Source organism: Podarcis gaigeae (assembly GCF_964106915.1).
Source record: "Podarcis gaigeae genome assembly, chromosome: 17".
Classification (NCBI taxonomy): Eukaryota; Metazoa; Chordata; class Lepidosauria; order Squamata; family Lacertidae; genus Podarcis; species Podarcis gaigeae.
In genome coordinates this window covers 37,566,211-37,702,328 of record NC_139694.1, presented here as the reverse complement: position 1 = coordinate 37,702,328, position 136,118 = coordinate 37,566,211, and the positions used below count along the sequence as shown (strand labels likewise).

The window sequence follows — 136,118 nt, the reverse complement described above, 5'->3', positions numbered from 1 at the left end:
GACAATGCAAAAGGGAGGCCTAGCAGCTTGCTCATTTCATTAACCTATTGATGAGGATGCATAATTTAAACATTGCACATCACATTGTCATGTAATAATACTTTATTGAGCTAATACTTAGAGAGTACCGATTTCTGGGTACCAGATAGTGCCCATGAACATGAGCCTTCTAGATTGAATTGATTGAGCAATATGAGTCATGTAGTTCTTCAGTTTGGGTGCAACCTTCCAGCCCATGTGAATCCACAGAATCCTTTAATTTTTACAAAATGACTTGGTGGCGGCCTGGGGGGTTGGGAAGGCGTGGTTGGCCATCTAACAGAATATTGTTGCAACGCCTAGCTAGAATCAGAAATAGTCAGCAGGTTCCATGCCTCCTTGTGGGAGACACCTAAAGGCTGCATAGGGAAAACATTCTTCAACCAGGCGTTTGGCCATTAAGCAGTCTTTGGCCTTTTAAATATTTGTGGGGTGGGGGTATATTGTTGTTGTTGTTGTTGTTGTTAGCATTTTGTGTTTTTATGTTGTAAACTGCCCTGTGATCTTTGGATAAAGTGTGGTATTTAAATTTGGATGAAATGTGGTATATAAATTTAATTAATTAATAGTGAAGAACCATAATTCAGTGGCAGAGCACACTGGTTAATCTCTAGTTAAAATTATTCAGATTATAGGAAAGACCACTTTCTGCCTGAGACCTGGTGAGCTGCTTCCAGTCAGAGGAAGCAAGCAATACTGGGCATGATGGATAAACAGTCCTAGTACAGTGGTACCTCGGGTTAAGTACTTAATTCATTCTGGAGGTCCATTCTTAACCTGAAACTGTTCTTAACCTGAAGCACCACTCTAGCTAATGGGGCCTCCTGCTGCCGCTACGCCGCCGCTGCACGATTTCTCTTCTCATCCAGAAGCAAAGTTCTTAACCTGAGGTACTATTTCTGGGTTAGCGGAGCCTGTAACCTGAAGCGTATGTAACCTGAAGCGTATGTAACCCGAGGTACCACTATATATATAACAGATTCATTTTTTGAGAGACTCTGCAGATCAGTGCTGGAACACAGATTCAATTCCTGGCATCTCCAGCAGCAGGTCTGGGAAAGACCCCTTTGAGATCCTGGAAATCTGATGCCAGTCACCGCAAAACAATACTGAGCGATATGGACCAAAGGTCTGACTCAGTCTAAAGCAGCTTCCGATGTTCTTCATACGACCTTCTCCCCAGGAAGGCTCAGTATAAACTGACCTTGAGAAGGGAAAAAAATACTCTGTTCAAAGGCACAGGAAGCCAACACCCTTCTTGTATTAAGAAAATATCACGCCAGAAGATAATATTTGTGAGCGATTATAGTTGTGCATTGTATATTTGGAAGGATTTCAAATGTCTTGTGTACATTGGGCTTCTGAATGACCATTCTCACTACCTTCCTTCCTCCTGCTTAAGCAACCTTCTATTTCAACCACAAATGTAAAAAAACAGAATCAGAGCAGGTGGGAAAGGCAAAGAAAGATGCGAACATGCTCACTTATAAAGTTGCCCTTCAAAAATAAAAATGGGAAAACAGTACTGCACAGAGTTGGGAAAATCCAATTCCCTTCCCTGTGCTAAAGAGTTCCCCTCCCCCACCCCATGCCCAGATTTCCCAGACTAGTGCAAATGCCTCTTTTCATGCTACAGCCTTATTGTTAGGAACTGCTGCCCAAGCATGAGCTATTCCTGTCCCCCTCCCCATCCTGTGTGCATGCCACACACAGCAGGAATGGTTCCCACGGTTCCTGGTGTGTCCCCCCCCCACCTCATGGAAGGGGGCTGCAGGGGAGGGCATTGCTAAAGGGAGAGGGAAGAGGATGTGTTGATAGAGATGAGAGAGAAATGAGCCTGATTAGGGGAGGAGGGTTTGATTATTCCCATTGCCAGCAGGTGCTGGCGGAAGGAGTTCCATGGGGATGGGGGTGCCTAGCAACGCTCTCTGGAGCGCAAACTGGGCAGAGGCAGATGGGACCTGAAAAACCAGCCGAGGAATGGGGGGAACCGACATACCCCCTAGAGGAGTTTAGGTCCCAGGTCAAATTCTTTGGGCCAGGAAATCTATTGCAATCCACAACAGAGGCAAATCCCAGAGAGAAAAACAACTTGGGCATCCATTCTCGCCCTTCATAGAAGCACTCTCCAACCTTCGCTTTCAACCCTTGCTGGTAAATTTGGAAGGGAGTTGAGCCTGTTATTGGGAAAGCCAGAAAGAGACTTCTAGACCTTGTCTACATTGTGTTCAGGCTAACCATTATGTGGGCCAAATACAGATCTACACTTAAGGTCTCCTCATTGTCCCAAGACTGTGGGCTGGAAGAGGATAGAGGTGAAGTTGAAAACCTGTAAATGTAGAAGGTCTCTGATGAGATTTTCTAGATTCTCTCTCAGCTATAGCTATAGGTAAAGGGACCCCTGACCCTTCGGTCCAGTCATGGCCGACTCTGGGGTTGTGGCGCTCATCTCGCTTTAGATGCAGAGCCGGCATACAGCTTCCGGGTCATGTGGCCAGCAAGACTAAGCTGCTTCTGGCGAACCAGAGCAGTGCACGGAAACACTGTTTACCTTCCCACCAGAGCGGTACCTATTTATCTACTTGCACTTTGACATGCTTTCGAACTGCTAGGTTAGCAGGCGCAGGGACTGGGCAACGGGAGCTCACCCCATCACGGGGATTCGAACCGCCGACCTTCTGATCGGCAAGTCCTAGGCTCTGTGGTTTAACCTACAGCGCCACCCGGGTCCCCAGCTATATCTATACTGTACACTTAAAGTACATATAAAGCACACGGTTTCCTTCAAAGAATCTTGGGCAATGCAGTTTGTTAAGGGTGTTGGGGATAAATTCTTATAGCCATGTGCTTTGAATGTTTGGTGTGGATGTGGCTTTTGTCTGTAACGTCTGGCTGAATCACCCAGTTAATTATACTGTGAAGGCAACCCTTGACACAGTGCATCTGGTGGAGTTAGGGCAGAGGCCAGGACTGAGAATCAGAACTCCTGGATTCTGTCACTTGCACACTCCAAATGTGGTCGCTATGCCTAAGGTATGCAGAAGACACTATTTTGCACCTTTCCTGAGAAGAACTTGGTACATGTTTTTGGCTCCTGCATAAAGTGGAAAGCAGAAGATGAGGGTGTCTGTGAGAACAGGGCACTTCCAGACGGCTGATAATTTTGCAGGTGGGAATCAGCTGCATACTGGGAAATTCAGGCAATGCAGTTAAGATGGATTTGGTGCTCAGGCTTAAAAATAAATAAATAATGAGAGCAACAGGGAAATACACTGGGAAATGTGGGATAACAATGGCTTAATGGTGACATTCACAACATACATTTTATGCATCATTATACCACTTTAAGGGGATACGGGTGGCAGTGTGGGTTAAACCACAGAGCCTAGGACTTGCCAATCAGAAGGTTGGTGGTTCGAATCCCCGTGACGGGGTGAGCTCCTGTTGCTCGGTCCCTGCTCCTGCCAACCTAGCAGTTCAAAAGCATGTCAAAGTGCAAGTAGATAAATACCATAGGTATCGCTCCGGCAGGAAGGTAAACGGAGTTTCTGTGTGCTGCTCTGGTTCACCAGAAGCAGCTTAGTCATGTTGGCCACATGACCCAGAAGCTGTACGCCAGCTCCCTCGGCCAATAAAGCGAGATGAGCGCTGCAACCCCAGAGTCGGTCACGACTGGACCTAATGGTCAGGGGTCCCTTTACCTTAACTTACCAGTTTAAGAGCCATGGCTTCTCCCAAAGAATACTGGGAACTGTAGTTTGTTAAGGGTGCTGAGAGTTGTTAGGAAACCCCTTGTCCCCTCACAGAGCTGTTAAACCACTTTGGGAATTGTAGCTCTGTGATGTGAGTAGGGTTTTCAGCACCCTTAATGAACTACAGTGCCCAGGATTCTTTGCAGGAAGTCATGGCTCTTCAAGTGGTCTAACAGAGCTTTAAATTTATAGTGTGGACTTGAACAATTGTATAGATTCCCTGCAAACAAATCAGAATGAACGCTCGGTAAATAGCTGCCATCATAGAAGGTCCCCAGAACCTTTGTGCAAATGAATAATAATGAATGTTCAATAAGCAGGCTTCCTGCAAGTGACCAAGAACAGCTTGAAGGGCAGGACATGAAAGCTGGAAGTAGGCAAGGTGTGGAGGAGGGAAGAGAACTCAAAATTACATGGCAGTTCAGAGGGGAAGAAGGTAAATCACAGATTCCAGCCCCAAGGGCCTTGGCTGTGGAATGCCAGGTATTCCTTCCCCCTCCCTCCATGTCTACAGTAATTGTCTGCTTTGCTTGTTTCCCTTGCTCTAAACCTACATGCACTACCACTCCTTCTCTGACCCTGCAAGTGATCCTGCTACATTTTCCAGTGTCCTTTGGCTCCCCCCTGTCCCTGACCTGGCTTTAAGGCAATGGTCAGCAACTGACAGCCCCCAAGCCAAATCTAGCCCACAAAAAAACTGCCAGCTGATATACAGACCATGGAAGCAACAAGCCATGTTCCAGATACAGACATATAGATATTTGCTTACAAACCCCAAACACACCAACCACTTCCTCACAGCTTATTGCATGCCTCTGTGAAGTTTCTGCCAGAAAAGGGGGAGGGGCTGAAAATGGTTCCTGTGGGGGGATCCTTTGGATGAAAAATGTGGGATAACCAGCCTCATATAGCCAACATGTTTAAGTCTAAGTAATGCATGAAGCGGTTAAATGCCATAGAGTAAGCTGTCTGCCAGGCTTAGCTAGGGCACTCCCACTCTCCTTGGGAGGAGGGTAATCAAGCCTATTGTTGTACCTCAGTCTACCTGAGAAGCTAAGCATGTATGAGGTATGATCCCTGGTTGCTCTAAGCTCAGACCGCATGGCTCTAACAAGCCACTCTTATGTAGCTGTACCAAAAATTTAGGAACTTTTATCACTTTATAACGAAGCCAAGTTTTACTGCCTGTGTAACATTTTCTGAATGCCATAGGGGAAAGTGCATGAATCCAACCTTTGAAGAGTTTGCAAGCAAATCATTTTTAACTTACCAAACATGTGGTCTTTTTCCATGCCAAGGAAAGAGGGGACTATTTTGGAACTCACAAGGGCATATTTTAGGTCTGAGAGCCTATATTTCAACGCTTTACTTTGCTGCATGTTTTGTGATTGTAAATCTCTGCTGGGGTTCTCTCACAAAGAATACTTGCCTAAAACCTGGATAATGTCATCTGGAAAGTGTGTACATACACACACCCCACCTCCGTATTTTTTCCTTGCCACCAACAAGGAAAAGAAGAACTTGAAGTTTCAGTGCTAGGCCCTATATTGGCCTTATACCGACTTGAACTCTACAATGTATTTGAGAGCATTTTTTTTTTATTGATTCGTAGTTTTAATTATAAGATTAGAGTCCAAGTGCTGATATCAGCTATACTTCCCAATTGCAGACACATATTCTATGCAAATACCATGCTTCAGAGAAGTAAGGGGAGACTGCACAAATCAGAAGTTATCTGGAGGGTCTACTATGTATTGTATGGAAAATTCTCCAGAACGTCTACCATGGTTTTTCTATCTTTCTCCCTTAAAGTCCTTAGGATGATGCATTACATATTATTGAAATATCTCCATCTCATTTTTGTTACTTGCTCATTTACTGAAGCAATAGCTGGCGCAAAAGTCCACAGTAGCCTCAAGACTTGTTTCTAGACTCTCACTCCCAGGGACAGGCCTCTAGCTGATGGCATTGTCCGGAAAGGTGCTCATGGGGGCCATCCCAGCTGAGACTTGATAGACCACTGCTGGAGGCAACTGTAGCAACTGCCCTTCACCTGGCAATTTGTTGTGGATATCCCATGGTGCCTGCAGAGATGAGGAGAGCGGGGCCACCTCCAGCACGGAACGTCATGCACCCGGTAATTGACTGCAGAAGCTGAACCGTCCAACGCAGCACCTTCAGTAGGAATGAGAACACACTAATATGTGTGTTCAACCTAACTCTGCCTCCCTAAACAATGACAGGATCAGGAGGAGGATCCAGCTACTTGGTCCACAGGCTGCTGCTCTCCCACGGGGCAGGAATAATTGGTGCTTGGCTTGTCTGGAGGTTTTTTCTATCCAGTCCACATAGGAGGTGATGCTGGAGGACAGAACAACCATCTGGGATCCCGGAAAGGGCTCACTCATCAAGCCAACCTGGCTCCATGTCATGCTCTTGGCCTCCAAGTGGCACAGCAGGGCTGCACCCTCACCTACCTGGGAGAGGAAGAAAAGAATGAAGCAAGAATGGCCCATCACAAGGTGTGAAGGTGAGTGCTTGGTTGGAGGCTGTTTGGAGAGATACTCACAGCAGCACCAGGCAGATAGCTAGAGCTATTTCTTACAACACAGTACATGCCTGGATTGACCCCAGGATGTTCCTTGGCACAGTCTGAGGGCATCAGCACCTTGACTTGGTATGCGCTGGAGTCAGCCTCAATTTCACCTGTCAAAAGATGGGCGATTAGCCAGCAAACTGCTTCCAATTCACTTCCCACTTTTGGAAACGAAAACTTCCAGAATCCTTCCTCCATCCTATGGCATACTGCCCCAAGCTCCACCCTGTCAGAATCCAGCCTTGACTCCCAAATGCCTGGACTCTACATTTGTCTGTTGAATCACACCATTTTATCCTGAACTGATTTGTCTCAGGAATTGTGCCCTCACCCCACCTCTGCTTCCATCACCACAATAATAATCTAGTTTAGCACCACTGAAAAATCCACAACTGCCCTACGCTTTTAGCCATATGCTTTCATCATATCTACGTCATAAACACGGGGCCTAATTTATATGTTGTGAGGGACACGTTACCACAGACATATGGTCCCCTCCTGCAACTGCCAAGACATGAGATATATCATCATTGCTTTCAGTGTTTTTTCACTGTACTTCATTGGATGATGTTTGCAATGTGCATGATGATGGCATGTAACATGTCATTTAACAAATGTTACTAGGGAGACACAAGAGGTGCCGTGAGGCAGCGACAGTCAAGAGTTCCTCTCAACATCTTTCTGGTACACTTGCACTAATTTAATAGCCATTCCTTCTCCTCAGATACCCCTGGGGATGTTTTGCTCTGTGAGGCATCGCTGAGAAGTCTCAGCACCCTTGCCAAACTACAATGCTCAGGATTCTTTTGCAGGCAGGCATGGCAATTGCATAAAGATTGATGGAATATAGATTTGGAGAGTAGATGTCTCCCTGGTGGGTGTGTCTTCAAGGACTGTCCAGTTCCACTCAGCACAGCTGATCCTTACAGTTCACACACAAGCACACACACACACACACACACACACACACACACATGTGCAGATGCACACACAGTAATTGGGGGCAAAAGCCAGGTTAAGCTCCATTGGCTGCCTTCACAAATCATGCTGCAACTTGATGCAGCGTCACAGGGCTTCCAAATGAATGTACTAAGGGATATTTGATGTTAAGGAACAGAGACTGTTTGAAATAGTCTTGGAGCATACAGCCCTATACAATAGCAAGGTCCCTCTCTTCTCTCCCTCTCCCTCTCCCTCTCCCTCCACCCCACTCCCAGTCAGTCTTCTGGAATACCAGATTGCATCATTTGTAGACCCATCACTTTGCAGCTATCCCAGGGCTCCTTTGGGAAGTAGGCCATAGCAGCCACATGTTGGTCAAAGGCGATGGGCTTCTGGAGGAGCAGCAGAGCCACGTTGGAGCTGCCAGAGAGACTGTACTGCGCCGTCTCCTCATAAGGGTAAATTGCAGCAACATGGATGCCTCTGGCGTGGCCCTTGGGGTGTGTCAGCCTCACAAAGACAGCTATGTTTGCTGGGTCCCTGCAAACAGTAAAGAGGGGCCTGGAATAACTCTGTTTTGGGTCAAAGGAAAAGCAACAAGGCAAAGGGAATAGTGTAGGCTCTGGTGGCTCTGCCCCACCAACCTCAGTCTGCCCTAAGCCCCTACCCACCTGCCTTCTAAGCTACAACCGGTTCAGGTGATGGCCCTGGCTGTCTGCTTCTCCCTCCTCCTTAGTTTCTGTGTTGCCCTTGCAGAACTCCTTAGGGAGCAGGATGGGGACAAAACTAGAATCAGTTGGCTCTGGCTGTTATTGACTCCAACTCCGTTGTGAGCTCCCATTGCTCTATCCTAGCTCCTGCTAACCTAGCAGTTTGAAAGCACGTCAAAGTGCAAGTAGATAAATAGGTACCACTCTGGCGGGAAGGTAAACGGTGTTTCCATGCACTGCTCTGGTTCGACCCGGAAGCTGTACGCCGGCTCCCTCGGCCAATAAAGCGAGGTGAGCGCTGCAACCCCAGAGTCGGCCACAACTGGACCCAATGGTCAGGAGTCCCTTTACCTTTACCTTTAGGACCCATAATGATGGGACAGGGCAGGCAGCAGGATCAGCTATGTTTACATAGTTTATTCAAAGTAACAACTTCTTCATAAACTATGGTAAACTTGATGTTAACCTATGTTAAAATTAATATGCGCCTTTTTCTTGCTTCTGTTCATGTTGTCTGATCTCATCGGTGATGCTGTGGAGTACAGCCTGTATGCCCTCTGGGCAGCTATATCTTACAGCAGGGGTCAGCAAACCTTTTCAGCAGGGGGCTGGTCCACTGTCCCTCAGACCTTGGGGGGGGCAGACTATATTTTGGAGGGGGGAAAAGAACAAATTCCTATGCCCCACAAATATCCCAGAGATGCATTTTAAATAAAAGGACACATTATACTCGTGTAAAAACACGCTGATTCCAGGACCATCCATGGGCCGGATTTAGAAGGCAATTGGGCTGGATCTGGCCCCTAGGCCTTAGTTTGCCTACCCATGTCCTACAGCCTAGGTGAACAAAATAGGTGTGCGTCTTTCACATTCATCCTGTAATGTCTCGCTACCCTCCCATGTAGCACGGAATGGGTGAATACAGTGGTACCTCAGGTTACATACGCTTCAGGTTACAGACTCCACTAACCCAGAAATATTACCTTGGGTTAAGAACTTTGCTTCAGGATGAGAACAGAAATCGTGCAGTGGTGGCACAGCGGCATTGGGAGGCCCCATTAGCTAAAGTGGTCTTCAGGTTAAGAACAGTTTCAGGTTAAGAACAGACCTCCAGAATGAATTAAGTTCTTAACCCAAGGTACCACTGTATTGGTAATGAACTAAAGTCCCGCAAAGGTCATGGGCTCTGATCTCCTAACACAGGGCTAGAGAACCTCTAGCCTGTGGGCCTAAGTTGGCCCGCCATGCTTCTCCCATTTGACACTGATTCTGAAGAAGGCCAGGAGAATGGGGGCATCACTTACGTCTGTTGAACACACTGTGCTGTCGTCAACACCCAGTAGCGGTTTAGAATTGAGCCCCCGCAGCTCTGATTCTCACATGTGGCGATGAGCACTTGCCAGGGCAAGGACAATTGTGATGAGATCCATGCAGCCAGGGCTGAAGAGGGCAAAGAGGCTGGGTCAGTGTGTGGTGGGGGAGAGGACAATAGCAGAGCAGGGGAGGCTAACTCTACACAGCAGGAAATGTACATGGAATGCCATTCCTGTCAGGGGTGCTCTGGGAGGCATTGTGCCATCGTATGTACAGGCCACAGTGACCTGGGGGAGAAGGGACACATGTTTTAAAGCAGCTCACATGAGAAATTCCAAGCTATCACTCACTCTCTGGTTTCTGTAGCTGCCTAAGATTTTTTGTAGGCCTCAGGTGTTTCCAAGGAACTGTGCGATTGTAACGATACCCTGCAACCTTTGTGGTCCTCTCCAGCCAGGGCAGGTAGTGGGGCAGACTGCTGAAGACATAGGGGCGAGAGCAGGCTTCATCAAAACTGCTCAGCACCCCCAGCTGAAGCCAGGCCCCACCCTGGGGGTCAGGGCAGATCAGCGGAGAGCCGACATCACCCTGGATAGGAGGAGGGAGAAGGAAGAGAACATGAAAAAGAGAAGTACAAGAACCTTCCCAACCATTACACTCTTTCAAACAGCAGTTGACCTGCTTTCTGTGGGGCACTTTGTGCTAGAGCTGGCTCAGTGGCTGTCTCAAACAGCAGGAGTCCCCAAGGCTTTAGACCTGCAGGTGCCCCACCTGACCCACTGTTGGCACAGAACTGCTGCTAGTATTGGTGCCAATTTTGGCTGAAATCGCATCCGAAATTTTGTAAGACCTTGTGGAACATGCACAATCTTGAGCAATTTCAGTGATATCTCACCCAAAATTGGCAGCAGCAAAGGGATGCGGGTGGCACTGTGGGTTAAACCACAGGGCCTAGGACTTGCCGATCAGAAGGTCGGCGGTTCAAATCCCCGCGGCGGGGTGAGCTCCCGTTGCTTGGTCCCTGCTCCTGCCAACCTAGCAGTTCGAGAGCACGTCAAAGTGCAAGTAGATAAATAGGTACCACTCCGGCGGGAAGGTAAATGGCATAATGGTCAGGGGTCCCTTTACCTTTATGGTAGCAGCAGTGGCAGGGCAAGGCGGCACTTCCTGTTTTGACATGCCGCCTCTACTTTATGCAAACCATGTCTCAAGCTAATTTGTAAATACCCATCCACTGGATCCATGATAGCAGTATGAGAGAGACAGAGAGGCAGAGAACATGCAATATCTAAGTGCTGTTGTACACCTGAAAGAGCTATCTGTGGCAGGCAGGAATTATGTCTTTTAACCTCTTCAGTTTAACAAATGGGTGAGGAGACTGACTTTTTAATCCACAGCCAGCTGATACCAGCGCCGAGTCAAAAAGCGGTGGAGGTGGGTCATAATGATGATCTCTCTCACCGTGCAAACTCCTTCCGGGCCCATTTGAGCCTTGATACAGAATATGGCATTGGAGAGCTGCTCTCCAAGCTGGTCGCAGCTGGTGACGCTCAGGATGTCTAGGGGATGTCTCAGCAGCACAGCAGGGCCTCCTACAGCAGGGAGAGAACACATGGGGGTAGCACCATCTGCCCTCAAGTTAGGCAGCATAAATCGAGGCCCTCAGTGATGGCCACCAGCAGGGCACAGAGATGAGGGTCCTTTCGCCTTCCAGCTGTTGCCACACTACAGCTCCCATCATACATGACCTTTGGCAATGTTGGCTGAGGCCAGTGGGAGTTGGAGTCCCTTAGCAACTGGAGTACTGCAAGTTCCCCACCCCTATAGTAGGATAAAGAAAGTGAGCAGATGGGAAAAGGAGGGCTGAAAGTTGAAGTGGGCAAGAGGAATAAGGAGAAGAGTCCAGACCAGGGCAAAAGAAAAGGAATATTGGGATAGAGAGTGAACAATGGACAGGATAGAGAGTGGACAGGAGTGTCCATGAATATGAGCTGTGGAAGGTTGATATTCCCAGACTTATCTGAAACAACAAGCCAGCTCTTTGGCTGCCCGCAAGAGTGATGTGACACTGGCATTATACCTTTCATGCACAATACCAAACAGACTTATCTTTCTTGGGTATCTTTTCTGGGGACCCTAACTACTAACTGATATGCAATCTTGCTCACAGAATCACAGAGACTGGAAGAACCAACAAGGTCATTTAAGAGAGCCCCTCCCTGTGCAATTCAGATCACAGTGTACAAGAGGAAGAAGTGCACCACTCACCTTCCAGCACAGACCAGCCTGGAAGCCAACAATTTCTGAAGTCACCTATTGCATCTGCCTTGTCTGAGAGACACACGGGTGCAACAAGAGGACCAAATTCCAGTGGCTCCTCCAACTGCAAAAGGCCCAGGTTGTGAAGGTCCCTGTGCTCCAACCAGTTTGGGTGTGTCAGAGACTGGTGGGTCTGCACTGAGTACGTTGCCTTGGAGATGTCAACTAGACCAGCCTGCACCAGGGCCAAAGCTTCTGATTTTTTTCTGAAACAGAGATACAGCAACATAATACTGTAGTTTCAGCAACTCCACACAACATGTTGCAGAAGCAGGTATTAAGCAGTGGCGTAGCGTGGGGGGTGCAGGGGGGCCCGGCCACAACATCTGGGGGTTAGGGTTAGGGGGCGCAAATCCACGGGTTAGGGGGTGCAAATTACTTGCCTTGCCCCAGGTGCTGAGAACTCACGCTACGCCACTGGTATTAAGCACTCTATTGTAGATACTGTTGCTATTTGAACTTTTATTATGTGAACTTTATATAAAATGCAATCAAATAAAATGTGCTTCTGTGGCCCCATAACACCTGCACAGCATGTAAAACAAATGACATATATTTGGCGTGGGAAGGTTATTAATGCTTCATAAGGACTTCCTACTTCAGTGGGCACAGAATGATGAATGCATGTTCCAATGTGGTGGCTGGGTAGCTTTTTAAGGCACAACTCAGCACAAGTCTGGAAATCACTGGGAAGGATAAAAATGCATACTGTTCTAGCATGCTAGTAAACCACCCTGTGATCCTAGGAAGAAGGGCAGTATAAAATAACAACAACAACAACAACAACAACAACAACAACAACAACAACAACAACACCACCACCACCACCACCACCACCATAAAATTCAGCATTTTAAAATAGATGCGATACTGGTAGCAAACAGGTGCTTGGGGCAGCAATATACTGAACAGCAGTAAAAAGGCAAATGCAATTCAAAGTAAAATGGCAAATGCAAATGTATACATGGGCACAACAACAACTTCATTTGACTTATACGCTCATGGGCTCCAAAGTGGTGGTGATTGACCAGGAACGAAACCAAGGGGTCATAGTGGATAGCTTGATGAAGATGTGTGGCAGCTGTGGAAAGGTAAATTCCACTTGAAAATAAAAATGCTGATATCACAATGCAGTTATTCAAGTCATAGTACAAACACCTTTGGAATACTGTGTACAGTTCTGGTCACGACAGCTCAAAAAGAGTATTTATTGTGGAGCTGAAAAAGGTTCAGAAATGGGCAACCAAAATGATCAAGGAGATGGAGCAACTCTCCTATCAGGAAAGCTGATAGGAGCTTTTTGGGGCTTTTTACTTTAAAGAAAAGATGCGTAAGAGGAGGCATGATAGAAATGCATAAAATTATGGAGGAAGTGGGCGGTGTTTCATAACACTAGAACTTTGAGACATCCAGTAAGCTGAATGTTGAAGGATTCAGGGCAGATAAAAGTACAGTTTTGAGTAAAACCATTGAAATTCATTCCTTATATCTTTAGAATTTTGGTCTACCACTGCAATTTTATTTATAATATTCTGTTTTCCCCCTTCTGCAGTTGCCATGCTATGTATGGCACTGAAAAATTAATTTTTCAGCTTGTTATCAGATGAAAGAGAATATATTAAAAAAATTGTATAGGTGGTACCTGATGCCCACAAGATTCATCAAAATGTACAAAAGGGGCTCTAAACTCTGTTGGATATGCTCAGAGGAGGAAGGATTCCTAACACATATGTGGTGACCTTGCAAGAAATAAAAAAACATTGGGAAATGATCTATAAAGAAATTAAAAGGGTACTCAAGTATACCTTCCTGAAAAAAACAGAGGCCTTTCTCTTGGGCATGGTCAGCCAATTGGTGCCAAAGAAGGATAGAACCTTTTTTATGTATGCTATGACAGCAGCAAGAATACTTATTGCAAAACATTGGAAGACACAAGATTTACCCACCCGGGAAGATTGGCAGATGAAGATGATCGACTACATGGAAATGACAAAAATGACCAGCAGAATTCGAGACCAGGGAGAAGAGAAGGTGGAAGAAGATTGGAAGAAATTTAAAGACTATTTACAGAAATTTGGCAAAATTAAAGAGGTTTAGAAAGAGACTGGTATTGACAAGAACAAGGAAATAACAAGAACTGGACAGAACTGGGGGAACATTTAGGATATTCAGGTTTGACAAGCTTATGGATACAAAATTGGAGTTTTTACTCCTGGATATAAAAACCTGGATAGAAGAAATGGGCCCTTATTTGATAGACTCCTTCTACGATTGGACATCCGTAATTAAAGACTGGCAAAGAACTGGAGGGACATAGTGTAATGTGGGACCTCCAGGAAGATATTAGAAGTGGAGGGATAGGTGAAACGCAAAGGGGAAAGAGGGGAGGGAAAATTGGAATCCAAAGGCTGTAAAATTATTATTCATATTTATCTTATTTCCATCTGTATTATGTTTGAAAGGGGGAAACTCGTGGAAGGGTATAGATCGATCTTAGGGGATGAGAATTTGGATAAATTGGGTTATTGATGAAGAGTGTAATTTGGGGATAAGAACTTGTTGAATTTAATTGCTTATTTGGAAGATTTGGAACACAAGAGGGGGTAGGGAGGGGAAGTCCTAGTTATTGGCAAAAAGTTTATAGATTGGATTTAATTTGTTTTGATTTGTTTTAATTTGGAAAACCTTAATAAAAATTATTATAAAAAAAAAGAAAGAGACTGGTATTAAACAATTTGACTTTTGCATAAGTTATTTTTAAGATTGTGTGTAATATAATATTATGAAAAAGCAGGTAATGTTAAATTAGAAGGATTTGCTAAATCAACAAATTAAAATAGAATGCAAAAAAGGAGGCGAGAGGAAGTCAAAGGAACAAGTTAATGAAAGGGCATTTTGGAAAGTATAATTTTATGTGTTATTTTTCTTCTTTTTTTTCTCTTATACGCGTTTGACTGTCTATTTTTCTTTTCTGTTTCGTATTTTTTCTTTTTTGTATCTGTGTAGTGTGCAGTGGTTTTTGTTGTTATTGTAATTGTTGAGTTTATTGTTAAAACTTCAATAAATATAAATTAAATAAAAAACAACAAAAGACATTGGGAGATGGTCTATGAAGAATTTTTTAAAAATGTTTAAATTCACCTTCCCCCTCAAAACCTGAAGCCTTCCAGCTAGCCATCATAGGAGAGGAGCTACCAAAAAAGGTGTGTAGCATATTTTTATATGCCACAGTTGCTACAAGAATTATGTATGCAAAGATTTGGAAAGACAAAGCTATTCCAACAGAAAAGCAATTGTTCGATAAACTGACAGTTTGCAGAATTAGCAATCATGACTTCTAAAATAAGGGATTGTGATGAAGGGAGGACAAGGGCTGAGTGGGAATATTTCAGAGAGTACCTAAAGAGAAATGATATTACAACTGGCCTGCAAGCAACCGTTTGAACAACAGTAAAATAAAACGAAGGAATTGGTAGAATTAAAATAAGGTGTAGAAAACAACGGAAATGCAGCAAACTAAGATTCTGTTAATGTCACGGAAGGTTAGGTTGGGAAGTCTGTAAAAAATAGTATAAGGTAAAATGTGTATGGTGTACTGTAAAATTGAAAATGCAGAGAGAGAGAGAGAGAGAGAGAGAGAGAGAGAGAGAGAGAGAGAGAGAGACAATGCACCCATCTTGAACTAGATCAACCTGAATAACAGGATACTTACATAAGGTTGGCACAGTTGGCTGAGGTTAAAATCCACCAGGGGTTGAGAATGGAGCCAGCACAGAAATGCTGGATGGGCAGCTTGAGAGCAACAACCCAGGGAAATTCCCCCAACTCAGCCTCAGAGCAGCTTGGGCATTTGGGCACAAAACCAGGCCGCAGCCCACACCCTGAAGGGAAAGACCAACATATTAGAAATGAATTTGCTTGCCTTCAGTTCTCAGTTTATCTAATGGAAGTCTGAAGTAATATTATCCAGTACAGTCTATTTCCCGACAGAATGATGGGGGAGCAACTGGTGGCACACACACAACCAGTTCCTCAGATCTCCCCATTATTATTATTATTATTTTTCAGGGGTGGGGAGTACATGTACTCACCAAATTTGCGATCCGTAAGAACTGCCATCTTGTTAAGTTGGTAGGTATGGGAGTTGGCATCCCATGCCAGTCCCATCTCACACTGTTTCAGCGTCACCTGTACAGGGAGTTGCAAGTTGGGCATTATGGTTACACTAGGTGGGGCAAGTAAAGCTAGGGAAGGGCCAGGAGATGGGCCTTCCTCGCGTTTACTCTTGGGGAACTGTGGCCTAGCCACAACAATATGAACAGGAGCACCTTGGTTGATGTAAGTGTCTGGTATGGATGCTACGGCTGTTGAAGGAGGCGTTGGTGGCTGTGAAGTGGTAGCAGGTATTATTATTATATGTGGTTGTATAACAGCTGACATTTCTGTTGAGTGTATTGTGGATGTTACAGATATTTGGTTGGTTGTAGAGGATGTTGTGGACGACTGCCCTGTTGTTGTGGACGACTGCCCTGTTGTTGTGGACGACTGCCCTGTTGTTGTGGACGACTGCCCTGTTGTTGTGGGCAAATGCCCTGTTGTTGTGGACGACTGCCCTGTTGTTGTGGACGACTGCCCTGTTGTTGTGGGCGAATGCCCTGTTGTTGTGGACGACTGCCCTGCTGTTGTGGACGACTGCCCTGTTGTTGTGGGCGAATGCCCTGTTGTGGTGGACGACTGCCCTGTTGTTGTGGGCGAATGCCCTGTTGTGGTGGACGACTGCCCTGTTGTTGTGGGAGAATGCCCTGCTGTTGTGGACGACTGCCCTGCTGTTGTGGACGACTGCCCTGTTGTTGTGGGCGAATGCCCTGTTGTTGTGGATGACTGCCCTGTCGTTGTGGACGACTGCCCTGCTGTTGTGGACGACTGCCCTGTTGTTGTGGATGAATGCCCTGCTGTTGTGGATGAATGCCCTGCTGTTGTGGACGACTTCTGCCCTGTTGTGGATTTTAGTGCTATTGTAGATGTTGCAGAAGATAGATGTTCAAGTGTGGAAGACACTACAGAAGATGTTTCTCTGGCCATTGTAGATGTCTGTCCAGTTGTTGAAGATGATAAAAATGGGGAGTGCCTGGTAGTTGTAAGTGTTACATGGGGTGTTGTGATATTGGGGAGGGACTGTGTTGTTGTGGATGTTTTCTGAATTGTTGTGGATGTTGTAAAATTTACATGATTATCTGCTGCAACTATTGTGACTACTGACTGTAGTCTATTGAGTGCAGGTGTAGAGTGCACTGAAGCTGTAGGTATTACAGTCAATGGTTTTGTAGCTTCTGGCGATGAGAGTTCATTTGTAAAGATAGAATCCAACAGTGGGGGGTTGGTTGTCAAAGCTACTTCTGATGGTTCAACAGGTTCAACTGCTTCAGATGCTTCAGATTCTTGTTCCACAATTGGGGGTGTTATAGACGCTTGCGGGACTTGTGTGGTTGTTTGTGCTGTTGATGTGAATACTATGCCTGTTGGGAATGTTACAGATTCTCCAGCTGTTGAAGATAATTTTCCTTCTGTTTCAGACAGAGCATATAATGGTGTGATTGCTGGGGGAGACAATTCACCATTAGTGGTCTCGCTATCTTTCAGTTTCGGACCAAGTGCTCCTTCTTGACTCAGCCACTTCAAATGGGATAAAATCTGAGAAGCCAGGATAGGAGCTGTGCAGTCGTGTAAGCTCTGGGACACAACACCCATCACCTCCCAGTGCCCGCTGCCAGGGTCACGACAAATCACAGGACTGCCTACAGACACCTGTAGCAGAAAAGAGAGCATGATAATCAGATATGGAATGAGACATCTAAAGCAGATTATAAAAAGGGGTCTGTGCCACTAAAAGCAGTAAGAAAGGCTGCCTCTTGGGAAGCATAGGAGCTCAGTAGTTTTTTTCCAGCTCCTCAGCTATGCTGCAGTTGGCATGAAGAGGCAATTATTTTGTTTGATTGTGCTGTTTCCTGTCCGCACCAGCAGGTGAAACATGACAGGATGTGTCCAGAATGAAGAAAAGGTGTCCCTGTCATATCCGCTCTTCATTTCTCCTACATAACTATTTGTGCTTTCTGGTAATGTTTGTTGGTGTCCTATACACGCACACTTTAAAAAAAAATCCCATTAGAATTCTGGTATTTCCAAACCTTGGCCAATCTTCCCTTCCCCTCTGCTGACTGTAGTTCCTTTCTAATCACATTGGTCCTATCAAATAGTATAAGACCAGATCTAACTTCCCACATATACAAAATGGTGACTAGAAAAGGGAAGTATAGAATGGGCACCCACTAGAGAACTGATGAGGCAGAGTTGGTTTGGAATACAGAATCACAATTTGCTGGCCATTGCTGAAGTATGAGGGAAGTGCTGCCCTTCTCATTTTGAACAAGGACCCCAAATCAATAGGGATATGCCTTAACACATCTTCCTGCATCACAAAATGCAAAGAGATATGACAACAACAATAGCATTGTGTGAAGAACTCTGTCCTGGTACCCCATTTGCTACAGAAAAGGCACCTGGCAAGGGATCCAGGAAGAGAAGAAATGTTAGCAATGCTTAAGCTCCTGGGTTTTTCTGGAGACAGGTTGCTTTGTACAAGAGGCTTCTTCTCTGTACAAAATACCCTTTCTACCTGTTTCCCATGGCCAAGGTTCCCTTTTGTGAGCCTTATGTGTACAACATGAAGTCAGAGAGATACAGACACATGCTGTGCACCCTATTATCTGGTCTCCCTGTGTGGGATTTATATACAGATGGTAATGAGCTGTGATGGGTTGATGAGTGAGTCACTCCATATCCTATACTCTGTTGTGGAGATGTGGTCTGGACAAAAAATTATGTGTAAGTGGCCATTGTTCAATCCCTCCTCCCCAACGTGATCAATGGGAAGGGTTTTTTGTGGCCAGGTCTAGTACCTGCCAACCTAGCAGTTCGAAAGCATGTCAAAGTGCAAGTAGATAAATAGGTAAAGGTAAAGGCGGGAAGGTAAAGGGCATTTCTGTGCGCTACTCTGGTTTCGCCAGAAGCAGCTTAGTCATGCTGGCCACATGACCCCAAAAAATTGTCTGCAGACAAACATCGGCTCCCTCGGCCAGTAAAGCGAGAGTCGTTCATGACTGGACTTAACTGTCAGGGGTCCTTTACCTTTACTAGGGTTGGTGTAAAGTGTGTGTCTGTGTGTCCCCATTCACACAATCGACCCTGAATCCATTCATAAGGGATTACCATGCAGTTTGTGTCATTAGACGCCTCTCTTGAAACACACAAGTTCCATGATTTGCCTATGTCAGGCCATTGCTTGGCACATTCCGATGTCACCAAAGTATGCACAATGATCTCCTTCACTGACCATCTGAAGGACCCTGTGAAGAAGGAGAGATGACTATAAACTGCAAGGCCTGTTAGCCAAACTCTAGGGATCCACTCCAGCACTGATCAGTCTCAGCGCTGTGCGTGTGTGTGCACGCGTTTTTTTTTTAAATCAAATTCTCCTACATAGCCTTCTCTAACTTCTAAGCCTTCACTGACCATATTTCTTCTAATATTTCCACAGCCCTAAGATATATAATTTATATAATTATATAATAATATAATTATACAATAATATAATTGAGTAATAATCACCCCAGCACTCTCAATATATTAAATTATGTGCCAAATACACATTAGTTGAGTATAGTGGTTCTAACAGATGTGACACATACACTTAGTCTTTTTAAATAACTTGCAGACTTATTAGTACCTATGACTTTGACTCTGGGCTGTGGTCACCTTCCCCACTAGCACAACCCCCTCAGACCTTGACAGGGCACCTCCAAACTCACCGTCGGGTCTCCGCTCAATAATCCTACATTCCTCTTGTGTGTCATAGGGTTTTTCTTTCCGAATGACACAAGCTGGCCATATGTCTGGCTTCCTTAAATCAATTGGCTGGCCGAGCAGAATGAGTCCCAGGTCATTGTTGGGTGGTGCATCCCAAGAGCTGAAACCCCGGTGTGAAATGAACTGGCTCACTGTCTTGGTGCTGAAACGTCCGTGAGCCCCAGTGAATTCTACATTGCTCGGCTGCCTGCAAGGCAAACATGGAAGGTCATTTTATAATCAACCATAGCTATCAGATCCTGAATGGCGAGACCTTACTCCTCAACAGCCTGTTCATTGTTCAGGCACTCTGTTTCATTTCAGAACCAACCATCTTAGGACCAGAGCTAGCACTCCATCAGGAGAAAAGCACTTCCAATCTCTCACATTACTCACATCAGTAGGAAACAGTTGGCTGCTGTCAGGACCCACCAGCTGCTCAGGACAACTCCTTGGCACCTTTTGCCATTGCCAAATATGTTCACTAACCATGGTGCTTCCAGGGCTTCTCTCTCTTCTGGGGAGGGAGACTTGTCCCAATTCGTCCAGGGATGCCGGATGCTACAGACTACAGAGGAACAGTAGAATATTGTAGGATCTCCCATTCCCTGCATCCTGACTGTGGTACAATGTGTAATACATGCTTTAGTTGGGGCTTTGGATATTGAGCTGTGGTTAACCCCAATGGAGGAGTCTTTGATAGCTCACCAACACTCCAGGCCAGTTCTAGAGTTAACCTCTAATGTAAACGAGTATTGCACACCCTCCCTCAATATGGTACAGGTTAAAAAAGGTAAAGGGACCCCTGACTGGTCCAGTCGTGGCTGACTCTGGGGTTGCGACGCTCATCTCGCTTTACTGGCCGAGGGAGCTGGCGTACAGCTTCTGGGTCATGTGGCCAGCAGGACTAAGCCGCTTCTGGTGAACCAGAGCAGTGCACAGAAACACCAATTACCTTCCCGCCGGAGTGGTACCTATTTATCTACTTGTACTTTGAAGTGCTTTCAAACTGCTAGGTTGGCAGGAGCAGGGACTGGGCAATGGGAGCTCACCCCGTCGTGGGGATTCAAACCAGCGACCTTCTGATTGGCAAGTCCTAGGCTCTGTGGTTTAACCCACAGTGCCACCCATGGTACAGGATAGTCAAATGAATTAATTGGCTGTGCAAATGAACGCCACATGGTACCTTTTTCTTTTTTAAAAATATAAGCTTTATACACAGTTCATTGTCAGGGGCTAATGTTCTGTACTTGAAACCTCCCATTCAGTTATACCACTTAATCCTAAAGAGTTTCTGGGTTGCACAAGCCTTTCTGCTTCCCATAACATGGGGAACAGAACTCAAGCGTGCTAGCTCTGACTCTGGTCACTTACAGGTGGTGGAGGAGGACAAAAACAATTGGGAAAGGGCAGAGAGCCCAAGGAGAAGCTCCATCCTTCCTCTCTATGGCAGAGGGAGGCTTTGGGGTCATAAAGGTGCTTCATAGGGAAGATGAGAAGAGGTAGTGTAATCCACAGGCCCCACTGAGGCAGGGAGTCAGCACATGAGTTGTCTGGGATGGAACATTTAAGCTCACAAAAGACTCACCTGTGACATCAACTCCATAGAACTCCATAGAACTCCTGAGAACTGCTTGAATTCTAGCATGCCTTAAGACTCTAGTTCAGTGTTCCTGTCACCTCTTCTGATCCTTGAATGCAGTTCTCTTTCAAAGATGCTGCTGTTTCCAGCACTGGCTGGAGCTGATGGGAGCTGGAATCCAAGAAACATAAGAACATGGGAAAAGCCTGCTGGACCTGCCTCACCTAGTCCAAGCAACCTATTCTCACAGTGGGCAACCAGAAACATATGGGAAGCGCCGAAACAGAACCTGAGTGTAACAGCACTCTACCCATTTGTGATTCCCAGAAAGTGGAATTTAGCAGGGGTTAGAACATGTGGAGGACCAACTGTGACCTGTATGTTAAAACAGAACTGTTGTGCAATTATGGACATGGCAGTAGTTTGCAATTAGGGATACTAATTATGTTTTATGGCACTGTTACACTCTAGAATAAGGTGCATTTAAAATAAGGTTCCCCCGAGCCTTGTAAATAAAGCCGCAGGTGTTACCAATCACCTGCAAAAAATGTTTACTAGCCTACTGGGAGGCAGACAGGAAGGATGGAGAGCTCTGTCCCTCTTGGATGCATTTATCTTATGTGCGGAGAGTACTGAGTGTTCCATCTCTCCTCCATAGGCCTGTTCTCTCACTTTCATTGAATTCCTAGTTGCTAGTGTTTAATACAGGGCTGTGTTATCTACCGCTGTGTGAATACATATAGTAGTACCTTGGGTTAAGAACTTAATTCGTTCTGGAGGTCTGTTCTTAACCTGAAACTGTTCTTAACCTGAAGTACCACTTTAGCTAATGGGGCCTCCTGCTGCTGCCGTGCCACCAGAGCACGATTTCTGTTCTCATCTTGAAGCAAAGTTCTTAACTCAAGGTATTATTTCTGGGTTAGAGGAGTCTGTAACCTAAAGCGTATGTAACCTGAAGTGTCTGTAACCCGAGGTACCATGGTACTGTAAAACGAGCATGCTTTAGCTGTACTTGTTCATTAATGGAATTCTCCTACTCCCCATATCAGTGTTAGCCGCTAAGGGGCACTTCCAGATGAGTTTGTGGAATGAGTGCTACTCAGTGCTATTTTTCTAGCAGTGCCAGAACTGAGTTCCAGATGGAAAAAAGCTCTGGTGCTACTCATGCATACAAGTTTTTAGTGTATCAAGGTGAAGTCATCAGAAAACTTGCCCATGCTCCCACCCCATTTAATATTGATTGCTCCTTAGCACACAAAATCCAGTAAGTATAACATGTTATACATCTGCAGTCACTGATGTTGAATCTCCTTAGTTTTAGTGGGAAGTTTGTCATGTGGCTGGCTTCTATCACTACCCCCTTTGCTCTGTTTTGCTGCTCAGCTGAGGATCATAACCTAGCCATTTTACTGCTGGTGCACAAGTGGAATGTCCAGACTGATATCTGCAACTCAGCAGCCACTTGCCACAACCAGGCTGTTGTGGAGGCTGGCTGGAGTGGTGGCTGTGGGAGCCATGAACCCCAATAAAGGCTGTGAAAACTTGCACTCATTCTGCTCCAGCTTCTTTCTTGGAAAGTAAGTGGCTGGTCGAAGGAACCTCCTCACTGGAGCAGGGGCAATATTTTGATAGAGGTCTTGCATAAGAGCAAACTTGCACAAGATCCTTTTTTAAAAAATGGCTGATATATGTATTGTGACTATCTTTAAGCAACAGGATTTGGGACCTGGAAGTGGGGTAATGTTGAAGGGAAACAGAGTTAGCTCAGGTGGGCTTAAGCTTTGAGTACTCTGGTGATCTTCATAAAGTTAAATGCAGCTGCTGTATTCTGGTCCTTTATTATATCTGGAACCCATAGATGGGTGGGATTTGATGTTCCCTTGTCCTCCCCACCCAAAGCACAATCCTCGTTTCCCCACACTGTGAAATATGTTTATAATAATACTGTATCTGCTCTTGTGCAATTCTTGTCAATCTTTTTCTAGGTGTGCATGTTTGGATAAAGAAATACCTGTGTTCATACCTAGAATGGAATAAATAGTGGAGGGGCAGAAAGGATTTATTAAGAGAAAATTCACACAAATTTTACAGTCACCTGGTTTTAGGGTGCTGGTACGATTGAACTTATTTTTTCAGTTGCCAACTCAACACATTCAAAGGGCTCAGGTTTGTGTGTATGTTAAACATTATATAGAAAGAGCAGCCAGAGTGGGGTTGGGGGGACCACATATAAAATGTCTACTGAAAACAAAATACCACATAGCGTTTTTATGCTTATTCTCAAAAAGTAAGGTCTGCACCAAGCGTCATATTCCTGCTCTTAGTCACCGAGGTTTGATATTTTGAGTTAGATATTATCATCATCATCATCATCATCATCATCATCATCATCATCATCATTATCCCGCTTTTCCCTCCAGACTGCCACCATGAGGGAAGCCATGTTTCACATGGGCCAGTGAGGTGGGCAAAGCCAGCTCACGCTTCAACTTGCCCTCAGACCACCCGAAATGTTCAAAAGAGGGCCTTGAGTCATCAGCGCAGGGTGCTTTCCCTGGCGACCATCCCCACAGCTGCCATTCCTACTTGGCCTCCCGTGAGTGGGCGAAGCAAACACCTCCCTTAGCTGCCTAGGGATCTGTCCCCTCGCCCCTTTTAAAGATGGTGAAGCTGTTCTCCATGAGGGCGCCTTTGCACCCCATGCCCTCAAGATGGCTACGAAGGAACTGGCACTCGAAGATTTTGCCCGCTCCAACTGTCTTCGTGTTTTTCGCGGTTCATGAAGAAGCAACATATGTTTTCCCAAGCAGAACCGTCTGAGGACGTAGGAATGGCTGCTTCACTGGGAACAGAACGATAAGACCAGTTAGGGGCAGAGGCTATCTTGCAAAGGAAGGCAAGATGCAGACATGTTTGTGTTTCTGTCCTCGACCAGCAGACTGGAGTGGGGGGACGTGCATGAACATGGGGGAAGCGCTGCCCTTCAAATTCCAATATACTTTTGAATTCCAGCGACAAAATAATTGCATTCCTCGACTGCTTAAGTCTCACGAGGGTGCGCCGTCTAGCTAGATCCGCTTCCACCCTCACGTTGCTTCTGTGGCAAAGAGAAAACGGGACACCAGAGCAAAGATTGCTGAAAGATCTCATGAGGTGGAGGATGACAAGTCTTCATCATGGACTTCCAAAAGGGCAACAGGGGAAAGAGTAGAATTCATCCTTCTGACACACACACAAACACACACACACACAAACATTCTTCTTTCTACCCTTCACATCCAGCGTGTGAGACTTGTTTAGAACTGGCACTTCATGCTCAGGACAGCTGTGCTGGAAGCAAACAATCCTACACATGTCTCCTAAGTAAGTCACATTCAATTCAATGTGACTCCATGCCTATGATGCAGGATTCCATCTTTAAATGTGTTTAGCATTCTGTCTGACTCCTTCCTTTCCCCAGGGCTACAACTGTTTTGCACAAAGATACAGCAACTCGGGCTTTCAGAGGATCTTCTGGGCGCTGTGGCTTTCCCAGTTGCCAAAGACCATGTTAAAAACTAGGCTGTGGGACATAGATCGCCAGGAACTAATCTCAGCTGCGGAGAAAACATGCCCCCTCTTTATTTTCGACTCTCTTGGGCACAGGAATTTAATCTTAATTACTTACAATTTTTGTTTAATCCGCAAGAAAGAAGGGCCTTTTCACTGGCCAGGTTCAATTCTAATCGTTCTAACCTCCTTTGGGGCAGGTTTGCAGGTTTGGCAGAAGGAGATAGGATCTGCCCATGCGATGCCCACCTGGTGGAAACTCTAGCTCACATGGCCCTTAACTGTAAAATGTATGATGATCTCCGCCAACAATTTCTAGACCATCTATGTATTCCAACATAGAAAGCAGAGACGGAGGTTATGCGCTTCTTATTACAGGGGAGAGACCAGGAGCTCACCAAGACAGTAGCTAAGTTCCTCTATTTGATTTTTTTGTCGCCAAAGTATGCTACAGGATCCTGCCCTTGCTGGAAACGCACAGAGATGAGGTGGATTGCTCGCCTCTTCTGCCCTTTGGCGGGTGACTGTGCTGTTGGGGTGGCGACGAGATCGCACTGGCCTAGCTATTTCAAATGTATTCTGAATGTTCTTATGGGATGCCAATAAAGGTTACTTGACTTGACTTGAATTCAATGTGACTCCATGCCAAAGATGCAGGATTCCATCTTTGAATGTGTTTCATCCTGTTCTGCCACTTCTCACACACATCCCCCAAATTCCTGGGTACTCTGCCTCCACAAAAGGGCCACTGGACCAACTTAAGAGCTGCCAAGAGGGGGAAATGTAAACAGATGCAGTCTAGCGGTCTACCGCTAAGCAATAGAACAACACCCCCCATTTCTTCACCCTCTTTCTTCTCCACAACCACAATATGTCCATGACATTAGTGTCTCATACTGAACATTAAGTTGTGGAAAAGACTATGAATCAAAAATGGAGACGCTATATGTATTTTCCCTTATTTGTTTATTTTGTAACACAAAATCTTCAATAAAAACTTTTTTTTAAAGGAAGAATGCTGTGCTGAACCACACTAGGTGGTTCTGCAAAAACAGCCACAAACGTATTGCTGCTGCATCCTTCCTTAGAGTTGTGAGCACCTCTGGTGGTGCTAAAGATGTGCGTTCCTCTATTACAGCTGCTTTTGATGCTGCACTGTTAGCCTATAACCATGAAGGTACAATATGCCTTTGAGGCAGAGAGAGAACAAATTGAAGCCATATATGAAGCTCACACAGTTGCTCCCCCTCCTCAATTAAAGAGGGCTTTGCTATGCTTAGCATGTAGGTGGTTTGGCTATGGGCAAGTGCTTCTCATCCAAGTGACAAATTACAAGGCAGGCTGATACACAGCAGTGGCGTAGCGTGAGGGGTGCAGGGGGGGCAGTCGCACCGGGCGCAACATCTGGGGGTTAGGGTTAGGGGGCGCAAATCCACGGGTTAGGGGGTGCAAATTACTTGCTTTGCCCCGGGTGCTGACAACCCACGCTACGCCACTGATACACAGGCTTTCTCACTCTCATATATCATAAATGGCTAGTTACAGCCACACTCTGTTCTGCATCCAAGCATTTCTTATTTTGACTTGAGCTCTGCTTAAAAATAACAAATGTTTCTCAATAATGAGGTATACTAACTTCCCCAAGAGTTCTCAAAAGCCAGCCTAGGAAAACTAAGCAGGATGTTCTGTGTCTCGGACATCCTTTATAGCATTTGCTTCCCACCCTTCCTGGAAGGAACTCCAGGCAACATATGTAGGATTCTCTAATTTTAACCTCACAACAGACCTGGGTGGTAGGTTGGACTCCAAAATAGCAATTTGATAAAGGTCACCCTGTGAACAACATAGCCGAATAAGGATTTGAATCTGGTTAAACACATCAGAATCCACCTATGGAGACACCAAGGAGGCCCCTCCAGATACAGCAATGTCTGTCACCAGACACAGGAGAGCAATTAAAGGCATAACAAATAGAGACACCTTCCAAGTGATATGGACCCCTTTCTTTAAGCTTGTTAATGACAAATATCAAGACCTCATTATACAAACAGTTCCATATTTTCAGTTGGAGAGGTTACATTAAGTAATACGTTTGAACGTTGAATGTGGAAGTTTATGTCTAGAGTCAATGGATAGAACAAACACCATTAGATGTACTGCTGGATGAGTGCTTAATGATTTTTGTATTTGTTTAAGAACCAATAGAAATTTGAGGTTTTTTTAAAAAAAGGATGCCCCTCCAGACTATCTCCAAATTTGCCCAAATGCCGAGTAATCACCTTTTAAAGGTAAGAAATAACTGCCCTCTCTCTTTTTAAAACTCTTCTGGGACAAGGAAACTGTAACAGACCCCAACCCAACTCCATCTGCTGCAGAAAATCTACCATCTGAAAGTACTGCCTTCTGTCATTGAGAAAAACAGAAAGGAGACTGATTGTTAAAAGTGTCTAAAGCAGAGTGAAAAGCCCAATTTATGGTTGACAAGAAAGATTAAACAGATGAGAGGAACCCCCTATATGCGAAAAATCCTTAATCCTTTTTCTGTTTCCTGCCACTAGAGAACTGGAAAAGCTGAAAGTAAAGCGATCATCATTAGCTGTGAGAAAGGAATTTGCTTTGAGATAAGACACAGTTGCAGCTGTGGAAATATTAAGGGGGATTTAGTTGCTAATAATATCTAGTACATCAAAAGCATCCAGTATGGTTAAGGTACTTTTGGATCTCCCAGTGACCACTGGTATTGTTCAACAGTTGATGGCTGAACAATTAATAATGATCAGATCAATGTTTGATGAAGAAAATGAGCCAGAGAGATATGATATGGAAAATGGAAATGGGCAACAGAGAACTGAGACCAAATTGATGAAAAAGTGGCAGGACTGGATCATGAAATAGTTAAATTTAAAAAATGGAAATGACTTCCATACAAGGATTTGGAGAAGGAGAAGATAAAATCAAAAATGGTGAGATGAAGAATTATTCAGATATGGTACTGGTAGCGTTGAGAGGGGGGGGGGGCTTTAGGAAAACTTCAGTCCTGGCCTTCCTTCAGTTCTAGCAAGGAGATAATATTCTGCATATGACCTGGAGTGAATTTAGAGGATGCTATTAAAATTATGGTACTCTTTCTGGAGAAAAAGCAAATGGAAGGTCAGAGATGATGAGATTAGGATACTATCGTAAACGCAACAGGAAATGAAAATACAACAGGAAATGGAATTGAACATATGGAACTGGACGTGACCTAATGCATGTATAATGGGGGGGAATTAGGGAATCTATCTTTGTCTTTTCACGGGAAAAAGAAAATAAATGAGATACCTTGACTTAAATAAAATATTGTTTAAAAGAAAGTGGAGAAGATGGATGTTAGCATGGACTGAATGATCATATTTTTTAATGTAACCAGCAGATGGAAAATCAGTTTTCTTTTAGTATCTTTTTGTCTCCCTGCCTCCTTTTGTTTTTCTTCTTTCTTCAGTCTCCTATGTTTGGGGCCCTTATGAACACCCAGAGATCGTATACTCATAGGGCTGGTAGATGGTTGATGGAGGACCCCATGTGAGAGAAAGGGAAAGGTCGGTCTCCCATGTGAGAGAAAGGGAAAGGTCGGTGAGACCTGGGAGGAGCGAGTGTCCGTTGTGGGTGGTAACGGCTAAGAATTACATTTTAAAACTTTGCATTCAACTTTTTTTTTTTTTTGGTAGCTGTAATTTTACTGTATTATGGGAATCTCTTAATAATTTTTTCAAAAAGGGGTGGGGGAAGAGACAGAGCAATAAGAAGGCAGCAGGCCTGGGGGAGTCGGGGAGAAGAGCTAGGCTGGAAGAGTTCAATGTCCATTGTGCCGGATGATTTGGAGGAAGCATTCATTCTGTTACTTATTCACATGATTTTTATCCAACCAACTGGTCTGAGCACATGCCTTGTATGCGGAGAGCCCAGGTTCAATCCCAGCATCTTCAGCTAAATAAGGTAACATGACAGGGAAGGAAGGACCTTGGCCGGAGGCACTGGAGAGCAGCTGCTGCCAGAGCAGACAGAATGAGCCTATTTGGACTAAAGTCAGACCAACATGGCTGCCTACCTGAATCTGGACTAAAGAAAGTATCATATGAAGATTGGAAGAGCAAACTGTCCAAGAATGATGGGAAGGAAAACTGAAGCAAGATTAAAGGTAAAGGTAAAAGGACCCCTGACAGTTAACTCCAATTGTGAACAACTCTGGGGTTGCGGCGCTCATCTCACTTTACAGGCCAAGGGACCCAGCGTTTGTCCGCTTCCGCAGACAGCTTTTCCGGGTCATGTGGCCAGCATGACTAAGCCGCATCTGGCGAAGCAGAGCAGCGCACAGAAACGCCGTTTACCTTCCTGCCGGAGTGGTACCTATTTATCTACTTGCACTTTGACGTGCTTTTGGAACTGCTAGGTTGGCAGGAACTGGGACCGAGCAACGGGAGCTCACCCCGTCGTTGGGCCTCAAACCACTGACCTTCAGATCATCAAGTCCAAGAAGTAAACAGTGAAGACTTTGGCATATAGACAGCCTACACTAAAAGTGGGCTAAAGCCCAGCCCTCACTAGTACTGACAATGGTCAGGGATAATGGGAGTTGTACTCTGCAGCATCTGACTACCTTTGCTTGAGCAGGAAGAGTATTGCCCCCAACTAGCAAAACAGCCTCAGAGTAAGCAGGAAAGAGACATCATGGCAATTACTGAGGCACAAGGATTGCCAACTGTTTGGGGCCCATTTGGGATTTTGAGAGTGCCATGGGCATCACTTCCTCTTCAGTTGCTTCTTTCCCCCGCCCCTGGCAGATGGAAAGAACAAGAGCACGTTCTGTGTGTTCTCACAGGATCTGGGTAAAGGTTGCATCGGACCCCTGGACAGTTAAGTCCAGTCCAATTTGACTATGGGGTGCGTCACTCATCACTGCTTTCAGGCCAAGGGAGCCAACGTATGCCTACAGACAGCTTTTCCTAGTAATGTGGCCAGCACAACTAAGCTGCTTCTGACGCAAAAGGACACCGTGATGGAAGTCAGAATGCATGGAAATGCCGTTTTCCTTCCCGCCACAGCAGTACCTATTTATCTACTTGCACTGATATGCTTTCGAACTGGCTAGGTTGGCAGCTGGGATACAGCAATGGGAGCTCACCCCATTATGAGGATTCGAACCGCCAACCTTCTGATCTGCAAGTCCAAGAGGCTCAGTGGTTTAGACCACAGTGCCACCTGCGTCCCATTAGGATTAAAATGGAACTTCCTGAAATAAAGTTTACATTGGTGTACTGCGCAGTAAAACACAACCACACTAATCTTCTGCTAGGCAGCAACAGAAAAACACTGATTCAAGGCATGGATCCTCATGATTTTTTATGTAGGATAACAGAAAAACCAATAAATCACACAATGGTGGCTTTGAAGGACTATCTTGCAAATATTATTTGGGCCTATGATCATCCATTTTTTGTATCATGTCAGTGGTGTAAGCATTGAATCCATTATTTTTTACAGTTCAGTCAGTTTAGACATGTTCTGTTTTGGGGGGGTTGGGGAGGAGTAACCTGTGAATAATTTCAAGAGGATTCTGCATCTGACTCAGGTAAAAGTGTGCGCATATGAATTCTCTCTCTGGCTCTTCATTGCCTCTGCCTCTCACCCAATCTGACACCACTCCCTCTTTTTTCTGTCTCCACTCATCCTTCATTCTTGCTCTATTCCAGGCTGCCTCAACCTTGGCCCTCCAGATGTTTTGAGACTACAACTCCCATCATCCCTGACCACTGGTCTGCTAGCTAGGGATCATGAGAGTTGTAGGCCAAAAACATCTGGATGGCCAAGGTTGAGGAAGCCTGCTCTATTCTGTCTTCTTTCATGACATACCACTATCTTGCCCCTGCCTTCTCCTCAGTCAGGCCATTTCCCTTCCCTTTTCCTCCTATTCCCCCCCCCCATCATCCACTTTCTGTTCAGCTGAGCCTTGAGAAACAGAGAGAGCTAAAAGAGGAAGTGGGAGTCACTCTTCCCACTTGCTTTCTTGTGTCATTTTTTTGAGGAAACAATAATCCCCATTGCCAACTTATGGCAAAGGGGACAGAGGACAAGAGCATTTCCCCTGCCACTCACAAAACCTAAGGATATAGGCATCATGTTGTTAAGTCCAGCTGTAGCTTCACTACTAGTTAAAAAGTCAGCAAATTGGCTGCTGCCTCCCCAGTGCAGATATCTGTAACTTCATTTTGAAAAGTTCAAGCAGATTGCCGAAAAGTGCTCATCTTCCTTTCCTCTGAATGATAGTTTTGCCTTTCTTAGGAGAAATCTGTACATTAGGCCCAGCTGTTATTCCTGGGGAGACAAAAACTGGACAAACTTGTTTCCTCCCTCCTGACCACAAGCATGAAAGTAGTAAAGGGACCCCTGACCATTAGGTCCAGTCGTAGCCAAATCTGGGGTTGCGGCGCTCATCTCGCTTTATTGGCCGAGGGAGCCGGCATACAGCATGACTAAGCCGCTTCTGCCAAATCAGAACAGCACACGGAAACGCCGTTTACCTTCCCACCGGAGCAGTTCCTATTTATCAACTTGCACTTTGACGTGCTTTCAAACTGCTAGGTTGGCAGGAGCAGGGACCGAGCAACAGGAGCTCACCCCGTTGCGGGTATTCGAACCGCTGACCTTCTGATCGGCAAGCCCTAGGCTCTGTGGTTTAACCCACAGCGCCACCCGCATGAAACTGGACAAACTTGTTTCCTCCCTGCTGACCACAGGCATGAAAGTAGTAGCGTCATTCAATTTTGCCCTAAATGAAGTAGTAGGGTACAGAAAGGAATAGACATGGAGATTTTAAAGAGACTTTCAGAAGATAGAAAAGAGGAGTGGGCAAGAAGCCATTGCCTCTCACATAAGAAAACCATTCAAGAGGTTTCATCAGCATTCTGCTGGCTCATTAACTGCCTCTGAGTGATGTTTCTCCAGGAGGAGTGCTGGGGTTAGTGACCTTCTAGGTGATGTTGGGACCAACATGGTCAATGGCCACAGATGATGGGAGATGCAGTTCAACAAGATCTGGAGAGCCAGAGTTTCCCCATTCCCCTCTTACTACCAGACCACCCATTTCAAAATCTGGGAGTCTTAATCCTTTACCAAAGCAACAAACAATAGGTAGTGATGCAACATGTATTAATATTAGGTATTCGGAAATAACAAAACACTCCACTTTGAGATTCAGTGCCCAGAATAAATGATTCAGAAGTTATTCTGGTCTTCCGAGATTGTTCACTGAGTTCACAGAGGAATTTCTGGCAAGGACTCACGTGGCAGAAGGGATAGAAATAGGATGACAGGAAATTGCATTGTGGGTGGAGGAAAGGGAGCTTGTGTTGGACACTCAAGCCCCAACCTGTTAAATGAGAAGCATTGCCAGCTTCTTAGCATCTTGCCTTTTCAGACATAACCCCAAGGTATTTTTGCCAAAGCGATGTGTGGTACAAACCTGGTTAAAGGAAGTGAGGTCTGATTGCTCAGGATGCAAAATGGCATGCTGGCTAGTGATCTCATAAAATGCAAGGATGCCATGCGCTGGCTGGACACGGAGGAATGGTTGGAGGTGCCGGCTGGGGAACCCCCAAGGGAAGAAGACTCAGAGCCCAGGGAATGGTGCTGGGATGACAATGAGTGGTCAGAGGGCGAAGTCTGGAAGGAGGAGGTGTCAGAAGCTGAAAAGGTAACAGGGTTTAGTGAGCAGGTTTAGTGAGTGTCTGTGTCAGAGAGAAGTCCAGAATCAGAAGGTGAAGCAGGAGAGGAGGGAATCCAAGAGGCAGAGATGAGACAGGCTGGTGAAGAAGCTAGGATGTCTCCCCGCTGCCTGCTGCAACAAGCCACCTATCCCCCTGGTTGCCCAGGACCAGAAGAGGGGTGAAGGGAGAGGAGCAGAGACGGGCATGTTGGCAGAGATTGTTAGGAAAGGACGGGATTTAGACAGCTGAGGGAAGGTGTGGATCTACCAAGAATTGTTGTGCTCATTAGGCCTGGCTCCCCTGAGCAGACCTTGTTATCTTCTAATGAAGAGTTAACTTCACATATTCTGTGTGATTTATTGTTGGCTACGTCTGATACACAACTAGAGATGCCACCCTGTCTTCCCAAAACTGCCAAAATCAAGAGCTGCTTCCCTCTCACGCTGAATATACACACCCCGTTTCCAGCAAATAAAATTAGTGGTGAAAACTGGCACAAGAAGCTGCCTTATACCAAGTCAGACCATTAGTCTATCTAGCTCAGTATTGCCTACACTGACTGGCAGAGGCTCTCCTGATATTGAGATTGACGACATTCCCAGTCCTACCTGGAGATGCTGGGAATTGAACCCGGGACCTTCTGCATGGAAAGCAGATGCTCTACCACTGAACTACAGTCATAGGTGCTAGAAGCAAGATCTACCCCAGCTTGCCAGAACAGTATGCAGACAGGAAACAACCACATGGAGGACCATGATTTGGGGTGGGCATGTTGTCAAGAGACTTCCCATCCTACTTGAGTAATCTTCGTCTTGCTAGAATTTCAGTCACAAGTGTTAACCAGCTGTACATGGAGGTGTCTGGGATTGAACCTGGAACATTTTGTATGCAAAGCATTTATGTTACCGTTCAGAATGGCCTTACGGACTCCTTCCTCATCTCCAGAACTTCCCAGAGCCAAGTGAACTCTCCACTCTTACCAAAATGAACACACAAGCACAGTACATTCTTATCAAGAGTGCGCTTTTATTTTTTTATTTTTTTTCCTTTTTTTGGAATTTTTTAAACCTTAGGTTCCCTTCCAGCAGCAAATGGGTGCCAAGGAAAGAGACCAACAAAAGAATCCAAACGCTCCCTCCCGCCGCCTCATCAACACATTCCAAGCACAAATTAAGAAATGCAAACTAAACCAAAAAATATATATATATTTATATATATAATTTGTCTTTTTCTCTCCGGGTTGCACCCCGGCCCCACCTCCGAAGACGGCTGATTGGCTGGGGGTCTCTGGCTCTCTTCAGTAAGGGGGCAGCAGGGCACGCACACACACACACAGGTGGTTGGAAAAGGGGGAGCAGCATCGCTCAGTTCCACTCCCTCCTGTTGCTCCCCAAGTCTGACAGTAGAAAAATATGGCAGCTGGAGCCACCCTTACGCCAGGCCAAAGCCCTCCGAGCACTCCTGGATGGCCAGTAGCAGCATGTGACGCAACTTCTCATAACTCTCATAGGCAGGGAGGTCCAGCTGGTTGAAACTGGAGGAAGAAAGCATCAGTGTAAGGGGGTGGGGCCAACCAGATTGACTGCAAAGTCAATGCCTTTCTTTTTTCAAAATCAGAGCAAAAGACAGTACCTTCACCCTTCCCAAAATGGCCAGAAATCTTAATCTGTAGGCCGTGATCACTTTACTGACAAAAATCTACAGATCTACAGCCTGCTCACATTTGATTCTTAGCAGTATTTAATTTCAACCATAGGACAGCCTAAGAACCTGTTCTGAAGGTCAAAATTCAGTCCTTGGAAGTGATGAACAATCCTCTGCACATGTGCAGAATGTCTATCCCAAACAATTGTCACCCCATCCAACTCCATCTGGGATTTGGATTTGCAAGGCACAAAACTGGAGTTCTGGCACCTCTTTCTTTAGGACTTGACCACTGACTCATGACTCAAGTTATAGATAGCCTCTGTTTCAGAAACACACTCATTCCCTTTCTCCCCTCCCGGCTCACAAAATCCCCAATTGTGTTTCTAGGTAAAGGAGCAACAGATACTTCTATAGAAGGGAAGCTCCTGTAAAATAAATAGCTTGGACCTTACAGATATTCAGGAAAAAACCTTCAGCAGCGTCACGGTATACGTGTTATGGCTCAAGATGATAACCAGTGAATTCTAGCACTTACAGAAGCTTGGAGGGCCTTTTGGAGTTAGGGTGATTATATGACACACTTCCATTTACATAATTTTTTTTCCTGCATAATGGAACACTAACAATGGGCTTATCCATTTGCCTCTTACCACGTGTGAGCAGAAGGCAGTCTATCTGTTGAGCGGTCGTCTCTGTGGATCTGGAATTTCTGGATGCCGTTCATGCCCTCTAGGGCAGCAAACCCCTGCAAGGGCACCTTGGATGTGCCTGTGACGAACTGCAGGAACTTTGCTCTGTCTGCCTGATCAAAGGAGCGCAGGGCTCGCCAGAACCACTGAATCTGTGAAGGACAAAAGCAGGTCAGAGATGCTGGCATTTTTGCAGGCCTCCAGAAGTGAAGGGCCCAGAAGGACCAACACAAAGAGGAGCCAATAGGGGGAGAGGATAGCAGAAGGGATGGGGTCACACATTTCCTGCCTTCCAAGCAGGAGGTAGCGATGATATATGCCCGACAGGAGAAGAGCCACCTTAGTGGCAAACAGAGTTCCAAGATCAAACTTGCAGTCAAACATATCAAGGCTGCGATACTATACAAATTTACCTGAAGTCTCATTGAGCTCAATCAACTAAGGAAATTAATTGTTATCATGACAAGAAAAATCAAGAGGATTCCTCTCCATGAGGCCTTGACACTTCCACTCTGGAGAAGGGAGAGTTGGTGAAAGGCAACCTGCTAGAAAGGAAAGGCTTACCTGGATAGAGTTTGCCTGGTACTTGTGGTACTCTGTGTTGGACTTCAGGTCATCTATGTCAATGGTGGGCAGCCCCGAGATTAGCAGCTCCAGCTCCTGCTCCGTGAAGATGGAGATGAGGCGCTTGGGGATAATCTCATAGAAGCCCTCCAAGAAGGCAGCCAGCTGCTTGCGGATTGCTCCTGCCAGAAGGGAATATGGATTATCAATGGGTGGGGAAGGCAATGGAAGTTCTACGTAGCCGAAGAAGAGGGGAAACTATTGCTCAGGAGGGAATAAAATCTAAACACTGAAATGTGCACATTTATGTAAAATTTACAACTTCTCACAGCTGATTGGTAGATGAATCTGCCTCAAGTACAGAGTCTACGTAATGACCTTAGACCGAATTAGACAACTAAAGTTTTTGTTGTTGCTGTTGTTTGTACACTTTTCCTTAAAAAACACAGTTTGGCTTCCTTCTTCAGGCTATTGCTATTGATCCGGTGAAACAGCAGCTCATGGACAGCTCTGGTATGACACTAGTTCTTTGCTTAGAATTTAGTATGAATTATGATATAGGGAGGGAATGTTAGAAGAAGAAGAAGAGTTTGGATTTGATATCCCGCCTTTCACTCCCTTTAAGGAGTCTCAAAGCGGCTAACATTCTCCTTTCCCTTCCTACCCCACAACAAACACTCTGTGAGGTGAGTGGGGCTCAGAGACTTCAAAGAAGTGTGACTGGCCCAAGGTCACCCAGCATGTGGAGGAGCGGAGACGCGAACCCGGTTTCCCAGATTACGAGACTACCGCTCTTAACCACTACACCACACTGGCTCTTCAAAAGGTAGACGCAAGTTAATAAGTGGAGGGATCCCATCTTCCAGCAGAGATGGGTTTAGATCATCAGATTCTTTTCACTGTTCTCAGGTGTACTCCCCCAACACACCTGTCATTCGCATCTGACACACCAGGTGTACATATTCCTTCTTGTTCTCCTCAGTCACAAGGATGTTGGCTCCGTTGGGCTTAAGGTCACGTACTTCACACACACCAAACTCTTGAACCTGTTTGGGTAGGGGAGGAGGAAAGACAGAAGTGTACTAAATAAGTAGAAACTGGATTAACAAGAACATCTCTTGGGAAAAGAGAAGGCTTGCCCTGCTCTTCCTGACAAGGACCAGAAGTCAGAATGACTCAATACTGGCCTTGATTCAATCCTTTCTCAGTTTCACAAATTCCTCCTCAGCCTCAAATTACAACCCAATGGATGCTTCTCTTAACAAAACACCATAATGTATTTGCAAGAATCAGATTTATGCCTTGTGCATAGTAAAATATAAACACACAACCAAAACAGAACAGCAGCAGCCATCATTCAGGGGCAACGAAAGACTCTGGCAGTTATCACCAGGTAAATACATCCTTACTATTTTGGAACACTGTGTCCGAATGCCATTCTTGTTACAGTGCTTGATAATCAATGCCAATGTCCACAGCCTCATTGTTTCTCACATTGTTTAGAGAGTTCTAATTTTTTAAGATCAAAAGAAATCTGAATTCAAAAGAAAAGAGCTGTATCCACTGCTAGAAAATCCCTGTAAATATATAGTCATCTTCACCTATTATTACACATGGAGGGATTTGTACAACTTCTGGGTGAGGAATTCTACCAATTTCTTGATTTTTATCCATCAACTTCAAAATTGTCCAAATTGAATGGTTGCCCATTCTATGCGATAGCCCTTTGTCTCTTTAGCTTCAATATCCTCCAACTTCCAAAAGATTTGCCCCAAAATACTTCCATGAGAAGGGGACAGCTTACCTCTGTGCTGAAGGTGAGGTCATAGCCCAGTGTGGAGACATCGTTTTCCAGAAGATACACCAGTCCCTGGTAGAAGTGGTAATCCTCACTCTCCATATCTGTGTACCTGTACGGTTGAAGGAAGCTGGCTGGGTTAGGAACATGTTTTGGGAAAGACAGGAAAGCATTTTAGATGGACTAGTTCAACAAAAACCCTAAAAGCAAAGGCACTACTCACCTGACAGATTTGCCCAAGATATGCTTGTAGAAGGAGCGGGTGAAGTAGCACTCCAGCAACCGGTTATCATATACTGCTTTGGCCACAATGCGCCCTACAAACTTGAAGTAGCTCAGGTGGTTGGGGTTACAGTGAGAGGAAGGATTGATGGTGTAGGTGACTCGATCGCCAGGCGATGTGCGGAAGAGCGCATACATGGGGTTAAACATCTCCCGTGAGATGATCATGTACCACTCGCGCAGGAGACCTCCAGCATCCTGACCCTCTTCCCCTTCAAATACTATGTACCTGAAAAACAGAAGAGGATATAATAATAAGGAAACGTCAGAAGTGGAGGATGGGTTTAGAACAAAAAGGCTGGCAGGGACTGAATGTCTGGTTTATAGGTTCAATCTACAAAATAAGGAAAAATCAACATTTAGACAAAACGTGGGCAAAGGTCCTCAGCAAGGGGAAGAAAGAAAACGGTGCACATAAGAAGACTCTGATTACAGCAGCACGCTAAAAGTTCTAGAAGTTGCTTACAATCTGTTTTTCATTTCCTCGGGCGACTTGCGATGCAACTCCCGGTATGAGTCTTCAAAGACATGATCTCGACGCACATGCACAGCCATGTCTTCTTTCCGCAGCCCCTCATCAAGTCTTTCCAACTCTTGCCGGAAGTACCTTGGAAAGAAGAGCAAGCATGTAGCCATTACCTCTCACATCGGGCAGCCCCCAGGGCTATTACTATGGAACTCCCTGAAGCCGATTCACAGTTACAGTTGCAAAGCACTAACAATGCAAGAGACGACATATTCTACAGATGTAGATGAAAAGTGGGCGGGTTTGCCATCCCTCCAGCCCTTACAAAGTGGCTTCAGAATTGGGGCTGAGAGACACTTTTGACTGTACTTCATTCTAGGGGAAGAAGCATATCAAACTGAATAAGACCACCCATCCAGTCACCACGACTTCTCCTGCCCCACACTGATTGATCTTTTTGCCAATGGAGGAGCTGAACAATGCCAAGAAATGAGAAATGTCTGGGTAGCCAACCTAGAGGGCATCACAGCCAATAGGAAAGTCAGCACACAAGCCTAGAATATCACTCAAGCAATCTGCCCTAGAGATCAAAAGTGGGACATCATACTCATGCTTACAATCAATCTCTGGCGTCTCCTTGCTGTTTTTTAATTATTATTTAAAATGAATACAAAACAGAATACTAACACCCCACCCTAAAACCTACTTCCGTTTGACATCAAAATCCAGCACACGTATGTAATCCACGAGGACAGCAAAGGGGCCGTCAGCTAAATGGGTGGTGGACTGGCGCAGGATCTGGTTCAGCACAGTGCGGTGTGTTTCTGCAAGACGAGAACAAAGGTGAAGGTTCGGCTGCATGCTCCTTATTGTGTTTCTTCCAGGCATGCTGCAGAAACCCGTTAATGAAATTCCTCCACAAGTATATTCCCTAGTTAGCCACACCTTGATCCACACACTCCTCCCTCAGCAAACCAGCTGCCCTTCTGAGATAGAGACAGCCGAGAAACCCCCACTTGAAGCCCTCAAGAAAGAATTAGTCTTAATACCCTGGACACAGCCAGACATACCACAGTTTGAACTAACCTGCAAAGCGGAGGAACTTCTGTGTGTCTGGGGGAAGGCTGGAGGAAATGTGCATGGAAGAAGGTTCACGGGAGAAAAAGGGGTCAAGGGAGGAGGGTGTTGCAGGGGTCAGTGGGGCAGGTGAAAGGGGTGGGGGCTCGTCCTTGATGTGAGCCAGCTGGCTCTCCCGGGTGTCACGCACTGGGGGCTTGCTTTCCCGCTCTGTAGCATGCACCAAAAAGAAGGCCTCCACTGCAGGCTGCAGCACTGTAGGGAAGAGAGCAGAAGGTGAAGTTCCAAGAGGCAGAGAGGCCTGAAGCAGACCAACCTTCCAGCAGCCCAGAACCTTACCAAGCACAGCATGTTGGTCATGCGATTCTTCCAGCTCCTTCAGGCACTCGCCCAGCATATCCCATAGTTCATCCAGACTGAGTTGCTCACTTAGCAGAGGCAGATCCGGAGGACGCTCCTCTTTCTCCTTCTCACCCTGCTGGGACCCTTCTGACACTGTAAGAACAAGAGATCAGTCCTTCACACTTTAGCCCTCCCAGTTCCAGGACAGGCAACTCCTTCAGACCTGTAGAAGGAGGGCCTACGGCAGGTAAAACAGCTTCTCTACTTCAGAGACAGCCACCCCTCAACTGCAAAAAGCAGATACTAACCAACTGATTGGGTGTCTTGTGTGGTGGGTGACGGCTGATCCACATCCATAGGTGATTCGTCTCTTCGTACAGAACCCTCTGCCTGGTTTGGCTCCGACTGAACAGAAGAGATGCACACATTAGTGAGGGCTGAAGCTTCCCAAGAGCACTTAGGAAATAGGTGCTGGGAGGTCAGCCCAGTAACTCCCAAAAGGCAGGGAAGAAAATGGACCATTAACAGAACTGTGCATGGTGGCCCTACCACTTTCCCCATCCTTTACAAAGACCAAAAGAGGTTAAACATGCTGTTATACACAAGCTAAAATCTGCAGAGGGAATGAGCCGAATGACACAGCTACAGGAGAAATAGGGGAGCAGGAAAAAAAAGGTAGCAGAAAGCATGACATGCGTGAATCTGAAGGTGGAGCACTTACAGCCAAGAGCAATGGTGAAGTGCATGCACCAGAGTGGGGAAAGTTCTTGGAAAGCAAAGAACAGGTGTGGAGAGAAGAGGAAAGTTGTCATCAGGGACCTTCCTGCAGGGATAACCTCATATTTAACAAGGCCCACATGCCAGGGGCAAAGGCAGCCCACATCTCTCTACAGAAACTGGACAAGACTGGGGCCTCTAAGATGCAACAATCTGGAGAGAGGTAGGCTCAAGGATTGTACACACATTACTGTATTATCACATCCACTCCACAATAGTTGTGATTGAAAAGTACACCAACGTGATTCAGTTGTGTCACTTGTGCTTGCAAACAAGCTTGGTTCTTGTTGACCTCTAATGCATTCTTTCTACCTACTGCAACCCAGAAATAAATGCAGGTTACTTTTTATTGCTTAGCTACTTCTCATAGGAAAGTAATGTGTGTACAAGCCCTAAGAATTTGGGCTGCAAGCCATGCTGTGTGGTTGTTGTGCTGGTCCTGCCCCGGGGCCACACAGACAGTGGAAGTACCCTGAATACATGCTGGATCTTATAAGTGGAAGTGAGCTCTTAGAGCTACCATGGGTGTCAGCTCACTCACAGCCATGTCAAGTTGGCTTTCCAATTTGAGTGGCTTTGAGCCAGGAGAAGAGACTAAGGCTGAAGGGCAGAGGGAGACAGACCACAACTATGGATCACATGTTCAGCCCACAACTTGTACAGCTTTGGGTTGTTTCTGCTTTTTGAAACTTCCACAGAAATCCAAAAGATTTACTATTAATCACGGAAGATCTGAAGCACTAAGCAAGTGTCAACGGCTGAGACCACAGCAAAGTCTCCCCTGACCGCTTGTCTTTCTCTTCACTAATATTACTTGCCGCCGCCACAATGTCCACCTTTTAAAATGTCAAAATTCCAACAACTTAAGCAATCAGAATGCTAAACTTCACAAAACTGATTTGGTCTGTAGGCAATGGAAGGTTATTTCTTAAAGGCAGCATTTTGCTTTTCAACTGAAGAATCCAGGGCGGATCACCAATGCTAAATATCTGCCACTGTAGAGATGGCTAGCTTGTTCTCAGCTTTTAACGCCCAGCTTTTCAACCAACAATCCTAGCCAAACAGTGTATGAAAAAGGCAGCTGAAACCAGAAAAAACAATCCCTACCCTGCTTACACAGCTGCAGAGCCTTCCATTTATTCCTTCTGTAACTGGTCAGGCCTTGGCTTTTCATTAGTAAGGAAGGGGAGATGCATAAAGGAACCCCCCCCAACTCAGTTCTCAATGCATAAGCAGCAGAGTCAGTGATGTATCCACCATGGAAGTGGACGGCCTTTCAAAATGGGAAGGGCATCTTGAAGCTGCAGAGGATTCTTCACCCAGCTCATTGTCTCCTACCACAAACCCCTTCCCCCATTCAACCTGCCTTCAGCAGATAACCCAAAATCGTATGAAGAGGAAGCAAATAAGGTTAGAGCTATTTGGCATAGAGGTGTCCAAGACATACAGAAGCTAAACACATTTTTTAAGTGTTGGAAGAGTAACTAAAATAATAGAAAACAAAAGGGTGTACACAGGAGTGAAAAGTCCAAAGACCACAATTTGTTAAAAGGTATTATGCAAATATCCAACTCAGATTTTTCAAATCAATAAGCAAACTTCATAAAAGGTAAGCACCACCAGAGCCCATGGAGGTATATTGAGGTTGTTGGGAGAACAGCAAAGGAGTATGCATAAGCCAGGTACAAAGAAGGAAGACTTCTTTTGTCTTCAGTATTTCTTACACTTCAGCTGAAACCAGCTGTTTTCTCATCCCTCTACCCAATACATAGAACCAGTGCTTTTTTCTTGGGGTACGCAGACCATACCCCTAAACATTTTGTGAATCTTTGTACTTTTGTCCATTTACTGTATTTATTTTCCCCGATTTGAACTATAAAATGGTGGGTTTCTTGAGTCAAAATGAAAGTACCCTTAAACATCTTCTTAGGAAAAAAAAACACTGCACAGAACCCAGAATCCAAATCACAAACTGTCCTCACAAGCTCTTCCTCAGCCTGCTCTGAAGAACAGCTTTTTAGGATCAAGAGCCAACAGCAGCAAGGAGCTGAAGCTTCTTCCTTCCCTGAACAAAGAGGCTCCTCTGATGACAAACCAGTTGGCATAAAAAGGGAGGAGAAAAGATGGAGAGAGGAATGTAAAATAATGAAAAAGGGTAGTTCAAATAAACAAAATGAGTGGCCTACAAGCGCCACAGGCACCATGCTAACCGTTGTTGCTTGCTGCTGCCTCCGGGCCCTCTGACCCTCACGTACCATTTGTATAATGGCGTCAGCCTCAGCCTCCAGCTGCCGAACAGCGGCCTGGATGCTGCTAACTGAGCCCAGACCGGAAGTACCTGCAAAAAGAGGGGGAGAGAAGAAGAAGCATGAGGGTTGGTTCCTACAGCTGAGCCTGTAAGATTTAACCCCCATCTCAAGCTTTGAAACAACCCCCCAAAACTGCAGTGGCCTATGGGCCTCTCCGGTCTTCTATAGGTAAAGTATGACTGGTCTGAACCAATCAGGAGCTCTCCCACCCATGCTCTAGCATCTACAAACAGGCCTTGTGCAGACAGAGCTTGCTCTCCTGCCTAACATACCTAGCCTGCCTGTCTGTTTTGCCTTTTTGTTGGCACGGCGTGTGTCATCCCGTAGCTGGATGATGACCTGCAACACCCTTAGGAAAAACTTCTGTGTGGAGGTCTTAGAAGTCAGCATGGACATTGAGGGTAGCTGGAGCTCGCGACCACCCAGAGGGCGCTTCTGTGATGCCACAATCACCACGTTCTCAGCAATGTCAAACCTAACAATTGAGGAAGAAGGTGGGGAAGAAAGTCAGAGAAGGCCACTCAAAAGACAAAGAGAAAGGCCAACTTGAAGGAGACTCACCTGCTCTGCATCTTGCCTTTCAATTTGGTGGTCTGAGGCTGTTCTTCGGGGAGCCCGTCTGGCGACAGGGCCTCACACTGGACTCGACGTTGCTGCTCCAAGTTGTATTCTCGCAGCTCCGCCAAGAGAGTACCTGGAAAGGGAGAGTTGAGAATTAGTGAGAGCTATTTAAGAAAATCGATCCCACCTCTCCACTATAAAACTATACCCAACACGACAAACAATATCAAAACACATGATGGTAAAACCATTAAAATCCAGAAAACAAAGATCATGCGTTCACAATTTGAAACAGTCAGCATAAAGCCCGAGGCAATAAAAAATCCCTGCCTAAAAGGAATTGTGTTCACTAGGAAGTAGAAACTAAAAGGGCCAGTTGAATGTCCCAGTGAGAGAGCATTCCGCTACTGGGCTCTCACACATCCCAGCCAACCTAGAATAAGCCCACCCTGAGACACATAGGAAAGATCGTAGATGGTGTGAATGGTCCTGGATGTGAGCCATTTAGGGCCTAATGCCAAGTTGGTTGGCATTTTGAATTGCACCCACGAACTTACTGGTAACCAGTGCAATTGTTCTAAAATAGGTAACATGCTTACATAGTTGTGTTCATGTGAGCACCCTACAGCTGCTATATTCTGGATCAACATGGGTGGCCATGTAAGAGTACAATTTAGGACCCAGATTCAAGGGGGATTCCCCTGCCATGCTTGCTACCTTGTTCAGAACTGACTGAAATCCTGTATCTGGTTGAAACACCCTGCCCTACCACCAGAAGTAGTTCTGTTATGCTATGGTGTGACTCTTTCTAGCAGAGACAGTTCCAAAAGAGACTATAGCTCATTCAAACCTGACAGCAAGGAAAACAGTCTTATGAGTTACTATCCTCTGTGAGGTTTGCCTTTAAATGTTACCCATGCTTGCACATGTAAATTCCCAGACTATCACACTAGTACATGGGAAGATCACTGAAGCCCATTGTTTCTATGAGCTACTGGCTGATATTCCTAGCTTCACATTTCTGACAGTTCACTGTGGTACTCAGTGATTGAGGCAGGGCAGGACCCTTAACCATGCCAGCTCTTCACACAGGCACTTTTATAGTTTCATCTCTCCTTACCTATCTGCTTGCAAAGAGTGTAGCCTAGTTGCCGGGCCCCATTAAGCAGAAGCTTGAGCACAGTGTCACGTGTGGCTGAGTCACCCCGTGACAGTTGCAAAAGAACGTTGGCAGCATCTTCCAAGCCTTCTTCAGAGCAGGAGTGAGATGTCAGCACCTGGAATGGAAGATGACAAAGTCACTGTGCAGCTGACAGCTCAAAATGTTAATACCTTCCTCTCCCCTCCCTATATTGTGTGTTGGCCACACCCACCACACTCACCTCCACAGACAGCTGTAGCTGGTTCTCCGTTAGGCCTGAGGCAGCCATTTTGCTGTCAGTTCCACCTCCACCTCCTGCTTCGCCTACCTTGGCTGGCGATTTGCTGGTTTTTGTGATAGCTGCAGAGAACGACAAGATACAAGCTAGAATCAACTTGGGATTTGACAATTAACCAGTGAGAGAATGACCAAACAAACCACCAGCTATTTTTTGAAGTCTGGGTCTCCTTTGAGCACTTGCCTACCATCTCCCTCCATCCCTACACAGAAGTCACTGAGACACCCTCTATCAGGCTTCTATAAGTAGGCAATATCCTCCTTGATCAGGGCTGTGTTCATATATGTGATAAGTTTGCAAATACCAAGGTGGCAGTGGAAGCTACAGTGTACAGAACCATTCCTGCCTGTCCCCAGAGAAGGAAGAGACATGTAGTGGTGGCAGGTGACGCCCTACAGATGGGGACAGAGGCAGCAGTGTGCAGAAGAATGACTCATGCTTTCAGTTGTCTCTACACAAATACACAGAATATGGGAAACAAGCAAGAAGAACTTGAGCTCTTAATACAGAATGGCAACTATAATCTAATAGACATTACTGAAACCTGGTGGGATGAGGCTCGTAATTGGAATGTAGAAATTGAGGGGTACAACCTGCTCAAAAGGAACAGATCAGTCAGGAAGGGAGGAGCAGCAGCACTGTATGTAAGGGATGTGTAAATGGAAACTGGAGCAAGCTCGTTTTCTCCTACTCTGGAGGGTAGGACCAAAACCACAGGATTCAAGTTACAAGAAAGGAGATTCTGACTAAACATCAGGAAGAACATTCTGACAGTAAAAGCTGTTTGGCACAGAGTGGAACAGACTCCCATAGGAGGTGGTGGACTCTTTCCTTGGAGGTTTTTAAGCAGAGACTGGATAGTCACCTGTCATATATGATCTAATTAATATTCCTAAACTGCAGGGGCTTGGAGTAGATGACCCTTGGGATCCCTTCCAACTCTATAATTCTATGAATTCAGCGACAGCACAGATTCAACAGTGTGTGATATTAAGAGCTTGCCTTGTTGAGAATCCCAGCTCTCTATTTTGTTTCAAAAATCTTTTCCTCAGGGCTGCAATGATGGCTTGAAAGTGTGTGCAGCAATACCTACTGAAGTCTTAAAAGGTGGCTAAATAAGAGTTCTAGCAACTGAGACAAATATTTGGGGTCCTTCATATCTCCCTTCTCGTCTCCATGGTCACCAAAACACAGAATTATGAAAAATAAATTAAATTAATGCAAATACACACACAGTCGTACCTTGGAAGTCGAACAGAATCCATTCCAGAAGTCCATTCAATTTCCAAAACTTTCGGAAACCAAAGAGCAGCTTCTGATTGGCTGCAGGAAGCTCCTGAAGCCAATTGGAAGCCCCGTTGGACATTCAGCTTCCAAAAATAGTTCGAAAACCGGAAAAATCACTTCCAGGTTTGCAGCCAAAATGTTTGAGAACTAAGCTGTTTGAAAACCAAGGTACGACTGTACAGGTCACAGAGTCTGGATTGCCTGGATGTAGAAATTTACATATATTTTTCTCTTTAGACATGTCCTGCTCCACAACTCAAATGAAGAAAGAAAATGGAATGTGGGACAAGGAGAAGAAAAGTATCCTTTCCTCTTCTCGTCTCCGAGCACCCCTCCCCACAAAAAAACCCAATCAATAGAATACTTACTGGACACAGTGGTGGGGAGAGTAGATGACACAGTTACCAGGGCAGCACCAGAGGTGGCGATAGAAGCAGCAGTTGCGGCGGCAGCGGCAGCAGCTACAGCGGCGGCAGCAGCCAGGGCAGGGGCGGGAGCAGGTGCTGGGGTGGTAGTTGCAGTAGTAGCAGCAGCATGGTTGGCTACCCCCTCAGCCGTGGTCTTGTTCTCAGGCAGAGCAATGGAGATGAGTGACAGCAGGCGCAGCAGCTTCTCTGTCAGCAGGGAGCTCCGTCTGATCACTGGATGGGACAGCATGTTCATAAGCTGACCCAGAGGAGAGGCTTCTAGACTGTAGGGAGAGCTCTCTCCCTCAGAGCCAGCACTCACAGGCACAGATTTGATGGAGTTCTTGCCCTTGCGGCTTACGTTCATATTATCCAGTTTGACCAACAAGTCCCAGAAGTCAGTGGAGATGCCACTGGTGCCCATTTGACCTGGGCATGGGCTGCCCGATTGCTTGGTGCCCCTCTCCCGTTCACTTTCACAGGTGGTCTCTTTGGTCCGCTGCTGTGTGAAGTGGCTGGGGAACACCTGGAAGGGGGCACGGAGGAGAGAAGCAAGTCAAATCATGTTCTGGAATCCCTCATTGAAAAATGTGGCTTCCAGTTCTATAGGATTATTTATTACTCTGCCCACCGAATCAAGGTTCAACAACAGCACCCTCTCCAACCAGCATCCCTAAAAAACCCCAACCACACACCCCTCACCTTCCAAGTCTACTGGCACACCTGGCTCTAGATAAACCTGAACAGTTCCAAGTAGATGCTCTCTAGAAAATGCCTAGAGTACATAGATATATACCACACTGCCAGTCGCAGCAAAGAACAAATTGTTCAGCAGCAGTTATGTCCTGGGAGAATAAGCTTAAATCACAGAGCAACGACCCCTAGAGCCTTGCTCCAGGAAGACAGTCTCCACTCTGTAATTGGAAGGTCTCCCACATGGAATATCTACCTTGCGGTCCATAAATAGAACAACTATGCCTTTGAGGCAGCATTAGCACAGGCCTCCAACAATAGTTTTTCGCCAAAGCCAGTATCTGGGATCTCTATAGCTTCCTTCAAATTAGCAGTGTGTGAGAAAGGGGACCATGCAGAGCAGCACATGTGTGCCAGGCTCCTCAGGTTCCCAGTCAGCTTTTGGTTGACTGGCAACTAGCTACAGAGCACCAAGTTTACTTCTCTCCCCATGTATGTTTGCCCTTACTCCAGGTACAAGTGAGGGACTCACTGGATGGTTTGGGGCAACTCATGCACATAACCTCAGGACCCAAGTAATTACTTATTCCCCATATTCAGAGCTAATAAGATAGTAATAAGGTATTAGTCTTCATACTGGAGGTGTTGGCCCCTCTGCCCACCAAAGGAGGATGAACCTTGCCTGAGAAACAAGCTGCCCCCCTTTGCCAGAAAGCAGTTGAGAGCTATGCTTCTCTTTGTCGCCAGTTCTGGTCCACTGCTTCATGGGACATACAGCAGATAATCAGAAGCAGCTTCCCTGTTCCATGGGTCAGAAAAACTTCCCAGATTTACAAATGCTGATCCCACCATATCATCACAATGAAGAAAAAAAAAAGAGGTGGAGCTCTGACCAAGTTCTGCTACCCTGAAACTGGCAGGACTAGAAGCGGGGAGGGACCAAGCACAAAATTTAGTTACATTAGCACTGCCCCTGAGGCAGGTGTAAAGAGAAACCCACTCCTGAATAACCATCATCACAGAAGAATTGGAAAGGTTATTAAAAACTGCTCTGGAACCATTTGTTGACAAGATACTAAATTGTTTTAAATAAAAAAATTGTAATTATTATCATTATTATTTTTTAAAAAAAAACTTGCACTTTTAAATTCACATGATTTAGCAAGTCAAACATGAGCAGGGAGATGCTGCTCACGTGTTTCCCTGTCTTCCTTTCCTCCACTATCCGGAGGACCAGCAGTTCTTACCCTCACAACAGTTTCCCTAAATCTTGGCTTGTCAGGACATCCAGACCAGGGACTACTGTTTGTCCCAAATGCTGGTTAGTTCAAGCAAAACAGCTTGTTTTGAAACCAACCAGAGGTTGTGATAAACAATCCCTGGTGTGGATGACACAACAAGGAGAGAGGGAGAGGGAGAGGGAGAGGGAGAGGGAGAGGGAGAGGGAGAGGGAGAGGGAGAGGGAGAGAGAGAGAGGGAGAGGGAGAGGGAGAGGGAGAGGGAGAGGGAGAGGGAGAGGGAGAGGGAGAGAGAGAGGGAGAGAGAGAGAGAGAGAGAGAGAGAGAGAAAGAGAGAGAGACTAGGAGGAAAAGGTTGTTCTTCTTGGCTGTGCAGAAAGATGGGGGAATACATACGCAAGAGGCTCACAGCAGCTCCTTTCTGCTCATGCAAGTCTCACTGATAATGGTTTAGCATGATGTGCAAACTAGCTCACAGAGAAGAAGTTTCTATGGCTATTATTTACTAATCTCATTTATTCTGAACAGCAAAGGAACCAAGAAGATAACTTGTCTAGCTCCTTTCTAGCACAACTGGATGTTTCCTGGTACAGAATATGCGACCAATGCCTGCCCATTATTTTCCTTAATCCCTGCACAGCAAGAGACCAGCTGATTAGCTGGCAGCAACTGCAGTGGAGAGAGGAACCAATTTCAAAACTTTAAAAAAATCTTTTGTTAGCTTTTTCTGAAGGTCTGTGGGTAGAAATGCAGCCTAGAAATACTAAAATAACTGCTCTCCCATTTTTAAAATGATGACCCCTACACCTTTTGCAGCAAATTTGCACTTATTTGTTTTAGGTGTTTTTATGCAATGGTGATTTTGTTAGCCACCTTGAACATGCTGATGGACAAACAGGATCTAAATCTACTAAATAACAACAACAATTACAGGGACCTTAACTGCCTGCTTGCTCTCAGTTTGGAACTCTAGAGAGCTACCTCCTGTAATCTAAATCCTTAACTTTTTCTCTTAAGCTACGCAGACCAAGAAGTTTCAGACTTTCATCAGAATGACAGAACGCCCATCGCATAAAAAAGAGCACCACTCTAGACAGCCCTTGTCTTCACCTTGGCAAGTTGGATGAGCGTGTCAAGTACATGGCGGCAGACCACAGGAGCAGCCTGGGGGTGAATATGAACAGTGGAACCGGCAGCAGCATGCTTCTCCGTGTGTTTACGCCCTCCTGCTCGCTGGATTTGGAATATGTTGGTTCGGCAACCCAAAGCAGCATCCATAGAGACGGAGAGCCAAGAAAGCTGCCCTGAGCTTTTGGATTCCATCTTGTGCAGAAGGTCGAGTGGCCGGCTGTCAGGGGCACAGGCCTTGGCTGCTCTTTTGCCTTTGTCGTCTGGTGCAGCAGTCCCCTTAGGTGTCTCTACACACAGTTCACTCTCACTGCTGCGCTGCAGGATAGAGAGCAGGCTCCGAATCACCCAGCTGCGTGTCTGTGCATGGTAGCAAAGGTTCCGCAGCACCCGATGTAGCCGGCTAGTGTTCAGCTTTGGCTCATCCACAAAAAGCAGTACCAGCAGGCAGGACAAGGCCTCATGGTCCAACAGAAGGCGCCCACGCAGGCGGAGCAGGCTGTCCACATTGCTGCCTGATGGCCTAGGAAACAACAAGACAAATATCAGCACAGAGTCTACAATGGACTCTGAAAGCATAGCAGAGTTCTTTACAGCATCCAAGGTGAACAGCTCTCCCCTAGCATTGTCTCATCTAAGTGAGGGTAGACAGTTTTTACCATGACATGCCTTGCAGCTGGTTCCTGTAAACCAGCACATCCTGCTGGCCTGGCAACTCTGCCCACTTGCTTTCAAGTTGATCCCTGAACTGATCCAGTGATCACCGAGCTCATCTTTCAGCTTACACAATGGAGCAGGGAGTGGTTTTTTCAATCTGAGAATTATTTATTAAACATTTTTCCACCCTTCCTCCCAAAGGAATCCATGGCAGCCCTGCAAGAACTAGGGGTTATTGGGAAGGATTGATAATTGGAAGAAGCAAGATAATACCCCTGGTTTCCAGACTTTAAGGTTAACCTTAGGTACTATACAATTTGGGAAAGTTTTTATATTTCTAGTTTCCCCAAGCATACCCAACTTAACTAATAAGTTACATTGGTTTTTCCCTAGGAATCCTAACCCTCAGCTTATTCCCTCCAAAGAAACTGCACTACCTTCCCCTATACGTCTAGTACAGTGTTAGAAACTGAGATATGAAAGCTAGGAGCTAAATGGCACCTTAAACTTAGCTTATGGGTGCAACAACAGAATGTCTAGGCACACTTTTTTAAATAACAAGAATACAAGGCTGAAAATGAATGAACTGCAGCTAAAATATTGTGTTCATTTTTCACATGGTCTAGTCCTTACCCTGCCCCCCCCCCATATATATTCTTAAGAGGGTCTCTTCTCCTGTCTTCAGAGAGTAGTTGGAAGTGAGGAGGCAGAAAAAGGTCCTCCTTTCCTTCCACTCTGCAGTTTTAATCTGAAATCTTAGGTGCAGTACTGCGCCCAGAGTTCAGAAACTGCTCACGCTAATGAAATTCCCTGTGCAAAATGTGCCTAGAACTATGGGAGTTTTGAACACTGATCTTGTACCTGCTGTGGCTGCTGCTACCACCCATCTGGAAGGTTCCTCCTCTTTGCACAGCCAAACGTGTATACTGGACACCTCTGTTTCCACTCAGTCGGCTTGTGAAGGCTGAGTTAGGGGAAAGAAAATAAGCAAAGCAATCAGATCAGGAGTCGAGACATACAGAACTAAAAACAGTAGTATGTCAGAAACAGATGTGCTTTACCTGGGCTACGCAAAATGGCAGACAAGGCAGAGGTGCTGGAGTGGCCAAAGAGACGCTCGTGCATGAGCTGGCGCTGGCGCGCTTCTTGTTCACGCCGCAGAGCCTGTGCTTCAGCAGCAATGTCAGGAGGCATGACTGCCAAAACACTGTCCTCCATATCCTCCAGCACACTGCGCCGCAGGTCTGATGGCAACGTCTGAATGAAAGTCACAGGGTCCATGGGAGTGTCTGAGCTTGTGCTCTGGGCCAGCTCCCGACGCTGCTGCTCCGCCCGTTGTTGTGCCAGCACCTGAGATGGGAGGGGGAAAGATAAAAACAACTTTTTGTTAAGCAAGAACAGAGCAAAAATAAAAGACCCAACCAATCTCTCTAAAATGACTCTCCTCCTTCAACCACAAATTGTTATCTCTCTTTCCTAGGTGACGGGGATGTGGGACAGAAATTGGGTTCTGCGACCACATGATGGGTGGAACTCCACAGCTGGAAGCCCCTTTTAGGGTGTGAAGTCTTGGTCATTATTAATTTAGTTCTGGAAATTTCACTATATTTCAAAGAAATACATATTTCACTGAATTACATCCCCCTTATGTGGAATTTACCACAAGGCAATGAACTATGGATCATGCATGCAATAAGGTGAGCCAAACACATCCACACAAATAACTTGCATATCTTGTCCTTATGTGGCCTGCAATTTATAACTTAAGCGCAAAGAGGAGAAATGCAACTGCCCAGATTTTCCTGTGACTTGTAGTTGGCAGTCCAGTAGATTTGTATTTACACCTACTTTCCTATTTTGACTTCCTTTTTATGTTTTGTTTTGTTTGTATGTTACATGTTTTAAACAATACAATTCAAGAAATGGAAATTATTCTTTTTAAAAAAGAGGTCAGGAATCCTAAATTCAGAAAGTTTTGTTTTGTACAGTGCAGGGTCATAGGCTAACATGAGTTTCCTTCAGATTTCATAGTTCTCTTATACTTGTTCCTAAACTGTGTATTACCCCATAATCTTTAAAAGTGCCACCTTACCTCCTCTTGGATTGCTGGAGGCAGTGCAGCCAGGAACTCTGGACTGACTTCTGTCACGCTAGGGTTTCCCACCACGGGCGGTGCTGGGGTAGCAGCAGTTGTGGTAGTCGGGGCAGTACGGGCAGGAGGCCGGATACCCAACTGGTTCTGTAGCACTTCACGCCGAATGTCATCAGGCAGAGCAGCCAGAAAAGATGGGTCTACACCTTCCGGAAGATTTATCCCTATGAAAAAGCATGTTAGAGGTAGCTGCTATCCCTACTAAGAAAAAAGGCATTGTCGTAATATAGCTCCCTCTTTTTATGTCCTCTTCTAGTATTTACCTGCCAAGGGGTCTTCCTCCTCACTGCTGGTAGAAGGAAGGGGTTCTTCCAAGATGCCCCGAGAATCAGCACCGGAAATGGCCACCGCTGAATCTCTGGTGGAGGAGCTCTCAGAGGATGAGGCAGGTGGGGAGCTGAAGAGCAAGAAGTGACAGTATTAGCAAGTGCAGTGCTAATGCTAAAATTGGCATATCACCCCCTTGCACCTCATCGCTGCTCCTTACCCATCATCCACCTGCTGGCTGGGATCTGGCTGGCCCTCCCTGAGGGCCTGTGCATTGGAGCCCTGCTGGGCGGTGTCTGCCGTTGCTACAACAGTGGCTCCCCCTGCCTGGTCCACATTGCTAGGGCCACCAGCCTCTCCAACTCCTTCTTCAAGGTTGCAAGAGGCCAGGCTGCTGGTATCCATGGGTGAGCCCTCCAGCTGGCTGCTGACTGCTGTCAAGGCATCAGAGTCTTCAGCCCTCTCTGGAGAAAGCGAAGCTGGTGGAAAAGGAAATAAAGGACTGAGAGATAAGTCTGACAAACGTCTGTCAAACCTGAATTCTTTTCATCAGATTCAGCCCAGAACATGGAAAGGACAGAAACCTACCCACTGACCTCCTTATGGCTTTTAGACACCCTTCCTAAGAAGCAGTGATAGAAGCACTGCCTGAAAACCTTATACACTGGATTCAAATTCTGCTGCCTATTATGACAGGGCTCTGGTTCCAATTCAGCAAGGAAACTTCTTGTTTTGGCTGTGATATGCCCTTCACTACCACCTACTATACAGTAACAGGCTTCAGAAATTGCCTGTGAAGACTGTCAAGGCAGAATACTGAGCTGAATTGATAGGTCTGATCCAGCACAGCATTTTTATTTTTAAAAATGAGAGATTCAAAATGTGAGTTTAAACCTCAATAAAGAGCTACTTAAAAACAAACAAACAAGCAAACATCCAGCCAAATTTTGAAAGCTAGGATCAAATCATCAGGTGGGTGAGCAGGCTTTTAGTTTCACTTTGCAAATTTTAGTTAATATGCAAATATATGCACTTTTTAAAAATTGTTTTTATTAAAGATTTTCTTGGGTTACAAAAGTACATACAGCATTTCTGCTTTCCATTCAAAGGACCCTTTCTACAGATCAGTTATACCTGATGTGAGACACTTATGTTATAGACAGGGGCATGGGGAGAAGAGAAGCGGGGAGAGCGTATGTGCAAGGTTTTCGTGTCAGCGTCACGTGGCCAGGTTCTCTCTCTAATCATTTATTAGTTTTCATTGGTGGCGAGAGAGGTTGGGGGCGGGGCATGGTTGGTTGCCTTCAGTTGGCTGCAGTGAGTTTTGTTTGTGTGTATGAGGTGGAGTTGTTGTTAGGGTCAAGTTAGCCATATTGATTTGTATGCTGCCGGTGGGTTCTTGTTTTGTTGGGCTGTGTATGTAATAAAGGAGCCACACTGGGGTGAAGGTGTCCTCTTTTATTTGCCCCTCTGTCAGTTTCAGTCTGTTGGCTAGCTGCTCTAGTAGGGCTGTTTCCCATATGGTTTGGTACCACTGGTTCATGTCCTCTCCAGTGCCTAGTTATGATGCTCCTGGCCGCTGAGTAGGTAGGTGGCTGATGAAAATAAATGCACTTTAAAACTTTGCTGCCTTCTCCTGAACATGTGGAAGATGGTAGGAATCAGAGTCTGTTTATGCACGTACAAGTGACACACAGCCAGAAAGGCGGTAACACCTGCGGCAGGGTGAAGCCTGGGGCCACTTACTGATGGTGGGAGCAGGTGAAAGCTCCATCTGTGTGGCCTCAGCATCAGTGCTTGGCCTCCCAGGGCCTGAGTCCTCCTGTTCCACCGGCATCAGCAACTGCCCAGAGCCCTGGGCATTGGACTGCCCCGCCAGCTCTGAAGGAAGCTCGCCTGCCCCTGTCACCTGCTGCTGTTGCTGTTGGGGGCTCTCCAGCGTGACCAGAGTCTGCTTGGGGCCAGCAGAGGCGTCTTCAGCTGCAGCTGGGACTGCGGGATAGCCATCAGAATGGGCAGCACCATCTGGGAGCCAAGAGAGGGAGGGAGGCTGTCTTAAAACCCAGACCACTGAGCAGCAGTGCACCCTGCACCCTCAAGGTTAGTTCAAAAGCTGGGCACATCAAACACCCACCCCAGTCCTGGGTACTTCACTCCTCCCAGGGAAAGTAGTAAGTTGTATAGTTATCTCCGATTTGGGGCACAAATCCCTACCCCACAACAATACAACTTACTACCTCACCCCAGCAAGAGCAACGTCACAAAGCCTCAGCGTCAGGCAACTGGTTCTTCCCCTATCTGAACAGCCAGTTTTTAAAAATCCTGCAAAATCCTTTCACATAGATCTGAGGAGAACACTCATGCAGACGATCCCTCTCCCCAAGCCACAGCAAGATCCAGGGAATCCTGCCTACAAGATCTAATGATACACTATCCCACTATAACCCCCATCCCATAATTTCTGTCCACATCTAGGGATGGAACCAAGGAACTCAGGGGCTTTGATTCCACATTTCATTCCTGAGCCCATGTTCTTTCCTCCTGAGCTAGGCGTGGTTTCTCAGTGGCTTCTCTCTTCTTCAGTGCTGGCACGGCGAGTTGCGAGTCCTCATAGGAAAGACAGTAGATTGTATAGTTATCTCCAAGACCGGGTGTGACCCTAAAACTATACAATCTACTACCTCATCCCAGGGGGCCCAGGAACAGCATCTGCTTCAGCTGAGCTGAGGGAAGAAGACACCATACAGACATAGAGTAAGGGAACAAATTACCTGGAAGGTTCTGCTCAGCAGAGCTGTTTGACTGGGGTAAGGCTCCCTGCAGAGGGGAAAAAAAAAGTAGGTGAAGATTCATCTGATTAAAATTCATCGGGACAGGAAACTGCCTATGTAGCTTCTGACACCCAGGACAAGGAAAGGAGGCAGAAGCTTCAGGTCACAGCTGTACCTTTCCTCCACAGTGGTACCTCTGGTTACAAACTTAATTCGTTCTGGAGGTCCGTTCTTAACCCGAAACCATTCTTAACCTGAGGCGTGCTTTTGCTAATAGGGCCTCCCGCTGCCGCCGCGCCACCAGTGCGCGACTTCTGCTCACATCCCGGGGCAAAGTTTGCTACCAGGAGCACCTACTTCCGGGTTAGCAGAGCTCGTTACACGAAGCGTTCATAAGGAGGACGGTACGTAACCTGAATGCCTTTTGCTACAACAGCTCTGCCCGATTTCCATCTAGTCCAGTGAGGCACATCTATCAAAATGTTCTCTTCTACACAGAAGCAAGCATTCTAAATACTGCTGGAAAATGTGTTGATAAGTTTTCCTTTCTGTAATTGGTTGACAAAGATATCCGGCTTTTATAGATTATATACAGAAAAATGTCAAGATGTTCTATTCCCTCAGATCCAAAAACAATCTTGCTAAACTGTCTTAGATTTCCTTCTCCTTAGTTGAGATTTAACAGCTAAATTCTTTATTGAAAGAGTAAGAGAATGACCACTTTCTCTTCTGCAAATGTTTGGAACAATGGCTAAAGATACCAATCCAATAGAATTATATCAATGAGCAAACTTCATGACAATATCCTCATAGCATTGACAGGCAGAGATATGAAGAAACACATTAAAGTGTGTCCATCCCTGTCTCTGCTAACTATTATAGGTATGACTGTTACCATATTCCACTTACTGCTGGTGTCTCTATTCTTGATAACAGAGTTTCTTTTGTTCCTGTAACAGTGTGGGGGTGGGGTGTTTTTAAAAAGAACAGGTGTAAGACCTGGCTCTAGGAAAGGAATGTGATGACTTTCCTTCTTACAAAGTGGACGCTCATGTTGTGAATGTGATCCATGTGGGAGGGACGTTCACAACCCGCAGCATTCGCAACATGCAGTGCCACGTCTGCGCGGGTCGCGATTTGGTGCTTCTGTGCATGCATGAGCGCCGAAACCCGGAAGTAACCCGTTCTGGTACTTTTGGGTTTGGTGCAGTGCGCGACCCGAAAATGCGGAACCTGAAGTGTCTGTAACCCAAGGTATGACTGTACTAAGAAAGATCAGCACTCAGTCTAGTGTGTGAGTTTCTGCTTGCCTTCCTGATGGGAAAGAAAGGAACAGAGGTTTATTCTCTGATTTCATCTCTGTCTGCCATGTGCAAAAGAACACACAGACATGTGGAATTATATACTGAAATGACAGCAGGGGTTTCTATTTTGTGTTTTCATTTATATACCTAAGTGAATGAACATCCCCAACTTTATTTTAAGATGGCCCACTTGCCACAATTTAAAGTTTACCAAAAAACAAACAGTTCACATCTTTGCTCTGGAGCAGAACAGATTTGCTGTCTTATCAAGCTACCAAGACCTAAACACGTCTGCTGGCATTTTCATTCGAAATTATAGGTACTCTGCTTCTCATTTACAACCCAGTTGCATATATTCAACTGATTCGCCCTACTAATGCAAGCATTACCATGTTCCCTGCTTGCAGCCCATGCCCTCCCTGAAACTTCTCCGGAGGATTTGGGGAAACACCCCTAGAACAGATTTAGGGATGCAGAGGAGGAGAGTGTTCCATTGTGCAAGCAGAAAGCCTTGCGCTAATTTAACAGTTGCCTTAGTGCTACAATGAATACAACTCTTAGTCCTGTCCCCACACCCCAGTCACAATGCAGCTTCCATAATGAAAACCATACCAGATGAATCAGCCCTGCTGAAAGTTTGCCATTCAACAAGCTTTTAAAAAAGGTCACAGATGTTCAAGTTGGGCTTCTAACCTGGGCATTTTGCTCTTTGTCTTCTGCCTCCTTGGCCTTGTCTGCAACTTTGGCCTCCTCCTCAGCCAGCTGTTTGCGCCTCTTCTCTCTACGCTCCTCTAGCTCCTCATCTCTCAATGCCTCCAGGTGGTTGATAATGGGAACTTTGACCACTGGATGGAGAAAAAGCACCAGATTAAATAGAGCCAAACAGAGAAGGGCCTGCATTGGCTGAAGCAAGGAGAGTTACTTGTTAGCTCACCTGACACACAGTCATGCATGCTTTCTGCATCTAGTACTTTGCATTCTTCTGTCCAGCGTGTCAGGGCAGTAGGGATGCTTGACAAGGTTCCTATAGAAGGAAAAATGGAGGACATATTACTGATAAGCCAATCCATACAACAGCTCACCAACACCCTCAAGACCCACAGCTGTGCCGTTGGCCAGCCATTCTGCATTTCTCCACATCTGCCTAACAGCTGAAAATGTGAACTGACTCCATTGATAAAGATGTTTGAATTGATGCACAATGGTATAAAAATGTTGTAGGCACCTGACTGCTAATTCACAAAAGGTTCTTTTGCTGTCTCCAAAGCATCCCTCAAATTTTTTCATTTAATTTTTTTTAAAAGAAAAATTGAAATTTCAAAAAAATGTTACTGACCAACCACTCCCAAAAAGTCCTGCTTTGTAAGGTAGCCTTGAGAACTTTAGTTCTCATTGCACCCATATTTACACGTTGGCTCCCTGAGGGCTGACCATAGGGTCGATGTGGCCCAAGAAGGGTCAGCCATTCCCACTGTAGAGTTTCAATCTATTGGTCCTTTTCATTTTACCTACAAATCTAGTAAACAGTCTTAAGGACTTGCCTGCCTGGCTGGTGGCTGTGCTCTGGTCATGGAAGAAGTCATCCAGCAACTCATCATCTGAGCGAGCGATTATGTGCACGTCATCGTTGCCTACTAGAAGGCGAGCTCGACCTCTGCTTTGTAGTGGGAGGCTACTGCTTAGTTGAAGAATATCTGCAGCTGCTGAAGGGCCCAACAACCTAAAGAAGACATAAAGGGAACACTTGTTTTCCTACACAGAGATGCAGTGACTTCTAAAAGAGTCCCCCAGTTCTCAGAACAAGATTATGGGGAACACTGGGGCAAACCAAACTGCGTTGGGATGTCGCCAGAACAATTCACTGTTCTGTATTCTACAGCTTTTGACAAAATGTGATACTCCTCCACTCCCTCAAGTCTCACCTCTGCAGGATCAGAGGTGGGTTGGGCTGGCGGGTGCCAGGGTAATGAACATGGATGGTATGGCCAGTGTTTGCTGTCAGCTGCCGAAGGGTCCTCTGGCTGCGGCCAATGCCTTGCGCCAATCGCGTCGTGGAGGAGCCACTACCCAAAGTCAAGGAGCTATGGTCTGCATGCCGTACCATGAGTGGATGAGTGGCAGGAATATTGCCAGGTGATGGAGGAATATCCGCTGGGAATAGAAATAGGCAAAGTTAGCAAGCCAAGATGGGGCTTTGAAGACATACAAATATAATTTCCCTGGAGACAAGAACTAGCCTGAAATAGGGTCAACAAACCATAATTACAAAGCCTCCCAAATTTCAGAGCAACATTTTGGAGCTAGAAAACAGATCATGTGCTAGAACACAGCACTGATCATGGATAAGGCAGGAAACGGAACTGAGATGAAGCTGAATGTGGCCAAAGCCTGGTTGCCTGCTCCTGCCTGTTCTGGGCAGTGGGAGGAGACAACCCATTATGTGGATGCTTCCGTCCCACTGGACAGAGAATGCTATTCCATTTCAAATAAAACCCCAGCTCCCTAGTCCATTGGATGTGGGGGAAAGCTTAGCATCCTGGCTCCCAGCCCCCCCCAGAATCAGCCATGTCCTGTGGCTTTCCAGTTTTTAGAGTTCTTACTGGCGCTGGAGAACATGTTGTCAAACTCAATGATGAGGTCATCTTCACGGTCAAAGCGCTCAAAACGCACCAGTGGGGAGGCATTCATATCAGGGTAGTCTTCATCTAACTCCATCTCGGAGCCATCATCGTCATCTTCCTCCTCTTCGCCTTCCTCACCTTCTTCATCATCCTGGAGGGAAACACCAAACACAAGGCTAAGCAAATGCCGGCTAGAATATGGCACCCTGAATACCAGTCTTCATACCTCCTCACTCCAACTTTAGTCACTCTTTACCTGGAACCACAGAGTCAATGAATTTTTTGGCTCTCACACTATAAAATATTCTAGATCTAGAAACCCAAACATCATGGTGCCTAGCTCCCATTAGCTCCCCAATAAAAACCTATTACATGCTGTCCTCAATTGTGACCATCCTTTCCCAGTTATATTTGACATCTGCCCCACAGCCTCCTATGTTAAGATCATAATGCATCCACTGGAAAGACTTCTGCACTGCCTTTCCTTCAATGCCCTTACTTGGTCATCTTCATCCTCCTCCTCCTCTTCTTCCTCTTCATCCTGACTATCATCTTCATCCTCATTGCTGCCACTGCTGTCTTCCTCCTGTGTGTGCTCCTCTTCATCTTCAGGATCCAGAATATTCATAGAATCTAGAGAAGATTAGAGAGTGTAGCTATGGTGAATTGGCCCCTGCAGGTTAAGCGAAGATTCTTCCAGTTACCTTTCTGGCAAGTTCTATCTTCAAACTCCTTTTGCCAGACAAGCAAAACCTCACAAAGCCAGATCTCAGAAACCTCCCCCTCCTCCTGCTTCTCTTACGAGAGCGCAAGCCTGTAACAACCCTTCTGCATCATGCTAGTTCACCCTTCTCTTGCACTTACCCCCCTCCCCCTCCAGGGACTATAGGCACTTCTACTGACTCCATGTAACATTGTAGGCAATGCCTCACCTTCCCTGTTGGCCTGTAATGTGGAAGCCTGGCTGAGATTGGACGGTGCCTCATCCATCAACACATCCTCCTGAGACTCATCCTCTCCACTTCGGCCCACTGAAGGACATAAAGGAAGTGTATAGGGCTTAGCAAAGTTATGAGCAGACAACCCTCTCCCTTTAGAGGACCTTCTGGGCAGTCCCTAAACTTGATGGCCATTTATCTTTGAGTGCCCGTTATGGTCCTGATGTGATGCTGCTTTCCATATACAGATGGTGATTTTCTTGGCAGTTATAAAGCTACCATGTCAAGCCTCTTGCCTCTCAGAAGTCACCCCACCCACCAAGAATTGTATAGGAATAGATTATCTCTATAATGGGCGAAAAAGCAACACAGACATGTGTCTGATACAGCACCCATGCTGTGTGATAAAGAAGAGCTGCAGGGAGGAGGAAGAGAGAAGAACAGTAGATGATCTCTACCTGGGGTGGCCTTATGAGGTAGGATTCTCTACAGCAAAGCAAAAAATGCATTTGGTTCCCTCAGAGGCCACACAGAGGGGGAAAGGCAGAGAGTCCAGAGATCCTGAAGGAAAGTTCTGAGGCAAAGTGTTGGGGCTTTGTACTCACCTATTATTGTACTATTCCCTGAGCCACCATCCTGCTCTAAAAGCTCATCGATCAGGTCCTCTAGCTCATTTTCCACCTAGAAGATGGTAAAGACAAACACACTGGTGATCTCCAGTTCTTTACAATCAAGTCTCAAAACCGTAAAACAAGCTGCATCACCCTGACTTCTGAAACAGGTCTGATTTGTGCTCTACCCAAGTCAAATGCTATATACGACAGGTAGCCCAGCCTTAGGTATCACAATCTAAATTAAGCAAGCAAAGGGTCATTTCAGTTTGTGCAGCTATCCAGATTCTACTCATTAATCTCAGAGCAAAGATGTGGTCAACAAAAGTCTTCATTTACACACTCCTCTGCATATAGCCCTAAATAAATTGCAACTTTAAGCAACACAAGCAGGAATGGAAGCGACCCCAGCTATATGTCACTAACATCCCATGCCTTAAAACCTGTGGTCACCTCCTGCATGCAATACAGGCAGGGTCCCTACAAGCCACCATCAATACCTGCATCTCCTGCGTGCTCAGCACCTCAGGCTGTCCAGCAATCACCACGGCATCGCTCTCCGTTTCACCATCCATGATGTCACCATCTGTCACTTCTGCTTGGGCAACATCATGGTCCTCCTCCGGGGCCTCTGCTTCCCCGCTCTCCCCTGTAAGTCAAGGTCTCAATATTACCCTCTCAAGTCATCCTTTAATTAGCTTAAGTGGCAGACAGACTAATGGAGGCTCATAATGGAAGTCAGAAAAATTCCAGGCCAAGGAAAGGAGGGGATTGCAGGTGTGGATCTTATTGTGGAAGAGGTTGATGAAAAATCACAGAGAAGAGGTACATGACCCATAAACAATGGATGCTGAGGATGGCATACCTGCATCTTGTTGGCCACTGTTGGCATCTTGTGCTGCTCCCTGAGCATCCTGCTCCGCCTTGCTCTTGCTCGAGGCACTTTTGCTACCGAAGAGACTACTGGGCTGATTGACAATTCGTGATAACGTTTCCAAGGGTTTCAGGGCTGCATTTACTGTGTTGGCCATGTTGGGACTTGGAGGAAAAACACATGCCAATATGAGTTTCCAGGCTGTGAACAAAGGTCTTAATAGCAAAGCTAACCTTAGCTGGGGTAGAACGAAGAGAAACCTCTAGTGGGAAGATGTCATGATTCTGCCTGCTCTCTCAATATGCCAATTCAATTATGTTCTAGAGATAGGGAAAAAAACTTTCTAAGGCCAAATCTTAATGGAAGGGATTGTATCTGTCTTCTACATTTAGTCTTGTACTTGTCCCCTACACCAACTGTTCAACATCATCCCTGATCATGAAGGAGGCTCCGCTCCATCTCCTTGCGGTTAAATAAGTCACATACCTGGACAGATCAAGGCTGTGAGGCACCCTGGCCAGGTCATTGACCAACCCCTTCTTGAGGAAGAGGCGGATGATGTTGTTCATGCCATTATGCTGGGTCTTTGCTGTAGCATTGCTGTAGAAGCTAGAGGTGGATGGGCATGATTCCATAATGGTGCTGATGATGCACATGACAGCTTGCAGCCTAGAGAGTGTCAAAGCGGAAAGTGACATTTCTTTGCTTCCAGAACAGTGTCATGCTTAGCAAATCCTGCAATACCCTGCCCCAATCCCTGTAACAGGAAGGATCTATTTTCCTGCAACAAGTATTCTAATTTAGTAAAGTGACAGAGAACCTGTGACCCTCCAGATATTCTACAGCTCCCATCCCCCCTGCCATTAGCCATGCTGGCTGGGACCGGTGGGAGGTAGTGTCCAACAACTTTTGGCGGGCCGGAAATTCCCCATTCCTGATTTACGAAATACTGTACCTGAACATTTTATACAGTCGTACCTTGGCTTCTGAATGCCTTGATAATTGGACATTTTGGCTCCCAAACGCCACAAACCCGGAAGTGAGTGTTCTGGATTGCTAACATTATTTGGAACCCAAACATCCAACGGGGCTTCTGATTGGCTGCAGGAGCTTCCTGCAGCCAATCAGAAGCCGTGCTTTGGTTTCCGAACGTCTTGGAAGTTGAACGGACTTCCAGAACGGCTTCTGTTCAACTTCCAAGGTACAATGGTACTACTAAAAAGAAACATGATTTAGTCAAGACCTTTGCTGCGGACCTACTGAAAACCACGAATACCTGGGCTGCAAAGCTGCAAGAACCTATTACAGGAGAGTTGTAATACAACATCCTCTTCTCAAGTGCTAATCAATCCTCAACATCTTCCAGCTCACCTGGCATGCTTTTCAGTACTCTCTGTCATGGCCAGTGCCCGACCCAGGGCTGCCTTCACCTCATTCACCAGGGCCACCTGGGCATCTGTGCCACTACCTGCTGCAGCCAAGCTGGCTAGGAAGAGGCGTGCCAAGGCTGGTGTATCTTTGTCTTCTGCATTCTGGGTGTGAGGGAGCAAATGGTCCAGCACAAAGGCCAACACACTACAGTCCTGAAAAGACAAAATGAAAGATAGTAGCGAGAGCAGGCCAGGGTGGCCTAGTCATCTTCTTTCATCAGCAACTCCTCCTCCCAAGCAGTCTATCGAAACTCACTCCTCTTCTCTGGAACCTAGCAGTGCTGGCCCCAAGTCTTATTTTGCATTTACCCCACTCCTAATCCACAGTTCCTTAGGTTTGTTTCGTTCTTCCAGGGCTTCTCACCTCCTTTATCAGCTCAGACTGGCCCACAGTATAGTTGTAGTTGGCAATTAAGGTGGCAATGCCAACATATGAGCGCACAAGCTCTGCCAGCAGCCTCAAGATGGTGGATGTAGGCATAAGTGGCTTGCTTCCCTTAGCCTTCTGCTTGTTCTCCTCTGCTGCTTTATCACCCTCCTTATCCTTCTTGTTTTCTCTTGATTCTTCAGGAGTGGAGGCTGTAAGACACAAGGGAAAAGGAGAACCAGTGAAAGAACTGCTCCCTGCCTCCCCACCCCCACCCCCCCAAGTTTCAGGAGAGACATGGTTCCAGTATGGCAGATGGGGTTTGATCTCACTTTCAGGAAAAAGACTGAGCAGGCCCCATCTTTACAACTAAGAGAAATGAGACTGGTGTCCCAACACTTGAAGTGATTGAGCAGGGGAATGTCATTTTGGGTCTGTTTTAATCAGAGAGTAGTATTTCCAATTGCAGGATAGCTTCAAGGGAGATCCCCGGAGAGGCATTAAGACACTGTTATGTCTAATCAACAAAGATGAGACTTACCATCTCCTTGGGGAGTTCCAGACTGGGGAGTCTCAGCAGCTGCACTATCAGCAGCAAAAACCTGAGCCTAGAGAAGAAGAACAAAGGCAATGAACAAAATGGGGCTGAATGGCCTAAAGTCCACCAACAGAGTTCCACACATGCCAAGGCACTACAGTTTTCACTGCCATCTGCTACTTTGGAGCAACAGAGAGGTGGAATACACAGAGGTCTCAAACCGTAAGAAACCAGAGGAGCAGACAACATCTAAACAATGCTTCAGATACAGTCCACAACCCCCAACAACTGAAAACCTCAAAAAGCAAAAGGAAATAAAAGAGCCAAAAATGAGATGCTATAGGATTTATGATAAAGGTAAAGGTACCCCTGCCCGTACGGGCCAGTCTTGACAGACTCTGGGGTTGTGCGCCCATCTCACTCAAGAGGCCAGGGGCCAGCGCTGTCCGGAGACACTTCCGGGTCACGTGGCCAGCGTGACATCGCTGCTCTGGCGAGCCAGAGCCGCACACGGAAACGCCGTTTACCTTCCCGCTGGTAAGTGGTCCCTATTTACCTACTTGCACCCAGAGGTGCTTTCGAACTGCTAGGTTGGCAGGCGCTGGGACCGAGCAGCGGGAGCGCACCCCGCCGCAGGGATTCGAACCGCTGACCTTTCGATCGGCAAGTCCTAGGCGCTGAGGCTTTAACCCACAGCGCCACCTGCGTCCCTAGGATTTATGATACTGCTGCAGAAAAAATGGCTCAATGATTTTAACAGCTGATAGATGTTACTGTGGAGTTTGGTTTTTTGCTTCTGGCAGACTCACATTGATGCCAAAGCCGGTCTGAGAGTCAAAGTCACTGCCCTGACGGGTTAGAGAGCGATACTGCTGGTACATATCATCTCCAATTTCTTGCAGGATCTGGCTCATCTCCTGGTTAGTACTGCTTGCCTTAGGTTCAGACTTGTCTGCTGGAGAGGGGAAATGAAACCATGACCACCATTGACAATGTCTCTTCAGAGAGCCGTTATACATATATACATGGCAAATTCAAAGTGTTTATTTCAAGAAGTTGGTGTGGTGTTTATCTTACACCCAATTCCATGATCTGAAGACTTGCTGAAAGAAAAGCACTTTGTTATTACTAGTCTTTTGGGGATGGGAAGTGAAATGGATAATACTGGGTTCCAGCTTTAATAGAAAGGACTGATCAGAAGGGAGCTTCTATTCAGGCAACATGAAGTCCTCCTCAACAGAACAAGGCCCTTGGTTCCCCCATGCATAGAAATTCCCACCCATCCTGTCCCAGGCAGTCACGTACCTTCATCAGGGGCATGGTAGGCAGCCAGAGCATTCAGCATGTCATAGATCACCTCCTTGATAGTGTCAGGTATGACAGGCAGCGGTGAGGGCTTTACTGGAGTGGTTTTTACCAGCTGCACAGCGTTGGGGCCCTTGATCCGCAGGTTCTCGAATTCGTCATCAGAGGCTTGGGGAGCAAAAGGAGAAATAAAAAAAAAAACTAGAGCAGCCAACACTGGTAAAGGAACCTGGGACTTAAGGAGGGAAGGGGCTTAGTTCTTTGCGATTTTTCCAGCTGCTTTTTATTTTGGCACAAGATAACTCTAGGATTCATACTTCTCTTCTATCTCTGACCCAGACCTCCTTCTACCTCAAATTATGAAGAAGTTCCATGTGCAAATGGGCACACTGCATTAGCACGGACACTGTAGGAAAACCAGCAGGGTTCTGAATTACTTACCAGTTCCAGAGCCACGGGGAGCAGGCAGGGCAATGCGAATGCAGCCATTGGCCACCTCAGTGAAGATCTCTGGGTTGCGGCAAGCAGCTGGGCCCAGCACTCGCAAAATGTAGTTGATCTCCCGAGAGCCCAAACTGCCTGACACGACACCTGAAGTTGTGCTGCCTGCTCCACTGGTGGCTGCTGAGCGCACAACCTGGAACAGACAAAAAGAGAAATGTGCGTTCATACCGGCAATTGAAAAAGCCAGTTCTACTGGACAAGTCAATGGGGATTTCAGGAAGCCTGAGCAATTACTAAAGCAGCAAAACTTTCCATATGCTGTCTGAGCTGAGTCAAGTCTCCTCTTTAGTGTGCAAGACCTATACAGAAGAAAGCTTCTAAGACTCTACCTTCTCTATGGTGAAGTCAGCAGAAGCAAGCCATACCTTCTCCATGGTGTGATGGAGTGTGCAGGGATCCTCAATTATGTGTCGGAAAAGAAGGGTGACAAGAGGCGTGAAGCCGTTGAAGCCAGAGCTCTGCGTGAGACCCAGGATCATGCGTGTGCTCTTGAGCTCTGCAAACATCATGGCGTATTTGTGGTGGCGGGTGAGGCGCAGACAGAGGCGCAACGTGGCGTGTAGTGTGTCCGGTTCCACAGGAACACCCAACATGCTGACACAGGCACGGATCAACACGGTAACCATTTCCTCTGTCAGGCCCTGGATGAGGATCTCTGATGGTTTGGCCTCTTCTGAAGGTGCTTCCTTCTCCAGGGTGAGACTCTCAGTAGAAGCAGGGCTATCTGATGAGGGAAGATAAAATAGGTCTGAGGTTACAAGTTCCAGTCTCCTACTCTATAGGTAATCCAGTGATGAGACTACATATTCAGTACCATTTGCTTTCTCCTCCTTTGGCTTGCTTTCAACCTCCTTGCCTTCCTCCAAGGTTCTCTCCAGCTCTTGTCCATTGCCCTCTTTCATACTCTTACTGAGCCGGGGCACCCTGAGCAAAGTCAACATTACCGGACGCCTGTTCCCAGTTTCTTCATTCACCTGATTAAGGAAACAAGAGGGAGGTTAAGACTACCATACCCCATGTGCCCAATGACCTCAGAGAACACCCATGACAACATTCCCAGCGCCTATACCTGCACCATTGTAGTGAATTGCACAGTATAGCGCCGGCGGCCAGCAGTGAAACGAACACTGGTCTCTCCTGCTTTCCACGCTGTGTCGATGGTGCTGTTGTTGCTTGCACTATAGCTACACCAACGGCCTGAGCGATCGTCAAACCAGCGCCAGTTGTTGCCATTGGCTTGGAGGTACTGGAGAGAAAGAATACAGATTCTTAGCATTTGCAGACCTACACTGCAGTTCTCTCCATGTCTACTCAGAATTGAGATCCATAAAGTTCAATGGAACTTGCTCCCAGTTCTAATAAAAGATTGCAGCCTGGTTGTATCAGGGCGTATTGCAAATGCCACAGGTTATTTGCCGTGCACACTCACAATTCCACAGTGGCCAGGATCCTTTCTCCCAGTCCCCTTCGTAATAGCTTGCATTTCCCACACCACCACCCTGAGCTCATACCTTGTTCATCTGGGCCCTCCTCTTGGAGGAGATAGCTGTCTTCTCATAGAAGTCAATCAGCAACAGCACTGGGGTGATCCACCTGTGGGAGGCAAGTTAATTACATCAGCTAAGGCATCCAACAAAATATATTGCATGGGTTCCTAAGTCAAGATACCGCAGCCATTTTTGGGACTAAAACCCTGCCAAGAAAACAGTAGCAAGACCTTCTGGACTCAAGGAGGGAGGTAAACCCAATTTCATTCCAGGTTAGTAACTGCATCCAGCATTATTAAACCATTATGTATTTCATTAGGTACAAATACAAAACTGGTAGCTTCTCCTCACAAGAAAGACCAGAAGCAAAACCCAGGTAATGTATATCAAAGTGTGGGTAAGCCTGGCTTGGGGCTTTCCAGCTCCACGCTATATCCTGTTTTGTTGCTTACTTTGGTGTCTGCACTTCCTTTTGCTCCTTGGCAGCTTGCAGGCAGGGCTGCACCACTTCTAGCAGTTTGATCAGAACGTTGAGGATGCCGCTAGATTCTACAACACGAGCACATGGCAACTTAAGCTCCTGCAGGGAAACAAAGGTAAAGAGGTTGGCAACCATGCAGCAGATAGGACTAATTGGAGCACAAACTCCATTACATTCAAAGTTCTAAGTGTTATCATCACTTCAGAGCCAAGTGAAGGGGAGTGTGAGGCATTTTCTTTTCAAGTGCATGCTCTATTGTACAGGTCCTCAGCGTAGTTCACATCTAACAGCATACATCAACCTCTTTATCCAAAGTTTATTGAAGTGTTTTTTGATATACTGTAAGCTGCCCACACTGGCTGGGGAACCCCAGCCAGATGGGTAGGGTGGTAATAAGAATAATAAGAATAGTTGATGATGACGATTGAATGAAAAGCACAACTGTCCTGTAAAAAATTACCCCATCCCACACAACTGTATGCTGTAATACAGCATTCCTCAACCAGGTGCCCTCCAGATGTTAGCAACAGCTCCCATCAGTGCCAGCAAGAATTTGGAAGGCATCAGGTTGGGGAAGGCTGGCCTAGTAGAATGCAATCTGTAAATGTGTTCACCAAAGGTATTTGAATTTGAGTATTCTGTGGTTGTGTGTGTGTGTGTGTGTGTGTGTGTGTATAGTATCCTTGAAAAAAGGAATATTTCAGTGTCAAATATGAAATATGAATATGTTAATGTTATATAACACATACAGACACTGCTTAACATATAGATGCCTAAGCAGTTACAATGGAAAACCCTAAATGACAAAGTATCATGAACTAGAGTGATCACGTCCACTCTCTCTATCAAATAATTACATTCCGTATGCTCTATATCCTGGACTTTGTGAGAAGTGAGAAACATCTAGTGATTAAAGCAATGAAACAGCAAGAGAGGGCTATGAGATAAACGCTATATGTAAAGAGCAATCCAAAACATGATAACCATCACCTCAAAGGCTTGAAAGTCCAGTCCTGACCCTCCAACCCCACCCCAGGTAAAAGTTGAACAAAGACATGGGTAACTGGTGGGGGTGGGTACGTCTCCTTTCCCTTTCCTTGGACTCACCTCAAAGAGTAAAGTTAACAGCAGGATGCGTGTGGCCAGGTTGGAGGCCTGTGGCAGGGTAGCCATCTGGCTGATCCACTCTGAGACAGTCTTGGTGTCGCTAGTGGTGAGGGGCAGAGCTGCTTTTATGAGGACATCAGCGGCTTCCCACACCTGCCAAAGAAAGGGCATGTTATGAATGGAGTGGATTACCAGCAAGATAGCCTTTCTTGGACACTAGTCTTAATCCATTACAGAACATCCAGAACACAATGGCACTAAGGTATTTGCTCAGAAGGCTATGATGCTAGGCCCTACAGGCATCTGGTGGCAACAGGAAGTTAACTGTTCTAAAATTTCAACCTAAGCATATCAAACACTGACCTCTATGAATTCTACCTGGAGACATGAACTTGTTAATTTGTTATATCTTGGGTTCCACATTATCTCTCCGCTGCCCCCCAGCTACTTAAACAGAGTTTTCCCCACTGAGATAAATGCTTATGTTTCAAGAGAGACATATAGCATATATATTCAGGTATCCCCCCACTTATGTGTGTTCAATTCATGTGTGACCACGCATATGCATGGCTCCAGAAACCTGGAAGTGGGGGGAGATACCTGATGACCCTCAGCAAAGCCCTGCTGCGCCTCTATCTCGTGAGGAGACCCTCCCTGAAGGGGACATCTTTCAAACTCAGGGGATGGTCTCTTCGTGAGCCAGAGGGGTAACAGGGCTTTGCTGAGACTCCCAGCTAACAGCTGATGTGTGGCAAAGCGGTTGCTGCTGCGCCTTCCTGAGCATCGGACAGAAAGCCCTGCTGTGCCTCCGGCTCACACAAGCCAAAGTAGCAGCGGGTCTTCTTGACCAGCTCAGCTGACACACAGGGAAGAAGCTTCTTCCACACACATCAGCGGGGCTTTGTTGAGCTGACAGGCAACTCCCCATTTCATGCGATTTCAGTGACACGTGCAGGAATTTTGAACGTAGCCGCTACGTAAATGTGGAGTCGCCTGTACCATTACACGTGAGTTACCCATGTGTGTACACATCTACCTCAAAGCCTCTGCGACCAACTGAGCTTCCTGTTTTATATACAAAGAGGAAAACATCCAGTTTTCAATTGGGTTCTTGATTTTTCCTAATGTATTGTACATTAAGCAGTCCTTGGGAGTCCTTTCATCCAGCACACATGGTGCGGCCCAATTCAGGTATTATCTTCCAGGATCTCAAATCCAAGCTCTAACTGAACCCAATGCTTGCAGCCTGTCTTCCAGATTGTCCCTGAAAACCAGGTGAACTTAAGTACCTAAAGAAGCCTTTTCCTCCTCTAGAGCATTTTGGATAATCACCTAGGCTAACAGAGCACTAGGATAATGCAGTCTTGTTCAGGGCAAGAATAGCATAAAATGGACTGTCATATAAAAGGATGTCACATAGAGGAGGGAGAAAGGTTGTTTTCTGCTGCTCCAGAGAAGCGGACACGGAGCAATGGATCCAAACTACAAGAAAGAAGATTCCACCTAAACATTAGGAAGAACTTCCTGACAGTAAGAGCTGTTTGACAGTGGAATTTGCTGCCAAGGAGTGTGGTGGAGTCTCCTTCTTTGGAGGTCTTTAAGCAGAGGCTTGACAACCATATGTCAGGAGTGCTCTGATGGTGTTTCCTGCTTGGCAGGGGGTTGGACTTGATGGCCCTTGTGGTCTCTTCCAACTCTATGATTCCATGCCTGGGTATTGTTCAGGATGCCTCCCAATGTAAAGAGATTGTGTGGTCTTGGTAGATACACTCACCTGATTCACCACTTGCTTGAGGATCATGTCTCTGTAGTCAGCACCATTGCGCTTGATGGCAGTCATGATGAGGTCGCAGACCCGGTACACCGTGTCTGGCAGCTCATCCAACAGGTGGAAGCAGCCAGGAAGCATGGTGTCTGTAAAGCTGTGCAGCTCTTCTTGCTCCAGAGGTTCGGCATCCTGGAACTTCTCTAGACACTTTGCCTCCTCCTCTTCTTGCTTCTCCCTGGCCTTACGTTCTTCCTCCTCTTTTCGGCAGGCAGCTTCCTAGAGAGCAGAAACGGCAGGTTATAAATATTGCTTTCACAGTACCACAGACTCACCTGCCTCCCTCCCTCAAAGATAAGGAATGGTTCCTTTGCTATTTGCAGCTGTCCTATTATTATCAAAGAAAATTGAGTCTGTAATATTTACATTGTCACAAGCACAGGTTCTCATCACATTTCTGCAACCTTTGAATTCCAGGATGCATATGCTAGCCCACTCCCGACTTCTTTCCAAAAGCCTCACCAGTATTCCTTCAACCCAGCACTTTATGGAATCCCCTTATGATGCCTTTACCTCTGGTGATTCAGCTCTTTGGTCCATTGGGATGTCTTGTCCCAGTGACATAGCAATGGCCCTCATCATTTGATCTTCTTCAGACATACTCAGATCCTGTCATACAACACAGAAATAACCCTGTGAGGTTACAGAACTCAATGCAAGGGAAACTAAAGAGTTCTCCAAGCAGTCTACAGGGCCTAAATTACAGAATTCAAGTAGGAAGAGACCTACCCTTTGGGTACACTGCTTACACAATCCTCCTGGCTAAGGCCACCACAACTACATTAAATTAGCTAGCAATACACATTTTCCTTCAGAAGTATCAAGCTGGAGAGAGTGGCAGCCCAGGAATATGCCCTTCCCCTGCTACTTAGTCTTAGCTGCTAAGTGGCCTTACCCTAACAACACCACCCATAAGTGGAGGAGGATGGGTCAGCAGATACTCTGTAGCTTGTTCCATGGTGCTGGTATTCAGCAGAGCTTCCATGGCATGCTCCCGTGTAAAGCCCATATCCATCAACTGAAGAGAGAGAGACAGGTTTTTAAAAGATCAGAAATGCAGACTGAAGAGACTGTTGTGGAAGACACAGTTTGGATGGAGTATCTCTTGATGGGAGGGTGCTCTTTTGTGGAATGGTGGAATAAGAAGTTGATTTCTACCTGCTGCAGCTGCTGTTGGTTGACCTGGGGCTCCCTTCGGGCACCACCTTCCTCTTGCCCTGCCTCCTCCTCACTGCGTGCTCCTTCTTTCTCCTTCCCAAGGCGCTCACGGATGACAGGCTCCCCACGCAGGATGTGGCACAGAATGGCCAACATGGACTCTGCCATGCGTCCTCCATATACCTTCAGTGGCTTGCGGTTCCATAAGTTCTTGATGCAAGTGAAGGCTGCCTGCACCACGGAGAAAGAATTAGCAAACTTAGTCCTACTTGGGTTACATTCCTTGGAGCAGAAGGTGGCGAAATATGTGTCCGTGTGGAGGGGAGGGGAACCATTCAAAAAGAAAAGAGCAAGAGATTTCTCAGTATGGTGCATTCCGCATTAAGTAGCAAATTCTGTGCTTGCAGGGAATTGTGCAACACAAAACCCTGGGCTAGGGGTATTAACAGAATTAAATGTTTATAATTTAGCATTTATATAGCATTTTGAACTCTCTATAAAGCGTTTGATGAACAGGTTTGTTGTAAGGACTACCAAGAGCACCACATAGGTCAGCTTTATTAGACTATAACATTAGAATAAAATAAATGATTTGAGAGTCCTTGCCACAGTCAAGTCACATTGCACCAGATTCTGGTATAATGATGCCTATAGACCTATAGTATAAGCTGGATAGGAGAGGCTGCTCACCTTCTGTGTTACCACGAGGAAGCGCAGGGCACTGAACTGAAGGTAGTTCTGCCCACCTGGCAGCTTGGCAGGCAATGAATGGGGAGATTCCAGCACTGTGGTGGGGTTCACCATTTTCTCCACCAGCATAAGCCAGGCATCCAGAAACTCTCCTGTGCCATCAGGTAGGTCTGGGTGTTCCAAGCCCTCAGCGACAGGAACCTTGCCACCCATGGAAAGGGCCCAGTTGAATGTTCTAAAGGAAAAAAGGAATGAACACAAATAGTGTCACAACCTCTAAGCATTTGGACTTGAATGTTTTTCCTACAGGATCCCACCATGTTATGCACCCACATTTGGGCCCCATTTATTGATCTTCCCACTGACTTAAAAGCTACTTTTCACATATCCTTGTGCCACCTCCATCAGCCACACAATTAGTGTCATTAGCAATGTATGTTATATTAACTAATTGAGCAAACAATGGATGACAGAGGTCTTAGTTTTTCAATCTCATTTTTTGACTACAGCACATAAAACTACAGAACCTTCAAACCCAATTTTCAGTCTCCTACACTAGAAAAAGTGGAGTGTAGTAGATAAATGCTTACTCAAAGAGTGCGTTGTGGCCCCCTGAGCACAAAAATTTCTGCAGCATTAGGTGGTAGGGATACTTCCGCTCATCAAACAACATTGGTGAGGTGAAACCCACAGAACAGATGAAAAAAGTCAACCTAGAAGAAAAATAGATTTAGATAGTTAGGCTGATGATTCTGCAAGATTAAACACTCAAACATTCTTTGAGTCCCAGCACCTCAGGAAGAGTATTTACAAGCATCCAAGTCTAAAATTTCCTATCTTCCTGCAAACACTGTGGAACTTGAGATCAATTTATAATAGACAGGACTCACCGGAAGCGGGGGGTGGGTGTGTATGGTGGGGGCTGCCAGGAAAGCCCCTTTGTGAGTAGTTTGGTCAGTGCGGATGCTGTCGAGCGAGCAGCCGGTGTGGGAGCAGTAGTGGTGCTAGCAGCATGGTGGCTCCGGCGTTGTCTTACTGGAGAACCCACACACAGCTTGACCAGCAACCCAAACAGTTCAGCCAAGGCACGGCCTAACCTAGACGAAGCTGAGATACAGAGAGAGAATGAAGAACTGATTTTCTTCACTTGCAGGAACTCTTGGTAGAGTAAACTGTGCCAAAATAAAGAAGCTTATGAGGACTTTCCACCTGGTGTTGGCATAATCTCTAATTTCCTGCTTTACTGAGAACCATAAAGTCATAAAATCATAGAACTGGAGAGCTGGATGGGATGCAGAGGTTCAACTAGTCCAACTCCCTACAATGCAGGCATCTCAGCTAGATCATAAATGAGATGAGTATCCAACCTTTGCTTAAAAACCTCAAAGGAAGAACAATCCACCACCTCTTGCAGGAGTCTGTTCCACTGTTGAACAGCTTTTACTGTCAGAAAGTTCTTCCTGATGTTTAGTAGGAATCTCATTTATTTTAACTTGGAGCCACTGGTTTAGGTCGCACCCTCCAGAGCAGGAGAAAACAAGCTTGCTCCATCTTTCATGTGACAGCCCTTTAGATACTTGAAGATGGCTATCATATCTTCTCTCTCCTCTTTTCCAAGCTAAACATACATAACTTCCTCAACCATTCCTCATAAGGCTTGGTTTCCAGGCCCTTGACCATCTCTTGGTTGTCCTCCTCTGCACGTTTCAACTTGTCAATATCCTTACTAAATTTTGATGCCCAGAACTGGACACATCATTCCAGGTGTCATCTGACCAAGCCAGAATTGAGCAGGACTATTACTTCCCTTAATCATCTTGAATCCTGATTCTATCTTCTGAGGCATTAGCTACCCCTCCCAGTTTGGTGTTATTTGCAAATTGGATGAGCAGCCTCCCCAATTCCTTCATCCAAGTTGTTTATAAAGACGTTGAACAACAGGCCCAAGGACCCTGTGGCACGCCACTGTTTTCCAGGATGGTGCGGAGCTGTTACCAGCTACAAACCCACCTAAGAGTTACCTCATCCAGCCCCCATTTCACCAGCTTTTCTGCAAGAATAGCATGGGGGACATCAAAAGCCTCACTGAAATCAAGATACACTATGTCCAGCGCATTCCCCTGATCCACCAACCTTATAACATTCTCTCTCTCTCTCTAAATGAGATTCGTCTGGCAGGACTTGTTTTTGAGAAACCCATGCTGGGTCTTAGTAAGCATAGGATCCTTTTCTAAGTGCTCACAGACCAACTATTTAATTATATGTTCTAGCACTTCTCCTGCTACTAATGTCAAGCTCACTTGTCGGTAGTTACTTGGGTATTCTTTTTTCTGCTTTTAGAAGATGGGAACATTTGCCCGCCTCCAGCCTGCAGGGACCTCACCTGTTGTCCAAGAATTCTCAAAGATTATAGACAAAAGCTCTGAGAGTACACCTCCAAGCTCATTTGCATGGTCAATAGTCAGGGGTGATGGCAGCTGGAGTCCAGCAACAGCTGGAGGGCAAAAAGATGGGCGTAGCTTATCAGGCCCTGGAGAACTGAATTCATTTAAGGTAGCAAGGTGTTCCCTTACTACCTCTTTTCTTATCTTGCGCTTCAGCTCCCTCCTTGCATCGTTTCTTCTGTTATCACCTGGTTGGGCACTACTTTCCTTTTGGGTGCAGAGGCAAAGTAGGTGTTGAACAGTTCCACCTTCTCTCTGTCATCCAATAACATTTCTCCATCTACTACTTGCTTGTTCTTCCTCTTGCTTCAAACATAGCCAATGAAACTTTTTATTATTATTTTTAACCTCTCTTCCAAGCAACTCGTGTATACTCCTCCTTTGTGATTTCTCCTTTCTTCCATTACTTTTACGTTCCCTTCTTAAATCTCAGCTCATCTGTAAACTCCTTATGCAGCCACACTGGTTTCTTCAAGTGCCTCCCACTTTTCTTTCTTGCCGGAATTGTATGCTTTTGTGCCTTCAATATTTCACCTTTAAAAAACTCCCATCCAACCTGGACTCCCTTTCTTTGAGTATTTCTGACCATGGGACTACACCCAGTAGTTCCTTAAGCTTTTTGAAATCAGCCTTCTTAAAGTCCAGTGTGCATGTCTGACTACACTCAGCTTTCCCTTGCCTGTGTGTAATAAAAGCCAAGAAGAAATGATCACTTCCTTCCAAAGTTCCCTGTACCTCTCCTTTTTGAATGTTTGGTAACCTGCTCGAGGAATGCATTATCCAAGTCCTCAGTCCGGCTTGGAGGTCTATAGAAGACACCCATAGTAAGGTCACTGTTGTTTTCCTCCCCTACAATTTTTACCCATGTACTCTCAACCTGCCTTCCATGCGCCAAGTCATGAATCTCTTCACAAGTGTACACATCCCTTACATATATAATGCTGCCTCTCCCCACTTCCGGTTTGATTTATTGCTTTTGAGCAGGTTGTACCCCTCAGTTTCTACATTTCAGTCACGAGACTCAACCCACCAGGTTTCAGTAATGCCTGTCAGGTCATGTTTGCCATCCTGCATTAAGAGCTCAAGTTCTTATTTCTCGTCTCCCATAGAGACAACTGCATTAATGTAGAGACAACTGAAGCCATGAGTCATTCTTCTGCACACTGCTGCCTCTGTCCCCCGTCACTGCCACCCCTCTCTTCCTTCTCTGAGGAGCACCAGGAATCATTTTGTACATTGTAGCTTCCACCGCCACCTAAGTATGTTCTGAGGTCTGCAACAGTTGTTCTTGCTCCTCTGGCCAAGAAGCAGTGTCCACAGTGAGAGCATGAAATCAATTCTGTAGCTCCAGAGACATACTTTATTCTTTCTTTCTTAAAAAGGGTACCCAAAACCTAACACATCTTATACCTTCAGTATGGGAAGGGACATGTCATATTCCAGTGCCTTCTCTTTGTACTTCAGCATAAAAAGGAAAACAAGGGGCAAAATAGCATACAAATAATTTTTGACCCCCAGCTGCATATTCTGCTTAAGCTCGTGTCTCTTTTCTTAACCACCCCCAATATTCTCCTGCTCTCACCTGACAAGAGGGGCTTGATCTGTTTGATCCTGGCTGCCATGGCTGGAGTGATCTTTGACTTCCCCTTGGGATCAGAGGAACTGGGCTCATCTGTTTCCATTGGTGCCAGTGTGTCACCATCCAGGCCAATTCCTTCTAGCAGGCCTTGAGCAGAGGCTTCCATGCTCCCAGCTGCCACTGCTTCCGATTCACCATCTGCAAGAAGAATCATGTTAAATTACTAGTCTTGTATTCTTCCAGTTCTAAGTCAAGATCACTTGGAAACCTGGTTCTGCCAGCCTATTTTCCAAGATTCTATTTAGGAGGTACTGAGAGTCCATAAATTCAAATGTGCAGACAAAAGGTCCTGGGTAAAGCAATAACTGAAGAATGTAGCTCTATCAGTTGAATTTAGGAGTCTGAATTTAGGCAATCTGAAGTGATACACCAAAGTTTTGACTGCAGCTCAGACAGTGAAATTTGAAATCACAGAAATATTAGTACTGAGCTGATGCTACAGCATACATTAGGTCAATTTTGCTCACCCTGCCAAAGACATCTGTTTTGTAGCCCTGAATAATGTGTAACATGTAATCGGCGTTTTATGACCTGAGTATGCCTTAGAGCAGGGGTGTCAAACTCAAATTCATCGGGGGCTGCATCAGCAGTTTGGTCACCCTCAAAGGGCCGGTTGTATCTGTAGGACTATGTGTCCACTCTTTATTATCATAAATAAAAACAAGTGGAGGTTTCCTGAATGCATGTAAAGTGGAGGTTTCCTGTGTAGAACGGCCGGCGCCGCTAGAGGGCAGACGTTCTCTGGCTTATAGGCTGCCGCGCATGAGCTGAAGAGGCGGCTTTCTTGTCTCAAAAAAAAAAAAAAAAAAAAAGTGACAATAAAAGGAGATGGCTGGCAGCCGGCAGCGGCTACACGGGCCACATGATGAGGTCTGGCAGGCCGGATTCGGCCCGCGGGCCTTGTGTTTGACACCCGTGCCTTAGAGGGTGTTTATATTTTGACATGTAGTATATATAGCGACTGAACTACAAAACATATCTTCTACAACCATGCTCATGTTGCACTGCATAGGTACCATGAAATCAAAGTTGCTCTAGCAATGCTACAATATTCAATATGTCCAGGATAAGGATCCTGCTTCCCATCCGTACCTGCTTTTTTGGCTCCCTGGGTGGAATTGGGGGCGGCTTTCTCTTCCTTCGGCACCAGCTTCTGCATATCAGCTTGGCCAAATTCGCAACCTGAAGGCAAACTGCAAGCATGGAAAGGTAAGACACAGCTACAGGTGGCACTCATCTGGCAGGGCACGTTAGCCTACACTACAGCACCGTAGAAAAACATTTAGCAATATGGAGCAAGGGGATGCACTACCCTTCAAGCATGGAGCACAGAAATGAAGGATCACAGACATCTCCCTAGTCAGTGCTGAGCTGTTTATGCTCTTTGGGCTAGATGAAGCCCTCTCCACATTTCCATGTGGAGTCTTGCTTTTTCCTCCCATGCTTTTGATCATTTTAGCCACATCAGCTTTTAGAATGATTGAACAAGTCTGGCCAAATAAGAACTGAAATTGCTGAGTGTGCTCCAAAGCTGCTAAATGGAATCTGGGTCAAAGTTCACTTAATCTACAGATGAGTTTCCCCCAAGAAACTGACTCTAGGTATGATGGACAAGAGAAAGCTCCTTGTAGCCTTTGCTTGCCAAGGGAGCATGTACTAATGGCTTCTACTTTGCCATATTATGTTACACATAAACTCCTTAAGGGACCCAAGGAGGATGTGCATTTGAACAAGTCTAAGACATTTGGCTCTCTTCAGCCCTCAGAATTCTTGTCTGCCAAATGACTTCTTAGAAGACATTAACCTGGGTGCTACCGATTTCAAATTCTGGGAGTAAATGATAAAACTGTCCACCACTGCCAAGCCCAAGCCTCTCAATCACCAAATGCTCCATACCTGTTTGGTGTACATAGTGACAGCAGCACCGTGCTTTCCCATACCAGGGAACAGTAGAGTTGGCTCAACTTGCTCAGCACACTCAGGCCCAACTGGGAACCCCACTGGTTTACCGAGATGGCTCTGATCTCACTCTGTAAGAGAAGAGATTGCACGCTGCTAAGTGCCCGGACTACATTCTGCTGACAGAAAGCAGTAGCCAGACCAGGTGGGTCATTAACAAGGTGTGAGGGTTGCTCTTACCTGTCCTACCCGGCAGGTATGTACGAACATCATGATGTAAGCATGGGCAGCTGTCAGGGCATGAAGTAAGGGTGTGGCCTGGGCTGAGAGGGTGGCATCAGCCACATTGCCAGCACATGCCAACTCCCGCAGCAGGACCGAGCCACCAGGCGCCTCAATGGGCCGGTGTAGAGGCTCCAGGGAAGACAGGATGGAGTCCAGCTGGAGCAGGCCTTCCTGCAGGACCTTCGGTTCATGAGATAGCGTCTAAGGTAGAAAAGATAAATAGTGACATCCATTAAACAAGGCTCAGTAAGTGCAGATCTCTGCCTCAAAACCACCCAATATACCAATCTCTGGTTCAGGATGTTCATTTTACAGTAGTGGCCTGTGGATTACTGAATACCCAGCAGCACTCAGAAGGTATCCATCACTTTCTCTCAGGGAAATATTGGAAGCTTTTCCAGCTGTTAAGGCCACATTGTTAACATTTAGTGACTTAAGGCTAAATATAGATAATGTTTCCCCACTAATCAAGCTAGTGCCACCAGCTTACTCACTAGCCCACACAAGAAGGCTAAGCAACAAGTGCGCAGACTCGCACTCCAAACCCACCCGCTAAGCTACCATGACAGAATTAGAAGAGCAGTGGCTGATCATATTACAGTTTAGATGTGGTTTCCCCAAGTCAAGAGATCACAGCATATTGATCACTGCCTGCTCAAACTAATAGAGATGTTGAGCTCCTGCAAAGAACACGGTAATCTAAATTATGTGGTTTAATCCCTGATGGGACAGATGTTTAAACTCATGCCACAACAGCATCCTTGATACATGACCTTTTTGGTCCCTTGATCTGTTTAGGTATTGCTTAGATTGGCAGAAGTGGACCTGGTAAGAAAAGTGGTGCTATGTAGATAATAATAACAACAATGACAACAACGACAATAACTTATTTCTTGTTCCTAGCCCATCAGACTGGGTTGCCCCAACCACTCTGGGCGGCTTCCAGCAAAATATAAAGGAGCACAACAAAACACTAAACATTAAAAGCTTCCCCAAACAGGACTGCCTTCAGGTGTCTACAAAAAGTTATAGCAAGTCAGGTACACTGAATGAGAAAAACAAAACCCCTAAAGTTCACTGCTCCAAGTAAACTCTGTGGATTTCCAAGTTTAATTATTACGACTCCTCAACTGTCAAAGTTAAACTGGCCTTCCTGAAGAGAAATGAACGTGATGATTGGGCTAATCATGGATCTAGAAACAGGTTGCAAGGTAAGAAAGCCTGTAATATTGGCACTCTGAATGAAGCAAAGAAGGTGAGAGATTGTGGGCATGTGGAATGATATGGGTATACAAATTTATTCTCAGAACAAAACAGCAAGTGCTGAGAATGACCTGACACAACTGCATGTCAGTAAGCGCTATTATAAATGCACATCTTCTGCATAAAAAGACCTTCCAACACCCAGAAGCCGAGCATGACATTATACCCAGAGCTTCAAGGAAGTGTCGCTACCATGGATTGCTGACCACCAGAAGGCTGTATAAGGTGCTGCCACAGCTTATTCACCAGTCAGCATTTAAAGTACTGATTGATTTAGCTTTGTCTTTTTTCTATGAATGCACAAAGCCCCTTTCTCCAGCACACATCCAATAATCCACCTTGGTTTCATGCAGTTGACACATGCTCTAAACTAACTCAGACTGGATGGCATCTGGTTGGCCACTGTGAAAACAGAGTGCTGGACTCTGGGCCACAAGGATTCCTCTTATGTTCTAATATGGCCTGAGATCCAGGAATCAAGTACCATGTCACTTGCCAGGTCTTCTGGAGACAAGCAACACTTATGAATGTATCAACAGTCACTGCAAGCAAATGTTGAATGTTAAAGTGAAGAACTGGGTTTCAATGAAGTGGAGGCCACAACCTATTTCAGACTACAAAGACTTGTAAGTAATAGATCATAGCAAACAAATAGGATGGTAAGGGTGTTGTTTGCTTTCCCTGCAACCCTCACCAAGCATTGTTTGAGGGGAGGGAATAGGCAGAGTCTTGCCAGCAGTGTGTATATTACTACTAAACTTTTATATGTGGTGGCCCTGCATCATTGCTCAGAGTTTATACAGGGAAGCCTTGACAGACAGACTATGTCACCTGGACAGACACTATAAAAGAATGAACTTGAATTAGCAGCTGTACATTTGCTAATCAGCATCAGCCGAGAACACTCACTCAATGCTTTTTGTTATTTTACGCTTCTATATGCAAAGCTGGAAAATGAAAAATTGTTGGTTATTTTGCTGAAAGTAAGAAGCCTATCTATGGCACCAATTTGACAGTGCTTATCTAGGAGAAACTGGCTTTGGTTTGTATTGCTTTGAGGATTAAGAAGATTTTTGGCACTGCTACTAAAACTACAGTAACTGGTTTGTTAATTTTTTACTTCCTTGATCATTGCATCTATATTGTGTGGTGATGCAACATTTGCGGATTTGCCTGAGGAGCAATTTCAGCAAAAGGGCTCTAAAATTGCTTTTGATCAAGTAGTAGTTCTGGTCACCTAAAGTTTATTATTCCTTGATCAGCTTAACCAGAGCAGGAGCAGCATAAAAGACCAGTCTTAATTTCTAAGGGAAAAATGCTATGCCTCAAGTCTGTTTCCAAACATTCATTTCTGATCTAGGGCCACTAGGGCCATTCTTGATGTGTGCAGTGTCTGAAGGAAATGAACTCTAAACCAACAGACAATGAGGCTGCAGCTTAGTGAGCTCTGGCACAAATTAAGCCCCGTCAGAGACTTCATGCAACTGAGATCCACATGATGACCAGTTTATGAATACTACTGCACACGCCAAAATGTGGAGCTGCCACCACATGGAACCACTCTCACTGTCTGACATCTTTTAATTGCTTCAACTAATTCCTGGCTTCTTCCAAAGAACAGCCTGCTCTTTTAAACTGAAGTAAAATGTTTCATCAGAAAAACCAGTTAAGGCTGAGTGGCCTCTGTCCTAAAAAGAAACTAAGCATTCTGTAACAACATAGCCCAAGTTCCACAACCCCAAAAGCTGAACTTTGCAATTGGTATAAATTCTGGAACCCAAGCAAATCAGCAGGGTTTGTTTTGCATAATCATGTGGTTTAAACTGTTGAAGAATAAATTATTCTGCTTCTGAAAATCATATGGAATAGCCAAGAGCTAAAACAGAATGTTAAAGCTCTGTTCCCCAGAAACGTTATCCTAGCCCTTCTGATTTGAGGTTTTACCCTCAAAACATTTCTTTAAACATAAAATTGTTGCTGCTCTCCCAACTCCACCCCAGTCAGTGAAATCAAATGAAAAGCTGAGATTCTTAGGAAACAGAATTCTTCAGCTGTATTCTACAGGTTTCCCATGCTCCCACAAAATAGCAGCAAGTGGAAATCATGCTATAGAGTGATGACCCAACATGAACTGTGAAATCATGCCTGTTCTATAGATATGATTTATTCCTTCTTACATTTTTACTTTGGATTTCTTAAATATAGTTCTACAACGCCATCCAGGTGACAAAGTCTTGAGACACTGGCCCTTCTCTGGCAATACACTAAAATTATGCACATGACCACAACGAATGCTGGGAGAGGTGCAGAGGTCCTCTGCCAAGCTACATTTCTCAAAAAGCTATCTCCAATTAAAGGGCTTCTTAGCCCTTCAAAAATAAGACCTGTTAGCTGTAATGACACAGTCAACAGGAACGTCTAGCAGATGCATTTTGGGGTGGGAGTAGGAGTTAAAGAGTAGGATTTCCAGAAGCTTGTGTGTACTTCCAACTTGATGGCAGTGATAATTACCTTCTGGAAAGGGAAATGTTGTATTCTCCTCCTTACCAATATGGATTTGCAGACTCCAGCCACAGCTTGGCAGGCTGCTGAGGTGGGGAAGTCTATAGGCAGGTTGGGCAGGCCCAAGATGGTGACTAGGGGCAGCAGGCCCTTCTGATTCACAAACTCCTGACAATGGTCATCTGTTGTATTGTTGCTGAGGATGGACTCCACAAATTTCATCTGGGAGACAGAAAAGGAGGGTAGGGAAGAAAATAATCAACACTTCATACAAAAACAAAAGGTTGGGTAGCCTAACCCAGACCAAGCCCAAATGGAGAGTGAAGCATGGAGAGCTCTCAACTCCATAGTTTCTCTACAATCTCTAAATCCAAATTCATCCATCTTTCAAGAGGCAACTACAGTAAAGCCAAAGAAGGAGTGCTTTCTTGGTCCAATATCCTCACAACCCTGTGATAGATGGGTTCCAAGGCTAGCTGCTCCAAAAAAAGCAATCAGTAAAGCAAAGTTTACTTTGACATTCCAGGTTTAATTAAAGGGACACACACTCTCTCTGCAGATAATCAGCAAACCTGCAGTATTTTTTTTTTATTTAACTGATGTGTTAAGAAAGTGAATATTACATACTCAAACTCCTACCTCTTAAAATAATTCTATAGCTAGGAAAAATGATAAAATATTGCTATTTTGAACATCTATTTGTGTCTTTAAATAAGACCAACACCAAGCAAGTTCAGGAAGCATTACTAAGTGACAAGACTGTGGCTACAAGAGCCTTACAAATTCATTCTAACAACATGGCATGTGAGGCTGGAGACAAAAAAGGTGTCAGCCGAAAGAGCTAGGGATGCCTGAATATCTCCCTAGACCAGGGGTCAGCAACTTAAGGCCCATGGGCTGGAAGTGGCCCGCAGAGGTCGTTTGACCGGCCCATGAGTTGCCGCCAAACTTAGCTGTCCGCTCATGTGCTGCGTTAAACTGGCGCAGCGCGGGGACTCGCTTCCGTGCCGCCAAATACTGTGTCTGCACATGCGCAAACACCAAATACTGCGTCTGTGCAGACGCCGAAAATCATGGGGGCGCATGCTCACACAGGCGCGCAATCCGGCCCACAGAGGGATCTCCGCAGGACCAATCTGGCCCAGGCAAGTTAAACCTTGCTGACCCCTGCCCTAGACACACTGAAGCCGATCCTGCCAAGGTATCCCTCAAGGACCACCCACTAATAGAGAACTTACCACATTAAGGATGTAGTCCATGAGTGGGATTGGTATCCGTTCTTCTGTCCCGACCACCCTAGAGGGGGGGAAAAGGCTCATTACTGCAACCATATTGTTCAATACAGGCCTCCAGACACTCGATTTTGGGTTGTAGATATGTGAGCTAGCTGCTCAGCTTGCAGTCACCTTACAGTATTCTCCCCCAGCTCCCAATCAAATTTATCAGAGGGCAACCGCACGAAAGACACTATCAAAATCTTTGCTCACCTTTCTTAGTCCTAGACACACAATATCCAGCTCCCACATTCCAGGTTTTATGCAAAGCTGTCTCCTATTAAGGTTTCCCAAAAAAGATAAACTGGGAGAATAGAAGTACCATCGATCTCTTCCAACAACAACAAAAATTCCAGAGGGCAGCCCTGCGCCAGGACTGCGGCAAAACCGCGCCTGAAGCAGTCCAGAATGCATCATGGTGACAAAAGATACCAGCATTGAGGAGACACCAGAAAAAGGCAAAAGGAGGGGGATAACTGTGCTGCCCATCTTGGCTGCTGGCCTCAAATTGGATTAAAGATGGGAATGTGGCAGGGGCTATGAATGGTCGACTGCCAGGCGCCATGGAGTTCTGCAGCAAAATGGAGCTGGGGAGGAGGAGAAGGAGGGGAGGGAACAGTTGGGCAGTGACGTAAAGAGCATGCTCGGTGCAAGTTTTGGTCGGAGAAGGAAAAGAAGAAAGCGAAGTCTGACACAGGCAAGGAGGGGCCAGGCAAAATGCTTGGGGTGGATGGGCGGGGGGAAGAAAAGTGGAGGATACTGGGACCTCTCCAGTCTACACCAGGCACCTGCCACATGGCAGCAAGCAAGCCAAAAGGAAATCCGGCCCCGCAAGTTTGGCCAGAAGAAACATGGCTGCCTCCCTGAAACTAGAAGGAAGTTTAACTGTTTCTAAACCGCCACGCACACAGGTCTGTTCTCAACTAAGGCAATACAAAGAAACAAATGCTTAATTCAAAACAGTCTACTCTAAACAAGGATCCTCAAGCCAGCAAACAACTGGATCCAGAGCTCCTTAAGCCAGAAAACTGCCTATAAACCAGAACTGCCAGGGCAAACTTTTTCCCAGTGCCTGAACATTCTTCCTCCACCCACCCACTCTGCAAAGCATCATGCCATCTCGGGGCCAGCAGGCTCTCAATGCAGGACAGCAACTACTCCTCTCTCATTTCCCCCGCGGCATTACCCAGCATATGGCACACATACAAAGTACCACATAGCCAGGAGTTTATGGGGTTAAGAAACCCCATAGACAGGAAACTTCAGAGTTCAGAAGTTTACAAAGAAACAGCTGGCAGGCACTCAGAAGCTGCTGCAGAGTTTGCCAAAGCATTGCAGAGCCAAGAGAGTCTCTGAGTAAGGCCTTCTGCGCAGCTGGGATCAGGGTGCCAGGGAGCAAGCAAAACTATGCCAAAAATGCTCACGGCGACCCTCCATCCACCCCAAATGTAATCCTGCCCTTTGCTAGTGCAATAGGAGGCTCCTTGTCCCAAGAACTAATGCAATCATTGCTCAAAACCAGTTCAATGAAATATGTATTGGCTCAGGGGCCTTCTCTATAACTGGTTTTGCCAAGATCTCAGCATTCTACCTGTAGACAGTCAGCAGACTAGATTTCACAAGCTCAGCTACAAGACTTTCCTCAATCTATGTCATACTCACAACAAAACACATTAAGTACAGAATTCTAGTCACCAGAAACACATTTTAGTGATAAAAATTATTCCTCAGCATCTACAATCATGAGGCAGAGCTAAAGAAAGCAGCCTGATCCTATGAATGTTTACTTATAGAGTATGTTCTACTGAATAAAATTGTTCTCACTCCCTTGTAAGTCTGCAAAAGACCACAGCCCAAGTCTCTTCTCGGTAAAACAATCAAACATAAAACTCTAGTAAAAACAGAAGCTACCTGGAAACATCATGTTTCTAGGGTTCTACCACACTTACGAGGGGAAACACAATTCACACACCACCTACCACATGGCTGGGAGAATTAAGATTCACTTTCCACAAAACCTGGCTTATCACGTCCTATGAACCAGGTATCATGGTGTAAAACAGGAATGAGGAACCTGTGGCTCTCTACAGGTTGCTGCACACCCCTATCATACCCGACCACTGGGCCATGCTACCTGAGGTTGACGGGAGTCCAATAACATCTGGAGGGCCACAGGTTTCCCACCCCCTGGGCTAGTTAAATAAGACAGTTTCACAGTCCATGGTTTGAAGTTGGCTGGTTTACACAGAACAGGTTTTTAAAAATCACAATCTCTGATTTATATGTAATAAGTCAGGTTTTGTGGAAGTGAAACTAAACCCTGTAGGTGTCCTCTGAGGTGAGAGGAAGAACACAAGCCCAAGGCTCACAGCAGCTCCTTCCTGTCATGTTTTAATCTTACATGAGAACATGGCCAATCTGAAAGCCCAGTGGTGGGATTAAGCAGGTTTATCAAGGTTTGAAAAGATCCAGCCATTGTGGTCCTTGGTAAGTTATAATTTGGGAGTTTCTCCAAAGCAATGACTACTCTGTGTTGATGCATTTTTAGAAAGGACTTGCAGCTAAGTTTGGTCATCTGACCAATCAAAAAAAGATTTGGTCAACTGACCAAATAGTGGTTAACTTTAAAAGTATTAACTTTAATTAGAACAAAAACAGAAACATAAACATGTTTGATATTGATACTAATTACAAAAACAAAATTATCTGTTAATGAAATAATAAACTACCATATTTAAAACAAAAAGAACTGTAGTGAATTACTGTATTTTTCGCTCCATAGGACGCACTTTTTCCCCTCCAAAAATGAAGGGGAAATGTGTGTGCGTCCTATGGTGCGAATGCAGGCTTTCGCTGAAGCCTGGAGAGCGAGAGGCATCGGTGCGCACCGACCCCTCTCGCTCTCCAGGCTTCAGGAAGCTATCCGCAAGCCTTGCAAGCCCGGCGGGAGTTCCCGCGGGCTCACAAGGCTTGCGGGCAGCAGCCTGCAGCCCCAGCGAGTGTCCGCAAGCCTTGCGCGCCCAGCAGGAGGTCCCGCCGAGCGCTTGGGGCGGCAGCCTGTTGCCCGAAGCACAGGGAGCCCTCCGGAGGGCTCCCCGTACTTCGGGCGAGTGTCTGCAAGCCTAGCACGCCCGGCGGGATGTCCCGCCAGGCGCGCGAGGCTTGGGGCGGCAGCCTGCGAAGGAGAGGCACTGCGCAGAGAGAGATAGAGAGAGAAGGCGCAGCGCCCCTTCAGCAACGCGCCGGTCCAGCGAAGCCGGAGGAGGAACAGAAGGGTCTCCTGTTCCTTCTCCAGGTTCGCTGAAGGGCGATGCCCCTTCTCCCTCTCTGCGCAGCACCTCTCCTGTGAAGGAGGGGCGCTGGGCAGAGAGAGAGAAGGCGCAGTGCCCCTTCAGGGACGCGTCTGTCCTGGCTTCTGCTTTAGCCCTGCGCAGCCTTTCAGGGCAGGGGGAGCCTTCATCCCGCTGCCCTGAAGAGGCTTGGTGCAGTTACCCCAGAAGCCAGAACAGCCACACGGTATCCCAGAAGCCAGATCCCTCTTGCTGTTCTGGCTTCTGGGGTTCAGAATAATTTTTTCTTGTTTTCCACCTACCAAAACTAGGTGCGCCCTATCGTCCGGTGCGCCCTATGGTGCGAAAAATACGGTATAACTTTCAATCACTTGAAATGTGAATTCACTGAACTGTTCTCTAGCTTTTATCCCGAACACCAGGGTCAGTCTATGACTACATAATGAAATAAAATCCCAAATAAAGTATAGCAACAGCAACCAACTAAAAAGTTTTAAATGCAGTTGTGCTAATTAGGCAGCTAGTAAGTTCAACCATTGTGGCTTGATGAGGTACGTGATTGTGGTCAAATGATAACAGATAGCAAATTTATAATGTCTGATCTGTCAATTGACTGGCATGCCAACCCTACCCATAAGCTCACAAAAGCCAATTTCTCCTAGTCACAAGCCAACAGAATAATGAGCACATTCCCCAGAGAAAAATTAAGCCTGCCAGGAGAGCAGGAATATTACACATGCACAGCATAGAATGGAACTGAGAGGAGGAAATTAAATATTCCCACCCACTCTCACTTGCAAGTGAATTTCTCTGAAAGCCAGTGGTGCTTACTTCCGGGTAAAATGTATGTAAGGAAATAGGTAAGTGAAGAATCAGCTTGCAGAAACAAGAAAGTAAAGCTAACAGTACCACTTTGACTGAAACCCACCTCTGGGTTCTGCTGTGGTCCAAGTGATCTTTATAACAGCTTCACCCACCCTCTTTTCTTAGAATTGTGCTTTGTATAATACAGGGGTAGGCAACCTAAGGCCCATGGGCCAGATGCAGCCCAATCGCCTTCTCAATCCAGCCCACGGATGGTCTGGGAATCAGCGTGTTTTATTTAAAATGCATCTCTGGGTTATTTGTGGGGCCTGCCTGGTGTTTTTACATGAGCAGAATGTGTGCTTTTATTTAAAATGCATTTCTGGGTTATTTGTGGGGCATAGGGATTTGTTCATTTTTTTCTTCAAAATATAGTCTGACACACCGCATGGTCTGAGGGACGGTGAACCGGCCCATGGCTAAAAAAGGTTGATGACCCCTGGTGTAATATATCACTTCAATCACATCTCAGGGCTATAAATCCAGCAGAGCCCACTCTACCATTCACTGGCTGTGTTATGTTCACTGCCTAGAAACTCTGTTCATTGTGTAGCAGTGTAAACCTACTAAATAAACAAATGCAAACCATGAATCTAAGGCGTTATTTGTGAATCTGTGGCCTGCTTCAATACCAAACAGGTATTTAATGTCAGCAACCTTGTATTGAAGGGTCAATATCACAATAATGCTAAACAGTAAAATGACCATGGTCTTATCCTGTCTTGATTCAAAACCATTAGGCAGGCATGAACAGCAAGACAAGTCAACATACACTGAAACAAATGCACCATTTCTCAAACAGTCTCTACCAAAAATGCTCAAAGGAATCAAACTTTACTCTTATGAAGGGCTTTTTTTCTTTTTTGCAACAGTACACTTCACTAAATGAACTCAACAGTTGCCTCAAATTCTGCTTTTCCCGCAATGTAGTGATCATAGCACACAGGAAAATGCATGCTTTGCGAACACACGAAGAGCTATGCAAATGCATTTTCTGCTGTGTACAATGTACTTGCCAGTCAACATGGGTAACAGCTGCCCAAGTACATTTTCTGCTATATGCAGCAACCTTGACAGTTATGTGAAGCACGTTGAGCAGGATCCAGAGAGTTGCTTAGGCTTACTCAGAGAGCCTCTGCTAATCCAGTGGGATGTAACTTTTTGTATAGCTTACACCCTGTGCGGGCACCAGCTGCTCTGAAATGCTCCGTTTCAAAACTAATTGCCATGTGGCATGTTGGATTGCCACTGAAGAAAAACAAGACCTCACTGGATTCATAGAATTAACTTCATGGGTTCTCTGAACCATCACCATGCTCTCCCTAAACATGAAGGACAGCCCAGTTGTTTTGCCAAGCCCCCCATCCACCCTGCCCTCAAATACAGGTTGTTTTCAAGCAGCTTTAAAAACTGATCAGAAAGCAAGTGCAGGCTAGACTTTGCAGCAAGCCACCATTCACAGGATTGCTGTATGTTATTTTTAGCCTCAGCTACTCACTGCTGGCTGGATTCTGCCTCACTCTGCTGCGTGGCATTGAAACTCTGCATAGCTTGCACCTCTTCTTCTTCTTCATCCTCACTGGAGGCCTCCTCTGCTGCATGAGTTGAGCGAGGTGGCGGAGCAGTGGCTGTTCCATCAGCCTTTTGAATGGAGGGCTTCTGGCAGATGTATTTAGGGTCTCGGCCCAGATTGCAGATTTCTTCTAGTAACTGCAGAACAGTGAACAAGCATGTTGGCATGGAACAAATTCTAGTTAGGACTTCCAGAATACCAGTCTGGGATGTTATTCTCCAAATAAGACTGCATTCAGGAAAAAACAGTGTAAAAGAGACAACTTCTAGGTGCACAACTTGGGAGGTTGGCAAGATAGAGACACAAACAGCATAGGAACCATTCTGTTCTACTTCCTACCTTAATTATGGCTGTAGTAGCATCTGTCTTGAGTGTGGGCTGGTGCCTCATGAGCTCATCCACAGCACTTCCAAGATTGGAAGCAGTGTCCCCTAGAATGAACACCGGGGAATGGGAGTAAATTAGATTTAAGCTATAAAGGACTGTGGTACTTGGCATAAACCAGCCCAGTCAAGTAAGTAACAATTTATTTTTGTCCTCTTAATCTAAATAACTCAATATTCTAATGAAACTTTTTTTAAAAAAAAAGGTTCAGTGTTGCATGAAAGGGAAGCAAGGTATAAGGGAAAATAACAGAAGGCCAGATGGGAGTAACAGCTAATTTCTAGGTATGACTCTCTTGCAGACACTGTGTGAATTTTCCACCTATTAATCTCCAAATCCATAAGCCTGGAACTTGCTTTCATAAAAAGTTAGCATGATATTTTCAAGAATACCAACTTCTACATGTGGTGTTTAATCTTCAGGCACGAATGTCTTTATTATAAACTGTGGGTGAGCATAGATAGGAGATGGTAAGTGAGAATAAGATATTGTTTATTCTCTAAGATCCCCTGATATGTTTCTGGGTTGCCTCTTGTGTTTGGAGCAAAGAGGAGACATACTGTGGTCTCTCCTTCTTGCAAGTTGGGTTTACAAAGGTGGCAGGTGGAGTTACTGTTCCATCCATTCACACGCAGAATGCCACAAGGTTCAATCTACACAAAACTGTCTGGAGATTTTGGCTGAAGATTTTGGACACTCAATGCTATCTCTCCTTTACATCTGCTTTCAATGAGTTAACTAAGGTTCTGAACTGGTGTCTAAGGTCTGTGATGAACTGGATGTGAGTAAACAAGCTGCCCAAACAAGATGGAAGCACCATTGGTTGGGTATGCTACTAATTCAAGATTGAGTACGGTTGCATTTCTTTTTAAGAATCAGGTATGGGTCCCCACAGGTCAAAAGAATCTAATTTTCTACGCAACCACAGCAGCCCAAGTAGCATATGTTCCTTCTGTTCACTTTCTGTTTATACATGCTCAGCCTCTTCTACACAGAACACATTCCTTAAAAATGCCCATATTTCACTGGATGCCAGCATTGGACACCCATCCTTCCCTCCATTCTGAACACTGCCACACACAAGAACAAGGATATGGTTGGCGATCATCACTTGAAATTTTATAAATCATTTAATGTGTCAACACAATTAGAGTTATTAAAACTACAGATGTTGTATAAGGGATTATTATTATAACCGGAATGCAATTGACACTAGTAAGATTTTGGAATGCAGAAATAAAGAAAATTATCAAATCATCAAATCAAGCATGTAGGGGGCCACTTTAACTAAATTATATAATTCAGTACTTGAATGATTGGTATTAATAATTGTATTATAAATTGGTATTGCTATAATGAGGCTATTATTGGACTGTAATTGAAAACTAATAAAATTTTATTCCAAATAATAATAATAATGATTGGCAACTCTTGCTGTAACTGATAAAAGTATGCCAAATAAGTTACATTTCTAAGGCACCATCAATGATGGAACAAAACCTTTCAGATTCATAGCCAGCTCATTTTGTTTACTGCTAGTACAATTTCTGGTTGTGATTACAAGATCACCCACTGCGAAGACAAAGATGCCAGGTGGAGAGCCGCACATTCACGTGTTAAAACACCACAAGCAGCACCACATTGGGTGCTGTATTAAGTCATCAGGAAAGTAGGATTCTGAGGCAGAAAAACTGCACTTCCATTCAACTTAATCATTAGAAATGGTAAAAAATAGAAGCTTGTTTTCAAAAGGGAAATGGGGAATTCCTCATCATGGGTTGTTAACAGTCCACTTTATAAGAATTTCACCTAGGAACAGAGCCTATATATGAGCCATAAAACACTAGGATTACTTTGTTAATTAGACTGGATAATAGTCAAATTCAAAATGATTTCCAAAAGTTAAAGGGGGGGGGACCCCTCCAGTTGTCTCTAGGGAGCAGGATAAAACAAACTTTTCCCTCTTCCATGTGACAGCCCTTAATATATTTGAAGATGGCTATCTAATGTCTGGACCACAGGATGGTGACAAGTAGGGAGAAATGGCCAACACACATGGACCCCAGAAGATACTCACCAAGTGGGTCTGAACTGCGACGCCTCCTCATTGCTGGGAGGTAGTCTGGTGAGAGCAACACTTTGAAGAGGCGTTCAAAAGGCTGACACTGAACAAAGGATTGGAGGCCCCGGGCATTCAGGCACAGGGCACTGAAGACATTAGGAAGGGAGCCCAGAACTTCCCGTGTGGCTGGGACCTGTCAGGAGAGATGTGCACCACAATGCCAAAAGGGTCACAAAGTTGCACTTGAGCTATAAAAGTAACATTTCTTTATAAACGTTTATTTGATGCAAATGAGGCCTAACAACCTAACACAAGAATGGTTAGACTTCAGGCTTGTCAGACCTTCTTTGCTTTTTTAATTCTAGCTACATGTCCTTTGCACCTGGCTACTCCATGGAAGATCTTGAAATTCTGAAAAGAAGTTTGCCTCCAAGCACATTCTGAGCCTAGGAATTTCCCCCCGGTACCTGATTTACATGGAAAAAAGAATTTGTTGTTGTTATTCTTAATGAACTGGGAGTCAGAACCTTTTTCCAATCTGCTTCCTATCACACAAATCTGCCACCAGATCCTGATCAACCTTCTGCTCACCTTTGGCCTAACGTTACAAAATGCAGTGAGATGTGACATAAAAGCAATGTGGGAAAAGAGGAATTTTTATGTGGAATGGGGAACCCATTCTTATGTATAGGAGCCAGAGAACTCTCTTAACTGAGTTGAATGACTTGAGAGAAAAATAGTAGCTTCAAGGGACTACGTTGAGAGAAAACGATATAAACAGGAAAGCAGAGATTCAAAGGTGGAAATTGGAAAGAAATGGTAGAGTGAACTTACTGAGCAGGAGTGGAAATAAAGTGGAAAGACAAAATGGAAGTAAATCCACGTATTTCCACATTAATCCTCCATTTGAGCAGAATAAGAGAGGAGCTGAGGAGATATGTCGAAAAAGTATTCCAACTGTGCCATGAACCCCTAAATGGGCCAGCACAGTACACGTAACATGAATTATATGAAATGCTTTTATCAGGTATATTCATTTACAAAATGAATTAGATTGCAGTGCCAGAAATTAGCAACTGCTGGAATGCAAAATAAAGGTAAAGGTACCCCTGCCCTTTCGGGCCAGTCGTGTCCGACTCTAGGGTTGTGCGCCCATCTCACTTAAGAGGCCGGGGGCCTGCGCTGTCCGAAGACACTTCCGGGTCACGTGGCCAGCGTGGCGAAGCTGCTCTGGCGAGCCAGCACCAGCGCCGCACACGGAAACGCCGTTTACCTTCCCGCTATAAAGCGGTACCTATTTATCTACTTGCACTTAGGGGTGCTTTCAAACTGCTAGGTGGGCAGGAGCTGGGACCGAAAGATGGGAGCTCACCCCGCCGCGGGGATTCGAACCGCCGACCATACGATCGGCAAGCCCCAGGCACTGAGGTTTTACCCACAGCACCACCCGCGTCCCTTTGGAATGCAAAATGGGAAGTGTAAAAATTACTAAGACTCTTTCAGCTCCCAGATTTAAAAAAACAACGTGAGGCTTTTATAGGAACACAGGTAACAAAAATAATAAAACTCACATCTTTTATAAGGAGAGCATGCAGCATGACATCTGTTAGGCCATTGTCCTGTAGTGAGGATAGCAGCGAAGGCTCTTGGAATACAAAGACCGTTACCACCTCAGTGGCTGTCAGGAGAGAAGAGAGAATGAGGTGAGTCACTGACCAGTACAGGTCTTCCTAGGCAGGACAACTTCGCAGCTAGGCTGAGAGATGACACCTCCCATTACAATGGCCCATTCCCAGAGTATGCTGTCACTCCTGGGAAACAAATCAAGAGGGATGTGGTCCAGGGAAACCAGCTAAGAAACGTATTATTTATTATGAATGAAAGACACACTTACCAAGCAAGAAGAGTGATGGCCCATAGTATTCTGCATTGCTGATGATGTGCTTCAGAGAGGTAGGCAGAGAGCCATCCATCACTGCAAGGAGGAGACATAATGAATAAGGCACGGATAATGTGGTAATTACATAAAGCACTTTCAGTAAAGTTTCCACTAAAAATGCTGCACCAATAAGTTTTACTTTATCACCTTTATAATATGCAAAAATGTACAAAATATTCTGTCACTCTGTACAATTTATTCTGGTTTTACTAGTAATGGTAAAGGACAAGGAGCTTCATAGAGCAATTAAATCCCTACCCCCAAACCACCAGAAATATTATTCAGCAAGTCATTTGGCTTCCAAGGATGTCAGTAACTATTCTCTGCACAGTTCCAATCATATCTTTACAATAATGGGCTAGCAAATTTCAATGAAACTGGGATTCTAAGGAAGTCACATTCCACCCCCAGTTCCACATTTTGTGGTTTGCTTTGCACAAGATTAGACACTAGTGACTATTGCTGGGAAGTTCATTCTCCAGAACAAGAGCAACTTGCAAAAAGAGGTCTAGTGTGACATTTCACACTTTTACATCTGTGTAGGAGGGAAATACAAAAGTCACCAAAGAAAGCTAATGAATTCTCAGATTTCCATTCAGACATAACATTCACCATCTGAGATGTAAAATTTAACCAAAAAAAATTACAAAAAAGAAAAGACAGCTAATGAATTCATAGAGATCTGTTGCCCAAGTAGAACCAAATTGGGGGAGGATGGAAGCATCCCAGGAGACTCCTGCCTTTAGTTATGTAGCCACCAGCATTTACAGGCTACTATACACCACAAAGAGACAAGCTGGTTCAAAAACTGCTGGCTTAGCCCAAATGCTAAGGCAGTCTCTCACCATGTCGTATGCCATCTGAAAAAGCTGGGTCCTGGATGGCCTTTTTCAAGAAGTTCAACATGGACTTGAGAAGTGCTGCTCGCTGAGGGATACACTGAACTCCTGGAATAAAGAAGGAATCCAGAAAATGAAATCAATCAATGGAAAACACTCCAGTGGTACAACAAAAGCTCTTTTATACAAGTCAATACATACCACTTCGGGGTGAGACTACCATGTTTGTGCTGCTGCTGCTACTGCTACTGCTAGGAGTGATGGCACTTGGGGCCCTTGTTTCAACCACAACTTCTTGTCGATGTTCTCCAGAGGTGGAAGGCCCAGGGCTGCTTTCCATGGCTACGTCAGAAACTAGAGAAATGGAAAGATATTTTACAGGAAATAATTGGACTCAATTGTGCGTGGGTGCGGGGAAGGGAGAGATATACTCAGCGTAAGACAAATTAGCAGAGGCCCTTCACAAGTTCCACCCTATGTCTGCAAAGCTATAGCTGTGGGAATACCCTATCTTTCATTTAGAAGCTGTATCTTCTCTTTGCCGACACAAGATGACAGTAGGCATGACTTCTTTATCATCATTTCCCAAAACTCAACAACCTAACCTGCCCTAGAACAACAGACTAATATTACTTCTCCCTATCTATTCTCTCTACACCATGTATAATTCTATCTTGCCTCACCCTACCTCACCCATTTTCTAAAGTAAAAATCCCAGAGGATCCCCTAACACTCAAAAAGTGCTGAACCAACTCTGCCAAACCACACACCCGAACAAAACTGGCTAAGCATGTCAAATCTGCCATCTATGGAGAATGCATGAAGTTTACCTTTCATCTCACAATTCTACTGAATTCATTTTATTTCAAAATCCAGTTCCTCAAAGGCAGCAGAAGCATCCCAACTGTATCTAACATGTAACATTTTAGCTATAGCTCTATAAAACATAGGATTATTAAATCTCTTTAACACGTAATAAAAGCTAACAGAAATACATCAAGTTGCAATTAAAATAAAATCCAATACTATCCACAGATACCGTTTCTGTAGATTTTCCTCTCTACGTTTATTGGTTCAATAAGCTATAAACATTTCTGTAAAAGTGACCAATAGCTCTTATGAGATACCTTCTATGTCTGTCTCCATCTCTTCACCCTCCTGTGTAGTGGTAGCAGCAGGTCTCTGGATCTTTGGCTTTATTACAAAGGGACATTCCCTCCGACACAGGTCTGCCTCATGCTAAAACACAAAGGAAGCGATATGTAAAAAGAGCTTTAAAACAACTTGAGTAGAGTTAGCTGAATCACTGGTAAAAATGAACAATGGCTGTGAAGTCAGGCCTACATGAAGAGTATGCAATGAATAGCAGTTGACACAAGAATAAAGCACAGCTACCTCTAGTCTATAGATGAAGATAGAGAGGCCGCTGTGAGACTGGAAAGCTGCCATGTCTAGGTTTGTGATTAAGTCCACCACACGGACTGCTCTGGTCACAAAAGTGATCTGGTCCTGTTCATCTCCTAAGAACTTGATCACCTGGGAAGAAAAATGTAAAAGCAGGTAAGAATGTGTGAATGAAGGAGCCACAAAAGTGATAAACCCATGGGTACAACAACCCACCATTTTCAACTGACACTGGGGAGAATCCGGAATTTCAAAAGAAAACACCTAAGAAGTTTGTTGCATCAGATAAATGGTTCATCTAGTCCAGCATTCAAGCAGGACCTAGGCACAATATAATATAACTCTTCCCCTCTCAAATTCCCTAGCAACTGGTATTCAGAGGCACGCTGCCTCCATACTGGAGGTTAACATATGGCCATCTTTGCTAGTAACCACAGGGGTGCCATACGTCTGGAATTTCCCAGACAAAGCCAGGATTCATCCGTTGAAAAGGGAGCCCAGGCGCAATTGTCAAAAGTTGGTTAAAATGTCCATGAAAACCCAGGTGTATGGCAGTCCATATCAGAAGTGTTTGGGGGGGGCTGGGGGGGAGGGAAGCTCAACAACTTTTGTGTCCAGATTTTCACTTCTTGAAATATGGTAACCCTAAGTAACCATTAACAGCCTTTTCAACTACGAACGGGTTCAATCCCCTTTTAAAATTATTCAAGTGGGCTGTGATCATGGTTGCGATCAATGCATCTTCTGAGGGTGAATTCTACAGTTTAATTATGCACTGTAAGAAGTACCTGTTTTGCCTATCCTCAGTCTCCCATTATTCAGATTCGTTCAGTGACCCTGGATTACTGACTTATCCACTTTCTCTACACCAGGGGCGTCCAACTCCCAAGAGACTGCAATCTACTCTCAGAATAAAAAACTGGCAGTGATCTGCCCATGGGGGGGGGGGGGGGAATCAAATTTGCTTAGCTTTTTTAAGGGGGCCAGTCCAAATTTGTTTAGCTTTTTGGGGGGTGCAGTACTTCTGCTGCTTTTCGGGGGGCACACCATAAATCGCTTTAAAAACATTAAGCACTACACCGCTCTCCCCAGAGGCAGAGCACCAGGAACAGTCTACAGCCGCCCGATTGCATAAGTAGACAGCCACAGCCAGGGATCCGCGATCCTGTCAGAGTTAACCTGTTGCAGCCCGCTGGCTGGAGCTTCCAAAACACCCATGTAGCAGGGCGGCGGAGGCATCTGAGCAACAACTGACTCTCGCCAGGTCAGGACAGCACGCGCAGGGACGCTATTCCCCACACACACACAGAGGAAAATGAGCACGTGATCTACCGCTATCACTCTGGGATTGACCTGTTGGACATCCCGGCTCTACACCATACTTAATTTTATATCTTTCAATCAATAATGTTCCCCCTTGCCCCCTCAAAGACCCCAAGGCTGTAACTTTTCCTCAAAGGGGTGTGTGTGTGTGTGTGTGTGTCTCCAGTGCCCACTGATCATTTTGACTGCCCTTTTCTAGTTCTATAAGGCCCTTCTTGAGGTCTGAGGACCAGAACACAACAACTAAAGTCACAACAGCAAAGTTAGGCTACGGTTAAATGCTCTGGAATGCCACCAAGCAGTTTGATTTCTCAAAGGGCAGCTACTATGCCTAATCTAGAATGCTATTAAATCAGAGCTTGGCTTGACAGAACAGGCTTTTCAGTTGAGACAAACCAGATACACATTTGCATGCATGCTTTAGGCGCCAATACTTATGAGCCAGTCTTTTCTACTCTTAAGATAGTTTCTCGGCCTCAGAAACTGGGCTTCCCTATGGCTGGCATTCAAGATTTACCAGTTTTAATTCAATAGAAACAAATTGGCAAACATCTGTAGTCTAACGGGAACAGCAGCAGCAAGATGTGGAGGCGAGGGACAGAGAAGGGTATCTGTACACACAACAGTGCTCCAGTTTTCTGGACAACAGTTAAAAGAACTGCATGTCCAATTTTTGTCTGACCAGAGTCCAGCAAACAGTTTTCTAATGTTTTGGAACTGGCTGCCTTACTCATTCTCTTGAGCATACATTACCTTCAATAAGGCCTCCATCATGCCACAGGAGACTAGAGCTTCACCTCCTGCATCATAGCTTGCCAGGTGATACAAGAAGGAGAAGAGTGCTGTGGCAAACTGATGTGGATATGGCTCCATGGAGGGATCTGGGAAGAGGGAAGGAAGCAACATTAGAATACAACAAGCAGAATACAACCAAAGTACATGTGAGATCTAGAAATACTTGCCGATCATGGCCTGTATACAGTTCCGGACTAGGACTGGCAAAAATCCGTGGTAGGAGGCAGTTCCAGTGCAATCAATAATACTACTGAGTTTTGGAGTCCTCTCCAAGTGCACAATGGAAGTTAACGTCCTCAGTGAGGCGGCTTTGATGTCCTGTCAAAGAGAAATGGGGAGATTAGGGATTTAGCTCCGAGGAGAATCGTGTGCTATATAATAATTTATAAATATCCACATATTCAGTCAGTATCAAAGGAAGCTGAATAGGCTAGTGACAAGCTCCAGGGGAAATGGCAGAAAAAAACTCTAGAATCTTTACAGTCCAACCCAATGCCAATACCTTGGGAAGGAACTAAGGTGAGTAGCACTGAGCTAGCTTTCCTTACCAACAAGTCTGGGCAGGAGAAGCAGGTTGATAGATGACGTACCATTAACTGTTTATCTGTTATCTGCAGTACATCCACTAGCTCCTCTATCAACCCATTGTATAGAATGCTGTTGGCGGATTCCTGCAAGGCATTTGAATACACTGTGGAAAGAGAGAGAGGCTTTGTTAAGAATTTGCAGCAGGTGACAGACATGGGGGGGGGGGGAACAAACCTATCCATTATTTTAAGTGACACATAACTGGTTAATACAATTATGGTCTCTGATCCAGAAGCACAAGCTTCTACTGTACAAGCTATGTCCAGGTGCTCCAGATCAGAGGAAGAAAACATACATGGTTCTATATAGCTTCTTTTGGCTTCCCTCTGGTCCTTGCGTTTGTTAGTCCACAACCTGAAATTCTCATTGCTATGAACCACAACCCCACCAACTGGCCATGAAGGAACAAGCATGTAAGTCAACCAGGCCTCTATGAAGCAATATCACAAATAAGCACAATAACATTTGTTCCCTGGCCTGTTAAAAAATTAGGGGGTGGGGGGTGGGAAGAGACTACAGCTTTCAAAGATGGCAATTTAGTGTAAAGTTCTTTATTTTTCTCAGACTACTTAAAAACCATCTTGGCTTAGGCTTCTCTCCTATGTTTTTAATATGTTTATGAAGCTGTTGGGAGATGTCATCACAGAATTTGAATGGTGTATCATCAATATATGGGCAACAATTAATGCTTGCCCTTTTTGCAGATCCATATGGGGCAGTGAAATTCCTGAATTGGTATCTGCAGCAGTAGTTAAGTAGGAAAGAAGCTTACAGCCAACTTAAACTTATCTCATTGACAATATTGTGGTGGGAGTGGTAATAGATCTTATCTAGATTCGGGGGGGTGGCGAGAGATCACAGATTAAGGTTGTATCTTAAGATACTGCTGCTTTTATATATAAAGGTGGCACTATGACAAGTAGTACATTTTTACCAGGTACAACCAGTTATGCCTTCTCTGTAGGAGCAGCAGAGATCTGCGCTACGGTAATTTCCATATTATATTACTGTAATATATTCAGTTTGGGGCTACCCTTGAAAGCTGTTCATAAACTTCAGTTAGTGCAGCAGCTAAGGTAGTGGCTGGGACTGACTATTGCAGACATAGGCAAACTCGGCCCTCCAGATGTTTTGAAGAAGAAGAAGAGTTTGGATTTGATATCCCGCCTTTCACTCCCCTTCAGGAGTCTCAAAGCGGCTAACAACCTCCTTTCCCTTCCTCCCCCACAACAAACACTCTGTGAGGTGAGTGGGGCTGAGAGACTTCACAGAAGTGTGACTGGCCCAAGGTCACCCAGCAGCTGCATGTGGAGGAGAGGAGACACGAACCCGGTTCCCCAGAACTACAACTCCCATCATCCCTAGCTAGCAGGACCAGTGGTCAGGGATGATGGGAGCTGTAGTCCCAAAACATCTGGAGGGCCAAGTTTGCCTATGCCTGGACTATTGGAATCATCTCCTTGGTACCAAAAGATCTCAGCTGGTTACCAGTTAGTCTCTGGGAAATAAGTCGAGACTTGATAGCACTAACTCATCCGGGTCTAAATACTGATATATAGAGAGGACAGGCTGACATGTCCAGGGCCAAGTCTTTTTTCAGCAATGGTAGCTACACTGTAGGATTTCCTTGATACACATACTTGCTCACTTCATTTGTTGTGAGCCACTACATCTATCAGTTAAAAAGCAGCCTGAATACCTAAGTAAAGTATGTGACTCAAGAGTCCCCAGAAATGCATTGTACAGGAATTTCCCCGCCCTTACGCAGGGGTTACGTTCCAGGACCCCCCACATGCATGTGAAATTACATAAAGTGGAGAGCTCTCCACTTTAACGGGGAGGGCACATGAGGAGGAGAGAGAGACACAGACAGAGACAGACTCTCACCCTGGAAATTGCTTGGGGCCACTGCCTAGCCTGTCCCAAGCCTGCCTGCCTGAGGGGAGCCAGTGCAAGCATTGGTGGCAGCTGCCCATGGAAGGAGAAGACCAAGAACAGAAATAGTGCCAGGATGGGGGCATGGACACGTGACAGAGTGGCAGGGAGAAGATGCCTCCTGTCCCGCCCAACTGGTTGATCAAATGCCTATTTATTTCATGGCAGTACATGAAAACACGGTCACGTGCAACAAAATAAAAAGTATCACTTTAAAGCTATCCCAATGTCCACTTGTATAAACTCATATTCTTCCCCTTTACTTTGGCAGCGCCACAGATAAGAATCCTTCTGCCACCATGCTCACCTAATATAGAAATGGCATGCAGTCTGGCCTGAACAGCTTGCAACCGCTTTTTATGATTGGAAAAGCCATGGGCCAGGCGAATGTGTGTAAACAACAGCATCTACAAGAAGAAAAAAGTTAGCAGTGTTGCAATAAAGGCCCAAGCACCCACCATGACAATGCATCCCTCACAGGGTTATAACTGACACCAGCCACCTGGCAGGATCTACATATGCAGCAGAATGAGATGCAACGAATTTTATTACTTCAGTCATATGTATATATAAGTAAATATTGCAAGCAGAAAACTAGAACAAGGGCAGGGCATGAACCAGTCTCCCCAATGCCCTTGTTTTGTCTACAGAGCGCACATTCAAAATGCAATTCCTATTCTGAAGTCCCAGATGATACAATTTATTCTATTATCTCATTTAGCCATCTGTATAAAGGTGGCCCTAATGCACTCAACCTGATGCAATCCAGGGCAGTATCTGCTACTACCTTGTGTAACCATGTCACTCTCAATGGGTTTCCATTTCTCTATCTCATCACATTTCTCTATCTCATCACATCTCCCCATTTTGAGGACAAAATATGGAAACCACACCAAAGTTAGCAGTATTGGAAACTAGAGCTCTCAACTCATTAAGCGCCCCACCAAGCCCAGAAAAAAATCCATTTCAAGTACCAAGGAGATTCATTAACTCAGTTTAGCTACTGAAAATCTCCTTGAATTTGTTTTCCTTGAAACTAAACCAGAAGCCTCATTCTGTAATGCACCCAGAGCACCACATTGGTCTTTCCTGTCAATGTACCTGTTTATCCTTTGGGATGCTGTACATTTTGGTGAGGGATTCCATAATTTCAGAGGGACTTTCTGAAATCTGCATTGGGTAAATAAGAGAGGCTTAGAAGCCAATACAAACACAAAATTTAAAATACAGTATCATTCAATTAAGCAGGGGGAGTTAGCTTACCTTGTCAAGTTGTTCTATGTGAATATAATGTAGTGTGTTGCTGGTAGTCTGAAAAGGAAACAAAAAGGTTTCGGAGTTCATTTCCGATCTCTCATTCGGAAGCCATGCCAAAGTCACAACTGTGCCATAGAACTGCTTAAGGGCAGCCACCAAGAGCTACAGCTCAAAAATGAGTTGTGCCTTTGGCCAACAATCAGACCTGGCTTTCGTGGGGTATTTTAATCATATCCCAATATGGATTACTGTGCTGGCAACCCCTATTTGAGAAAGAGCTGCTGCCCCATAAATCCACATCTGCCCCATAAATCCATACCTAGAAAAAACAAGCATTTAGAGAAGCAAAATGGAGAAGTCTCTTCACAGGTGGACAGAGGTGTTACCTTGGAAGTGTCAAGGGTGTATGTATCTGGCACTGAAGTGTTCCCATTTAATTTGGGAACACTGTCAAGGTGTGCCATCTACTTTACACCCAAATACACAGGGAACTGGAGCTACTATGTAAGGGTCCTCACAGGGCCTAGTGTGGAATTTGGGGAGGACAAAGTTTGAACTGTTTGCACCTGACAAGAGACCTTTCATAGAGTGTTTCTCAAGACATAGGAAAACAAACTCTCCCTGAGATATGAGGGCAACAAAGTGGGCCTTCAACACCACTGAATCCCTACCACCATCACCACCACCTCCAAGAGTTAAAAGCAGCATGTTTGATTGCAGGGCACAGCAGCTACAGCAGAGGTAGGACACTGAGTGGACCATGACAACCTCCAAAATGAGTTTATCAAGCTACTGAAAGCATCTGAGAATAGGAAGACTGGCTGCCAGCATCTTCTCATACCTAAAGTAACTTCCTCCATCTTAGTATTCACTCACTGGGAGCAGAGAACCCCACTTCTCTTAGAAACTGAATAGGGAGCAACGTGCTATAGCCTTTTTCAATCCAATGTGGGCTTATTTGCCAAATCTTGCTCCCACCCACTTCCCTCAGAACCCTACAAGAACAAGTCTGTAGGAGACTCACCCTTTTGTCCACTTTGACCTCGGCCCCTGGCTCTGCATAGAATTCAAAGTGTAGTGTAGTTGCACTGGGAGGGTATTTCTGTGTACAGATCACAGTATGGAATCAGAACAAACCAGATGGCAAACACTCCCTCCAAAAAAAATCAAACCACTCTCACCCTGGACTAGGGGGAGGTTAAGGGAGGGGCGTTAGCGTAACAAAGGACAATGCACCCTGGTGCTAAGAGCACCAACTTGCAGAAGTGTGAGTATAACCACCACCCCAACTCTCCTTACATCTTTTTGTGCACGTGGGAGGAGGAAGAGAGTTAAGATGTAAGAAGTTAGGATTAGGTATGAAGACATGGTGATGCAGAGGGAGCCCTGCTGATATCTAGGAACACAACAGCAATATCCAAGAAGATGCACAGACATGGAACAATGGCCTAGACCTGTGCCTCCAGCAGCCCCACAGGGTATGAGTAGCAATGCATATAAGACTACTCAGCCTTGCATCACTCAGTTCATGCAAGCTTAATGTAAAAGTTGAAGCAGCCGAGGGGGAGAATTTTGCTGGCCCCAGGTCAAGGGCAGTATTTCAGAACATGCCATCAGACCTTATGGGCCTCACAACTCATATGAGCCCTACAATTGGTGCACTTCCTGACATTGCTGTCAGCAGTGACGGTAGCGGCAAACCAGGAAGCACCTTAAAAATGATTTGCTTCCTATTTCCAGAAGTTTACAGTAACTGCCACTGTTTTGGTATGATAGCAGCTGTACCATCTGTGTTGATCATGCTAACCCAACTGGGGCAAAAAGTGATCTCCACCAGGATCAACACCCAGAATGTGTACGTTGTAAATGACTGTTACTCTGATCATTCTCAAAAACAATACATCTTGAAAATACTCTATGTATGATCCTGCCCACAATGATGCTGCTTCACTCCAGAGTGTAGCCATTTCAAAACATAGCAAAAATCAGCAAAGCAGGCACTGGAAAGTTTTAAAGCAACAGGGCAGTTCTGATGAGGCAAGTAACTATCAGAACCACCACAAGCTGGCATCTCTCCCGGTTCAGGGGACCACCATGGACGGGGGAAAGAATTATGCAGTGAGCAAGGAAAGGGCACCCAAGAACTCCCGCCCCCAAATACCCAGTATTCTTTCAAATCACACATTGCTTACCCTCAAGAAGGAAGATTATATATACCAGCAAAAAATGAGAGTTTCAGTGTCCAAATCTTGGTGTCAGAATCCCTAACCCTAAAACACTGTTTGAAGTCAAACTTTTCCAAAGCCTATGCCAGGCAATGCAAAGTGGCTTTTATATCAAATATATTGCAGAATCCTACTGTGTTTTAATGGACTCTTGCCCGTTAGGAAGACCAAATTTTCTTCCTGCAAGAGCAGAGTACCAACTATTTGCCAATTTGCTATTAAATACAAACAGTGTGAGAGGCACTATAAAAGACACACTTGGGAAAGGACTATCAATGTATTCACATAAATCAGAAAAGCAACTGGGAATTAGTTCTACACACCATGAGTCAAGCTACCAACCGCAAAGTAGCAGAAAAGATAAAATTCAAAATGGAATACTTACCAGCATGTGCAAATCTCTACAACATTCTGCCAGACCAAAGCCATTCTCCTTGCCACCCCAACTCTGCAGGACAGAAGGAGGAGAACATAAAGGATGAATGAACCCCAAAACCCTACAAAAAACAATCCAGAAGGAAAACTCAACTGTACACTTCAGTTGGACTTGATCAATAGAAAACTGGCTATGTGAAGTTCTGGCATGCATGTTCTATTCACAGCTGCATTTAAAATCTCACTAAGTGCCCCCCTTCCCCCTATGACTCCAAAATCCTACTTAATGTAAACAGTCCTCATGATTATTTCCAAAAGCAATTGATAAGTTCTGCTTTGTGGTAATGAAGGCTACCCAAAATGAAAGCCAACATACCACTAAGAAACTGCCAAGATACCATCCAACATGACCCAATGCAACAATGTTGACTGGTAAAACAGAAGTTTGAGAGCTAAGTAACTGTCACAGGCTATGATAAAGAGCGCCAGTGCTCAGCTGCCTTCAGAGCTGCTTGAAATAACTCACTGAATCATAGTTTGTATCTGCGATGATAGTACTCGGTCTTTGCCACAGGCACACCTAAACTGGACCTTTTAAGAAAACAACCAGCTGCACATTGCAGTGTCATGTACACCATTGCTTCCTGTGATAACTGCAATTACAAGTGACACCAGAGAGTAAATTTCAACTGCTTTGAAAATGAGAGAAGGAATTGGGTCACCTTTGTTTTGTAATCTGGATGTGTAATCAAGCCACAAACAGATTAAAACTTAGTAGGTTGGATCCAGAGAAAGATGAGTGAAGCCACCTATGCAGTGGCTTATATTTTACTTTATCATAGTTTCCAATTACAAACAAAACAGAAATACCACCAATAAAATACAGAAAATAAATCAAGAACATAAAATAGAGCAGACAGAGAACAGACATAGTATTTAAATATTGTTTTCAAAGCAAAGTTTTACAAAGCCACTCCTGTTTTTCCCCTGAAAGTACACAATTCCGTCAAAGTGCTTTGTTTTAGCTGTGTGTCTGTCCCCCCCCCCCCCGCTTTTTTTAACCTCTCAATTTTTCTTCATCTGCCTTCAGACCTTTTGTACCATACATTTTTACATTGTACTGTGCAGAAGAATTGGTGGGAAAACACATCACGTGAAACAGTCCATCACACAATCAGTTACAGGACTGTACCTCTCAGCATGCCTAGAGGTCTGATCGGCCAAAAATATACTGCCTCTAAAGCTAGTCACAGACTAAACTTCTTTTATATACCCTGGCTGCATGCTGCTTTTATCACATAGCAGATAAAAAGGCAGAGCTCAAGGAATCTGACGCCTGCTCTCTGTCTCAGATTACACCACACCTGCAATGAGACAGAAGGCCACAAGAGCAGGCTAAACTGTAGCACAATGATCTTCAGGATTACTAACTTCATCCTTAGGCTCAAAAGTCTGTTTAACAATACACAACCTTTCAAAAGGAATTGTTCCCACAACAAATAAAAAATTGGCTATATGAAGAAGACCCTAAAGCAAATAAAATTAGACAATTCAGGCTTTTAAGTCTTAATACTTTGACAACGGGAATACTACAAATAACTACATACCTGTCTGGAAACCTCAGTACATAATAAAACACTAAGTAAAATGGGGTGATGCAAACAGCCCAAAAGGACAAACCAGATTTAAGATGTGATGCCTAAAGCCTTAAATTTAGGAAGCAGAGGTAGAAAATGTGTCAGAGATCTTCCATTTTCTATTGCTTTGAGCAAATCCATTTATACTATGACTGTCAATGCTCCAAGTGTGTCCCATGTGAGAGAAACAGATTAGAATAATTTTTTACTAGAGACATTACATTTTTGATCCATCAATATGGCTTCTAAAGCTGCATTATCTAAAGAAGCCATTAAGCCAATGAAATTCAACTTTCTTGCAGGTCTCTTTACAGCTCCTTACCTCTGCCAAATGCTGTAGCCGGGACAGAAGAGGCATCCTCTTGTCAGAGCCCAGGCGTGTGATGTAATTGGAGCGTTTGCTAAACACATACAGGAGGTTGAGCACTGCAAGCACCACTTGCATATCCGAGGATGCCAACAATGTTGTCAAGTGCTAAACGAAGAGCAAAGTATTTGAAACATTCCTGAAACTACCACAATCTTAATTTCCTAAGAGATTAATATTTTCCTGTTATAGCAAATAAATACTCTGGTCTTCCTTGCCATGTTCAGTCACTGTAGTGTTGTGGCTAACAAACTAAGTTATCAACCAGAAGTCCATAATTCAAACCTTGCTTTTGCTATGGACTCCATATGCAGCCTTAGGGCAGCTACAATCCTCAACCTACAATATGGGGAGCATGATACTAGCCTGCCTACTGGCTTTAAAATTTAAAAAATAAAGTATTAAATATTTGAGTCCATCTGCCTCCCACAATCAACAATATAGTGGGGCTGTCATTCTTGTCCCAACAGAAAAGCGGCTTCACACTATTAAAGCCATCATCTGCTTCTAAAACATGTTTCAGAGAGGCCCTTCAGCCCTTCTAAATCCCAACCCTGCTACTTTAGAGTTCTTTACCTCGATAGAGCTGTACAGGTGGCGAGAAAAACTGTATTCTATTAGCAGGGCAGTGAAGTTCAACACTGACAGCAGTAAGGATTTCAGCTGTTCCCTCTCCGGCCTGTCGCAAACCAGCATCCATGACATGTTCTCCACTGTCTGCCCAGCATCTGCTAGGATCCCATCGAATCTGTCTAGCAGGTCCACCCAGTGGTAAAGTTCGCACTTAAAGAGAGGAAAAAGCACATTCAGGAAAGAATGACAGTGACAAGGAGAGATAACTGGACTTCTTGGGAAAGGGTCTACTATACCTCCCAGGGGGCGGGGGAGGAAACCAAGCTATCCCCATATTCATCAGCCAAATACAGTGGACTCAAAAGCTGGCTAAGTCACTAGAGAGTAAAACTTTAGATCCAACCCCCATGTGTGCTTATTTGGAAGTCCAACTGGCACAGCAAGTAAGCCTGAATAGGATAAAGCTATAACTTTTACAACTCAATTATGTTAGAATTAGGGGGTAACAGGAAAATAAATATGAGATGGAGAATGAATGAAAAGATCTTAAATGATGAAAAGATACTGAACAAAGCTCAAGATCTGCTAAAGGAATTCTTCAAAATAAATAAGGCTCAGGAAACAGATATGAGTGATATGGGACACAAGTAAGGCCTTCATAAGAGGATATTACATACAACAAAATGCCATACAAAAAAGAATTAAGAGAAATATCAAAATTTACTAGAACCCAAAACACCCTTGTGGGTGTCATCTCTGGAGGCAGTCTCAGTAAAAAAGAAAAACATGGAGAAAAACTGGGCTACATACAACCAACTACTAAAAGAAGAACATGGCCAATTGAAACTGAAAACTTTTGAGGAAATTAAACAACATTGTACTGGTTGGAGACAATACCATCAATTACACAACATATTTAATTTGGACAAAAAAATTGGCTTTGGAAAAGAAGAATCTAAACTACAAAAAGAACTATTACAAAACAAAAGGAAATTATTATCTAAAACCTATAATTTACTGTTAGAGTGGGAATTAAAAGATGAGGAAATAAAGGAGGTGGGCCCAGGATTTCGGTTATAATATCCAGATGGAGCAATGGGAAAAATTGTGGAAGCAAGACATTAGATTTACTGCTTGCTACACAATAAGAGAAAATCTGATAAAGATGATGCACAGGTGGTATATGACCCCCATCAGACTGGCCAAGATATACAGATTAAAATTAAATATGTGTTGGAGATGTAGTAAGGCAGAAGGAACTATGTACCATCTATGGTGGAGATGCGGGAAAATAAAAAAATCCTGGAGTAGCATCCATGAAAAACTGAAAAAGATGTTTAAAACATCATTTGAGAAAAAGCCAGAAGCGTTCCTATTAGGTATAGTCTCAACAGACATCCCTGGAGGTAAGAAAAGAAGTGTTTTTATATGCTATAGCTGCCACCAAAATACCAATAGCAAAAAATTGGAAAGGGGACATTGTTCCCTCAATAACAGAGTGGCAAAACAAGCTCTGTGAGTTTATAGAGTTGGCCCAAATGACAGCAGCTATTAGATTCCAATCAAATCAGAAACTGAGGAAAGAATGGGAATGTGTAGAAGAATATATGATAAAACATTGTTCCATAACAAAGTTATTGATATGCATTGACTGAAGCTCACAAAGTTAAGGGTAAAATATGAAAAGTTCGTTAATGGGGAATAAGTAAATAGTATTTATAACACAATATAAAAGTAAAGAAAAACAAAAGAAGTTGAGCTCTGGTGGAGGGAAGACACAATGGTAGAAATAAGGAAAATATACATCTTCACATAGATATATACATATAGCACAATTTGGAATGTGTAGTAAAGAATGATAAAATGTGTAACTGAATGTAATATTGTAAAATAAAACAGCTTTCCCCAAACTTGTTGGACTCCCATCAGCCCTAGGCAGCATGGTCAATGGTCAGAAGATGGGAATTGTGGTGCTAGGGCACACTAAGTTGGAAAAAATGCTGTATTATAAAGCCTCAAAATAAATATAAATTAAAAGACAAGAGGCACTGCATTTTCTCAAGTTGCTTTTTTACTACATGATCTGCTGCTACCACATACCTTGCCGATGTTCCATGTTTTGATCTGTTGAAGTTCCAGCAGCAGCTGCTCATCATTGCAAACCTTAAGTTTGTCAATCAAGGCTCTGCAATCTGCAGGCTGAAAGGTGAAGAAACTGCATAAGGAACACTAATTGCTACACATTGACGGATGCTTCTTCATAAAAGAAAATGCTGGTAAGCAATGAGTTGTGTTGTTTTAAATTTTAAAAATCATTCACTTCTCTCCTCAGCCTAATGTGCACAAACAGACATGTGATCCTACCAACAACAACTTGGGTGTTTCTGTGATTATATTTATAGAAAAATGCTCCCAAATTTCTACCTTTTCCCATTGTGTGACGCTTAAACAGTCAGATATGTAATATCAGAAAAAAGCACTTCACTGTCTGCACTAAATGAGTTACTAAACTCAATTAAGGGGTACGCTGAATTGCAATCTACTACAGGATACTGATCAAAGAACGCAGCCTTCATTCCATTTCTTTTGGAATCCATTTTTGTAGGAGTAATGATCTGAATTAGAAACCAATTTCTATAGCTTCTGAGATACTGGCAATCATAACCTGCCAAGTGGAAGAAAGTCCGTTTATTTCTAGCACACAGTGATCTCCAGTTTCTCCCATTTATCTTCACATTTGCTGCTATGGAACATGCACTCAGTAAAACACAGATGGGGAACTTGCCGTTTTGAAGAGGCTTGCAGCACCCAATTTCATTTTATGCACATACACTCATGCTTCCTGAAGCTACCTCACTCTTGAAATCCCAGAATCCTGTTTACTTCCTAATTTTTCCGGGCTTTAAACTCCCCTTCCCTCTTTTCCTCTATGTAGTTTCAGAGCCATTGGGTGGTGTTTTATTTGATAAAAACAAACTGATTGTTTAAAACAACTTTTTGTATGGCTTACAAAAAACAAGTTTCTCCCCAACTGTCTGAAAACAAAATGGTAGTTTTCTGGAGTATGTGTGTGTCCATATCACACAAAGGCAGAAAGGAACTGCTTTTACTGTCTTTGCTTTCCAGAACAGTAGCTATATTGATCTGTTGTATGAAAAAACTCTTGAATCCTTATCTGAGAGTAATCTCACCAAAGGTAGTGATGCTTACTTATGAGTAGATTTGCATAGGATTAGGAATTCTCATGTGAGGTGGCCATGTAAAAATTGAACCAGGCAGGCAGTCTTTATTTCAGTTTAGTTAATGGAACACAGAGGTTTTTTTCCTGCCTGTGCTCATCACTGTGTATGGCTCTACCCACTAAAAGCATGCACTCCCTCCCAAAAGATTACCCTTGAGGGAATGCAGCCTACAACGGATTGACTATTCCAGCAATAAACTATCACACAACCCAAGACATTCAAAACTGGAATGTCAGAAATGCTGCTGTAGATACAGTCAAATCTGTAATCTCCTTGATCCCATTGCAGTATATTCTCACACTTTTCCTATGATGAGCTCAAGGTAACAAGAGGTGATACTTACAGCCTCTGTAGGTGTTTTCTTCAGCTTAGTTCGGTCCACTTTCATTTTTATTAGTTTTCCGCTTCCTGGTCCTGCTTGGTAAAAAAATAAAAATGACAGAGTTGACTGTCAACAGGACATATTTTAATCAGTTAACAAACAAGTGACAGTGCAAAAGAACAAAGGTAGCCTAAAAAGCTCAAACTACATAGAATGGGGGCAATCTTAGATAAACATAAGGAATCAAAAGCAATTTCTGAGGTTGAATGTATACCAAAGACCCCTATAGGGTTAAGTACTTAATTTGTTCTGGAGGTCCGTTCTTAACTGTTCCTAACCTGAAGCACCACTTTAGCTAATGGGGCCTCCCACTGCTGTCACGCCGCCAGAGGACAATTTCTGTTCTCATCCTGAAGCAAAGTTCTTAACCCGAGGTACTATTTCTGGGTTAGCGGAGTCTGTAACCTGAAGCATCTGAAGCGTATGTAACCCAAGGTACCACTGTACTAAGCTTCCACTGCTCACATGAACGCTTCATTAGCACACAAGGCTACCAAAATACTTCCTGCTTTATTCTGATTTCATTGTAGGCACCTCTTTGTTGTACATCTCTCAAATTTGCTACTACTACAGATTCATGCTGGAATCATACAAACAGGTTGGTAGCCAGATTTTGGAAATCAGGACAATAGCTGCGGACTACTGACATTTTTTTTCCACCCACCCCAAAAGGAAAAGGCTTCTATTCTCTTAACACATTTAATCCTTAGACCAAGATACTGTCCCCAGTTACCCTAAATATTGCATACCGGTTGTGGGACAGCAATAAGAGGCACAAACTGGGGGGGGGGGGGGCGAGTAAAGCTACCAAGAAACTGAAAGGTTGTTGCAGAGGAAAATCTATTCCAATAGAGAAGGACAGTAAGGCACAGGGTTGAACAAAGAACCATAGCATTGTAGAACTGGAAGGGACCCCAAGGGTCATGCACAAGTTCAAGTAGGGACTGATCAGAGCCTGCTCAATTTGATTCCACTGGAATTTACTTTTAGGTGTCGGCATTAATGTCTTAAACTGCCAAAAAGAGAAAGAAATGCTGAAAAACATATCTAACTGTATTTAATAGTATATAGAGTACCTATGCCACAAAAATATGAATACATTCTCATTTCACTGGCAAGCCAGATCAAATTAAGAAAGACCTTGCTGACAAATATACAGAAAGAGAACTTACCCAAATGATGCTGACATAAAAACCTCACACTTATACAAACTTGGAAAAATGAAAAAATGGTGTGCAACTTTATCATCCACCCTCTCCCCCTACCTCTAGAGACCATATTGTCTTACACTGAACGTAACCAAAAGACTTAAAATATGAACATAAAGAACAGATGTTGCACGTTCTTTTGTATTTCATTAAAAAAATTAATAATTTTTTTAAGACCTTCTGGTGGAGAATCAGTTCAGAACCGCAAAAAAAAAAAAAAGGTTTTCTGGAAGTATGCTCCTCGCTTATCCCATAAAACCAAGTCAGCAGTTAAGATACACAACTAAAATCCCTAAGCTTATAAGAGACTGTGTTCCATGGTCTAAAAACAATGGCAGGTGAAACAGGTGAAAATACTAAGGAACTCACTACCACTGGCTTCGGCCTCAGATGAACATGCCAGGAAGTGAACATGCCAGCAAGACCAAAAACTGACTAATCAGAACAGCTTAAAACATGGGTAGGATCCAGGGGCCAGATCCAGCCCAATTGCCTTCTCAATCCGGCCCGCGGACGGTCCGGAAATCAGTGTATTTTTACATGAGTCCTTTTATTTAAAATGCATCTCTGGGTTATTTGTGGGGCATAGGAATTTGTTCATTCCCCCCCCCCAAATATAGTCCGGCCCGCCACAAGGTCTGAGGGAAGGTGGACCAGCCCCCTGCTAAAAAATGTGAGATGACCCCTGGGCTTAAAAGGTGTGTTGCATGTTCCTTCTAGCCTGGCCAAAGAATACAGGGGGGTGCTGCACTCTCCACTAGCACAGCTTATTAGATGCCTCTCCTTTACTTTCTCTAGTACAGTGGTGCCTCGCAAGACGAAAATAATTCGTTCCGCGAGTCTCTTCGTCTAGCGGGTTTTTCGTCTTGCGAAGCACGGCCATTAGCGGCTTAGCGCTATTAGCGGCTGAGAAAAAGGGGGGAGGGGGAAAACTCGCAAGAACTCGCAAGACGTTTTCGTCTTGCGAAGCAAGCCCATAGGGAAATTCGTCTTGCGAAGCACCTCAAAAACGGAAAACTCTTTCGTCTAGCGAGTTTTTCGTCTTGCGAGGCATTCGTCTTGCGGGGCACCACTGTACTGTAAGACAATTATTCAGGAGACAGTTTTTAGCTCTACTGTCCCCCTGGCCTGGGAGGAATTTCTCTGGCACCAAAGAGCTCATACATAGAAATCTTCTCTGTGAAACAGCCAGACCCCACTAAAACACTGAGCGCTGTCAGGTTACCTAGAGCTGCGACTCTCAAGCAACCCAGTCTCTTCACATTATGGGTAGCAAATTGGTGTTGGGAGTGGCTATTGCACCACTGTCCTTTCTGGCTTGGCCACATTTTACTTCTGAATGGGTTGTCATACAGTCAAAAGCTTTTGCTTTTAAACTGTAAGATGCTGGTGACAGAAACCTGTCACTGCGATATTTGTTAGATACCTAGCATATTTATAAAAAATGCTGTAACAATAGAAAAATTTATGACCTACATCAAAACTACAGAAACCTAGACACCCAAGTGTGTGGATTCCCCCCCCCAACATGACTATATTGGAGTCTAACAGACCAACTTTTCAGCTTTTACTTAGCTTCATATCTGCTAGTTCTGAAGCAACAACTTCATGGTTGATGTATTCCCCTTCTCAAGGTACTATATCCTTATATTGGAAGGCCTATTTTGTTGTTGTGTTTGTGTCTTTTAGTATTATAGGCTGATTTCTGGATCTTCTAGCTCTCAAACAAGTTGGCAAAATTACACACAACATGAAAAGGTCAAAAAAGACTGTCATACTTCCTTTACTATACCAGTCCTAATTCAGTTATTGCCCCAGCTGATGTAGGATGCCAGCTAACCTGCCACTGCAGAAGGGGGAAAGGCCAGACCATAGGATTCAAAGGAGGGGCTCAATGTGTGGCCATAGCTACACAGAGGGCTCAACACTTGCCCAGTGCCCTATTCTCTTAGACATCTTTTGATGCAACCATCTCCCCAATCCTTGGAAAGATCAGTTCCCATGCAATCTTTTCCATCACTTCATGCTATCTTTCTAGCCTTCCTATTTGTTGCTCTAAGTAGTTCCATACCAACAGGAGCCTCCTTTCACCTGTGAAACAGCAGCCTGTCCCCATTTCCAGAAATAGTAAAGTAACAGGCAGAAAAACTCTACACTCGATTCATATTAGCAACCAGCAGAATGAGAAGAGACAGGTGCTTTAAATGCAAGAAGGAAAACAGGCAAGTACGCTGCCTGTCTTGATGTGAGAAGGGTAGTGGTGCTTGAGTACAAGTTTACACTAGTCATTGTCATCACACCAAGAAGCATTTACATATTCCCAGTTCCTTCCATGCTTTGCACAACTGCCAGCATTATGGCACCATCAAGTGGTAAAATTATATACTGCAAGAGGAGGAGTCATCAGTGCTTACTTCTCTTTGGCTAAAAGGAATGTAAGCTGTAATACTCTGCACACTTACTGGAGAGTAATTCCTATTGAACAGTGTGACTTGCATGCAAAGGAGTGCACTGTTACTATGCATGCTTACTTGGAAGGAAAATTCATTGTGTTCAATGAGCCTTCCTATCTATTAAGTGTGCAAAGGACTGTGATCTTAGTGTTCCTGCTGCCACAGCATTAACTCTCCTTTGTAGAACTACAGATACTACACACTAGACAGTATTTTATTGTCGTGGCTGAAGCCCCTACAACCCCTAGGGGTTGGCTTGCCACAGACTCAGCAAATCTCCACAATGTATTGGCCCTCCACACAGTCAACTGCTAAATTCTGTGGGCCAGATGGATGATGAGCATTTTTATTCACATGCCAAGTCAAACTTGTGGAAAGATCAGCTATAAAATTAGTTACCACAGCATTTCATAGTGACTGTGTTTGTCCATAAATCACAACTTGTTCCATCTGCTAACCTAGTAGTGCTTCATTCCAGTTTTCTGTTTTTATCTTAATACATCTGGGTCAAAATTTAAGCACAGCTTTCTCTGGATAAATGTCTGTCTTTAGACAGACACTAGTACATTCCCATCTGCTGTAGGCAGAGTGAACTGCAAATCCCAGAATGCAACATAGTTAAGATTGACACTTGGCTCTGAAGCCATCTGATCAGGAGATGGCAGCTCCTCCCCTCAACAGTGAATGTCAAAAAAAGAAAGAAAGAAAGAAAGAAAGAAAGAAAGAAAGCTCACAAAAACCAAGTGATGGTTAGAAAATAGACCATTTTCAAGCACTACTTGAAAGATTCCCCTTCCCCACCCTCAATTAAAAAGGCTGAAAGACTTAACACTCCCAAGATCAAATTAGTTACTATTTTAAATCTAATACCTGAAATAGAACTCCTGCCCATTACAACATTGAGTGATTCTGCAAAGCTCCATTTATTTGGCTGAAATAAGTACATGAGTTAGCTGCATTTAGCAGGTCACAGATCTTGATTGTGTGCATGTACCTGATGCCATGTTCTTCAAGGAGGGCAAGTAACAGCCTTGCTTTAAGATGACAGGAAAGATATTCAGTCACATGAAAATGAAATCTAATGCTATTGGAGTAAAGATTTCTGTCAGGTGGTGGTGTGGTTGCCTCGAGAGCAAACAGGCAAGACTCCAACCTGTCTTTTCCAAGCTTTATTCTTAGTGCAAATTATTTACAGTGAAGAGCATCACAAGTTCATGTCTGGTTCAGTTGCTAGCAGAATCTGGGAGTGACCAGTCCTTGTACCTCCCCCAGCTTAACAGTCGCATGACCCCCATCCTTCTCCTCTCCTCTCTGCGCTGAAACCTACTGCGCAGAGTGGGCGCTGGCAAAGGGGTACTTCTCTCCTCTCCGCTTTGTTCAGGCTCAGTGTTGAGGCTCTCCCTAGCATCTCCTGGTCCCTGCACCCCCCCCACTGGAGGCGGAGCTTTCCTACTTGCCAGAGGAGGAACTGCTTCGCAAGGTCTTTGAAGGTTCCCCATAACACAACTGCCCTTCCACCTCTCGCCTCTGAGCTGATGGCAGTTCCCTGACAATTTCCAATTCTATATCTCTCTGGTTTTGCTTCATCATGACAGACTAGTAGCACACGGCTAATTTATAAGGCAGCGGCAGGCCAAGGAGAGCAGAATTATAGAATCATAGAATTGTAGAATTGGAAGGAATCATGAGGGTCTTCTAGTTCAATCCCCTGCAATGCAGGAATATTTCACCCAACGCAGGGCTCAAACCCATGACCCTGAGATTAAGAGTCTCATGCTCTCCCAACTGAGTTACCCCAGTCTTAAGAAAGAGTGTCGTCCAGAGGGATGAGGAGAAGGAAAACTGATAAAAGGAATAGGAAGTGAAGAGAGATATAAGGGTGAATAATTGCATATTCATTAAAACTTGCCAGCTAAGCTTCTGGTGGAGAAGACTTATAGTATGCATAAAACCCTAAGCAGATTTATTTCTTTAACACACATATTCTGGTAACATCTCTCTAAAAGAATAGTTAAATCCTGGAAGATTTTAGGTTTGGTGACATTAACTCATTATGTAAATCCTCACTGGCCAGCCTCTCTCCACTATGGAAGTGATTTCATACTTACTGTGGAATCAATATTTATTAAATATGCATACCACCCTTCAATACAAATTCTCAAGGCAACTTACATTCACAGAGCAGAACTGGCTACAAAGTCTCGTCACAGATTAAAGATTAAAAGCCTGGTAACAAAAAGACAATATAAACATCAGGCAAGCTTCCTTAGGGAGAGAAATACTGTACTAAAAAAATAATAATATTGTAATATTGTAATATTATTTATTTATATTAATGCTTCACTTCTTTTTTAATGAGTCCTCCCCCCCCACATATTTTAAGCTGCTTTTATTTTATCTGTAAACAGCCTTGAATCCCTGTCAACAAAAAAGGCGGGTCATAAATATAAAATAATGGAACCACAATCAATGGTCCTCTAGCCAGTCACCACCTGTTTCAACATGATGGTAGGAGCATTCAGGATTCAACCTGTGATTTGCAGGTCTGAAATGGACCAGAAAATGGTAAATGAAAAAATGCTGCATCATGTGATCCCTTTACTGGTCCCAACAAAAAAGAATTTTTCAGCTGTGTTCTGATATTGTCCAGAACACAGCAGCCTCAAGAGTCAATATCTAGATACCTAAAACTGTTGTGAGGATCAGCTTATAATACGTACTCTCAAACATACAGGACTTTCAATAGATGTGCACCTCAACAATATTCCCTATTCCAAACAGAATTGCTGTTCAAACACAGATAGATTTACACAGTTAGAACATCAAGAAGGCATGGAGAAAAGGTATGTCCCGTTACAGTTACTTGCATTAATTAAAAATTAAAAAATTGTCCAGTAGTACCTTGGAGACCAACTAAGTTTGTTCTGGGTATAAGATTTCATGTGCATGCACACTTTTTCAGATATTTTATTTTGACTTGAGTCAGACCAACATGGCTACCTACCTGAATCTTGCATTAATAAGTGAGCCACTGAAAACTCCAAAATAAAAGGCAAGTGCTCTTCTCACAAAGGAAGGAAACTATATTGAGCATAACAGGGGGCATGGCTTACTTCTAACAACAGGATTTTATGTTCTACCTGCTATTTCACTGCTACTACACCCTGCCTGTCCTCCCATAGACTGAGACGCAGTTTCTTGCCAAAGGTCAACCAGTGACTTTCATGGCCAAGTGGCGATTTCTATCCTGCTCTGAGTCTGAATCTCTAATCATTACACCATACTGCTTTAGTTGGACACACTTTTTGATTTCAAGAAGTCTACTCTAAGTAGGATTAACAAGGATACAATCCCATGTTATTATTTTCTTAACCATGGCATGTGTATTCAGAAGTAATTAGAAATTATGACTACACAGGGCCAGTATGCTAACAATTCTTGGCACCAAAACAATTTGCTACAGTCTGAAGTAGGAAGAATGGGGCTGCATAAACACCCAAACGCACTCCAAACTGAATAGATGGAGCTCATCAAGTCATTTCAGTGGTTAGTCTTAGAATCATAGAATCACAGAGTTGGAAGAAACCATGTGAGTCATCTAGTCCAACTCCCTGCAATGAAGGAATCTTCTTCCCAACGTGGGGCTTGAAGCCACAACCTTGAGATTAAGTCTCATGCTCTACCTACTAAGCTATTGGGAAAGTGCCTTAAGACCCTGAAAAGAATTCTGCTATAAAAAGCACACACTTAAGAATCATTTTTCTAGAGATCCTTATGACATGCCCGCACCAGTACACATCCATAAGTAAGTTTACAACAAACCTATTCAAATTGCTCTAGCAGCTGGATTTTTATTCACAGATCACCCAAGAATACCAGAATGAAGAGGAAACAAAATATTGTGATACTTTAAATGTTAACCAACTTATGGCATAAGCTTCACAAACTATAATCCAATTCACTGGATACTGAAGAAAAGTTACACTTCATGTGTCTATGGAAGTGTTAATTTTCATAAACTTGTTAGCCTTAAAGGTGCCACAAAACTCTGTTAGTCTCGTGCAGTAAAAACATGGCACCCTCTCTGGAGAATCAAGAGTATCACTCAATCCATCTAACATGAACTTCATACTCTTGCAGACACAAAGGTTCCAAAATCTTTCTACATTTCTAACAAAGTGTGCTCAACACTAAAGAGCAACAAAAAACACAAAAGCTGTTTCCACAAATCATCTTGCAAATAGAATTATTGGGAACTCTGCTACTTCAAGAGCACCCATTAGAAACAGCCAGTTGCCTGTTTCTCTCCTCTCCATTCCATATGCATTCCCACCTAAGAAATCTACATGATCAGACACATCATTCATGCTTGAAGCATCCTGACCAGACACAAAACATAGCCATAACCCAAGACACTTTGTCACACATCAATATAACTTAATGAAGGTTTCTGTTGGCTCCCAATCTCTCTTCATGATACAAGAGAAATTCAGCACACATGAAAACACCAACATCTGCTAGCTACAGCGCTTTTCACTAGCTTTTCAAACTAACAGGAATAAATCATGCGCAACGTTTTCTCTTCTGCCCTAAAAGTAACTATTTGAAAAAGCAGATAACACACATCAGATATGGCCTGCTCTTTGTGGAAGTCGTAACTGAAGAACATTTTACCGTCCTCTATCCATGCCAGATGTTCTATCTATACAAAACCCTAGTTGAAAGAAGTGTTCAAGTTTGAGAATCCAGTGTCCACTGCAACTGAGAGGGAATGAACCTGTCCGCCAAAAGGAATTAAATTAGAATGCATAACACTGATGAAGAATTTGCCACGTGAGCGACTCATACCCCAAAGTGGGAGATAAATAATGGTCAACAAATTTGGGGCAGCTATGATAGTCAGCTAAAAAACTGTATTCACCAGGACATGCACTTTCCCTTAAAGGACAGGATGTTGCCCTCAACTTTATCCTTCATCTGTAAACATCAGCACAAGACTGGGACCCAACAGAAGCTCCTCTGTTGTCCTTCTCTAGCTCTGGAGCTAGTGGGGGCAGCAGAGGCATGTGGATTCACTCTGCGCTGTGTAGCTGGAGCTCCAGTTAGTGGTACACTTAGGGAATTTTAGATCCTCAACTTTACGCAGCCATGTTAATTACTTCCATAGTGAAGCACACAATTAACATTTTTCTTCTCTCCCTGCCCCACTGCCATTCTAGGCATTTTAACTTGTTAACAATGTTCAGACATCTTGCTAGGGACATGAGAAAAGAGTGGCTCTCCAGGTCTACTGAGGAGGACCATAAATAACAAGCATTACACTGAATTTTAGCCCAGCACAAAAACTGTGAGTAGGTGATTCTCAAGTCTAAGAGACTGTCCTGCTATCTGAGTGTTGATTGAACAAGGGACCCTTCTGCAATCAAACCACAGTTTATAAAACAGAAATAACACTGTCATTTCCACAGGATTCATGCTTTTAAAAAAAGGACTTATCTGACCACTGGAGCAGCCACTATATTTCCTGGATAAAATACATAATCCATCCATGAGCTTGTAATCTCTGTTACAGAGTTTATATGAAGGCCCCCTAATGAGAAGAAAAAGCAAGAGGTACATTCTAGCTGGGCATGTAAGCTTGAGATTTTGAATGCTCTCCCATATCTAAAGTTCACTGTAGACAAAACATTAGGCTAAGACATTCTGTCTTCCCAGGGCCTTATCTTTCCATGTGCAAGATCTGAGAAAAGCTGTACCCTTTACCCAGGTTTTTGGTTAAGTGGATGCATTCTTTCCTTTTATACTGCTGAACGCTGCTGTTCTATGCTGCTGTCTTGTTATTCTGATAGCGGCTGTTTCTGTGGTTTTCTTTTATTATTATACTGCAATTGTACTTACTACCCTGGGACCATTTGGTGAAGGGTGGGGTCTAAGTATAAATAAGTAATTACAGTGGTACCTCGGGTTACATACACTTCAGGTTACAGACTCCGCTAACCCAGAAATAGTACCTCGGGTTAAGAACTTTGCTTCAGGATGAGAACAGAAATCGTGATCCGGCAGCGCAGCAGCAGCAGGAGGCCCCATTAGTTAAAGTGGTGCTTCAGGTTAAGAACAGTTTCAGGGTAAGAAGAGACCTCTGGAACGTATTAAGTACTTAACCCGAGGTACCACTGTATAGAGCGACCATGGAAGCATTCTGATATGGATGCCCTGCACCTTGCAGCAACATGGTTACAAAAAGAAAGTACCACAAGTTCTCTGTTCACTGTTGTCTCAAATCTTCAGACTTCAAAAAAACACAGTCTAGATGAAGACAGAATTAGATCCATGTACTTGCCTTTGAAGGGTCAAAATTACTCAGATAAGAATGATGAGAAACCCTAGAGGCTAACTACAGCAAACACTCTGGAAATCCCAAAAGACTAGCATGTCTTGCCAGATTTCCTCTTAGACTCCTATGAGACCTGTAATACACATGCTTAGTCATTGCAACAACTTAGAGTTTAAGTTTCAGTTATGAAACATAACACATCACCAAAAGCACGGCATACAGTGTCCACAAGTGATGGAACTCCCAGCACCATCCTTTGCATTTTGTCTGTTGTGACTCATTGTGCCCCCAGCTACTGAAGCAACAACAGCATACATAGAGGTCTGACAGGACCATGCAGCAAAGGAGAGACTAAGTTTACACATCCTGTGCTGCAGCTCCAGGTAAGCAGAGGCCAAGCACTGTTAACTCTTCTTGAAATGGCTTCAGAAACTACCTGCTCTGTAAAGGTTCAACACCATCAGCTTGCAGGTGGTAACCAAAACCCAGTAAGTGACATTTAAAACAAACCAGCACAGAAAGTGTTGGATTGTTAGATTAGAACAGTGGTTTTCAACCAGTGTGCCATGGTACCTTGGGGTGCCTTGAATGATGGTCAAGGGTGCCGCAGACAACACTGGCCTCCTTCCCTCCCTCTCCTCTAATGCCCTCACGTCTCTGCCTCCCAAAGGCTTGCACAGCTGTTTGTTGCAGCAGTGCTGGTTATAAGCTCCCCAGGTGAATGGTGCCTCTGGGGCTGGCCAAGGGGTGCTGGTTGTCAGGAGCTGAGGTGGCCTTGGAGTAAGGAAGCAAGCAGACTAGGGAGCCCAGCCAGCCAGTCCACCAGCCCTTGCTGTTGGGAATGGACAGACAAGTAGGAGGCTGGGCAGGGAGACAGGCAGTGCGCTGACCTTTCTTGTGCTTGCTGTGTGCAAGGCCTGCCAGGGAGCCGAGTGCCTGGTGCTGAGCGCCTTTTTGCCATGCAGGACTGGCTGCCTCTCAAGGTAAGGTGCTGGCCTCACATTCAACTTTGGCCAGTCTCTGTTGGGCCACTAAGGCTGGGGGCATCCTCTTCCCAGGCCCCTGTGAGGCAGTGTGAGGAGGCACCTCTCTTTCGGGCAAGGGGGGGCAGGCAGCTCAGAGATCAGGGACAGCAGCAGCACCTGCCCGAAAGACTCCCAAGGAGAGGGGAGAAGAGAGGAGGCTGAGGGAACAGTCCACAAGGGAGGGTGTTCAAAAAGGGGTGAGGGGTTGCCAGCTCTGCAGGCAAGGGGTGATGAAACTGGGCTCCTAAGCCTCAGAGGTGCCACAGAAAGAATGCAGTTGGTCAAGAGCCATGGACTCAAAAAGGTTGAAAACCTCTGGATTAGAATATCAGAATGAAGGCTAACATCAAACAGTGCATGTCCCTCAACTGGAATGCAGTGTGGGAGTGAAAACTCGATGCAGTTTCAAAGATATAAGCTTCCATGTTAATTCCACTTTATGCAGTGTGTTCCTTCAAAAAGACTGCTGAAACAGACATTTCTTCAAATCAATTGACATTTCTGATTCAAGTTATAGATTTTTCTAACACGCAAAAGCTTTTGGTTGGCTTATTAAATTTTACTCAAAGACCAAGCAAGTCTCAGTGGTACACATTGTAGTTGCTGAAGTTCAAAAAACCTCATCAGAAGAATTAAGAAGTCTTGCTGTTTTCAAAAGTGTTCTACCTTCGTGGAACTCCTGAACCTCAATCATAGAAATTCAGTGCACAGTAGAAGACTTAGAACGCGCACACACTTAACACCAGACTATGGCTGCACATTGTGATCTTCTCATTAATCCTTGATAAGCTCCAACTGAAAGCACAGGTTTCCCCAAAACATTGGGGGTGGGAGTGAGTGAAAATAGCTGATCTACAGTACAAGTAGTAAACACATGATCCATGGTCTTTTCTTATTCAAAGTTTTATAACATGTGGAACTGCTCTGCAAACTTGCCTCTTGAGAAAAGGTAAGAATTCTTTTTAAAGAGCATAATTTACTTATCTGGTTCAACCTCTGCCATACATTAAATGCTTGGTGCAGATAATACAAAGGAAGTTTCTGTGATCTGTTGTGTGAAGTGATTTCTTTCAGATTCAAAACCCATGACTACCAGCGTTAGCAAATCTGTCCAATATCAAGTGAAAGAGAGACAGGGTACCATGCCTCTACCACTCGATTAAAATCTATTCTTTGTATATCGTATTGTTGTTTTATTGCTATGGCCGATGCAAATAAAGATTCATTCATTCATTCTCTACCACTTTCAGATTTAACATCTCTTGCAATTCTTTCTTTTCTCTTAGTGAATTTAGGACCATATTCTGGATTTCATGTACTCCAAAAGTTCACCTCACTAGGTTCTTAATGAGATTTCTTCTTAGCTTGCCATAATATTTAAGTTTCTTCAATTAAACAAATCTGTCACTCCTGATCAAGTCTTTGTATGTTTTAGAATTCTGCATCCCTACCACGTTTTAGAGGAAAGGTCAACAAATCACTTCCCTTTGGAACTGTGTAGTATAAACAAGACAGGAGATGGAGCCGATACATGGCAGAACAATTCAACCAAGGCCAAACATTCAGTAAGTGGCACAGCTAAGGAAATAAAGGATTACACTTCAGTTTGAATGGAAAAGTGCCACCACAATCCATCTTACATCCCAGCATAGCCACAACTAACAATATACAATACTTTTTGGTATTTCAAGCATATTAACAAAACCTTGACAGAAGTTCTAAAATCCAAAACAATTCAGCAAAACCATCTATAGGACTGCCAAAGTGGAAGTCTGTCCTGATTGAGCAAAGGCGATGCTCGATACATGTTGTTGGCATACGTCTGTCTCAGGAGACAATGGTTACAACCATATGTGGAATTTATATACTGCCCTTCAAAAGCATTTTTCAGGGTGCTGTATACAAAGGTATCAATAATAGAAGACAATCTTACTCAGCTATGAGTGATCACCAAAGAAGAAAAAGAGTAAATAGACATGCCAATCTAAGAGAATGTCTATCTCCTGACAATTGTACTGTATTCACACAGATCTGGGCAAACAATGAAGCCTGAAATAAATATTTTAAGCTGTTTCACATGGCTGTACAGTTTAGCATAGTGGCACTTTTAGACATTCTCTACATGCAGTAAACTAAGAGGCTAATGCTCTTTACCACAGCCTCTATCCTGCTACAATCACACATATCTTGAGCATTCTGGCCAATGGTCATCTTGGAATAATGTAGTAACAATGGAAACTGAGGGATTTAATAGGAGAGACCTTCAAAAAAGAAGACAGAGCTAATCTCCTCACTGTGAACATTTGTTTGCAAGTTTGCAAGTCACTCCAACAGCCAGATGTGTTAAGCTGGTCAACAAGTATATCAGGTTTTAGCAACTCTACTATTATGACACATCAAATTAAGAGTCTCTGAGACAGAGGGCAAAACTGGCTCTGACAGTGATATTGTAGCTATTAAGCCAAGAAGCCATTTATACAGTATGTAAGAACTCAAGAATAAAAGTAGCTAACATGCACAAAATAACCATTACTAATACATGTACAAAAAAAATCAAGTCAGTTTCCTCAGTCATGGTAACAGCAAGGCCAACATGTATACTTTGGCCCTTCTCTAATGGCCTATGTTGAGAAGCAAGTATCAGCTAGAGACAGGGGTGGTTAAATCTTAAGATGCTAAGATCTGTGGACTTATTTGTACATTTGAGATAATCATCTGATAAACAACTGGAGCAACTAGTTCTGTAATTTATGCTGTGTACGTACAGGAAAGGAAACTTTTGATAGCTATAATACATTATCAGTCCTAAGTCCCAAGAAAGCACTGGATAATATAGAAATATAGCACATTTTATTATGCTCAAAAACACCTGGAACACATCCCCAAATACTTTATTTCTAGCTGTCACGGGTAATTGGCATACACCAACCTTCCAGAACCTTAAACAAAGCCTTCAGGTCATATATCCAGTCTGTCAGCATATGGTGAATCAAAGCAGGACTACTGGACCTTGCAAAAAGAAAAAACTGGTCTGCCTTCATGCTTATGAATGAGTAATATGTAAACACCAAGTGCTCTCTAGAAGCACTAGATCCAGTTGAATTGTTTCAGGATGAATTTGACAAACACAGAAAGTTAAATGATTTGATAGATAGCCCAAGAAAGGTTGGACACTAGATCTCTAGGTGTCAAATCATAATGCCTTTCAAAGACCCAAAGAAATCTATTAAGCAAAAACTCACATTCCCAATTGCTGAATACACCATGGGTGATTATGAAATATCTAACCTAGTTTGTTGCCTACAAAAAGAAACAAGGATCAAATGTTCCAGAGGATACACACACAATACAGCAGGAGAATTATGGCTTAATATATTTAATATTATTCATTCTCCTTAGGGGTAGCCAAGGATTTTAGGATATTCTCCTACATCACTCAATGGCCCTAACTTGCACTCATTTAATTAAAATTTCCTTGTACCTGTTAGATTAGAAGATGTTATAAATGCCACTGGAGATCACGAGTTGTGTGAACTGCCATGCAGAACCAATCTATTTTGCTTTTCTTACTTTAAAGTCAATACTGTATAACAATTACAGTGGGGGACAGAAATGCTACCAAATATCCACTTTACCCAAAAAAAAATTTACTAACCTTTACTAACATACTACCATTCAGAGACAGGCCTATGAGTGAGGAAGTCCCTGCTTGGAATCTCACCTCTGCCAATGAAGCTTTAGGCAAGCTATGAATTCTCAGCCTCAAGCAATAAAGGGATAACATCTACCTATTGCAAGGATATCAGTATGTGAAATGCTCTGAACGCTCAAGAGCCTTGTACAAATGCTTATCAACTACACACACAGCTACACAGTAACAAATGCATACTACTGCAACATAGAAATATTTGGAAAATCATTCAGCAATGGAAGAAAGTAATCTTTGTATTGCATCAATAAGGGATGCATCAAGGAAGATTATTTGCCACAACAGCTAAACAGAACCTCAACATAGAAGCAATATACATTCCAACAACAGATGCTGAGATAAATAAGACATTGTCATCACTTTTGTACAATGTTTGCAAGTTTCCACAGGCCTCTGGCTAGTCTCTATAGAAAATACTGGACTAATGAAGCTTGGTCTAATCCAGCAAAACCACAATGAACTAAGATCTAAAACTGATGAAAATATTAGTGAAAAGATATTTGTAAACATGAGCAGTGAACAAGATTTTTAAAATAAAAACAAAAAAGCAACAAGCAAACATTAAAAGTTTAACCACTCCTACTTAGTTGAATCACAGAATTGTAGAGTTGGAAGGGGATCATAAGGGTCTAGTCCAACCCACTACAATGCAGGAATATTTTGCCCAACATGGGGCTTGAACCCATGGAACTGAGATTAAGAGTCTCATGCTCTACCAACTGAGCACTCCTTTCAATAAGCTTTGAAAAATCCAAGTGGGTTTTTGAATCCCTAGTTTTGCGGCCCTCTACACAGAAAGAATATAGAAAGCAATATCAACTCCCATTCCCAAATTTGGTTCTGTGGTCAGGATTTTGGTATGCAAACAAACTATTTGTTGATGGCTTGGGACAAGTTGCCTCTTCAGCCTCAGATTACACTCTTAAGTAGCAACAACAGATGCAGAATTGTACCATATGTGGTTGCGGGTTTCTGTTACAGTATTGAAATGAAAGAATAACTGGTGCACAGTAATAGTTCTAATGCAGCAAATGAAGCCACCATTTGCGTTTGGACAAGGAAAAAGAAGGGGCATGACCACTCCACTAAGGAATTACATTCACTCCACATAAACAACCAGCCATAACCCCATACAAACCAAGGTTAGAGTCTGAAGCCTTTCTTAAACAAGTGTTGTTCTGAGATCAGAGGGTAAGGTAAAGGTAAAGGTACCCCTGCCCATACGGGCCAGTCTTGACAGACTCTGGGGTTGTGCGCCCATCTCACTTAAGAGGCCAGGGGCCAGCGCTGTCCGGAGACACTTCCGGGTCACGTGGCGAGCGTGACAAAGCTGCATCTGGCGAGCCAGAGCTGCACACGGAAACGCCGTTTACCTTCCCGCTGGTAAGCGGTCCCTATTTATCTACTTGCACCCAGAGGTGCTTTCGAACTGCTAGGTTGGCAGGCGCTGGAACCGAGCAGCGGGAGCGCACCCCGCCGCAGGGATTCGAACCGCCGACCTTTCAATCGGCAAGTCCTAGGCGCTGAGGCTTTAACCCACAGCGCCACCTGCGTCCCAAGAGATCAGAGGGTACCTTTTAGGAAAAAGAAAATTTCAGGGAATCGCTACCATTTGAAGAGAAGCAGGATTAAACAAAGAAAGTTCAATACTAACCTGGAATCACAGCCAATCCATACTTGGCCTGGTCTACTATCCAAGTCACTGTTCTGGCACCTTTGCCTCACCCTAGTCAGCCAAGGGTAACACCTTCTGGTTTCACAGTCACTCTAATCCACTTATGTCAGACTATTTTAGGGTCTGCAACAAAACCACACAAGTTAGTACTGGGCTTCAAGCAGGCAGAGTTCAAGGTACTGACAGGTATTTTTTGAAAAGACATTCAGGCTGGTATAGCTTTGGACTTTGCTAATCTAGCTCCCCTTGGCTAGGATATTTGTCTTAAATGCAGGACAACTTAGAATACAAGCAAGGAGGTGCACAGTTCACTGATAGGAAGAACATTTTGACATCCTAATCATACCAAAGTGAACTGGCCAAGTAGAACTAAGAAATGCTGTAAACTCAGCACATTACTTTGGCATTTTGTGCATCTAGCAAGCTTTCCATATAATGAAGGAGACAGCAGAAACAAGCTTTCACAGGATGTTTACTTCTCCTGTGGTAAAGTAACAGTTTTAAATCGTTTTAAGATGACCAACTTTTGCTCTACGTTGTGTACTATTTCCCCAAAGGCTTGATTTCTTTTTTTTTTTCAGATTAAATGGTCAGCTTGTGCATCCTTAGGAAGCAAGTTTTCAGGGACAAATATGGCCATATCAACTATATCTACTAAAAATAATCAATTTGTGAAACTGATCATGGATTCTTATCTTGCCAGAACCATGCCATAAGGTGGCCAACTTTCCTTGCCAACAATATCTATTCCTACTGAAAAATGAGTAAACTGCACCTATGAAACCATAATGGGACCATAGTGTCATGGATTAACTCATCTGGATCATAGGAAAATGTATTTTAAAAGAACTTAGAACTATACTGATACTCCTCAGAGACTAGGAGCAACATAAGCTAATGCCTGGGTAAGAGTTAAATCTGTTCTTGCATTTTTAGGCTCTCTGGTATAAGAACTACCATAGTCTATATACAGTTAAAATAAAAGGCTTACTTAATGCAAATGAAATGTGCTATTCAATTTGAGTCATTTGTCCTGACTCAGATAATAGTTTTTCTCATCTGTGTGAACACATCTTGCTTATATCCTAATAATTTTTCTATCCAGGAAAATAGGAATGGAGACTGATGTAGCACATATAAATTGTACTCCAAAGATGCTTGGAACTACCAGGTAAAGGGATAAAGAAGAACCCTAATTCTTCTTATAAGAATAAACTAATATACCACATGAGCTAGCCCAGGCAAAAGAGAGATTTTTGAGTACTGTCCTACACTGGGAAATGGAAGGGCGATTTTATCATAAGTTTACAGGAACAGATGGAATGGGTGCCAAAAGCTCCCACTGTACCAGGACAAAAGGTGTAAGTAGCCCTACACCTTTGAGGAGAGAAGAAACAAGAGAAATTACCTGCCAATTAGGCCAGATCCACACTATTGTACATTAAAAACACATAACTCCCCCCCCCCCCCAGCCCTGGGAACTAAGGTTTCGTTAATGGTTCTGAGAATTGTATTTCTGTGAGGGAGAAACTACCGTTCCCAGAGTTCTTTGGGAAAAGTCATGTGCTTTCAATCAATGGTGTGGATCTATCCTTAGGTTCTGAAATTAGACCCAAAGGAAACCAAGGAGGCTGCAGGTCAAGGCTGCAACTATGAGCATCCTCTGCAATGTTTCCTAATGAATTCAACGAGATGTTGACCAGACTTGTTTTCTTGCATAAATGACGAAGCTCCCTGTCTCAAACCGGAAAATACCGGCTTTCCTCACGAGATGCGACTATAGATTAAATGTCTACTGAGGAGCGGAGGGGACGAAGCCCTACATGAGGCGAGTAGGAAGGGCGTGAAGGGTGATAAGGCCCACAGAGCTGCTTCGGCGGGGGTTGGGGGGGTGAGAATTGAGAAGTGCCTCCTAGTAGGAAGAGAGACGTACTCCTTCCCCACTTGGAACCGAGGTCCCAGTTGGCGGAAAGGCCCAGGCAGAAGCGCCCCCCCACCCTCCCTCCTGACTTCAACCACCGCCGCCCTTTCCCCACGGGGAAAAGCCAGGCCCCATTGTCCCGCCTCAGCGCACACCGCTCTTCCCGTGCCGCCAGAGCGTCTCCCGCCTCGGGCCTTTCCCTAACGGGCCCCCTCCTCCGCAGCTGCCGCTCTACCGTTCCCCGCCCCAGAACACGGGTACCTGCTCCGGGACAGAAATGGAGGGGGTGTCAATGCCGTACCCCGTTGCCTCCCGCCGCCGCCATCTTAACAGCAGACCCTGAGCCTCAGCCCTAGCCAGGTCGCGCGAGAACTCGCCACCGGGTAGGGAGGGAGGAAGAGACGCGATATCTGAGGAAACACAAGAGCCCACGAGAATTGCGGGAGGAGGAGGAGGGCGAAGCGAGTTATGGCGGAAAGTACAGTCTCGCGATACAATGACTGAGAAGGCAGCTTCCTGCGAGACGCGAAAAGAGGAAGTTGAAATCACGCGAGATATCGGTGACGTCTCCCCTCTGGTGGAGGATGTTACTTCTAGGGATGAGGCGGCGGGAAACAGGGCAGAGTTCTTTTCCTATTCTTGCCGCAGGTCCGTGACCTCGGGAAGGAACTAGTTAACGAGCGCTTATCGCGATACTTGCCGTGAGAACTGAGGCAAAATATTCCACGCGAGAACAACCCAAAGAGCCGCGAGAGTTCGAGCAATTCTGGCGGACTAGGTCTCCTACTTTTGCTTATTGGGAACCTCACGAGATTTGGAGAATAAAATCACGCGGGTAGCCGTCCTTCGCTTCTAGTGACGAAATTCCTCAGATACATACATGTCTTCGGTTATGGTTGAGATGTGGAGCCATAAAGGGATATGGAGTGGGGGGAGGGGAATGGGATCTCGAGGAAGCTCCCGCGAGAGCTCGCAAGTCTGGTCACGAGATCTGCCTCCCTGAGCTTCAGCGTATGGGGACGGCTGAGGAGAAATATCACGAGAATGACGTCACGCGGAAGTCCGCAGTGGCTCTTCCCTCGAGGAAGGGGGCCGAGTGGCGCGCGCAGCTCCAGCCACGAAATCTCGCGGGAACAGGGAGCTAAAAGAACGTGACGGATTGTTCAGCAATTCTGCGCACGAGGGAAGGAGCGACGGGTTTTCTTCCGCTCGCGTAATCACGCGGGAAGTGGGCTGAACTCTCGCGAGAGCTTCCTACGCTGTTGGCTTCTGCTTATGGAAGCTGCCGCGAAAGGAAATGTTGGCGGGTGTTGTTGTTGTGGGGGGGGGATGGCTTCCCCTTACGTGCTGTTTTCATTCTATATTTATTTTTATCTGTTTCTTAAAACTTACACAGTGCTTGATTGTGAGAAAGAACCCTCAAAGCGACTTAAAAAAGATAAAACAGACTAAGACTGTTTATTAACAGAAAATAATATTATTAACAGAAAATAATATTCAGAGTCCACTGGACTCCAGCAAAACTATACCAGAAGAAAATAACAAGTGCAGACAACTGCTGGGAGTAAAAATGCGAACTTAGTACATTTGATGATTAACTGCCCGATGATGATGATGATAATAATAATAATAATAATAATAATAATAATAATAATAATAATATCTTTATTGTCATTGCCCCCTCTCAGGGACAACGAAATTACTTGGCTGCTCCATCCACCCAGATAGGGCACTCCACTTAAAATCAGAACAACTATAAAAACACTAATTAAAACAATATAATATAATACAGCTGAAGGGAGATGGGAAGGATTTCTCTCAGTATTCCCTGTACTTTGTACCTAAGAAAGATTGCTCTCAAGTATTATCTGCAGGACATTCCTGTGCTAATCCTGTGCTAATCTCACTTCTGCAAATATTGGCCAGACGGTTAGCACACCGCCAGTGAGTGTTTGCTAAATTTGTCTGGCGGGTCAAAAGTCTATTTCTTAGCTTGCAAAAACATTTTAGCTGCTGTTTGCAGATTTAACCAGGCCTGCCAAAGAGGCCCCTTCCTGTGCTTATGCTTACTAATGCAAAGATAAGAAAAGACACATACAAGCAAGAGGGGAGGGGGGAGTGCTTAACTAGCAGAAAAACACGTATGGGGAAGTGCTTAGCCAGCAGAATGATAGGAATGTTTAGCAAGAAGTTGAACATTTGCCAGCTGATGGGGAAAGTCTGTAAAGGGTATGGGAGGGGGGAGAGTGTTCAGAAAAGTATAAGAAAGTCTGCTGAAGTGTCTTGAGACACAACCAGTTCTTAGGAACTATCCTGCTGGTTGTCTCTGCGCACAGATTGTCTCTGTGCACAGATTTCAATAAACTTTTTCTCCAAAGAAGATTTTGCTTTCCTGGTACTTTTGTTCCCTCCAAGGTCCGGGGATGGCGAGGCTGATGGATCCCTAGGTAAATAAGGCTTCATTTCTTTGGGGGCTTGTCCGGGATAAGCCTCCTCCCCAATACGGACCGGAGGGCCAGGCTCAACCAAGGTGAACAGCTCGGCAGCGTTTTGCAGGCTCCCGTGCGCACCCCACCTGTTTCGTGGGGGGGAGCCAGCCACACTGTTCTGGAGTGGAGACATCTTGTTGAGGGAGGAAAAGAGGACGGCGCCAAAAAGGGACAGGTCCGCAGCGGAACAGGTAAGCCCGACGGAAAGGGCAGCCCGACGGGAAAGGGCGAGGCCTGATCAGCCTCACCTGGTTGTGCAGTACAGTGCCAGCCAGGAACAAGGGGATTGGTTGTGCAGTAGAGTGCCAGCCAGCCAGGAACAAGGGGATTGGTTGTGCAGTAGAGTGCCAGCCACCAGGAATAAGGGGACTGGTTGTGCAGGAGAGTGCCACCAGCATAAATTTGGAACAGAGGAAGGAGGGGAAATTATATTGATGTGATTTGTATGTTGTGTGTGTTGCATGTCAGATACTCCAGTGATTGAATTGTCGAGTGTGGGCCGGGGTATTAGTGCCCCTTGGCCAAGCGGTTGCAGGATTGTGCATTTTCTGCCAGGGCGACCTCGCGCAGATCACAATCTGTAGTATATGAAGTGTGAGAGAATTTTTATTGTGAATAGGAGCGGAGTATCTGGAAGAAATGGGTTCTGGCCAAAGTAAAAGTACCCCTTTGGAATGCTTTTGGGGATTTAAGCTGATGAAGGGGGAGGATGAGGACATTGTGTGAATTAGATTGGCCCACCCAAAAGAATAAATTGGCCGTCCACCAGGACCCTTGATTTGCAATTCATTAATCTATTATATCAGAACATTTTGAATGTCCGTTCTGATCAAATCCCCTATATTTCCACATGGAAGACCAATGTGGAAAGGAACCCCCCCCCCTTGGCTGAAGTCATGATGCCAAAAAGTCTCAGGCAGCCGTATCTGCTCAGTCAGGAAGACAGGAGGACAACCCCCAGTCCTCCAGGATTTAGAGAGGGAAGAAGATAAAGTTTTAATGCCCCCACCGCCTTATGCCCCGGCAACAGCCCTGGCACCACCCCCGCCACAGGGAGCAGATGACCCAGCCCCCAATCCCGTGGACAATGCATTGTTAGACCTGGACAAAGATGAAGAAAGGGAGGAAAGAGAAGAGGATGGTGAGGATGAGGAATTTGTAAAAAGATTAGTTAAGTTGACAGATGATAATAAGAACAGGCAGAACGTTTGAGGAAGTATGTGGAACCTTATGCAGGAGAAGTGGACGTCAGTCCCCATTTGTTAAAAATAGCGGGATGTACAGGGGAACAGAAAAGGAAGTGGCAGAAAGAGTGGGGAAGGCAGTGAAAAGTGTGACCCTCCATAGGGCACATAAAGCACAGGAAAAGGGCGCGGCCAGAGTGATGCCTCTCCGCAGAGTGTATGACCCTCCGGCCCCCGCGGGACCTGATGGGGTGGTGCCCAATAGAACTTATACAGTTCAACATGTCCCCTTCTCTAGTGCAGAAGTTTGTAATTGGAGGAACCAAAACCCTTCATTTGAGGAAAACCCAGCAAATCAGACCACTGAAGGGCAAAATACCCTCACCACTTATTGCCAGAATATTTTAAATGGCATGAGGAGGGCAGCCAGAAAACTCACCAACTTTGTGGAGGCCAGAGAATTAGTGCAAGGAACAGAGGAGGCCCCTGGAGCCTACTTAAAGAGGCTGAAGGAAGCCTACCGCCAGTATACCCCTGTGGACCCAGATAAGGCTGCCAATATCCCTATCATAAAAACTGCCTTTGTAGCCCAGGCAGCGCCCGATATCCGCAGGAACATTTAAAAAAACAAACAAACAAACAAACAAACATGAAGGTTTTTATGGGCCACACCCTTGAATGGATGCTAGAACTAACCCAGACCACTTATAATCAGAGGGAGGAAGAGGCCCAGAAGAAAAAGGAGAAGTTGATGGCCCTGAGGACGGGAGGTCCACCGTTAGGAGGAACCGCCTGGGGAGGAGGGCGAGGCCGCTTAGGAAAGAATCAGCATGCCATCTGCTGAGAGGCACCTACTTCCTCTCCCAGGCTAAAATGAGGAAATATCAGATGCTATTATTACATCCGCGTTAGAAATTCCAAGTCACCACAGCCCTCAACCCAGCTGCCCTATTACCGGTAGGAGAAGGTGGGGAGCCCACGCATGACTGCATTGAAGTAATGGATGAGGTGTACTCTAGCAGACCTGACTTTAAAGATGAAGCAGACCCCCAGTGGCCATCATGGTTTATGGATGGAAGCAGCTTCATTGAGGCTGGACACCGGAAGGCAGGTTATGCAGTGGTAGCCCTGGAAGACCAGGTGATCAAGGCAAAGCCACTCCCGCCTGGAACATCGGCCCAGCTGGCAGAATTAACCGCGCTCACCAAGGCCCTAAACCTGGTGACAATGAACCAGCCTTTGTTCATTTAATGTTGCAGGAATTGGCCAAGGCACTACAAATCAACTGAAAGTTGCATACAGCACGCAGACCCCAGAATCAGCTATCCAAGCTGACATAGGAAACTGGGTCTAATTGGGTGACAATGTTACCCCTGGCATTACTCAGGGTCCGCAATCTCCCATTAAATTGTGCTTGGGAGACCGGTCCCATATGTCAGAATGTTGTCCCCACATGTTGGTCAGGATATGCAATTGAATAATTATGTCCAGACATTCTTCCGAGTTTTCTTTTGTCTCGACAGGTGGACCCAGGCTCGCAACCCCTGTGTGTTGGCTGCATCAGTTCGAGCCAGGTGATGAAGTGTGGGTAAAAGATTGGGCACGGACGCCGCTACAACCGTGCTGGAAGGGACCTTATACCGTCCTGCTCTCCACACCCACTGCCGTGAAAGTCGCCAGCATCACCCCTTGGGTCCACCACACCAGAGTGACCGCTACAGATTGGACTGTGCAACTAAATCCTGATTAACCCCTTTGGCTGACCATCTCCAGACCCTCTGCTGACGACCGCTCTGCTGATATCACACCGGAAGCTGATATCTCTACGCACAGCTGAAGAATTGGATGGGAGGGGCGCCCGCGGACAGCGTCCCCAACGTGAAAACCCGTGCCGGGACTGATCCAGGAAGTCCACCAGGACATTTAATATTTTCATAAGGACTTTCTCTTTTCTTTTTTTTCTGTTATCTGCTCTATGCCCCACAGCCCTGATCCCACTGAGCCATACCGCCCCTACTGGCCTGCTGGCCTCTGCTACGAATGGTTCGTCTTGCCGGTGGTAAGAGATGGCGTACTCTTTGGCTATTGGAAACTGGGGATTGATGAGATTGCCGTATTGAAACACCCCACTGCCCCGTTGTGGCTCCTCTCCCACACCACTGTCCAGCACGTGTGGATAGTGCTCATACGGGAAGTTGCAGAGACGGTTGAAATCTATCGAGTTCTGGACCGCTCTTGCTGTTGTGGGAGGGTAGTCAACTGTTATCTGGGGGGTAGAGCACTGTACCAACCTCATTTGATAGACCAGGTCCTACTCTTAATCCAGGCGTTAGATGGGACGGAACCTATCTTAATGCAAGTGTTGCAGGGGTGGGAGCCTTAACCAGGTGTGCATTGAAATTGCTGAACAAGTGCCAGTAAGAGTTGCCACCCCAGGATTTCAGCTTCCATATGCTCTGGTCAGTAGGGAGGCAGCACGAAAGTTCAATCCACCCAACAGGGTTAGTAGAAAAGTTGACCCACATAGTGGGAGCATCAGCTCACCGGTGGGCCCTCATCCTTGAGGCTCAACAGGTAATCGGGCACGAATATCAGTGGGCTCTTCAACAATGAGCACACCCCCTGAATATTGCTGGGAGGAACCATGGAGTGATTGGGGATGGTGGATGGGAGTTATTACAACTGCCCTTGCCACATGGATGTGTCTCTTTTTCTGCTGGCATGAGCGTCATAGGCTCTGCGGGAGACGACGGCCCGATCCTTCTATCCCCTTGATGATCCTCCTAGTGTTCCTCGTTCTCCTAGTTGCAGGAGACAAGGAAGGTACTGCACCTGGTGAACATGGTCAGATGGGGACTAGATTATTGAGTAAAATATCACGAGGAGAAAATTATCATAAGATGTGGAAAGACAATATTTATATCAAGGATATGTTCAAGTTCACCACAATGTTAAATCTTTCCAATTGTTGGCTGTGTATGCACATACCACCCTATGCTAAAAGGCCAGGTTTGATGCTACATGGAATTCCCATTGATGATATTTTTAATATAGAAAATAGAAAAAACCCTGAAGAAGCTCAGTGGCCGCCCGTAAAATTGGCCCTGTCCGAGCCAGCTTTTATTTGTTTAAAATTTTCTGAAGGGTCAACCCCACGAGGGATTTACCCTGATTGCTTACATGTATTGAATTTTGTATTTGATAGGGCCTGCTCTGCCTTCGTTAATTATGGAAATACCTCCCGGTGTTATCAATCCGATACTAGTGCCAAGTTAATGACTGATATGCACCACCTCCACAAAAGCTCTAGTTCCAATTCTTCTGTTCAGACCCTATTAAATTTTACCCAGGAGCTATGGCACATAAGCCTTCTGTTTTCACAAGCTTTCAAGTGGTCGGAGCAACACCGAAACATCAGTCACCTTCTTCCGGAAGAACTCTGGCTAATTTGTGGCGATGCAGCATTTAAATCCGTTCCCCGAGATCTTACTGGAATCTGTACCCTAGGAGTGGTGGTTCCCC

At 44.8% G+C, this 136,118-nt stretch overlaps 2 protein-coding genes across 23 annotated transcripts; both read right to left on the bottom strand.

Moving 5' to 3' along the window:
• Positions 1 to 5,371: 5,371 nt before the first annotated feature.
• LOC310834537 (serine protease 53-like) lies at positions 5,372 to 21,140 on the bottom strand. Of its 2 annotated transcripts, XR_014559298.1 has the most exons (14): positions 20,949 to 21,140; positions 19,971 to 20,142; positions 19,538 to 19,782; positions 18,939 to 19,075; positions 16,492 to 17,477; positions 15,764 to 16,406; positions 15,385 to 15,553; positions 11,622 to 11,878; positions 10,815 to 10,945; positions 9,704 to 9,941; positions 9,344 to 9,479; positions 7,622 to 7,869; positions 6,361 to 6,497; positions 5,372 to 6,268 (listed from the first exon to the last, which is right to left on the bottom strand). XR_014559298.1 is itself a non-coding variant. In XM_083718016.1 (9 exons), exons 1-9 carry the CDS (start codon positions 16,110 to 16,112, stop codon positions 6,002 to 6,004), a joined length of 1,932 nt encoding a protein of 643 aa, XP_083574142.1. In that variant the 5' UTR covers positions 16,113 to 16,358; the 3' UTR covers positions 5,372 to 6,001. The 2 variants fall into 2 exon arrangements, 1 of the variants encoding a protein (XP_083574142.1); XM_083718016.1 differs by lacking the exons at positions 16,492 to 17,477; positions 18,939 to 19,075; positions 19,538 to 19,782; positions 19,971 to 20,142; positions 20,949 to 21,140 and having other exon boundaries at positions 15,764 to 16,358.
• A 12,313-nt stretch (positions 21,141 to 33,453) lies between these two features.
• On the bottom strand, positions 33,454 to 129,839 carry HUWE1 (HECT, UBA and WWE domain containing E3 ubiquitin protein ligase 1). 21 transcript variants are annotated; one of them, XM_083718025.1, is made up of 84 exons: positions 129,624 to 129,839; positions 126,982 to 127,125; positions 110,560 to 110,630; positions 109,075 to 109,173; positions 106,978 to 107,184; positions 106,357 to 106,509; positions 104,408 to 104,470; positions 102,822 to 102,899; positions 101,804 to 101,851; positions 101,642 to 101,710; positions 100,848 to 100,947; positions 98,608 to 98,708; positions 98,185 to 98,335; positions 97,976 to 98,103; positions 95,891 to 96,031; positions 95,623 to 95,734; positions 94,697 to 94,849; positions 94,502 to 94,603; positions 93,612 to 93,692; positions 93,289 to 93,395; positions 91,733 to 91,910; positions 89,611 to 89,702; positions 89,197 to 89,408; positions 83,509 to 83,566; positions 82,280 to 82,492; positions 78,461 to 78,706; positions 78,218 to 78,351; positions 77,414 to 77,514; positions 76,265 to 76,459; positions 73,129 to 73,345; positions 72,829 to 72,951; positions 72,239 to 72,473; positions 71,549 to 71,779; positions 71,286 to 71,408; positions 70,904 to 70,999; positions 70,340 to 70,609; positions 68,566 to 68,718; positions 67,430 to 67,557; positions 67,002 to 67,083; positions 66,560 to 66,736; positions 66,305 to 66,464; positions 65,856 to 66,214; positions 65,430 to 65,623; positions 64,987 to 65,165; positions 64,491 to 64,636; positions 63,685 to 63,751; positions 63,141 to 63,355; positions 62,718 to 62,929; positions 61,833 to 62,015; positions 61,338 to 61,510; positions 60,973 to 61,121; positions 60,467 to 60,542; positions 59,856 to 59,954; positions 59,423 to 59,556; positions 58,903 to 59,074; positions 58,225 to 58,453; positions 57,844 to 58,022; positions 57,237 to 57,326; positions 56,996 to 57,147; positions 54,999 to 55,044; positions 53,974 to 54,252; positions 52,448 to 52,706; positions 52,224 to 52,357; positions 51,901 to 52,124; positions 50,870 to 51,158; positions 50,670 to 50,772; positions 49,134 to 49,674; positions 46,054 to 46,618; positions 44,342 to 44,460; positions 44,080 to 44,236; positions 42,960 to 43,092; positions 42,671 to 42,873; positions 42,300 to 42,427; positions 39,621 to 39,717; positions 39,310 to 39,465; positions 38,980 to 39,225; positions 38,600 to 38,717; positions 37,894 to 38,034; positions 37,369 to 37,656; positions 37,152 to 37,257; positions 36,276 to 36,393; positions 35,348 to 35,529; positions 34,745 to 34,935; positions 33,454 to 33,981 (listed from the first exon to the last, which is right to left on the bottom strand). In XM_083718025.1, the coding sequence occupies exons 3-84, from the start codon at positions 110,602 to 110,604 to the stop codon at positions 33,879 to 33,881; spliced, it is 13,296 nt and encodes a 4,431-aa protein (XP_083574151.1). In that variant the 5' UTR covers positions 110,605 to 110,630; positions 126,982 to 127,125; positions 129,624 to 129,839; the 3' UTR covers positions 33,454 to 33,878. The 21 variants fall into 21 exon arrangements, with proteins under 21 accessions (XP_083574151.1, XP_083574163.1, XP_083574169.1 ...); XM_083718037.1 differs by having other exon boundaries at positions 98,566 to 98,708; positions 129,624 to 129,759; XM_083718043.1 differs by having other exon boundaries at positions 129,185 to 129,633.
• Positions 129,840 to 136,118: the final 6,279 nt, after the last annotated feature.

Bases quoted from the DNA above. Each gene is read 5' to 3' on its own strand.
- LOC310834537 (XM_083718016.1), bottom strand. From the start codon at position 16,112: ATGTCAGCTGTTATACAACCACATATAATAATAATACCTGCTACCACT. The intron at 9,942-10,814 runs GTGAGAGAGATC...CCTCCTATCCAG, and splicing joins GCCCGGAAGGAGTTTGCACG to GGTGATGTCGGCTCTCCGCT. The intron at 9,480-9,703 runs GTGAGTGATAGC...TGCCCTCTTCAG, and splicing joins GCAGCTACAGAAACCAGAGA to CCCTGGCTGCATGGATCTCA.
- HUWE1 (XM_083718037.1), bottom strand. From the start codon at position 110,604: ATGAAAGTGGACCGAACTAAGCTGAAGAAAACACCTACAGAGGCT. The intron at 73,346-76,264 runs GTGAGAGCAGGA...TCTGTATCTCAG, and splicing joins GATCAAGCCCCTCTTGTCAG to CTTCGTCTAGGTTAGGCCGT. The intron at 58,454-58,902 runs GTAAGAACTCTA...TTCTATTCCCAG, and splicing joins CAACATGTTCTCCAGCGCCA to CGGATATTCCTCCATCACCT.